The sequence below is a fragment of the Gasterosteus aculeatus genome, chromosome 12 (genome assembly GCF_964276395.1).
Source record: "Gasterosteus aculeatus chromosome 12, fGasAcu3.hap1.1, whole genome shotgun sequence".
Lineage (NCBI taxonomy): Eukaryota > Metazoa > Chordata > Actinopteri > Perciformes > Gasterosteidae > Gasterosteus > Gasterosteus aculeatus.
The window spans coordinates 15,991,917-16,113,812 of NC_135700.1; the positions used below are offsets into that span (position 1 = coordinate 15,991,917).

Below are 121,896 nucleotides of genomic sequence, written 5' to 3' on the forward strand. Positions count from 1 at the left end.
TGTCTGACTTTCTTTTAGGATTATATTTTTGCAGAAATCTACAGGAATTGCATTTAGTTTGGCATTTAGTGCATAAAGACAGTAAAATCTGATATTACCACAGGTGGAAGGACTGGAAATGAAGCCCCCAGCCGTCGAGCTGCTCTTATTGTGCCACACACCGCCAACGGAAAAGCATCTGCTGCCATGATTCGGAATGAAGGTAGACACGATGTGTGCCAGCTGCCACCTGCAGCAGGCAGGTGTTGAGTCTGTGTGTGTGTGTGTGTGTGTGTGTGTGTGTGTGTGTGTGTGTGTGTGTGTGACCTCAGGACAAGGAATGAGTGGTCTATTCTCAGTGCTGCTTCCCAATGAATTGAGTTCCATTACACGTAGCTTAGCTCCAGTCAGTTATACTGTAGGCATGTATATGTGAGTGTGTGCGTGTGTGTGTGTGTGTGATGTGAAGAAGGCGTCAAGGTTGAAGCACATCAATACCTGAATTAGATGAGACGTTTATTTTCTACACGCACACACACATATACACAGAGATACTAGTTTATTAAATAAATAACGAATATTACCAATATATTACCAATACTACAGCAGGCTGAAGTATTAGGCTATGAAGATAGACCGTTGATTTTCAACTTGAGAAAAAAATCCCTTAGGCTTGGAGCGCACACACACACACACACAGACGCTCACAAAGCATGCTGCCACTGGGGGGTTGATACACGCTCATACAAACAGTAATTACCCCCAACAACTTAAAAAGACATCTGCAGTGCACTTGTAATGGCTGCCAAATTACTAAAGGAATCCATTCACACACAAATACATACGCGTGTGTGTCAGCGCTGAATGAAATGCGCAGACACACACACACACACACACACACACAAACATTTAATGTCTCCCCCCTAGTAGAGTGCTAGGTCCAACGTGAATAATTGTTTGACTAAAAGGTCTTTTTAGTCAGTTAGAAGAAACTATTAATTAATTTACCTTAAAAACTGGCCTGTTGGTTTGTTATGAGATACAAGCACACACACACATACATTGATATACGAGCAGACTGTACATATGCAAACTCATGCTGTTGTGCATCAGATTTTCTTGCTCTTTTTTTTTCATTTTCACCTTCTTACCTCTTTCCTTTAGCATTCTCTAATCTCAATCTCTCTGACTATGCTTTTTGAAGTATGATGTCAACACAGAGCAAAAATGCTCCCGTTCAGAGCAACGCGCTGTGTCATGAGCTTCCCTTGCAGTCAGTGTTGGCGTTTGTCATCACAAGCAGGCTTGTAGAAATAATCTAATCACATTCATGTGTCCTGACATATTCTCATCAAAGGGACCGGCTCTGACTGTGCGTTTGGGTTAAGGCATGTTGTGTATGTGTACATGGCTTTGTATTTACAGTATGTGACTGTTTGCAAGCATGTGTCCATGAAACAATTATATTACCGTGCAGTCAAGCAGGGCGCACAGCAGTGGAATGAGACAGGGACATATTACACTGCAGACTCTTATTAACTCCACACTGATAAAAGGAAGTGGAGGAAAAATCTGGATTACTGGCTTGCGAGTGCCAACATAAAATTACAGAGAGACAGAAAATACCTTTTACTTATTGTCCCTGTACTTTTTTTATAAAGTTGGAAGTCAACTAGCCTAAATGACGAAGCAGATATGAAACGTTCGAGCAGCCTCAGCACACATGCACGATGTCACTCCTTCATTCCAACATCGTTTGAACTGACTGGATTAGGAGGTGACATTGGAGAAAAAAGGGTTATTTGTATTTTCTATTTTATTGTAAAGTTTGTTTATTGATACAAAAGACCTGTTGATCCTCAGTTTCAGTATCCAAACTATCCAAAGTATCCAAATCCTTGTTGGTATATATATACTGATCTAGACTAAATATTCATTCACGATTCACGATTTGGGTTCTATATATATATATTTTTTACCCTTTTCACTTAGACGTCCGCAATTATCTTTATTAGCCTGAAAAATGAATAAAAGAAAAAGCGGGGGGGGCAAGTTTCTTTCTTTCTTTCTTTCTTTCTTTCCATCCCTCTTCCTCTTTTCTGATATTTCTCTTTCTCTCTTTTTTTCCGTTTTTTTTCTCCCGGCAGTTTCAATGGAGGCCACTTCTTGTCAAGGACAGGTCAAAGTCGTGCACACACAGACACACACACACAGGCACGGACACACATGTACAGAGTAGGTAGTACTGTATGTATAGTGGCAGCTCTGTGGGAAAAGCCTGTGGGTCTGGTAAAAAAAAAAGAGTCAAAAATAGAATAGAGCCATCGAGCTGCTGAGACTCCACCGGGCCAATTCAACCCCCCCCCCCCCTCCTCCCCCCGACTCCCCCCTCACATACACATACTATATTCACACACACTGCGTATCCCAGTCTCTGCTTTGGTTTTCTGTTCCCCACATCCCCCCTCTGTTTCACTCTTTATATTTATTTTGATGTTTAAAAGTAATCGTTCTTTGAACCAAGGGACATCTGGAAAGAAGTGCAGAATGTCACAGAATCACCTGGAGGAGGGGACGGGGGAGGAGCGGGAGGGGGGGGGGGGGTATTGCAGAAATGCAAGAGGTAAAAATGGAGTTATCAAACACTCAGCGTCCAATTTACTCCTGTTCTCTTCCATCAGGTCTGCTCTCCTCTCACACACTGACAGAGATTACCTCTGTGTGTGTGTAAGTGTGCGTCTATGTGCGTGTTGAAATGAAAAATTAAAGTTCTGCAGGCAGATTTTTTATAACTTTAAGCTTGTAAATCCTCAAACGCAGTCGAGCTCTAAACCAAAGCTTTGTGCCTGGAAAGTTGTGACATTGAGAGGTCTGGAACGTTTTACGCCTCCAGTGATTCCATTTTTTACCCCCTTCCTTCAACCACGTTTTGATGCTTAGGAACATTAATCAGAAACCGGGATTTTGTTTTTGTTTCCTGGAAATCGCTTCTTGTCAGTTTTCAAGAAGCACTGGAGACGTGTGCAGCCTGAAAACTTTCAGCTGCAAAACTCTTAATAGTTGAATAGTTATTTAAAATACGTAGTGTGGAGGCTGCTCAGTAAGGTTTTTCTAGCAGCATCCAGCATTAGATAATCCAATACATGGACGGGCACATTTCTGAAGCTTTTCTATACTCTGATAAGCAGCTTCAATGGAATTTACTGGCAATGAGAAACAGTCTGTTCTGAAAGCAGAGCACGTGTTCCTCTTGGTGCGCTCTACTTTCTGAGAGCACAGCGGAGGGAGCGAAATCAGGCCACAATTTGAACTCTCTTAGTTCCTCCCTTAGAGGGGGCACAGGTTCATGCTAACCGTTATAAATCGAGCTGGGTTATGTATATTTATAGCTGAGTTTGTGTTCGTCTAATAATGTGTGTGTGTGAAGGGGAGAGGGGTAATGCAGGAGAGAAGGAGGCAACTTCTGAGTGGTTCAAAGTATGCTGTTAAACATCTGTTGTCTTACTGGTTTGGGTGCATGAAATGCTTGTGATATCCAGCACAAATATTGTATTTAAGATCTGTTTTGAGATGTTGAGAATGACTTAAAGACCCCTTTTTTAGGGTCTCGTAATGCAAGCAATAATACAACCCAAAAATTTGTTGTGTTAGTGTGTAAAATCACGCCTTAACCATAACTTAGATACACCTTTAGCAAGACACCTAATGCCTTAGTATTGCTGCCGTGGTGACTGTCTGTAGGTTAGTGGTCTTACTGCCTCAGGGCCAATCGGATCAGAGCCTTCAACCAAGTGAAGACTTCTCTCCTCGGCACTCATAATTAGTAGATAAAATATAAAACTGATACGGTTCTATAAATTATTTTTCTCTGTGTCCGACTTGCTAATAGCCCATTCAGGGGCCACTGATCAATTAAAGTCCTTTTGTAACCTCCCCCTGCACCCACACCCACACACACACACACACACACACACACACACACACACTTATGCCGTTAATGAGCGGACGGCTAATTAAGACTCAAAAAGCGAGGGAGTTTCTTCTCTTTGATTGATAGCACCCACCGTCTTCTCTTCCTGCCATTTTGCATTTTAATGTTCATTAATAAACTTTTATTGTTTTGTTAATTATAATACCACCCTCCCCCGTTGAGATAATAACTGAACAGAGCAATTTGTTCAGAAAGATTTTCTGCTAAATGAAGGAGGACGTCGTACAACGAGAGAAAAAGAGAAGGAAGACAAAAGAGACACAAAAATAAATGAGCTGAGAAATAGCAGGAAGTGGAGGGGGATGCATAGTAAAGTAAAGTAAGAATATAAAACGGCCTTTTTCAAACTGGCTAAACTAACCAAACAATAAACCGTGTAGAGATTAGTGTTGCTTCAATCTGTATCAGCATGTTCTTTGACGCACGCAGCATGTGTCTCAGATTATTAGACCGCCCTTTGAAATGTTTGCCCTGTGTTGATGCTGATGCAGTTTTTTGCATCAGCTTTATACGCTGCAGGGAAAAGCATAAAGCCAACAAACTTTTGTAAAACAATTTTGAAACTGTGGCAACCCACGGGCGCAGCACCCTGGACAGCGCCTCAGGAGACTGCACAGGCGCAGAGATCAGCACCAAGGGCAGGGGCACCGACGAGCAAGAGGTCGGGTGACCAAAAGGGGAAACGCCCCGCCCCCTCTGGAGGCAACGAGTGGCCCGGGTGCAGCTCATGATGAAGGCTGATGAAGGTTGACCACACTATAAAGGACCAACCATTCCAACAGCACGGGGAGCTAGACGTGAGTAGGGGCTGGCCTCACGCCGGGGCTCGTGTTGCCGTGTCTGTTAATCCCTGTTGTTTTCTGTGCTTCCTACAGTAAGGAGACTGACGGCAGAACCACCCGGGGGGACCTATTGAACCGCACCCTGAAAAGAGGAAGAACCTGTTTTGTCCTTTTACCTTTTTTGTGCGTCGAAATAAACCGTACTCTGTTTTTGTGCAGCCAGTCGTGTATCCGAGTGCTGTAATTTCACCTACACCCGTCACAAAACCTCCTCTCAACTCTGGTGTCACGTTTAACCCTTAAAATTTAATGTGAGAAACTTCCCATTGAGCGGACGTAGTGTTTACTGATGGCTGCAAGAACTCCTTGGTTTGTTTGGGTTTTTTTAATCTTGAAGTACATCTGCATGTATAGGTGTGTCTTCATGTGCACACTGTGTGTGTGTGTGTGTGTGTGTGTGTGTGTGTGCGCTCTTTTAAATCTGCGTGTGTGCATGTGCTGCGGCCCTAGAGGTGCGAGGCCAGGGACGCGCATGATGGATCGTGGAGGCCAGTTGATAGCGCCATTACTCACTGACACACACACACACACACACACACACACACAAAAACATTCTCTCTCACACCCACATACATACCTGCCTGACACCTGTCCCCCGTGGGGGTCTGCCCCTGAGGCCAATGCCCCGGAGACGAGCAAAGCCCAAAATTATTCTGCATGACAGCAAATACAGGTAAAGTTGCAAACAGCAAAGAACTTCTAAAACTTTGTAGGACAAACTCACTGTCTCTCTCTCTCAATCTGTCCTTTTTCTGCTGCCTACCTTTCATAATGTCTCCATCACCCTACAGTATCTGTCTGTATCTGTCACTATGTCTATCTTTGTCTTACAGTTTTACCAATGTTCTTATGGAAAGTCACAGTCCTGTGTAAATATACAGAAAATGTAACTTGTCTTTTGTACTCAACAGTGTGATTAAAAGTGTAATTTGTCATTATATGACTTTAATCAAAACAAAAATAAGCAATTCATATTAAGAATTATTTTCTATTCTCAGTTGTCTTACTTTACCAGGCCTTCCAGTGTTCATTAGTCAAAAGTAGGTCTCAAGTCTGCGCTCCCAAGAAAACCAAGATTTGTGTCTTTTTCTTTGAGCATCAGGGGACTACGAGTGGAGTTTGTCCAATACCACGAGATTCATGATAATCCTTGTTTAGTTGTGTGTTAGTCTCACTTTCATAGGTACCGTATTACTGTACATGCACTGTTAGCTCTGCTAGACTTTGATTTGTAGCTCTTCACTCTGAACGTCTGTTTATAGCTTTCACAGAAAATGTCCTGCAGCGCGTTGCTGCGTCGCTTGTAGCGTAAAAACATCACTAGAAACTCCTCAAACTACTGCTTCTGCAGAACGCACAGTCACGGTTTGGGTTTGTTTCCTGTTTTATTTTGTAGTTTCCTGCCTCTCGTGTCCCTGGTTTAGCTTCACTTCCTACCCTGTCGTGTTGTACTGATGTTCTCCGAGAAAAGAAAGACTCAAAAAAACAGACAGAAATCGAGGTGCAGTGGCTGATTGTCATTAGGTGGGGCACTTATTGACATTAAGCACACTGAGCAAACACACATATCTCACTCAAGCTTCATTAGCAGGAGCCACTGATGTGATATGCTTGTGTGTGTGAACTTCAAAAAAGAAAAGTAACCATGCAGGCAGTTCTTAAAACTACCATTAAAGAAGCAATACACGTGATTACTATACTATAGCGCACATATGTCAACCGTGCGGCCCGGGGGCCAAATCCGGCCACGCTGCCGGAGTCTTGGCTGCCCGGCGGATGACTTTGTTATTGTGAGAATTAAGTGGGCAGTTTCTGGCACGGACCTGAAATGAGTTTGACACCCCTTCTATAGCGGGAAAAAAGCCCTATATTTAAAGTGCAGTTGCATTTAAAATGTTTATGAATCCGCGAGGGCCCCGAACCAAACAGCACACTTGGTCACCGTAAAATAAGATTCAACAAAAACAGTTATAATGCTCGCAGTTGTGCATCTCCAACACACCGACGGAGAGAAATATCAGGCCAGACGAACACACAGAAAGAGGCTGCCGGCCTGGTAGACAGACAGGTAGCTAATGTTTTATATAAGGACTCCCGGGGACTGTGCTATAGCACACAGCGGAGCACCCGGGGACACGGCAGCCATATGTTTAAGCTTTGTCTCGTCCTACAAAACTCAGTCTGCCCTTCACGTGATTTGTCAAAGGGCCACGCACAGTGACAGGTATACACGGTACAGAAGGACCCGAGACACACAGCAACTAAAGGAGGGGTGGACGGAGGGGGAACGGCAGGTGGAGGTGAGGCACCGGAGGGATGAAAAGCGAGCGGAGAGGGAGGGTGACATGTGATACAGCAGGGCTTCAAGACGCAGAGGAAACAGAAGGAGAAGGAGAGGGGCCGGAGACTTGAAAGTTGAGGTGTGTTAAGCGACTAAACAAGCTCAAAGGAGTGTCTGGGGGGGGTGTGATGTAATTTAGGAAGAAAGGAAACATGTAGGGAAAGGAAAAAGAAGCAGGTGGAATACATTTGGAACTGAGATAGTTTAGTGATGAGACGGGGGAGGGGGGGGTGGGTATAGGTTGAGAGGAGAGTGCCCCCAGGCTTTTTTTCCTCTCCTTCTACCGACTCCCTCTCTCCCCCTCTCCCTCAACCCACTCTTCTCCTGTCCTGTCTTTCAGTCCCCCTTACCTCCCACCAACCCACACCTCCACCTCCCCGCCCGCTCTCTCTCTGTCCTTCTGTGCAGGGGGTTGAGGCGCTGAACAGATTATGGCATAATTAAGGCGCTAAAGCAGCACATTATCCACCTGGTGGCTTATCCATGGTGGCTAACACCGTGGCTAGGCTAATCAGCCTGTGTGTGTGTGTGTGTGTGTGTGTGTATAGCCAGCAGCATTGGCGCCCATCTCACCTGATTAAGGCCTCTTATAGGGATGTGTTAAAAGCATTAGGTGAGGACAGGATTGTAATTCGTCATGTTTAAAGGCTGAAAATTAAATCAGGGATTAGGAGGAAGCCAAATGAGCACACACACGCACACTCAGCTAACTGGAGGGAATTCATATACACTCGTCTCTCACTTTTTGTCCATCTCTCCATGTCCATGTTTGCTCTTCATCGGCTCTTCGTTCTTTGTTATTCTCCATTTAATTCCTTTTGTTTCCAATCTCGTCCTGCCGCCGTCTCTCTCCATATCCTAGTTGACTCTAAGGTTACGCGCATCTTAAAGCCACCACACACCCCTCTATTTTCCTCTCTCTCTCTCTCTCTCTCTCTCTCTCTCTCGCGCTCTCTCTCTGGGTTTCTCTCTCTTCTGTCCTCTAAGTGCTTAAATTGAAAATAATTGTGCAGACGGACACCAGAATGCAATCAAAGTGTGCAACGATGTACTTGGAAAAGAAGCTGGTATTATTAGGTTGGGGAAGGTACTAAGTGTATAGTAAAACACCTCAGAGAGTAATTTTATACCTTCAGACTTTATTAAAGCTAATAGGTTTATATATACCTCCCTGAGGCTGATCAATTCATTAGTTGTAACCATTAGGAACTATTACCCACACAACAAAGTCAGCGCAAAGAGAGGAGGAGCGCGTGCGGCTACAAGCCTGTATTCATTTCTTAGACGGGTCCTAGATACCAAGACACTTTACATTAATTTACATTACAGAACAAAAACAAACCTTTTACAAATTCATTTCTAAAATATTACTTAAAGCAAATAAAAAACGTTGCCAAACAACCAGATAATCTAAATTAATGTGTGGTGAAAATAGGGTACAAAAATTCAATGCTAGGACTGGTATTCTCTTATGGATTAGGAGGTGTAATATCATTTATTATTATGTAATTATGTTTTATTTTCTGTAACTTTAATTGGGTCTTAACCTTGAAATATTACGTATTAACCACAACAAAAGTCATCAAGCAGACTTCTTTTTAAATTACTGTATTAATAAAGATAATGGGATTTGACAGTCAATTGCAGAGTTCATAATAAACATACTAACATACTATTTAAAATAAATTAAGATCTTTACAATAGAAGTAAAAGCGGATGTATACATGTCCACGTGTAAGAAGAGCAGCCTATGAACCGCTTCGTAGTTTTACCAAATCAGCGTTGAGCAAAGAATCTAATCAGAAAACTTGAAAGAAAAAATAAAGTGGACTCGCAACACTGGAGCGTCTTTCTCAAGGGCGCTTTCTTTATGTTCATACACTGCTGAGTGGGACATGCTGAATAGTAAAATGGTGAGTGCTAAAGAGCCTGTGCTATGTTTGTGTGTGTGTGTGTGTGTGTGTGTGTGTGTGTGTGTGTGTGTGTGTGTGTGTGTGTGTGTGTGTGTGTGTGTGTGTGTGTGTGTGTGTGTGTGTGTGTGTGTGTCTGTACGCGTCCTTATGAGAGACACCTTGAGGGGGTACGAAGGGGATGATGATCAAGTAGAAGCCTGTTTGAACAAGGGGAATAAACAGAGATTAAAAATATATTTTTGGTTCACAACCAAACATATTTAATAATTTCATATAAAATATGGAATCCAACACTTTTTTAATTGAATGACATGAATACCTTTTTGACCATAAACAGTAACAGCACTCATTCTGGAGCAGAAAAGACCTGCTAATTTTTATCACTTATACATGATACCTGCTGAGGAAGGAAAAAAATTTCACCAAAATAAATAATGAATAGAAACTTACTGCATAAGCAGCAATCGCCTTTGTGGTGTTTGTTTCTGCTGTTTTCACATTTGTGTTAGTGTTCATTTTTTAAGCAAGCAATTTCCCTGCTGTCCTTGAGCAAGAAGCTGTAGTCTCTCAGGTTCCCATGGGTGCTATTTTACAGTTAACCTTTCCTTCTGACCTCCCTGGAGGCAGCAAATGAAATAAGTTACTCTACAAGAATGAAAGATAAATTGTCAAGTAATAAATTGTCCTAATACCTTTTGAGAGTGTATTTAGTGGAAACACGCAACATAACAGTAATAACAGCAGCTGTAATTGTTATATTATCATTACTGAATAAAGTGTAATGACAAATACTAACAATCTAAACTGGTTTTCTATAATTATCAGGAGTATAATGTGGACATTGCTCTTGTTTTTAAGAGAGAGAGAGTGAGAAGGGAAACGCAGACTGTATTTTACCATCCAGTATATATGACACCCCACCTGCTTCTCTCTCTTCTAAATTGGTACAGCACAAAGACTAAATCACAGAAATGTTCAATAAAATAAATATAGAAAGCATCAATGCAGCAAGGCTGAGTCTTTGTCAAGGTTACCTTTTTGATATATTCAGGCAACCATGCATCTGCGGACGCTATTAAATAACCACTGCGCTGTCGGCAAGAAGACTCCATGTGGCCCAAAAGAGCTGGCAAATTTGAATCGGTGACTAACTTCTTGAAAGACAAAGTATCTCAAATCTTTCCTTTCAGTAGACGTATATTTTATTCAAAACAAATTTAGGAAGAAAGCGAGTTTGATGGTGATTCGTTCCTGCATATGAATGTCTTTTCTCACCATCCGTATGGATTATCAGCCAGACGTTTGATCATCTGATTCAAATTCACTAAAGACACTGTCAGCTGGAAAATAAAAATATAGTGATTAACTTTATTAATGTTATTTTATATGAATATTCAGATGCGGTAAGAAAAAATGAGGCTCTGTTCTTTTCTATCTATTTTTAGATGGTTTTATTCGCTGAATTCGGGCTCTGTATGCTTCTGAAACATGCAGGTCGTCGTCAAAATTGCAGCGCTGTGAATGATGGTTTGGTCACCGATTTAAATTTGCCAACTCTGTAAATATCTGTATATTTAGTCTTCAATCCGAGTCAGATGAATGTCATTGTCACCACAATAAAGCGATTGTATTCTGAGAAATACTCATTCACCAGCAGGATAAAAATGATACAATATTTGTGTGACTCCCATAAGTAGACGGCGGCAGTCACCAGCTTTGAAATGTTCATCCACAATGTGTTCATTATTATAAAGAGGAAATATTCCATTTGATGTGTAATTGCTCTTGAGAAAAATGCAATGATTGTCGAGACATCAAATGCATTATCATGCCATTAGAAATGACTAATAATTAAATAACTACAGACATCACATTGCTTTTAGGATGAGCAACACTGCAAATGTTTTTACCGGCATAATTTCAATGTTACTACTTCTAACTAAATTTGACGCAGCTGCTTGCAACCAAGAGGCCAATTACTCACCTGACTATGACTGGATTCACTAATCACACCGCTAGACGTGATGACACCATAAGACAAACACACCACCTGTCCTGTCCTAGTAGTTACTGTAAAACAATTCACTCAGAATTAAAAAGTGGAGGAAATGGTGATGAACATAATGGGGATGATATGCTGATAAAGTTTCAATAAAAGGAAGTCATCAGGAAAATATCAAACAGTGTCACTTGCAGTTTAACCTTGAGCTTTATTTTCACGACTTAATCCTCCCTGTGTTGAAAGTCTTTTCACTCGTGGCCTTTTACGTAATTTAAGGTAAAAACCTGCTGTATTGTTGTATCTTCAGCATGGTCCCTTTACATTTACACACTTAAAAGAAGTTTAGGAGCAAAAAACACCTTTCAAAATTAAAACTTATACACCGAGAATTTATGAATTTGTGTATTATTTGAGAGGTCGTGGCCATGAGAAGGAAAATGTTGTTCTGCCTGTCTCAATGATCTAGTGTGCTCTCTTTTTGTTTGCAACTTCACTTTATGCCTGGTTGTTCTGTAGCTATTCTGGTGCTGAATGTGCTGGATGACTCTGTCTGCCGGCTCAAAGACAAAGAAGGACGGTCATTAGACTATTCTGTTACACCAGGTACTGTACACCTCTTTCTGGCTCCCCATTTCTCCCTCTTTCTTTCGTTCTGTTTCTCTCTCTCTCACACACACACACACACACACACACACACACACACACACACACACACACACACACACACACACACACACATACACACACACACACACTCTCTCTCTCTCTCCATCTTTGTGCTCTATTTTCTTATCTCTCCCTCTCGATCGCTCTCACACAGAGACACACGCACACATTCTTTCTGCGCACTGGTCCGCATTCCATCAAAGTCCAGTGTCATCTGGTGGTATAGAGCGCCATCTACAGGTCCTGTGAGGTCTAACTCACCTGCAACTAAAAATCTCTTTGCATCGCCCATTTGATCATTTTTGAAAAAGACAAACAGCACCTCAAGGAAAGATGGATAGTGATTAATGTTTGAAATGTTTGATTAGTGCGAACTGCTATGCCCTCAATATAAAAAATATCTAATCTCCTAGAAGCATTTTTAAAATAAAACAGTGAAATTGAAGAAAAATTAGGTATGTCTTACAAGAAAATTACTGTATGATGTTACTAGTATATCAGCCCAAACATCTCAGGCTTTCCGCTAACGAGCCAAAATCTATTTCTGTAAATTATACTATTGGCTCTAGTGTAAAGTTGCAACAAATCAGATACATTTGAAGATTATGCCTTTGCCTGATTATGCCTCACATTTATTTTGAATGAGTTCATATTTATTACAAACTAGATAAAAGTTACAAAATGTTGTATTGTTTCAAATTTGAGGAATGCACTGAAATGTAAGAGAATATACATTTTGTGCTCATGTGCGTGTGTGTGTGTGTGTGTGTGTGTTGCCAGTTCACGCATACATGAATGCACCTTTTGGCCTAAGTGCACCTGCTTTAGCTTTTGTCTTCTGTTTTGCAAGCTCCCACAATAGCATGTTATATTTGTTAAAGTGATGAATGAGTTTGTCCATTCCGTTCTTCATTTTGTGCATGCGTGTGTGTGTGTGTGTGTGTGTGTGTGTGTGTGTGTGTGTGTGTGTGTGGGTTCCAGTCCTCTCAAAGTCATTGATTCCCTAGAGAGGGGTCAGTGTGCTGGTCAAAGCTTTCTGCTGCCATGCTCACCTCCCACCACTGACCACGCAGAGAGACTCACTCACTTACGTATTTAGGCAAATTACAATTAAATGATCTTTCACTCTTTCTGCTATAAATCTTGATTATATTTAATTTGGAAATAATTATAATTTTTTTTGTGGGGGGGAAGGAGACAAAAGTAGAAACTGATTCTGAAGTTAATTGGCAACATTTCTTTTAAAGGATAAGACATCATGTTGAAGTCGTAATGAAACTTATGACAATTTCAGCGGTATAATATTAAAATTATAATATTTCTACAAAGCCATGTGCAGCTTGAAATAAAAACGTTCACACCAGGTGTGCCAGAGGGGTCATTTTCCACGTGCACACGTCGCGCGCGCATTATTACGCAGTCTATCGTGGGGGTTGAGTGTGTCGTGTCGCTCCCCTGTTTGCTCACAAGCCCCTAGAACAATTTCAATTTTAATAGCTTTTACTATGTATCCGAGGCACCAGAGACACAATAAGAAAGGGCAACACACACAAACACACACACACACACATACACACACACAGACACTCTGAGCGAGGGAGAAAACTCGTCCCCGTTGTTGAAAATAGAGCCATCAAAAATAAAGGCCGGCCCGGCGTAGCCGACGGACAGACAGACAGATCCCGGGAGCATCTTGTAATTATCCCCGTGGACGAGTTGCCTCTAGCTGGGCTCAGCTACCCCAACACCCCCACCCTCCCCCTTTCTATCATCCCTCCATCCTGCCGCTAACCCCTCCACTGCTAATTTCATCCCAGGGATTAGCCCCCGCTTGCAGGTCTATCTTGTAATATTTCTGGGGGGTGAAATGGTGAAATACGGCCTTCTTCTACTTATAATAGGACTTAGCGAGCCGGTCCGGCCTCCCCCCCTTCCCTCCATCCCTACTGCTATTCGGAGGGGGAGAAAGGGGGTTAAAAAAAAGGGAGATGAGGAGAGTGAGAGAGAGAGAGAGAGAGAGAACAGGAAGGGCCGTTGCTGCAACGCGAGCTCCACCGGGGAGTGACCGCAGAGAAGGTGTGAAGGTGAAAGTGAAAGCGCTCAGCGCTCTGCTAGTACCTGCAGGGCAATGCAAGCTGTTTTCTTTATGCATAAAAGAGACGAAGGGAGGGAAGGAGGGAGGGAAGGAGGGAGGGAGGAGGGGACAGAAGTGCCACACGCCGCATATCCACCACCCAGGCTTTTGTCTAACTGTCTGATGATCATACGACGCCTACCCGTCTTCCTCTGTGGGTCATTTTACCATGTCGTTACAGATGTCTGTTCGAAAGATGTGTCTGAAAATAACACATCCAGGGAAGTTGGATGCTTTCTTAAGTGAATTTAAAATGCAGTAAATGAGGGAGGTGTTGCAAGATTTGAAAATAAGAAGGAAGCCAAAACGGTAAGTTGAAAAAAACAGGGAAAGTGATGATTTATTAATGATCCATGATAACTTATTTTATACAAAATATTGATCAAGGTTCACTTCTTCCTAGGATTGTGGAGGGGAATTGACAGGGTGTCAAAATGTTTTTTACCTTTGACGTTCAACTTATTTCTTACTGATGTTCAATTGAGTAAAGAAAGAAAGGAAGAAATGTATTTTACTTGCGTGTGACATAAAGACGAAATCTAACTACTTTAACAGCACACACACGTCAAATACTTCTCTTCACAATCTCCCACCTCCTTGTTCTATTGCATGAGCTCACTGCGGAAAGAATAAACAAGCCACCCTAACAGTTATTATTGTGACGTACTGAGATTTTGTGTGCGTATCTGTGTTTAAACGTGTGTGTGATCGTCCATCTGTGCCTGTACATTTACAACATCATTCTATACCTGTGTGTGTGTGTGTGTCTGTCCATCTGTGTGAGTCTGCATGTATGTCTGTCTGTTCATACACTAAATGACCTATAGCCTCTGTCTCTCACACACTCCTCTCCATCACTCCAGCCTCTCATTACAGCTGCAGAACCCCAGCCTGTCACGTAATTAAAGGCAAAGTTATAAATGACCAGCAGGCCAAAAGCCATATTTCACAGGTGGCTACATATTTATTTATAATTTTTCACCTTTAAATGTGTTTCTTATGCAAATGAGAGCCAGGACACTTTTCAATTAACTTTGGGGGCCAGTCCCTCCAAGTACCACAGAAGCTTGTTATTGAAAAAAAAAGAGTGTTTTTGTTATCAGCCATAAATTATTCCTGTGTGTCAAAGGACTTGGCGATTGCTTTTCTGGCAAAACCACTTTTTCATTTATTTATTTTTAACATGCACACGATTTAACTCCTCCCCTTCTGCTTTTCTACCTGGCTCTCCCTCCCTCTGTCTCCTCTCACATCCACACACAGTCAAACTTGCACGTCGACGATACGAGCAATCGTCGAGCAGGTAAGTAGGTAAGTAGGTATGGTTCTTTTATGGTGGCAGACTGAGAGTGTCCCCTTCTGCCTCATTGTCCCCTTAATTGACCTGCTGAAGGAAAGCAGTGTAGCGGCCCCGCTGTACCCTCACCTTAAGGAGAGAGGAAGAGCGAGACGGAGATTCAACAGAACCAACTCAACTGGCAGAGGGAGGGAGAGTTACACATAGCGGAAGTGTGGAGAGTAAGCTAACGAAAGAGACAAACCCCGTCTCCTAGAAATGACGTTTCGCCAAATCAACACTGCGTTCTGAGGCACAGCGGTTGGGAAAGAACATGTGCTGCCCTCCCGTCCCACCAGTGCCCCCTCACAGTGTGAGATGTGATAGGCTTTGAGGTCGACCTTCGTGCAGTTACAAGTGTGTTATATTTGTTACATTGGATGTGCATCACGCATTATGGTGTGTGTGTGTGTGTGTGTGTGTGTGTGTGTGTGTGTGTGTGTGTGTGTGTGTGTGTGTGTGTGTGTGTGTGTGTGTGTGTGTGTGTGTGTGCAGCTGTGCCCTCTCCCTGGTGCGTAAAAAACGTCCATTAATTGAATTCCCCCTAATTTCCCGTCAGCCTCGCCTTGCAGAGCGAGACGCCTGCCTGCCTGCCAGCCAGCCGCGCAACGCCACACTTCAGGTATGGTGGATAATGGAGGATGACATTTCTGTCCCACCATGCCTCGGGGCAGCATGTGATACATGGCTTCCTCTATGAAGGTTAAACTCAGCTAACCTGCCTTTGGCGTTTCATTACCCACTTGTTAAATACTCTTTTGGTAATAAAATGATTAAAAATTTTATTGCTTCCCTCAAATGAGGCCTCTTTTCAAAGGGATTTAATGACTTTGGAGATGGATATGTGTGTGGGTGTCGGTGTGTGCCGGTGTTTGTGTGTCTGTGTGTGGGTGCACTCTGTATGTAAATATATGCATGTGTGTGTGTGTGTGTGTGTGTGTGTGTGTGTGTGTGTGTGTGTGTGTGTGTGTGTCTGTGTGTGTGTGTGTGTGTGTGTGTGTGTGTGTGTGTGAGTGTGTGCGCGTGTCCAGACAAGTGCATCTCCAGTTATGCACGACCAGTGTGTAAAAACCTAATGAGAGTGATATGCTTTACAGCGAAACCACCATTATTCTCAGCCAAACGACCTGGGCCGTCATTATGTGTAAAGTAGCAATACCTTTTCCCTCTGCCGGGGCACATTCAAATAGACATGTTTTACATACAGTCTGGGTCTGGGCTCAGTCTGGGTCTTGAAGCGAAGTGAAGTATTTATACTAAAATGAATGGGCCTGACTATTTTTACATCACAAGTTAAGCACCGTGGCTATAGCAACGGGACATAAAATATTATATTCAACCCATTAAGAGGAAGTACAAGCATGCCTGGGCCAATATGGCTCCACAGCGACTGAGAAATCATCATATCCAGTGTCATATTGGCCGTTAAAATTAGCAGTAAAGGGACTTAAGAAATTGATCCCAAAAACCCAATAAACCAGTTTCTTAAGGCCTGAGTCAGGAAACAAAAATGGGCCATGGGAACGGTTTTAAGCCCACCTAAAATTTAAATACATATTTTGATGTAATCCAAAAAAAAAAAAAGTTGTTTGATCTGATGAACTAAAAGTTAACCGTTAATAGATAAGAATGGAGGAATAGGATCTCCTTTGGACTTGATGGAAAAGATGTATTAATTTATTCATCTTCAATATGAAATGGCCAAAAGCAAAAACCTTGACTCCTCAATGTTTCATATGACCACAACGTCAAGCCAATGTGTCCTTTTCTTTTTTTTGTTCAGAGATTCCCAGTTTAGCCTCTCTCCCTTTTGGGCCTTTGGGTCCCAATCAGTTTTGCTGTGGCTCATTGTTGTACTGCTGCCGACCTTACAGAACCTCTGTGCACGCACACATCCAACACAGCACACTTAATCAATGGCGGGGTCCCCCTCCCTCGGGCCAGAGGAGACGCCGCTGCCCAGTTCATCTGATACATCACGGCAGCCCGCTCCGCTCTGCTCCACTGGACCCTGTCCAACACCTGTTCTCCCATCAGGGGACGTTGTGTTGGCGTGGCGTGGCTGTGCCACTGTACAGATTGGCACTGCCCAGTTGGGGCAGCGGAGAGGATGAAGTATGAGATTCCCGGTGACAAAATGTAAGCTGCAATTAGGAGGAGGGAGGACCACAATGGAAAGTGGTTGTGCCTTTTTTCTATCCCCTGCATTTAATGATTTAGATATCAGTTTAATATAAAAGACGAAGTCTTGACAACCAATCAGTTCAATCGTTTCTAATAAATAAGATGACTTTATGATCATTGTGTGAACCACTTTGGAAAACCTTTTGTTTTGGGAGTCTAAACTAAACTGCTGTAAATAAATCAGTGACATGAATAAAGTAAAGCTTTCATGGAATCAAGGCCTTTACTGATTTATGTTCACAGTCATCTAGTGTCTATGTGTCCATGGCTCATTTTGAGGATCTGTGATTGTTTGAAGGTGTCAATGCAAAGGTCCCATCGGCATGACAGATTGCCTGGGAGAGAGTGGAGGTGCTGAATAAAAAAAGAACATTTGTGCCGCTGTGAAGGATCTGTCCACTGAGGCCATGACTTTCACTTGACATCTTCATAATTCTGCTGTTTTTGGACAAGAGCTGGGTTAAATGGTGACGAGATTCTAAGTAGAATAAAAAAATCTCTGTCCATGGCACATGGGATCAAAAATCCTCATAAAAGTATTTCATCGGATGCGTTGCCATGGCATCTACATGTAGGAATTAGGTGATAAAAGCGGTGGCATTGAAGTGACACCAATCAAAACTACTGTTGAAAAGGTTTCAGTCATCACGCTGCTGTTTGCACGCTGTTACTCCCCTTTATGTCCAGCAGAGGGCAACAAAGGTCCAAAGGTTACCACAAACCGCTCTAATGTAATGGGAACTCACACAGTATACTGGTTTTCATTTCAAGTGTTTTTTGTGTGAAGAGATGGTGTGCTGTTTAGTGTTTGCTTATCGAAATACCGCCCATATTGTATAAGTGACAGTAAATAAAAATAATGAAAATGATACCTAAACATACCTTTCAGTCAAGCAGATACATTATGACGTTTAGCAAAAAAAAAATACTAATTACTCGGAATATGCCCAATACGCTGATGCTCTCACCACAAAAATAAATTCTGGGAAAGCCCAATAATTTTAGGCTCGTTGTGTTTTAAATTATTCTGACTATCTAAATGGGAAAGATTGTTATTTATGGACGGTGAACGCCCTGATGGACAAAACATGTTTTTTGGGCCTTGTTGTTGTTATGGTGGGATCACTTGGTCTCAGATGTGACCAACAACCACAACAAATAGGAGGACAAATTTCCTGTCACATGCTCATCCAATGATTCTTTCCCACTGATTAACATGAACATGCATTTATTATTATTATTGTTATTATTATAATGAATAAAAGTATGACATCTACCTTCTAAACCCAAGTCGCGTTAAGTCTCCCACCTCTCGGACCGTACCACTTCTGTTGCGTAATAGGGGCGGAACCTTTTCCTCGCGCAGGATCAGAGGTGATGACACGCGCGACACCCAGTCCCGCTGGAGACGTGGTGACAGGCAGCACGCCGGATCAACGCCCGGGCCGAACGACACTTTCCGCGCTTCTCCCCCCGCGGGCTGTGCAGGTCGGTCCTTTCAGCAGCTCGCGCTTCGCCTTTTTTGTCCTGTCTTTATTTGTTTTACCGTAAGTCCTTTCCTGCCGGTAGCGCACGTTACATTCCCGCTGTTCTTAGTGATGAAACGCTGACCTTCACTGGCCGGTTGTTGCTGATGCTGTTACGGAACAGGGAGAAGCAACGAGCTGTTTCAGGAGGTGGAAATGTGTATTTTAGTCGTAAAGTGCGGCTGCTTTGCTGGGAGCTTTCAGGTGAAACTGTTTGTTCACACCGTGTTTATTTTCACCGTTGTTGCGTTTTAAAAGGCAGTTATTCGACGCAGTTCGGGGATTTAACTGTAAATGTCTTTTCTTCCTCAAAATGCTCCCTATTTAACGAGCGCATATTTATACCTTTCATCACACTCGGTTGACTTATTGTAAACGGGCTCATTGGCTGCAATGTGCGACTTTTGCAGCAACAGAATATGATTCCATCACGTCATAAAGGACTACCTGCTCTTTTTTAATATGCCTGGTCTGTATTTTAACTTAATATAAGAGTTTTTTTGTTAAGCCACTGATGCAGATCAGACCAAATGCAGATCTTGAATTAACTTCACGCTTTGCCCAAATTACTTTGAAGCAATTTTGTCTGGCAGCAAAACATTTATCAGAAAATGTTAATTATTTCACAGTAAATTATCCTTATGTAGCCAACTTTACAATATGTTGCTCACCCCAATGGGTATTGGATAGTATTTAAAAATACATTTATACCTTTATAGTGTTTTTCCTAAAGATAAGATGACTGGAAGAGTACGTCCTTAAATCAGATGGTTTTTCCATGTTGAAATTGTAAAATCATGGCAAATTACAACAAAGAGCCCCAAATAGCGTTTTTGGAAATTGGTTGAAATGCAATGTGTTAAACGTTGCTTTGATGCTGAGCTGAATGAGTGAGCATTTCTCTTCTTAATCCAGTTTATTTAAGTCTGTGATGTATCTTTTGTAGCTCAAATCTTCAAAACCATACTAAGATACACCTACAGAATAAGTGTGCATGCCTGTAGACAACACATTTTGTTCTGGAGTTATGCAAGATTGAGCGAGCCGAGGCAAAAGAACTGCTCAAGGACGTGGAGCAAGATAACAACGGAGAAAAAGGAATACAGGCAGAGCAGGGACTCAATATTGAGGAAGTTGGAGCATTGGGGTACTGTCTAGCTATTTCTTTACACTAACACCAGCAGAACGTATCCTTTACATCATGTCACACATCACTCTTTATTTGCACCGATTGTCATATATATATATATATATATATATATATATATATATATATATATATATATATGATATTTATAGGGGGAAAATGTTATAAATGATTTATTAGTAGGAGGGGGGCCTTTAGGCCCCTGATAGGAAATTCCGTGTTTTTGCAGAGTTGACAGGATAGCCGAGTAGCCGACCAGTTCCGTGTGTATGTGTGTCTGTGTGTGTGTTGTTGTGTAGGTGAATGGCGGGAGGAACAGTTGGCTAGCTGGTCATCGATCTGTTGGGCAACTTGTGAATGAGCGCATTTGATGTGGGTCACTGGTCAGTGATGAGCCCATGTGATGGTCCGCTTGTTTGTCTGTGTGTGTGTGTGTGTGTGTGTGTGTGTGTGTGTGTGTGTGTGTGTGTGTGTGTGTGTGTGTGTGTGTGTACAACTGACACCCTTTGCATATGTGTTTGCCTGTTCTTTGGTGATCACAGAACATCCGCAGAGCTGGAAGTTTTTCTCTTTTAATTATACTGTTCAGAGCTGAAATAGATGTGGCACAGACCGGCTGACACGGCTCTAAGTTCCTTTGCCTTGCTGTGTGTCTCTCTCTCACACACACACACACATGCACGCACATTATGCATAATTGTGTGCATGCATTCACTCATTACTTGTTTGCATGTATGTGTGTGTGTGCTGTTGGGTGTGTGACTGTAATATGATCAGCTATTGAAGGAGCACGAGTTGAGGTTGTCAAGGAGTGAACAGAAAGAAAGAATAGCAGTGATGCTAAATGTGTTTGTGTGTGTGTGAACGACTGGTATGTGAGCCAGGCCAACAGAGAAAGAGCCTGGGGTTCTTATCTGACCTCTCACAGGATGACCTTTCACCCCCCAAGACAAGCCCTTTGTGTCCACTGAGCCTGAGCCCATGGGAGAGCGTGTGTGTGGGGGTGTGTTTGTGTGTGTGGGGAGGGGGTATCTGCACATATTGGTGTGTGTAATAGAAGTATAGCCCACATCAAAGTCTTACTAAAGCATTGTCATATGGGCTCACCTTTGACCTTGCGGTCATGAGACATCCCTCAAACTAATGCACCCACGCCCTTACAGCAGATAGCTTCCATGCTAGTTTGCATGTGTTATAGTGCTGCCGACAGATGATTTGTGGGTGCATTTACCTCTTCCAATCACTTTGCAAGTATATTCGAAAGCACAAATAATAAATTATTTTCACAGTTATAGTGATTCATAGAAAGCTAAGACAAATAGATGTTTATAAACCAGCAAATCATAATATCCCGAAAAGCCTATTTATGTAAGAGCTCCCTAAAAGGACCGAATGCTTGTAAATGCTTATCACCTGTGGATTGCATGGGGCTCTGAGGATCCTAACTCCAGGTTTGTAAGTGTGAGGTTGTGTGCTGGTGGTGGGAAGGGGGTCCTGGGGGTCATAAAACACCACAATAGTGGCTCTCCTCCCGGGGTGAAAGAAAGACCGCAGAGAAGAAGAGGAGGGGGGGGGGGATGAAAGGATCTCCCACTTCCATGTCAGCGAGAGGAAGGAGGGGGGACCTGGGCGGAGAAAACACAAAGCTTCATTAAAACCTTCTCATTCAGCTTCTTTCTGTCATCTGTGCTACGTGTCTTCTTTTTCTCGCTCATGTCTTGTGGTTTTTGGTAGGAAGATTCCTTAAGAATAAATGCTGGTTTGATTATTGCAGTGCAGCCAGTTTAAAATGAACGTTGGGGCTAAATAATCAAAATCACAGCTCTCGCTTTCTCTGTGCAGCGTCACAGCTCTTCAATTATAAAGCATAGCGCTCAACAATGGCGTAAACCTGCATCTTATGCATCTATCAATGCTTGCAGAAAAGTTTCTTTGCTATGAAACAATATTGATCCTCATTCATATTTGACAGAAAAGCTGTTTTCTCTATGAGTATCTACAAGTTTCTAAACTATTCATCTAATTGGAATGACCAATATTAACCATGCAGTAGAACGTTAAGGAATGGCTTCAAATATATAGGTTCATCGGTTTAAATTTGAGCGTATTTTGCTCATATTTTGGTAAAAGGTGGAATACACCATCCCCCACGTTTCCCGCCCTGTCTCCTCTTCCTCTGGTTGTAAAATGATCCGTCTGCTCTTTGGTAGAAGGTGTGATTACTTCCTCTCACTGCCGGCTGTGTTCTGTCGGGGCTTTTTGTCTCTCGTCCTCTGTCTCTCTCCACAAAGTGGTGCAAGGCATTAAAGTCTCACTGCTTCTTTACATATGAAAGTGTGGTAGCAGAAGGAGGCTGGTGAGGTGTGTGTGTGTGTGTGTGTTGTGCATGAAAGAGAGAGAGCGTGAGAGAGAGAACGAGTGCATGTGTGTGTGTGTGTGTTCATCTCCTCAGGCGGAGAATATGAAACACACAACTTGGATCTAGTAGGATCGTCATTGTTATTTTATAAAATGCTACAGAGTTAGTGTTTATATATACTTCTTACTGAACGATGGTGTTCCAGACTACATACAGAATAAGAGTAGAAACTAATCAGTGTCCTTTTTACTTGTTTATTGAGAGTTACAGTGCCTAGTTGAGTCCCTTCGGAGACTCAAAATGCATTTAGATTTAAATGTCTCATCGAAGGACCGTGGTTTGACTAATCTAGTCTTTCACGCTCGCTGGTGGTCTTTAAGGAGACGACATCCTCCATCTGACAGGAAGCTGCTAACCTGCAGTTTAAGTGGCTTTTAGTCTGTAATCTGATACGCTGGTCTTTTCATGAAGATGACCTGCTGGTTGCTGACTCGTCAGTGAGTCTCATGCTATACGAGGTAAATCTCTCAGCCAGCATTCAGAGCTTTAGAGAAGTGCGATTAGGTCGTTCCAATCCAGACTAGTTATCTCCCTCCTCACTTACCCAGTTTGCCTACAATTCAACACATCCGTTGGTGATTCCATGTTTATGGTCACTCAGCTTTTTATTTTGCTGCATGTCATTATTCACCACGCACATAATTAAAATCTCACAAGCTGTGTGTGTCTGCATGTCACATTTATAAACAAATGACATATGTTTTAAGAACAATAAGTTAATTAATTTAAAAAATAGCTTTAACTCTTACATTCTTCTAGTGTGAAAAGTAAATAGGACCAAATAATTCAAGATAAATGAATTCATGGTGTCATGTTAAACTAGAGCAACCGTATTCAGTGGGTATTTTGAAAAATGCGAAAATGAAAGATTTGCTTAAGTTATCTTTTTTTTGTGAGTGTTTTCCGTCCGTTGGAGAGCAGATGAGAGAGGCAAGCCGTAGAGAAAACCAGAGAGAAAGCATAAAAACAGTGCTGCGTCTAGGTCAGGGTGTCCTGACTCTGTCAGAGCAGCTGATTTTATGGCATGCTATCTGGACAGATGCCATCCACTGTTTATGCGTACGTGGGTCTGTGTGTGTTTCTGCGTGTGGAGTGCTTGTTTCTCTTCATCGTTGGACATTGTGCGTCTGTGTGTGACTTGACAATATTGAGGATTACATGTATTCTCTGTCTTTTAACTTATATTCTGTCTATGTATGATATACAAAGTCTTTTTATTGTCATTCTACTTTCTTTCTTTCCCTCTCTTGTCTCTAAAGAACCACGTTGCTCAAATGTCACTGAGATGGATTCAGTTTTTCTTGTTTCCTTTTAAAGCTGCAAATGACACCACTGTAAAAGTAAATCCTACACTATATTGAAAAACCGGTACGTCTTACAGGACCTGAAAGTAGCAAACCTTGACTCTCAGTACGAGTATATCTCGAGCATCCAACACAAGGTCACTTTCTTTGTCTGCAGGACACCGATGGGGAACTCCTATGCAGGCCAGCTGCGGACCACACGCTTTGAGGAGGTCCTGCATAACTCCATTGAGGCGTCGCTGAGGTCCAACACCGTGGTGCCTCGGCCTGTCTTCTCACAGCTGTTCCTTGAGACGGAGCAGCCGTTGGCACATGATGGTGGGTTGCATAGATGCAAAGGAGAAGGTGTGATAAGCCAAAGAGGATAGTTCCTCTCTTTTTTTTAAATGTTGTGTTTTTGGTGTGTGTGTCTCCAACAGGCCGTACTGAAAATGATGATGAAGATGAGGAAGTTGGCTCAGAGTCTAACAGCCCCCCAATACCCTATCAGATGAAGCCCCCACCTGAGGGATGCTGCACAGTAAATGGTTTGTACATGTACATATGAAAGAAAACAAAGAAAACATCACACTCAAACTACTGCATTAAAGTCACAATTGGCACCAGGCAATTTGCATTTTCAAACAAACACCTTGACCTAGATTTGCAGTTTCATTTTAATACAGTATTGTCCCACCTTGCATTTAATAAGTGTTCACGTTATTTATGTGGGAATCATGCCAATGATGAACGGGAGATATTATTAGTTTGGCTGGTCGTGCGTTCTGTCGGATGTATGTGTGGTTGGTCATGGCTTAGTTAGACAGAGAAAAAGTAATTTGCTGTACAAGAAATCCCAACTGACATTAAGTCAAAGGTGAATTATCACCAGAAAGCGGACAGGCGTGCTATTTGCATAGTGTATATCATTGTTCATTCAATAGAGAAAAATATAAATCAAAAGAAAAAGCTTCCAGATTTAGTGTTTTTCTTTCCACAGGCTTCTGTCAGGCAGCCAAAGACCTGCGTCTGTCCTCAGTGGGATCCGATCCCTTGGATGTGCCGACTGGGTTTATGTTGGTGGGGGTGAAGTCCCCCTCCCTCCCTGAGACCTTGCTGGTGTGCGCTGTGGACCGCCGCTTCCTGCCAGATGAACGGGGGCACAACGCACTGCTGGGTGAGGCACACAGACACAGTCTCAAAAAAAAAATGTCTCAAAATTTCAATATTCAGGACATTTCACCACTTTGGGAAATACCTTTTTTCTTGCCTTTGACTGAGATGAGAAAATGAATCTTAATATAAAGATGGGATGATATGTGTTCAGTTTAGCTTAGCATCAACAGTGGAAACAAAGGGGAAACATCACTATTTCCACCACAATTAAAAACACTAAAACAATAGTATCACTCCTAATTCTAATGTTGAACTATTCCTTTTAAGTTGAGGACAATGCATTTGAGACAAGATCGCAATGGTAACTGTGAATGCAGCCTGTCGTAATCAAACTCCAACCTTTTTCTGTATCTATGCTCCCTCCAGGCTTTTTAGGGAACTGTATTGGCTGTGGAGAGAAAGGCTTTCGTTATTTCACAGAGTTCTCGGACCACATTAACCTAAAACTCAGCACCCAGCCCAAAAAACAGAAGCACCTGAAGTACCATCTGTGTCGGAACAACCAGAACGTGCTGGTCAAAGGAGCTCCCATCTGCTGGAGGGGACACGGTAAAAGGGGGGTCATTTTTCCGGGATTTGGGAATTTTCCATGAATGTTTACGTCAAAAGACACACTGAGAAGTGGCCCTGTTCATTGTGGAAGTGGACGAAGTGAAGCAGAAAATGAAGAGTGTACACAGAGGCGACAGCCTGGAGCTATCCCATCACATTTAAAGGGTTGGAAAGGACATCACCTCCTGAAGCGTTCTGTGAGAAGGAAGGAAAGCTCAATTAAGAGTTGAAAGGTCTTTGTTTTAGAAAACTTCTGTTGTTTGTGTGGTTACAATAAATAGGAAATCTTTCTACAAGCGATCATCTTTTTCAAAACGTTCAAAAGCTCTGATATTGAGGAGTCCGGATTATGCGTCATACTTACTGATTTCCTGGAAGAAGTCCGTTGCTACGCAGCGATGGCGAACTGTTTTCGACACCAAAGCTGAGCAGCGTCAGACCTGGGTGGAATACAGTGCAGATTAACCATCAGAGGAATAGCTTTGACTCACTCCTTGCATTAGGAAAACATCTCCTACACCATTGAGAGGGGTCTAAAAGATAGAAGTGCAAAGCATATATGGTTATTTCCTGCAGATTAAAACAGAGACGGTATCCATCTACCACATACTTTCATTTATGAAATACCTTCCAATCATTCATTTTATTCTCCCTTGCTGCGCGGCCGTCACATTTAATTGAATTCAGGTCATCTGGATAACTTGGTCTTTTTACATCGGGTCATGGTTGTAAATCTGTTGTGTTCCTGGCTTTAATCAGAAAAACCCTCTATCTTGTTAGTCAACTCGTCATAAAACAGACTCCCGTTGTATGCTCACAAAAACACGCGTAACGTTCCAACAGTAGCTACTGGAAAGGATCTGTCTCTCTGGATATCAAATGACTCGGTCGTGTGCGTTTTATGTGTGTTTCAGATGGCAGGATGAGACAGATGGGGTCCAGTCTCTCAGAAGCACATGGGACATCCGATGAACAGCTAGCAAACATGGCACTGACACACCCACCGCACACACCTGGCAGCTACACAGGTGACACACCCGGACACAAACACACAGAAAAGCGAACATTAAATCCAACATTGACTTGTTGAGGTTTGTCTACAGTCTGTAATAATCACAGAATGTTTATTAAGGTTTTTGATTCATCCTGTAAACAGCAGGATCAAATGTGGACCCGATTGGTCTGCCACAAATAGCCGTCGTCCCACACTCGCAGACAAATGGCAACCACGTGGTTCCCTCCAACGCCCTGCCCCCTTTAAACCAGTCAAGACCTGGAAGACCCTCAGTTAAAGGTACAGACCCCCCCCCCCCCCCGCTGCATAATCCATTGGATATTGAGAAAGATGTGTGTATATGACATGTAATTTGAAATATGACATTTACATTCGAGTACTGCCAAATTCCAATGCAAATGTATTTGGTGGCGGAATCAGAGGTGTTTATTCTCAACTACTTGGTGTTTGTGTGGGGTTTTAGGTTTAATATATAAAGTACAGTATGAAACAGAATGAGAGGAGGAATCATCTGCCATCAAATCACTCCTGGCTTTGTGGTGCATCATGATTGCTGAAAAAGTCCTTCTCAGACATGCAACTCCCACTCAAATGTACCAGCAATTTTACATATTGAAGTTTTGAAACTTCATTTTCCCAGAAGATTATGGCTGCAATCCTATGCCCCACTGTTAAAAACCCATGAAATGATAATATCAGTATCACTTCTCATACACAAAGACAGAATTATATTTGATTAACATGAATAGTGTAACGCAAAGATTTAAAGCATACATATATATATATAGACAGAACAGAACAGAAATATGGCCAAACTAATAAGTTGATTAAATAAATCGGATAACTCACCAACTAGTTATCAGGACATTGTTAGTAATCTAATATCAAACAGATTTCTCAGATTTTTCACCGCCATCTGGCTTTGTCTGTTGTAATTAAACCCGGGTTTTCTTCACACCTCTGAAAGGGAGCTCTCTCTCCTACCTCCAGCCGCCCTCACTGTCTGTATCTTTGTGTGTGTGTGTGTGTGTGTGTGTGTGTGTGTGTGTGTGTGTGTGTGTGTGTGTGTGTGTGTGTGTGTGTGTGTGTGTGTGTTGTAACACCCCTGCCTCACAGGAGCAAGACATTGTGTGTTGGGGGTTGTCCTTTGTCTCTCTGTCCCTCTCCCTGTGTCTGTCACCTCTATTAACCAAAGTTATAAAACTCTCTCTCTGTCTCTTCGTGCTTTCTCGCTGAATGAAAAGCTTCCTTCCTGTCAATGTTTTTTTCATGGCCCTTTTAACAACTGGACCTTTTCTATGTCTCCCTATTATTGCATTTCAACAGAGGTTGAGGGGAAGAGGATGAGACAGGTTAATGCATGACTGAAATACTACTGTTTTCCATTATTTTAATAATGCAAGTTCCTCCTTAAACATTATATGTGTTCTGTTGATTTGTAGCCGAGCAAAATTCCAAAAATCTATCTTTTGCTCTACAGAAAGTCATTCCTGAAGCAGAATAAAGCGTATAAAATAACTCAACGAATGATATTGCAACAACAACATCTCTTAGCTGGGTACAAAGCTGAAAAATACAATATCATGGGACTGAGGACAATGTATTTGAAATGTATTCAAATGTGTGAACAATTATCTTTTTAAATGCTTTGTGATGTTATCCTTTTTTCTGCAGGGTCCCATGCCAATGCAGGACCTCCAAAGAAGAGACACAAGGGCTGGTCGCCCGAGTCGTCCTCCAACAGTCAGTCAGAGAGCACAGCGAAGACACCGACCTCGTCATCGGCCTTGTCCACAATACCAGTGTCTTCTGTCCTCACTAATGGAGCCAGATCAGGTAAAAAAAAGGGGGACAAGCTACATTTGTAGATATATAAAACCTAAACAAAGGGAGACATGGGAACATTATGTGGTTATATTTATGTCTATATTTATACATATTTATTTATGTTGTGCGTTTCTTGCAGTAGTTTGTGTCTATGTGTAAATTCAGTTTATATTTCCCTGCTTTCTCCAGAGACCACAGCCCTGTTGAGTTTGTTGCAGGGATCCTCCTTGACACCACTTTCTCCACCAGGGTTGTCTGTGACAATCCCCGATCAACTGCTACACACCTGCAGACTGCGACCAGTCATCTTTAAAGGTCAGATGACCAACTGTATCAGTGATTTATGACGAGTGATATAAAAGGAGACGTGCGTGACTGAGTGGTCTAGCTAATAAGTCAAAGTCTCTATTGACTGTTTGGTGTTTGGTGATCATCGTGCGCCCAGCTGTCACTACTGGACCTTCTCAAGCAGGTGAACAGTTGAGGTTTTCGGTAACCACCCAACAGATGGCCAGTTTACCTCGCCCACGACCTCAGATTAGAGGTCAACCACCTCCTCAAGCCTTTCCCCCCTCCGCTTTCAACCTTTTCACCCTTTAGTATCACCTGTCAACTCACTCACCTCCGCCCTCCTTTATCGCTTTATCTGCTTCTAATATCTGGTGTGTTTACTTTCATTCTGTTATTTTATTTCCGTTTTTAAATATTCCTATCACTATTATTGTGCCTCTCTCGTTGGGGGTAAATTGTAAATTTTGCCACCACTGCTCATCCTGAACGGGTCTTTATTTGAGTTTGTTTCAATGTTAGACTACCATATACTACCTGAAAGATACACAAACAGCAAAATCTAATCTTACTTTGTTCCTAGTGAGATTTCTACGTCCTTTACTTGTTATCAAAACAGCAGCTGGCAGCTTCAGTACTGAGATAATGTTTTCTGCATTGGCTTCTTTCACACTAACTTCTCTGTTCATTTTAATTGACACATGACAACTTATAACCACATTCATTTAGCATATTCCTTTGTTTAAAGGAACTTTCCCTTCCATGTACATTTGGAGCGATCGTGGGTTTTACATATTGCCCATAGACACGTCAATCTGTGGAACGGATGAGGGGGGAATTGGCACAATGAAGAATCCTTCTGTTAATGACCAAACCCGCTACCTGAGCCACAGCCCCAAGTCCAAGTTCTTCTTACCCTCCTCACTTTGATCTGTCTACCTCTCATTAATGCAGGTCATGGTTCACTCCCTCAGCTGACTGGAAATGCAGATGAAGTGCTCCTCAGTTCTCTGCTTCAGAGTTGTTATCTGAGCTCTCAGACCCTCCCCAGAGTCTACCAGCACTATGGACCATCACCCATTCAGCCGCTGTCCGCTGAGATGCAGATTCTACTCACAGTCTACTACCTCGTTCAGCTAGGTCAGTGCTAAGCCTTCTCACCGAACAAAGTCGGTAATCACACATAGTTCAGTCCGACTTGGAATTGACTTTTGATGATGTGGCTGGTGTTTCATAATGTCCACTAGGAGGCAGACAGCTATAACCAAATCAACTTTTTGTTAGTTTCCCACTAAGTCCAAGGTATTTAGAATTATTTTTTACCACACGTAACCTTTTCTTTTGTCTCTCACCTTTGTTAATCCAAGGACCTGACCAGGTGCCGCTAATAGAAGACTTGGAACAGATATTCATGAGGTCATGGAGGGAGTCTCATCTCAGCGAGATCAGACAGTATCAGCAGCCTCAGACACCAGGCAGCCAAGGGAGGCACTATGGCATGGAGGTGAGATGTCATAGAAGTGACTTTTTATTAAAAGTTAAGTTTGAGAAAAAATAACTAGAGGCAGAAATTTTGAAATTCAAAAAGGTAAACCCATTTACAACATGCGCATGTACACATTCCCAGTTTTCTGCCCTTGGGTGTCTCTCGACATCAAGCTTGACATGGTGTTCTTGTCATGCAGCATATTGCACAACCAAAATATTGATGACAAGTCAGCCCAGAAATACTCAATAAATGAACAAATGGCCCTTCTTTTTCCACTCTGTCTCCAGACTACATCCACGCTGCCTGGGCTCCCCCAACATCTCTCCTTACCTCCCCAGAGCCAACAACCTCTGACCCCCAGCCAGCTCCCTTGGCTTGCCCAGCTGGCTGCATCCTCCTGTGGAGAGGGTGTTGTGGTGTTGGGGGAAAATATTGGATCTTTGGCACAAGGCCTCCAGCAAATGTTTGGCAGATTAATGGAAGGACGGCTTGAAAACACCAACTATGTGGTGATAATTGTCACTGCAGCTGGACAGGAAACACAGTCCTGTGTGGTCGTCACAGGTGGGAATCGCTTTTATATGTGTGTCTGTAGTGTGCATGATGTTATTTCGTCCTGAGAAATGAACAGAAAGGATGAAGCGGATTTTAATTGCGATGTTGTGTGTGTGTGCGGGATTTGCAGGTAGACATCAGTGTCGTGCCTTGGCAGAGAGTATGTTCTCCCCCAAAGAGGGTCTGAAAGAAATCAACCACCAGCTCTCCACTGGTGTTGCCCAGGAACTCATCCATTACTGCAATTCCCAAGAAGGTGTGTTTGCCTTTTTTTTTACATGCACCTGTGTATGTGTGTTTGTAGTGCAGACATATTAATGCGTGTTTTAGTCACATACATTAACGTGTTCCTTTTGTTTTTTTTCCAGATGGTGACTTGGATTCCCTGCTGGATGGTGCCACTGTGGACAGCAGTGAGCCATCTCCCTTATCCAGCAGTCAAGAGTCGGCTGAGGAAAGGTGTCTTAAAACCACACACAGTCCCAAAGACACAAACAGTCCCAAGGGTTCAAAAGACTTACCGAGCCCTCAAGAGCGAGCTTCAAGTCCCAAAGACACTTGTTCAGGTGAGACGTGGACAGGTTGTAGCATACACTGTGTGTGGAGGACGATGCCTCACCACACTTCAAAACTGCCTTTGCAAATATATATATATATACAGTATATATATTTTCAGCGATTTTTCCTTTGGATTCATTTGATTCACTGGAAGTAGGCAGAGATGACATTTATTGTCCTTTCCTTTTCAAGTGTGATTATGTGGATTTGTCTCTGTTCGTGTGTAGAATACTCCGTGGAGTGGCGTGAGGTTCGTCCCATTCAGCTGGCGGTGGCCAGGAAGCTGCTGTCCCATGTTTGTGCCATAGCAGACTCCAGCACACAGAACCTGGATCTCGGCTCCTTCGACAGGGTCAGCTTCCTCATCCTGGTCCCGTCCTCAGAGGTCACGTTCCAGCAGACCGTTCTTCACCTCTGGAATTCTGGTTCGGAAATGATAAATTGTGTTTTTTTTCTCTGCAGTTCTGTTTATTCGTTCACATCTTCAGGGAGGGATGACAAGAAGAATAATTGTAATTGGCGTGTGTGGCTTCAACAAGATGTGTTTTCAATGGCCGTCGTTCTCCTTGTCTGCATCTCCAAGGTGTCCTTCAGGAGCTTGGGGGTTCAGACCAGGAATGTGTGTCTCAACGGGAGGCTGAGCGTTACGTGGTCAAGTTGGATCAGAGCGCTCAGGCACGAATTGACAGCCTGACGCAGGAAGCACAAAGCAACTCCTACACGCTCTACATCCTTGTCCATGACCACGCCCACTGGGACATTGAAAGGTGTGTGTTCGGTGTCTGTGCTTGAGAAAGGAAAAAGAGACCAGAGACGATTCAGAGTGAAGTGTGTATTCTCCTCCTGTGAGTATTTGTCTCTGTCTCTCATTCAGCGCATCCCACAGTAGCCCAGACAGCGGTTTGGGTCTGGTGGACCAGCTGTTGAACTCCTGTCAGGTCAGAGATACTCCAAACATCTTGATTCTTCACGTCACGTCCTTCCCCTTCGCCCTGCAGACACAGTATACCCGCATCAGCCCCTACAATGAGATCCACTGGCCCTCTGCATTCAGTAACGTAAGGTGGAAGCGTGATACGCACACACTGTATTTAACATACACGTGTGGTCTGGAGGTTGATTGGGATTTTACACCCATAACATTTTGTGTTTGTGTGTGTAGGATGTGGACCTGTATCACGAGAAGACACGCTACTTTGGTGTGTCAGAGCTTTTAGAGTCGACCCGTTCGGGAAGCAGCCTGCCTCTGATGCGTCATGATTCCTCCTTTGAAAGCATGGCATCTGCCCTGGAAGAAAGGTAGCACAAACGCACATGCTTAATCCACACAAATACCGGATTCCTCACCAGTCGGTTGAAATTACTTGAAGGCCTACACAAACGCAGAGCAAGAACCCTTTACGCCCTCTCTGATCCCCAGGTTCCCTAAACTGCACAGTGCTGTGATCCGGACTACAGTTTTGATCCAACAGTACTGCATAGCTCTGATGGCTGCGTCCGGCAGAGTTGGCAGCTCCCACAATCTCCACAAACACACCTCCGTGGAGACCCTGGAGATTGTGCAATCACTGCTCACCGCTTCCCAGCAATGTCCCGCCCACCATGGTCACATGGTCCTCCTGCGGATCCCCTCCTTGGCTCTGGCAGCATGGGCCCACCGGCGGCTGTCCAGAGTTAGGAGGCAGCTGGGTCTGGAGGAGAGTTTTGAAATCATACTGGGGAATCCAAACCAAGCTCTGAATATTGGACAAAGCTTCACTGATCAGATCAAGGTTGTTAGCAGGCTATAATATGATGTAATACAGGATGAATTATTTTATGGAGGGATTATGTTACAGGTGGTCAAATAAAAAGACACTGACAGACTGTACTTGTCTGTGTCCTGCAGACATGGCTGAAGATCCAGGATGCTGACTGGGTTCCTCAGACCTATTTAGAGCTGGAGGCCCTGCCCTGCATCCTGATCCTGTCAGGAGCTGAGCCGCTGGGAGAATCACTGCCAAGGTAAACGCGCACAGAGTGCTTTGATTAAAAACACCCCGATTTATGACGTACAAACCTTAAAAACGCTTTGTGCCCAAGGCTCCATCCACTGTAGTTCTATCACCACGGGTTAACTTGATAAAAGCGAGAACAGGTTTCATGTGTAGACCAGAATGATGAAGTTCCTACTACTACTACTACTATGTGTTGAACCAATCCTTTCTACATCTAAATCTGTTACAGTTAATAAAGCCATTGTTAATTGTAAGTTTAAACAGGGAATTCTCTCTGCCCACAGGTCATTGAAGTATTGTGATCTCAGGGTGATAAGCTACTCCTACCTTCAGCGAACCACACTCGAACAAGAGCTGGGACTAGCTGCTTATCTTGTGAGAGCGGAGTCTCGACCCCCACACAACCTCGGACCAGGAAGTGACCTGCTGGAGAGCGATGCAGAGAAGCTCAGCAGCACTGACAATGAGGAGGAGGAAGGACAGGAGAATGGTGAGAAGGGTTGGACATGAACTGTTCTTGGATACTTGTGCGTCAAATGCTAACCTACTTTTTGAAGCTATATTGTAACTTTTTTTTAAACCTTTTCCCTTCCTTTAAGGAGAATCCCCACTGTCATGCAGCCAGCAGCTACAGTCATGTCCAGACAGCGGACCTTCCGATCCCTTCCCCACCCAAAGCACCACCTCTCCAAATGTCCCCAAAGAGGGGACCGTGGATCCCATTCAGCCTCCCTCGCATTCACAGTCTCAACTTCAACCCCAGCCTCAGTCTTTTCAGAATCCTCAAGCTACAATACACCAAACTCACGTGCAGAGTCATTCCCCGGCCCCACCGATCCCCCAGCTTCAGCCACCGCCCCAAACTCCGATTCAAAACCAGTCACTATCTCAAACTAATTCCCAACCTTACCCTCAAACGCTTCCCCAGCAGCAGTCCCTCTCTCAGATGGCCATACCCCAAACGCAGTCCCGCCTCCAACACTCCAAATCCACCTCCTCCGGCTCCTTGTCCCCGCGAGCCTCCTCCCCTAATCACACCTGCTCCTGGGCGAGGGGAGTGAGTCGTCCGCCTTCCGTGCTCCTCCCGCGTGCCCTCTACGATATTATCACAGCCAGCGACAGCAGCGGGCTTCCACGATGTACGTCGTTCCTGCCTCACATGTCTGTTGCATGGGCAAGCAGCTTCAGGTAAAACAAGCACGCCAGTACATGCAATATAGTATCATTTTAAAGGTGTAAAAGTTGATTGTAAAATGCAAAGTTACTATTATTTAAGCATGTACTAAATACACAGCATATTGAGTAGTTTGTCAATACACTACTGACACATTTAGTGATTTTTTTTTGTAGTTTTATCTTTTAAATTGTTACTTATTGATGTGATGTTGTCGTATACAAGTGAAACCTTTTCTTTTTACTGAACTTTTTAAGCAATCTAGTCCAACAATGTGATAAAAACTTTCCAAACAAATTTGATGAGAGGGTTTAGCTTTCTATAGATAATCTCAGTAAAGGTGTAGTGCATTAGCTCAGCGACATGTCAACGTGTGTCCTGGAGATATTGAATGCTCACTGGGAGATATTAATTCTGAACTCCGTCCCCCATGTTCAGGCCGTTGCTGAGTAAGATGATGACATGCACAGAACAGTCACTGTACTATCGACAGTGGACGGTCCCCCGGTCCTACCACATGGACAGCAGCAATCGCACCGAAGGACGAAGTGACAACTTTCACCCTCGCAGACTGCTGCTCAGCGGCCCCCCTCAGGTCAATTCTCTCTATATCTTTTCTGTTGTTCAGCTCTCGCTCATGCTTGGCTGTGTACTTACATTGTTTGCGTATTTCCTTCCACTTTTAGGTGGGTAAGACGGGAGCGTACCTGCACTTCCTGGGTATTCTGTCTCGAATGCTGATCAGGTTGATGGAGGTGGACATCTACGATGAAGAAGACATCTACAGTCAGTACATTTGATGCAGTAGCCACCATCAACTTCAAAAATGTTACTGCTACTGTTTCATTTTTTTGCTAGCACTGCTGCTAAAATCATATTATCATAAATACGTCTTTCAGTATGTGCAAAAAATAGCTCCCGATCTTCAATATTTATCATGCAGTTTGTGTTTATGTAGATGAAAAGGGGGAGGGCGTGTTGTACCACCCGCCCAAATCTTCCTGGCCAAACCCCGGCATCATGAAGACGATGCCCTTTGACTACACCATCCACGACCCTAAATATGACGACATCAGCTCTGTCTATTGCCCTGGATTTACACCCAGTTTCGAGGGTAGGCAGAGCAAAAAACACTAGTCAACATGTTAACTGTGTAACTATATCCCCCCAAAATGATGTCTGTTGCTTGTAATTCCAATTCCCAAGAAGTTATATGTTCTATTGTCCTAATCTGTCTTTGCCCCTGTTAAATTGGCAAAGGACACCCCGCGCGGCAGGAGGACGTGTACCTACGTAGGCGAACGTCTAGGATCAAGTTGTCTAAATATGCCGCGTACAACACATACCACCACTGTGAGCAGTGTCATCAGTACTTGGGCTTCAACCCCAGATACCAGGTGAGCAGAACACAAACAGCACAATATGATAACTGACACTCTGATGCCGTTTCTTGAAAGGTCACCGCTGATAATGAACGTCCTCTCCAATCTTGCAATCAGATGTACGAGTCAACACTTCGTGCCTTCACATTCACCCATCTACTGCTTGGGGAGGAGATCCAGCTCTACTTCATCATCCCAAAGTCTAAAGAGCACTACTTTAGCTTCAGCCAGCCAGGTGGCCAGCTGGAGAGCATGCGTCTGCCTCTCGCCTCTGATTGGGTGAGTCTCAAATACTTGCATTTCCTTTTGCTAGCTGCCAATGTCCTGGAGGAAAAAGAATAAAGCAGCCAAGTAACGGCTGAAGTTGTTCAATTGTTCAGCAAACACTTTTGATGCTGATCTTTAAATAAAGATAACAGCTATTAGCCAGGATATCAGTAGATTTGGAGGGTTAGAGTCACCCTCCCTGTTGATCCACTTTTATGATACAGACTTAATGTCTGATGCGGGACTCTTTTTCGTGATTTTATTCATTCATATTTCTGTTTAGAAAGATTGCCGGCCTGCCTTTGCGTTGATATATCTGAATACACACGTAGCAGAACACATTACCATTGGTTGAGCATAGTGCAACACCCTTGAGAACCACTGGGTGGTGCTACAGGCCAGACTAAACCATGACAAACTGTCCCCATCACTGCATCCCAGTGGTTCTTTTTTATTCCCATAAGGATATGTGCAGAGTGGGATTTTGTAGATTAAGAGGAATGCTTAACAAAAGCGGGGATCACATCACATCGATTTGATACTTTGATCTCTCTGTATCATTTTCTTCTCCCGCAGAGCCCAGACTGCATCAAAAGTCCAATCTTCACCCCAACCACAGGTCGCCATGAACACGGTCTGTTTAACCTGTACCATGCTATGGACGGAGCTTCACATCTACATATCCTGGTGGTCAAAGAGTATGAGATGGCTGTGTATAAGAAATACTGGCCCAACCACATAATGTTGGTACTGCCCACCGTCTTCAACGGAGCTGGAATAGGTATGTTGTTCATGTTGAACATCTATAGATACTTAATGACACTGGCAGATAAAGTACTTCATATCGGATTTCTATTCTCCTGCAGGCGCAGCTCACTTCTTGATTAAAGAGCTCTCGTATCACAACTTGGAGCTGGAGCGCAGTCGGCGTTTGGAGGGAGGGGGCCCGACGGATGACGTCTGGCCCTTTATCATCCTGGCCGATGACTCCTGCGTCATGTGGAACGCAGTGGACCTCGACGCACACAAGTACATGCCAGCACATTATTGATAAGATCTATAATGTCGGCTGCTGCTTTGGAAGAAAGAATATGTTCATTTATGTTTAATGACTCATTTATCATTTCTGCTGAGGTTAGTGGTTCAGTGGAGCACGCTGTGTCACTGAAGCAGATCTTACAGCACATGGAGGCCTGTCCGGAGCTGGCCCACTACGGACTGTGCGGGATCAGGAAGTGGAGCAGCCGTGGATTCACAGGTCAGGGTTTGTGATTTAAAAAAATTAAATTAACTATAACAAACTTAACTATTGCCTGTACAATTGGTTTAATTTTTACAGATATTTTTTTAAAAACATTATTACATTTCTCGTGGTCTGTCGAGCTTTACCTCAGATCTTTTTAACAAACCCCTATAAGCCAGTGTGCATCTTCAGATAACCTGCCACATAGCGCCTCGAGGTGTAATGCTTTGGCATAGAGATTTGTCTTTTGAAATTTTACATGTGAAGTGGTCGCAAATGTGTGACTAAATCTCTTAGCTACTTTACAAAGAAATAATAAAGTGTAACGCGTAATACGTTTTCTGCTTTTTGAAAAGATTCAATTTCAGGTTGCATTCATTTTGTTTCGTCCAGGTAATAAACTGAGGGAGCCCTTTTCCAGAGGTCACCTTCATGACTTCCTTCTCCTCAATGTCGACCGGAGCCAGAATGTCCAGTACGACCAGAACCGCTTCACCTGTCACGATGTGGACTTCACCCTGAGGCTACACAGTGCCGGCCTGCTCGTCTGCCGCTTCAACAGCTTCAGCGTCATGAAGAAGCAGATTGCCATTGGAGGATACAGGACATTCATTATCAAGACCAAGGTAGATCCTGGAGACACGTGACAACACATCCACGTGTCCACGGAATTCTAAATGTTTAATTCGACCATTGTTGATCTTCACAAACAAATAAGGGCATCAAACGTTATCAAACAAGAGTTTCTCATTTCACCAGACAACAGATGTTCCCACCTCAGTGGGGCCCTCGCAGTACATCTGTGCCCCAGACAGCAAGCACCTTTTCCTGGCTACACCAGCTCAGCTGCTCCTGGAAAAATACCTTCAACACACCAGACAGAAGCTGTTTCCACTGAGTACCAAGAACTACACGCACCCCGTACTGTCTGTGGATTGTTACCTCAACCTGGGACCTGAGGTATGGAAACGCAGCCTCCTTCTTTGTGGTAAAATATCAACTTCTGAACAGATGTATAGGTTCCATCACCCATACATCTCCCCACACATTGTCTGGCGGTCACAGCGTTCTTTCTTCCTGCAGGTGACGGTGTGTTTTGTGAGCTCCAGACCTCACTCTGTCAACATCAGCACCACCGGGATGCTGTTCAGTGGCCTTCTCCTCTGTTTCGCCGACTCGTTTGTGACACCCGGGTTCCTTAAGAAGTTCACCTTCCTGAAAGGTACAAAAGCAGGTTTCAGATGACATATTTGGAATATTTGTTAGTCTTTCTGAATACCTAAATGTGTTACTTTTAGCCTTTTTGTCACGATAAAACCCATGAGACGTCCCGTGGCCAAGTGGCTGATAAAACAAACCACATATCTGCAATATCACCGTTGCAATGCCTGCCAAGGACCTCTGCCTATATCAGAACCCTGTCCCCCCACTATCCACTATATAAAGTCAGAAAAGCTGATGGTTTCCATGTTACATTTAAATGATCTATCTCTCTTCTGCATGCTTCCCTGTAGGTGCGACTCTGTGTGTCATCAGTGCAGATCGTAGCTCCTTGAGGCAGACGGTGGGCAGGCTGGAGCTGGAGGAGGAGTGGAGGTTCAGGCTCAGCGATGAATTCCAGACTGCCAACGCCAAGGAGGACCGACCGCTCTTCTTCCTGACCGGGAAACATATATGACTGAATGACACATAGGGTCTAGAGTGTTTAACAAAAGGTTCTGCATCAAAGAGAATACGTGTTATGGCCAAAGAAAGAAGAGGAGAAAGAACGAGGACACAATCATTTGTGTGCAATTGTAGCCTATTTTTGGCAACAGACATTTTAGTGTTTTATTTTTATTTTCTATTTTGGATATTAAATATTTTGAATATATTTAGTCAAATTTGTATTTTGTAAAAGAGAAAGTACTTATCCAGTGTGTACATTAAATAGTTTTGTGCTAGAACTTTTGTTGTACTTTATGCTCAATAGACTGTATGGTGATTTTATTTGTAACTGAAGACACAAACCCACCGTGTGTTTTAAGCATGTCATGTACAGTTTTGTATGGCTTCATTGTATAAATGTACAGATATTTTAAATTGCCTTTGTGTGTGTTTGTTTCTCCCTTGTATTCTTCACTCTGAACGTCATAATACAACGATAATGAAGAACCGCTCTACAAAAGTACTGCAGCCTATTGCCTAAATGTGTGTGTTTGCACATTTTTATGATAGTTATGAGGAATCTCATAAATATTGGCCTGTCATGGAAAGCTGTATCCTGCAGGCAGGATCTGTTGTGAAGATATTTGAGACTATACATGGAGCATCTGAAGTCCTTAGACTCCACACTACCGACCCCAGATGCCCCCTCTGAAGCCTTATTATCAGGACTTCCTGGTTGGCCTTGCTCTTGGACAAAAACGGCTTTAGATTTTAGACAAAAGTAACTAACTTAATTGTACTAGACCCCAGTGTGACCACAACAGTGAGCCCTTTCACTGCATATGAGAGGGTGTAGCAGGAGTTGTGCTGAAGTCAGTTTCTCCCACCTGATACTCTTCCATCCCGCTGAAATGATAGCGCTCCCTCCCTGGTTAGGGTTAATGATAAGGGGAGGTTGAACTCAAAGGACTGTACAAACGTAGTATTCTGGAGAAATAAAACACCAGTAGAATAGCATAATATATGATAATGTATGTGTAATTCAGAATGCTGCAGTGATTTGTCGTTTGGCTCAAATGCAGGTGTTGGTTGGACACGTCGGTGGCGTCAGAGGGCACCGCAAGCAGCAGCAGAGCCCCAGCAGCTCTCAACGCTCTCACATTTCCTCCAAGTACTCCATTCGCAGAACACACTCGCAGATAAATTTACACTGTCAGTATGTCGCACAAGCATCAACTACTCACATTTAGGAGTCTAAGGACTCAACCAGGACCACCCGGAGGAGCTTTAGTACCACCTGGACAATACAAATATTAAATAAGAATTAGGAGGGTAGGGAATTTAAACTGCTGTTTGCATCTGTGGAGATATGGAGCCGTGGGCCATGGAGGAAAAAGATCTGGACTTCAGCAGACACAGAGAGGATGGCAGCCCCTTCAACAGCTGGTCCTTGGTAACAAACCTAAACTTGTGCCTTGTTTCTATTACAATTTGTTAATTTAAGAAAGTGTTTCTTGAAAGACTACATTGATGATGAAAGAGAATCTCGAAGCAAGCTGTATGGGGCGGAATCTTGAGCTAAGTTGGGCGTAATAACAGCTATATAGAAAGTTTGAAAGAAAGGGTGGAATCGCTTTCATATGTAAAGGAGAGTTGTTCTAAAAAGTGCAACACAAACTTACTTAGAATAACCTGTAGTAGGGCAAGGCAATGCTATTTGTATAGCACTATTCCAACAACAAGGCGATTCAAAGTGCTTCACATAAAACCATTAGAAACATCCAAACATAATGCTTTATGTTCTACAAAAGAACATTGATTGAAACATAAAAGAAAAAACAGTCATTCATAGTAGTACTAATTGGACTGAAAGGCCTGTACAAAATGCAGAAAGACATGAGGGAGAGAAGGACATGAGCGAGAGAAGGACATGAGGGAGAGAAGGAGATGAGGGAGAGAAGGAGATGAGGGAGCCCCTCCTGCCTGGTCAGTGGTCCTTCAGTTGCTTTCCTAGAAAGAGAGGCTGAGTCCTTGACTTGGAAGTTCTGATTTAGAATGTCTACTTCAGAAAAAAACAGTGGAATTGTGCTTTTGCAGACTGTGTGCGCTACAAAGAAACTTGACAGATAAAAATCTTAATTTTTAAAAGGACTGTTATCAAACGATACGTCAACATCCGACCATTCTGTGCGTGTGTTTACAACATAACCATGTGCTAGATCAACAGCTCACTTCTCCCCGCATGACCTCAAGCCCACACAGGCATGTTACACCACAAAGGGTTGTTACGTAACAGTCCCAAAATGCAGAGGTGGTGAGCGGCTCTGTGGGTTCTGGCAGCACAGTAAGGAAACATAGGAAACTCAACCAAGTAGTTTTTATGTATATGTTTTTTTGCATGTCTGTTGGGACTCTTTTAGGAGTGGGTTCAATTGTTTGCTGGTGAAGTGGTGCTCAGGCAGCCTTCTGATTGGCTCACACAGCCCTTCCCCCCTGCCCCATCCTCCCCTCTCCCCCACCTCCATTAACTCCCCCTTGTGTTCCAATGACAAGAATGCATTCCTCACCCGAGAGTTCCTGCGAGCGATCAGACAACCCCTGAAACAGCAAACCGCCTTTTCTCTCTCTCTCTCTCTCTCTCTCTCTCTCTCTCTCTCTCTCTCTCTCTCTCTCTCTCTCTCTGTCTCTCACTCTCTCTCTCTCTCTCTCTCTCTCTCTCTCTCTCTCTCTCTCTCTCTCTCCTCTCACGTGTCCGACTGTAGTCGACCCCGCTTGGCAGTACCCGGGTATATAACACATATATCTTAGAGCACACGCATACACATGCACCAACTAAAACAGACAGACATGCTAACATGCACATATATGGACACGTACAGTTCATAAACATAAACTGTAATCAAGGAAATTAATAGATTAATATTATATATTAATTAATTAATATCTAATATTAGCAAAGCAAATTATTCTAGTTAGATATTAAACTAGTTTTCTAATCCATCTAGAAATATTTTGAGTTGTTTACCCATGATAGATTACTTTAATCCTAATTGGTGCAAATCCACCTTCACATGTAAATAAATCGGTTTTCTTCACTCTCACACCTCTATAACGTTGTCTTCACCCATTCCCACTAACAAAAACATTCTGCAAATTCTTTCTCTCTGCTTCTACATATTCTCTCTGTGCAGCCCCCCCCCCCCCTTTCCCCCTCTAGTTGGCCACTGGTTGCTCCCTGTTGAATGGCTCAGTTCTTAGAAAACCCAACACGTGTTTCCTTGTTCCCACTCCAGCTGCCTGCTGCTGAGTGTGTGTGTGTGTGTGTGTGTGTGGATCAGCTACAAAGTGAATGTTCAGCTGTTTCTCACAAACAGTATATGCAAATGTTGATTGGCAGCGGAAATGAACCCAAAGAGTCATGAACTTTATTACATGTTGTGACTGGATTTTCACACATTAACACACACGCACACATGAACCCAAAAATGCATTTTTCTCACATTGCTTGAATGTCTTTCCAACTTCTTTTGCTGCTCACATGTTGAGTGAGTAACTGTGTGTGCTGTGCGTGATTGTTGTATGAAGTGTTGTATCACATTACTATGTTGGGAGTGTAACGGGGTCGTCGATGGTTCTCAGAATCATTGAGCAACATCAACAACAACAAAAGCAATGAGACGCCGCCAGGCAAGCTTTTTTATTCCTCTAACTGGGAACTATGCGTTCGGACTCGACTGAGGTCAGGGAACAGCGCCTTACATAATCGCCCTATGATCTGATTACAGAAGTCAGCAACGTACAATACAAGTTAAACTAACTTTAATGATTTTGATTTTCAGTCATGCATTAAACCTTTACATAACACCAAAATACATGGCTGGCTTTACTGCTCAGACTATGCTCAGGAGTATATTTTGGCCTGGCAGCATCATAACTGTTGAATAAGAATAGAACATTTGCATGCCTATTTTAGCAGATCGAAAATGTCGTTGACACGCTAGAAATTATTCCATTATTGATTTCGTGTTTGTGATTGCTCTCTGCTGCAACTTACCTCTCTGCGTCAGTCTACTTTTTCAACAAAAACACATTTGCATTGCCTCTTTTTATTTACTATTACAGTCATTGCATTGGTATCAGTCTGCAGCCTTCTTGTAATTTTCTAAAGAGCATCAAATTAATAATAAGAGTGGATAAAGTAAAGTGCTTGCCCTCATAACATAATGTACTAAGAGCCATCGAGCTAACTGATGTCAACAGCGATGTTTTTTTTTAAGTATCACTGTCCCAGCATAGTGTGCTCACATTCGTCGAGTTAGCCAACACCGTTCCACGACCTTAAAAGACCGCCCTGTGGCACTCACCCACATTCTGATGAAGTGCTCCATGGCGTTGGCTGATTTTTGCTCAGCCTTCAAAACGACCTCCCCCATGAAACTGATTGACGGTTAAATTGAGCACAGACAAGTTCTCGTCAGCTTTTACAAAGAAGAAAGAATGACTGTAAACTGAGGAGATGAGAGGAGAGGAGGTGTGCGACTATGGACGGGAGGGTTGTGATTAAACCTCCCAGAACATTGTTGGCACCCGCCTAAAGAGCAACGTTGAGGAGCCTCTGAATAGTTCACCCTGCTGCCTCCTGGAGAGACATACAGAAGTAACAGCTGCAGAAAAAAGACACACTGGAACTCATCCTCCACCCTTGATTCATATTAATACATAAATAAAAACATTGTAACCTTGTTTTGGTAGACATCAATTTTCCTTAAATCAGTTTGATATTTCACTTGAGTATAAAATGATATGATCAATGTCACTTTAAAACCAGTGCCTAATCAATCTTCTCATCCAACATTATCAAACAAGTTTATTCCCTAAAATCTTTTTAATCGTGGCGGTTCCTGAATAATTTCTGTTTTTGGTGAAATGTTGCAGTATTTTGTTGTGATACATTTGATTTCCACGTTTCATGACTTGCTACATTTATTAAGCAAACAGTTTAAGTTAACCATTATTCATTCGCTTAAATGGACTCTGTTATTTCAATAAAACCCTACTAAGAATAATGAACAATTCACATGGCCTCAATGTGTCAGGGCAACAGTACAGATTTACATTTTGAAAAGTGAGACTGAGAAATTTCACGACTACAGATGCCAGTCTTTTGAATGTCATATTGCTATTCTTGTTTGCTCCACTTGTATTACTTAATAATTAGTTGATCTGATATAAATACTTACGAATCAGTTCTAAATTGTTAATAAGAAATAGCTTGACATTTATTTTGGATGTTGAATATTTTATCCCCAAGAGTTAATAAGTCATTAGTAAACAACAATGGTTGTTTGCCATTATGATGATGATAATAACTCATTATGAAGGGGATTTTAATGGTCAGATCTACAGGTGTAAATATTAGAACGTTGTTGATATGAACATTTGGTCAAAATGTTCTGGAGCTTTTTTCCAAAAACGTAGAGGTCAAATATTCATGTGAGGGGTCGTGGTTGGTTAAAGCTTAAACAACAAACCAGGTGGCTGACTGAGAAATAAACACTGCCACAACATGGTAACCATACACTAGTCGTGTAGGAGGGGTTGGAGTTGATCCATAACATATGAATAATTTATTTATTACCCATTAACAAAGTCATAACGACAACCGGTAAATCCGTTTTATAACCCTTATAGACAGTAATATATTACTTAAGTTAAAATGATTGCAGCCAAGGTTTAGGAAATGCAGAAATAGTATAACATCGCTTACAATCATACTTAAGCTTGATAAATAGAAGAAATAAATAGAAAAAAAGGTAACATCTTTTTGTCAACATTGTGTTACGTCATCGCCGCCTCAGCCAACCAGATCGCTCTGTTCGGTCGGTCGGGGGCAGTGTGGGAGGAATATTCTATCGGTGGTTTAAATAGCGAAGCAGCCTCGAGTGGAGGAGATGTCAATATTAGACTTGAGAAACGCGTCACCGACCATGTTTCCATCCGATGGCGTAACGGACTAACACACGGGAGGACGTGTTGGTGGAACGTTTGTTTGGCGCAAAGGTTTCGGAGCGAAACGCGAAATCGATAATTCATGTAAGTAGTATTGCTGGATCGTACGGAAGCCGGCCGTTAGTTGCATATTAAACATCGTAATAGTCTATATATTCGGTATTTGTAAGTGTTGGCTTGCGCGTCGATTGCCCATTGAACAATGTGCGGCTGTTTGAATGACGCTCCGGTGCAGACTGCAGCGCCTCACCCCGTGTGCAGATGTTTACATGTGGCCTGCATGATTCTACAATCACAACCTGAGAGCTATCTACCATTCATTCAGCTTCAAAACAGGCGTTTTCATGTCAACAAAAACACACGTCCATCTAAGTATGTTGCCTATTGAGGATACGGTCAAACCTAAATACAATATAATACAGATCTTCGATTGCCCTTGAAGTGATTTGGTTGTTGTGTCAGTCACAACAAAAGTATCTAACAGCTGCTCCAGAGCCATTTCATACATGTGATTGTATACATGTTCACATGATCTGTCTGTAAATCCTTTAGCTGTTCTGTCACCTCCGTCCGCCTCTCTGTTTATGTGATGCTTCACTGTCTGTGCTGTAGTGAGTGACACTAAAGAACAGTTTGTGGGGTTTGAGTGTTGTTGCTCTCATGTCTCAGAAATAACAGCAGAAGTTGCCTTTATGGTTGTAATACAATACTGAAATGGTACCGCATTACATTGAGGGAGCCTGTGCATTGTCTCGTGATTGGGTATTATATAATGGAGTAGCATCGTGATTGGCTGGAGGACTGGGCAAGGCTCAGCCGATGTGTGTGTGTGTGTGTGTGTGTGTGTGTGTGTGTGTGTGTGTGTGTGTGTGTGTGTGTGTGTGTGTGTTTGTGTGTGTGTGTGTGTGTGTGTGTGTGTGTGTGTGTGTGTGTGTGTGTGTGTGTGAGTGTGTGTTAAGGGACCCATCGGTTTGCACGTGGTCTATGTTGACAGTGATATCAGATTTGTGGCATGGCTATTAATGTGTTTTGACGTGCATGTGTGTTTGTGAGACAAATAAAAAAAAGGACAGAGGGGTCAAAAAGTTATGCAGTCGCTTCTAAAAAGTCCCACTCTGAGTTATAGGGCCATATGTCAAAGTGAATAAGGACACAATGGGCCCAAGTGACAAAACAGCAAACAGTGGTAACTGCATTTTACATTCAACAAGCAGCATTGTTGCAGTGGATAATAGACGCATCTCAGTCTTAACAGTTTCATTGGGGCTTATTTAACTGGAAAAAGCAAAGCTATATATGACTATATGACTATATATATTTATTAATTATTTTAATTGTTTATTTTTAGGTACATGAGATTGATTCACGTTTATGTACACGGTAAATACATTTATATATACATTGATATGATGTAAGCAGAAGTAGCATGAAGCTCAGTCTGGACACATCGGTTAAATCACAGTGTGGTAGTGTGTTGTGTAGCTGTAGCGAACAGGTCTGAACTAGTCTTAGCTGATGTTAAGATTAAGTGCACCCTCCCTCGGATCTGGAGTGCAACAGAATAATGCTGGGTCATTAGAGGCAAAGAGGCTCATTCTGAGATTAACAATAATTGATGGGCGTTAATATATCACTCTCTTCATGTTAGTGTTCTCACATGGTCTGCCAAAATATAGAGCCATCGATCCCACGGGCACGCTGTGATAATGTGTGGGTATGTTGGGGGGGGTGTATCTTGGGACAGCACAAACAGTTGGCAGGTGGATATAAAAAGGGACAGACAGTTAGTTTTGTGATAAAATATTTTGTGCCTGTGTGTGTGTGTGTTTATACATTTATCCGTTATTCAAAGTTTCCTCTTAAAATGTACTAACCACCCATTTCTCCAGAACGCTCCGTCGTTGTTTGTTTTTTCTCCTTTCCTTTAGAAATGCAATATTTTTCTCTTACCTTTTCAGTCCTCTCTTTCTGCTGCAATGTACAAAAAATGAATCAGTTTGACACATGCGCTCATCGATGTCATAAATGCACTAATAAGCTGGTGTAGAATGTAGTCTGACATGTGCATTGTACATAATTACAGATTACCTTTGTTCAAGTATTTGTATAAAAGAATGAAATATCTACTTATTTATTCATTTATTTTAAATGATACTAATGACTTCTCCTGGAAATATATTTTCTTATTATTTACTCTCTCTGAACACAAAATCAACAACCACTCATCTCACAGCCCAGTGAATGTGTTTCCCTGCCTCTCCGGGCCGTGTTTGGCATTCTAGAAAGAGCATTAGAGGCTCTGGATCAGAGACTGGCACAGAAACATATGATTACTCTCGTCCCAGATGGAGGGCATTTGCATTCCAAAAATATACAAACCAGCTTCTTTTTTTTTTCTACGGAAAAGCTGAATGTTTTCACATCCACGCACCCACGTACAAATTGAAAAAACAACACGCTGAGCAACGGCAGAAGAATAAAGTCATTGTTTATGACGAAGACCACGAAGACTGCTCAGCCGGCATGTGTGGGCACTCATTGGACCCAGTGGATCAATAATGTATTTCAATGTGGCAGGAAGGCCGTACACAAACATCTCATCTGTCAAGAGTTTGATCCCTGACAGTTAACAGGTCCACTGGGGGGGATTTGCCCTGTCTGAGTGTGCTGCGTGCCATGCAAATGTAGATAAAACCTTATTTAATGGTAACAAAAATAAAGTAAAGTCGTCTTTTGGGAAATGAAATCAAGCTAAACTCCACCTTCCTCTTTCCTTCCCGATCTGTCTCCAGTTAGAGACCATGAACTACGTGGGTCAGTTGGCGGGCCAGGTATTTGTGCAGGTCAAGGAGCTTTACAGGGGACTGAACCCTGCGACGCTGTCCGGATGCATAGACGTCATCGTGGTCCGGCAGCCCGACGGCTCCCTGCATTGCTCCCCCTTCCACGTACGCTTCGGCAAGATGGGTGTCCTGCGCTCTCGTGAGAAAGTGGTGAGATTATGGTTTGCTGCCTCGCTCACACTTTGACTCTTCTTTTTCTTTTCAATCGCACACGTACGGTGTAGTTTTGTCAGAGGCCGTTGCTCCCGCTTCTATTGTAACAACAGCATGAAAGCACAGGGAGATGAAAAAATAAGTTTTACAGGCAAAGTATTTGGCATTCAAATATGTAGATATGCTTGTTATTACAAATGTACACATAACAGGAAAAATCCGGATTAACTTTGTATGTGTAACCCAGTAATGTTTTTCATAAAGCCAGAAACCATGTTGTAATAGCTGAAAATCCAACAGTAGTACATTACAATGCTGCATTATTAATGCAAGCATTTTTACATATTTATGGGTAATTTAAAAGTGGCACACACACAAAAATACAGTAATTTCTATGATAAGACAGACAATACACATGACTGAATATGTTGACTCAGAATCCTAAATCGACAGTGTCATTCAGATTAAAAACACGTACATTTTAAGAACTGTTATCCTCTTCTGCAGGTGGACATAGAAATTAACGGAGAGCCAGTGAGTTTGCACATGAAGCTGGGGGAGAACGGAGAGGCCTTCTTCGTTGAAGAGGCTGAGAACCCAATGGTGAGTCATTGCTCTCAGTTAACACAAGCAAATCTAGGTTGGATCATAACTCAGCAATACAAAGATCTAATGTGCCGGTGGGGTAAAAATAAAAAACACTAGAAAGTGCTCGGTTGGATTGCTACAGATACACGTCGTTGTCATTATCTCAGGTCTGCTGGTGAGACTTGAGCCCCTCTTCTCCAGTAGTCCGCAATGCAACATGAGACCTCGAGCAGCAGTTCTAGGAAACGGCTGCTCTATACTTCAAACTCTTTTAATAGTCATACAGGATTAGTTTGGCGATTGGCGATAAATTGTTTTATTTTACAAAATAAAGTTAGAGTTGTACAGAAATGCAAAACCACACGTTTCTGTAAATCAACATCACCTTAATGGAACCATTATAAGTAAATGAGAGCGTCTCTTGGGATTCATATTCTTAGTCATTGTCAACAGCAGCCTATAGGCTACAATTTACAATGGCCTGGTTTGATTTAAGTGTGTTTATACTTTGAAAGCTTAAAAATTATATATGAACTAGCAAATCCAGTTTGAAATATCAAATGCTACAGCAATTTATGCTGCTTTGCAGCACTAATAATTGAATTTGTCAGGATGCCACAAATTGCATGTTTCGATGTATTCCATAAGCAAATAAGCTTGATCCTTTAAAAACCTGCAGAACTAGTGCAGGTTTGGTGCAACAAATTCATTCTACTGTAAGCAACACAGTACAGTGGGACAAGTAAACGATAAGGAGGAAGTGTAGGGATGGAAAGGAGAGACAGAAAAGAGACAAAGTCAACTAATTCAAAAATTGAAACGTTCAAAAGCAGATCAAATGATGTGATCAGATGAAGAAACTGATACTGGCAGCAAGATTGATGTCTTTACCAAAGGACACATGGTGAAGGACCATTTGGAAATTTGTGCTGTCTTCGGACACTTTTTTTTACTCCAATTTTCAAAGTATGAGTTATCAGTTAAAGTAGAATCATAGAGGATTTGGGTAACTTCTCAAAACAATACAAAAGCCCCATGCAGCGAAATTGCTTTCTATTCAGTGGCAATAGATCATGTTGCATGGATGCGAGGCTTCATGGGAAGTTGGAGGATCAGGGGCACGACGGGGAAGGAAGGAAAAATGTATCAGTGGTGAGCAGGAACAGAGTTGGCTACAATTCACAGTTCGGAGTTAAGAGGAATATTTCTTAATCTGAAAGGATCTAGTTCTTAATCTGAAGAAATAGATTGCACTAATCCTTCTTTGATGATTTACTGTCTGATTGGGAGAGTTTCTCCAACAGTCGTGGGTGCACTTTTTTTCCTACAAGAATATTATAAAGCCTCAGTTCTCAATGGATGGGAAAACAAAGTATGTTAATTGAATGCATTTTAGAGTTTATCGAATTCAAAGAAACGCTGAGAATTATTTGTAAATTCTCTAAAACACGTCCGTCTCACTGTCCAGGCCCTCGGTCAAAATCCTTCTCCTAACGTTCTCTCCGCACAGTGGAAAACTAGCAGAAGGATATTTATAGCTACGCCAAAGTCACTTTCCCTGCTTTCAGCTGCACGCGGACTGGGCTGAAACAGGCAAACAGCTCCGTTTTGAATGGAAAAAGATCAACAACATTTTTAGGGAACTATTTGGCATCGAGCCAAATCTGCTGTCCCTCCTCCAGTACACATTTCCCTCTACTCTCTCTGAGGACATGTTGCGGCTTGTGTAGTTAATCCCGCCCAGGAGACTTCCTCTATAGGCTGGAACATCAGGAATCTCTGAATATGTTTGGTAACAAATCCCCATGATGTCATTTATCTCAATGTGGTTACATTGAAAGCCTCTATTTAATGATTAAAAGTCATTAAACCGTTTTGTCTTTTTTTGCAGGGTAAGGAGAAGTATTAAGAAATGTATTGCGGCTCAGCTTAACAAATTTAATTATTATTGTTTTTTTGTCTCGCTTTGAAAGTAAGTTATGTAAAGTAGTTAAGATTGAGAATGAAGCATCTAAAATCATTTAAATATATGCTCAGCGCAGATGACCTGGAAAAGTGCCCACCTTGAGCCCCTTCTCTCACCACTCAAAATTAATTGAGTTGTGTGGCAGGCACGTGTCAGTCTGCATCTTTCCCTCTCTGTATCCGCGTGCGTCTCTATTTGCCTAGCTGCTGCTTTAGACTCTTTATTTTCTACTTTTTCCCACATTGCAGATTTTAATTATTTCACATGAAATGCAGTTAATTGCATCTTGACCAGGAAGTGAATTATGCCTTATGACCAATGACCTTGAATGACGACGTCTCGTTTCTATGTTGACAGGAAATAGTTCCGTCCTACCTAGCAACATCACCCATCATGTCAACGGGGGCAGAGTTAATGGAGTCCCAGTTGGGCAGGCGCAGTTCTCGTCACCATGGTAGGCCCTGTTTAAAAGAGAGGAAATTTGGGAACATGTGAAAACGTGTGTGTGTGTTTGTGTGTTTGTGCTTTCCTAACAGTTTACCTGCCACTGTATCACGTCATATAGATGCCATCCCCTGCAGCTCAATCCCCATCCAGAGCCCGGGACAGCAGCCGAGTGATGGAGGGATTATCAAGAAGAGGAGGAAGAGGAGGAAGAAGAGGCCAGAGGCAGGCGGGGGGGGAGGAGGAAGGAGGAGAGAGGAGAGCGGGGAGGAGTTCTCTGAGGATCAGGACATGTTCACTATTGACTTGAGCTCGGATGAGGAGAGAGAGGGGGACAACAGGTGTGTATGTGTGAGTACAAGTGACAGATAGTTTAGTTCGTATTGTTGATATGTTGTTGTTGTTGATGGTGTGCAAGATATTATAATGAATCATGTTGATGGCTCAAATTAAATGATTATGAACAATTCACGTAGATGAGAATTACTGTAATGTGCATGTCAACATTCTTATGCAAGTTTGCGTTGGTGATTGTGTGTGCATCCCTTTGAAAACCAGCCAGTTGTTCAATGGCTCTTTGTTTAAGAATTTGAACCACATGTTAGCGTTTGAAAATTACAGACTGCAAAAATGTGTGGATACAAAGTTCCAAAGTAAGAAAAAGATAAACACACAGTTCTTCTGAACATTTTCATGAGCATAAACAAAGCTGCTTGTTTGACTTTTTAGACTTGATGCACAGGCTGTGAAGTAATGTGCGTTTGCATAGAGGTGACATCTCCCTGCGTGCGTGTGTTTGTCTTCAGACCTGCGTATGGAGATCAGGGGTCGATAGCCAACACAAATACAAACCACAGCCCTGATTGGATCTGTTCACAGAGGTATTCCTTTGACACAAATCAACTAAACTCTCACACGTAACTGTTTCATTAACTCTTCCTATCCCCTATTTCCTTTGTTATGTTCCATTTATCTTGTACAAAGCATTTAATATATTTTAGTACATAATGATTATTTACTGTTCCTCACTCCCTCTTTCTGTCTACTCATTTGTTCCGTGTCTTTCTGTGTCTTTCTATCTTTCTTTAGTCAGATGATTAAGGAAACTCTCTCAATCCCTCCAACCTGTGGTCTGTCCATCTCTTGTCCGCAGACGACTTCTCACTTTTCCACTCCTCTTAGGTATCATCTACAATTTGTCCCTCACTTAATGCTGCAAAGTACTTGATGAAAGAAAAATGTGGATTTTGACATTTTGAAATTATAAAATTTGCATTGTTTAGGATGTACTGTATAGTTATATTTGTTTAGATATTCATTTATATATATTTATATATTCATCATGTATTTCAAAGGTACGTTATCTGTCCAAAAAAAAAGAGTAAAAATGGATATAATTAAGTGTCTTTCACTTTCCCAGCAGCCATGAAAATTCTAGGTCTTCAACACCAAAGAGCGACTCAGAGCTGACCAATCAGAGCAAAGACAACCCTGAGATGTTGTGGACTTGGGGGGAACTTCCACAAGCTGCTCAGGTTTTTACACACACACGCAGATACACACATTTTAAGTGAATTAGCTTAGCATGAAGTTTTTTCTGCAAGTTTGTATGCCATGTTTCAAAGAAATGAAATATAATGTGTTCATAAGTGAACTTAGAGTTTCTGTTCAGTGGAATTTGTTAACAAGGGACAGAAATTCCTATTTCAGGTTGCTGGCTCTAGCCACATATTTACTATGAGTGGTATCAATCTTCTAAAATATGTAAATAAGTGTTGTAAGAGCCCGAAGTGGATATATACTTTGGCATGACGCCCCCTTTCTTTTCTTTTCTCATATTGACGTCATGTTTACAGCAGGTGCACCTTAGATGGGCTGATTAGGCACGAGGGCACAGTTTTTCAAACGGGGGACAGAATATGTTTTTTAACATGGTGTGTCTGCAGCTCAATTGCGGCTTAATAATGTTCGCGACGGAAGGAACGCCGCTACAAGTGTATTTCCGTAAATGAAAAACTACACGTAGGGTTAGGGTAGAAACATATTTCCACAGAAGACAAAAATATTGGGTGACAAGTCTGATCTCTTTCTCTTTCCCAGCCCTCCTTCTTGACTTCCCTCCAGAAGAAGGACCCGGCCGTAGCGGTCTCCATCCCAGTGTCTGCCGACACTCATTTCAGAGCGATCAGTGACACGGAGACTCCCTCCTTCACCCTCCATGCCCCCCAGCCAGGGGAGACTGCTGCTGGTGGGGCCGAGGACACTGACCCCACCAAGACTGTGGACACGGCTGAAGGTGAGCATTGTAGCTTTATTGTGAGAAGTATTCCCTAAAATTCAACAGAATCATATTATAGCCTAAAATATTTAGGTTAATTTATTCTGTTGGTAACATCTTTGTGTCTAACTCTAGAGTTGTTGCTTGTTGCTTGTTAGCATTTACCTGGTTGAATCATGAATAACCTGAACTGCCTAATTCGATTAGGGAACAAAAGAATGATTGAACTGCAGGATCCAAATTTAAAAGAGGATCACGTTATCCTCACGTTATCGGTGTATTTTGGTGACCCATCAGCTGGTTTTAATTGATTCTAAACTCTGTTTTCTTGCTGAAGTGAGCGAGGTGGAAAGTTTCGGGCCATCGTGTCCAGAGATGGAGGGCTTCACAGCCTGCTCAGTGTCTCCCAGGATTCTCCTTGATCGTCGTGATGAATTTGAGAATAGAGGAAGTCCCATTAGAAGTACAGATTCTCCGTCCAAGAGGAAAGGTATAAGTGCTCATGGAATTTGGGATGCCAAAAGTCTGTTTGTAATGTTAGTTTTATGCACATATTCTGCCAATGTAAAATGTTTGGCTGGGGGTGTTATTTGTGTATGGGTCGGTGTCTGAGGCAAAAGCTGCATGGAGTAATGCAGGACAGTGAGAACACAAAAAAAAAATATATATGTATATATATATATTATATATGCTTCATTATCATACTAATACAACTGGCTATGTGTAATGTCATCCTTTATTAGAAAAGAGAAGCCAACACCTTGGTTCTGATGGCGTGTACCTGGACGACCTTACAGAGCTGGAGCCTGAAGTAGCTGCTCTGTACTTCCCCAAAAGGTTCCGTAAGCTACATTTGCATGTATAAATGTGTGCATGCTTTCATTTGTTAAGTATATTCCATTCAAATACACGTGCCTACTTCATAAAGATCTTTCGTGTGCTGTAATTCTCCCTTTTTTGACTGTATGCATTATATTACATTACATCATCTATTTTACGTACGAGAAAAAAAGTGCAGGATCCATGAAGATACACACAAATATGCTGAGCTACTTCAAGTCCTACATTTAGAAATAATCAGAGTTTTTAGAGATTTGTATTCTCAACATTAATTATTACAGTGAAATAGTTTTGGTGGCCGCGGTGAGCTGTTTAAAGCTACTTTACAAAACTGACAGTGTATTTAACGTCCCTGCAGGCTGGTGTTTAATTGACCTATACGTCACAACCATTATTTTCAAACATGTATGTGTGTTTCCCTCTTTCCTCAGTGACGGAGGCAGCAGCTCAATGAGAGGGGACTCCGAGCTGATGATGGTGATGGGAGTGCGCAGTGCCAATCAGTCCCCACAGTCGGTGGGCAGCAGCGGGGTGGACAGCGGCGTGGACAGTCTGTCCGACCAGGTCGGGGACCTGCCTCACGTGGCCATATCTCTGTGCGGAGGACTCACTGACAACAGCGAGATAACAAGAGGTGGGGAAAAGGAATGCACAAAAAATAAGGTTCAAGTTCTGCTCTGTCCTCGTGATCAATGGCGTCCATCAACCTGTGAATCTTCTTGCCTTCATATGCACTGTGTTTGTGTGTATTTAACGTCACAGAGCAGTTCCAGGAAAGGGCAATTTCCTTCCAGAAGTTCTCTGAAAATCCTTCTATAATCGACGACCCTAACCTGGTGGTCAAGATAGGAAGCAAGTATGTACAGCTACACTATAGCTACTCACTACTTAAGTGCCGTTCACATTAGAACTGGCAATACCTATTGAGCTAAACGGAATAGTTACTCATTTGGGGCAATCCGCTTGTTTGATTTCTTGCCTGAAATACATAAAATACATCTGTCTTATGTTTACTTTAAATGAGAAGTTAGCGATGGCAGCTGGGGAGCATTTTTAGCACAAAGACCGGAGAGGACATATGTATTTATGTGTACGACAGGTGTCTTTCGTCAGAAAGAACTGAGGTGTAAAACAGCGCTCATAGCGCCCTCTCTTATCTTTTGTAGGTACTACAACTGGAGCACAGCGGCTCCTGTCATGTTGGCCATGCAGGTCTATCAGAAGCCGCTGCCACAGGTAAGACCGACGCAGTAATACGTAGATATTCACATTCATTTGTTTCCTTTATGTTTTATAACATGAGTTTATGGATTCGGTATTTATTTAAATAAAGGTATATACAGTTATATCATCAAAATGAACTTGTATCAAACGTATAACACAGTGTATTATATTACTTCATGATTGTTACTGCTGCATTACTTTGTAATCTATAAAATGCACTCACTACAGCTCTCAGATAAATACACTAGGCTACATTATTTCTCACTTAATTTGAATTAATAGCACTTAAAATTGCTGTTGTGTGACGTTGAAAAAATCAAGTGAAGTACAAATGCCTCAAATTGTAATGATGCACAGTAAGCCCTCTTTGCTTTTTATTGTGGAATTCAAATAAAAACACCAGGGACTACACATTCCTGTCCTAACGTAAATCTGTACCGTATAGAATGAATATTTGGAGTTTCTAGGCAACGATATTATATTATATGATTACTTTAATTTTATAATTCATTTGTGTGTGGTGCTGTGGTGGTGTATTGCACAACTTCCCCCAACACTTTCTCACTTTACTGCCAGCATTTTGCAATTATTAATTAGTATTAATTGTCTCTAATCCGACGTGTCACAGTTTTGTCAACTGCGAGTGTCCTCTCTTAATTTCATGAAAGGCCAATCAGATTCTATGTGTGTTCACATTTGTTTCTGGCTCGCAAAGTAATAAAACATTTTTAGTTATTGTAAAAATTCAATTTGATTATTCGCAGTGGACAAAGCTGACAGTATTGTTATTGATACTAATAATATCATGTGTTTATCCCCCGCCTTATTTTTTCTGTGTCCCAACATCCATGCAATCTTTGTGTGTACCAAGTGTTGGTGTCTGAGCTACGTGTTTTCTGCTTTCGGCCTCTTCTCATACTGCCTCCCCGGTCTGTTTGGCTCCGGCGCCTCGCAGCCTGTACGATGTTTTCTTGCTTTACTCGAGCGTCACGCCGTGTCTTTGACTGTTTGTTTTTTCGCCATCAGTGTTCACCACTGGCCACCATGTCTCTCTCTCCTGTCTGTGTGCTTTCCCTACTGCTCCAGTCCCAGCATTCACTCCCTCCCCTTAAGGTTTTACTTTGCAACCTTTTCTCTTTTTGTTTGTGTATCATTTAAAATCCACCTGTACACATCTTCATTTTGCATATTTAGTTGGAGTTTTGTGTGGTTTTTCTACATGATCGTACTTTTTTTGTGCTTTCCCGTCATTTGATTAAGGATTTACTTGTGTTTTGTGCATCACTTTGTTTTGAGTTATTTTTATATCAGTTTTGAGTTGCATTTTCAGTCAGTTTGTATGTGCATGGTTGTCTGCAGGCTTCAGTGGAGAACATCATGAAGGAGAAGATGCCAAAGAAAGGAGGACGCTGGTGGTTCTCATGGAGGAGCCGGAATAGCGACTCCAAATCAGTAAGTGCAGATATACACATTTTATAAGTGAGCTTTGTATGAAGCCCTTTTACAGTTTACACTATAAATAGTGTCAAATAGGTCAAATGAAGGCAAAGGTTTCTAGACTCACAATAACACGCCAAACAATGTTTCGGTTGATTAAACCAGTTTTGAACTTTGACATTTGTGCACCTCAGGAATCAGTGACTGAAGCGGGTGGAGACAGTGGAGAGAGCTCACTCGCTCTGCCCGCAGGAAACAGGTAACTTCTCATTTTCTTTTTTCTCTTTTAAAACAAAACAATTCCCTCTCGTCGCCCCTAATTTGCTTCCGTTTTCAAAGTCCCACCAAGTTGGTTGCCCTTTTTCAGGATGAAGGACGAGTCATCCTCCAGTGATGAGGACCACGCATCATCCATTCAGGCGTCAGGATCCTGCCAATCAGAGCTTCCTGGGAGTTCTGGCAGCGTCTGTTTTAAGAAGACGCTTCGGCTAACCTCGGAGCAACTGGTATGTATTACTGCTGCTGGTTTTATTGACCCTGATGAGAATAAAACATGCCGATAAGTCAGTTGATAAGGCAGCTTTTGCATATTTCATTTAATGACAGAGCAAGACACAAATGCAGACAAAGTGTCTTGTTACTTATACAACAAGCATGGATATGTTGTCTGCCCTTGGACCAATCACTTTCAATCACAAAAGGGTTGCAATGGACGGAAAGGTGTGGCTTTATGGATCACGGTATCTATCACTGCACTGGAGTGAATCTGTTGTGTGTTTACAGGCCAGCCTGCAGCTGAAGGAAGGTCCTAATGACGTGGTGTTCAGTGTGACCACTCAGTATCAGGGCACCTGTCGTTGCCACGGCACCATCTATCTTTGGAGCTGGGATGACAAGATAGTCATCTCGGATATAGATGGCACCATTACCAGGTAAGGCCGATTCAGGGTGGGTGGTTTGCCTCTTTAAGTGTATCTGTGTTTATTGTGTGATGCAGCTTTTATTTTGTCCCGCTGTAGGTCAGACACCCTGGGTCACATCCTGCCCACACTGGGCAAAGACTGGACCCACCAGGGCATTGCACGGCTCTACCACAAAGTCAGCCTGTGAGTCATACTTTTTAATTTGCAATCATAAAAAAATTCTTAAGTTGAATCATTTAGTCTTATCATTAGTCTACAAATGGAATCTGGCTGCACATTTAAGCACAAGCACTGTCTGGTGTCACAGGAATGGGTATAAATTCATGTACTGCTCAGCGAGGGCCATTGGCATGGCCGACATGACACGAGGATATCTGCACTGGGTCAACGAGAGGGGGACCATGCTGCCAATAGGCCCGGTGCTGCTCAGTCCCAGCAGCCTTTTCTCTGCCTTACACAGGTCAGCTACACACGCCCAATACGAAATGCTACTCTGAAGTAGTACGAATTTGGTATTAATCAAGGAAAACCTTTTTCCAGTGGAGCTCATGTTTGTTCTATTTCCTGTTATGTTGTTCAGGGAGGTGATTGAGAAGAAACCGGAGAAGTTTAAGATTGAATGTCTCTCAGACATAAAGCAGCTGTTCTTCCCCAACACGGAGCCTTTCTATGCTGCTTTCGGCAACAGAGCGACGGTGAGACGGCTGCACGTGAACATGTACAAAAGCGTGTACTTTCTCATCATTTGGTTGGTACTTCTTGTTCAGTAGTCGTGCTGATTGTTTAATGTGTGATTTCAGGATGTGTATTCCTATAAGGAGGTGGGCGTTCCTCTGAACCGGATTTTCACTGTCAATCCCAAGGGAGAGCTGATACAGGAGCATGCCAAAACCAATATCTCTTCGTAAGCTATATTGTCTCTTTCGCATGTGATCTGACTCTGGATCCATGTGTTTACGGATTTGACGTCTCAATTATGCTTAAAGTCTGAAATCATCTCCCTCTCAGCTTCGGGCGTCTGTGCGAGATGGTTGACCACGACTTCCCGGTCCTGGATCTAGAAGGGGAAGCAGACGTCCAGTGCGCTGACACGTTCGAGCAGGTCAACTACTGGCGCGAACAAATTCCTGACGGCACCAAACAGCAAGAAGACCCAGTGACACTTGAGACACGCTGAGAAAATGTGTTATTGAGAACGCTGCGTGCGAGGCTCGGGCCGGAGGGTTCCTGACTTACCGTGAAGGCGACAGCCCAGTTTCAGAGTGAAGCTGTTGGTCATTTTAAAATCAAAGAACCTTTTCTGATAAATGACTGAACCGCCAGCTCACTCAAGGATCAGAGACTTCAGATACGATACTGCGACTACTGATTCAGAGACAAACCACCTTGAACAGCATCAGTGAACAGAGCGCACACAGATGTTGTTACGGAGTTCACGGTTCATAAAAAATAAGCCCAACAATTTCTTTTTATGAAGAAATCGCTGCTGAATTTCAACACTAACTAGCTCAGGAATCAGGAAACATTTATTGCCAAAATATGTCAAACGTACCAGGAATTTGTCTTGGCGGTTGGTGCGTGGCAGTAGACAGTGTAACAATAGACAACAAGACAGCAGTTCACAAGTGATAAAATAAAGTAAAATGAAATGCTAATGCAATGGGTTAGTAGAATAAGGCTATGGGTTAGTATAAAACAAGAGAATAAAGTTAGAGTTAAAAATTTAAAATATTAAAAAAGTTCAAAAATATTAAGCATAAAGTGCACTAGCGAACAAACAGCTAACTGACAGATTGCTCAACACAGTGAAACAGTCATATATCATTCATTTTAAAGTGCACTGAGTCACACTGCACTGAACCTGGGATCAATATTTGGTCATCCCTTCTCGTATCACCTTGAAAAAGCCTATTTTAAAATAGTCAACCCCGAAAAGTTTACCTAAATATTGGTTTAATTCCACTGAAATGTAAGGACTCACCATACAAATCAGATAACAACACAGATATATTACACCACCAGATTCTCTGCCAGACAACAATCAAAAATCAATAATAAAACATAGATGACATGTACCTTTCAGCTTTTAGAATCTCAAACCTGTTGGTGCATCTCTCATTTTAAGTAAGCAAATTATACATTTGACTCCATATGCAATAGTATATACACCAAATAGTTAGAGGAGATAGTTAGCCTTGGTTTCACTTGGCGCAGATATGCAGGTGTAAATCTTTCCAAGTACAATACAGCACTTAAAAAACACCTAACATAGCACGACACAACATTACATAGAATAAAAGCCGACCAGAACAAGCAAATAGATCACAGCTACTGTATGCAATGACATTCTAAGGCAAACTTCTTTGCAGGTCCAGTTAAATGTGTGTTGGTCTTCTAACTGTGCTACTGTGAAAGATGTGGCTGTGGCACATTTCCTCATGCTCCTTGAAGAAGCACAAGATGGATGCAGGTCAATGCAAGTGACTCCCAGTGAAAATGCTAGAATGTAGAATAAAAGTGACCCAGCATGTATGTTATTACATATAATTATTTATCAATGCAATTACTGTAGAAGAGCATATCGGACCTATGGTCATATTTTTACAGTTTTGTGGAGTTCTTGCTATTCAGATTAGTAAACTTTTATCTACAGAACTAATCAGTGATCTAATTTAACATTATAAATGCAGCATCTTCAAACACTGACAGTTTTTGTCTTCACTAACACGTCTATTTTTGTTATTGATTTTTTTCATTTGTTTCTATTTATTAAATAAAATAATAATATAATATCTACTTTACTGCATTTATGTGAGATGGAAGCCTGGCTGTTTCATTTGCATAACGTGTCTTATTTTCAAATGTTTAAAATCTTTCCAAATTTAAGAAGTCATCTGAAAAATTGCCCAAATCAGAGTTTAAAATGAGAGAATTTAAAATGGATATTTGATGTGTCCTATATTGGATAAAAAAGACAGATGTGTACTCTGATTTACTTTAGCTAAAAGAACTAGTCGGGAGTTGCCCTTCTGAACTCGTGTTAATTTGCCGTTGGGGAGACCAGTGTAAATTGTTTTAACAAAAAAAGATGCGTTTGTCGCACGCTGATGTAAAAATACGATGCATAACTATTTAGACGAATGTCACCTGATCTTTGTAGTGAAGCGCATCGCTCGAGTACTGTCTTCATTGTCAAACACATAAACACATGTCAACTTGCCCAAAACACACAGTTCATACACACAGTTTACACTCAAAAGATCATTCTGTCATTCTTAGAGATAGATTTCTTCTTCTTAAGGAACCCAATGATTCCCAAACATTTAAATGAAATCATCTGTTTTTTGATTATCACTTGATTCTTTCTGTGAAAGATGTACAGAAACTGACCAGTGATGCAGTGTGTCTCTGTGTTGACATGGATCTTGATCCAGTTTTTCTTTCCCGTTTCAAGATGATGCACTGTGAAGCAGCCTACCGAGCAGTATGCAGCATAATGTTAACAACATAGTTTGAATAAATCTGTACAATCAATTTTTTTATAATAAACTCAAAGGTGATTTCTCTATTTTGTTTGACTCTTCCATTGTACATAATGAACGTATTTTAATGTTGCTACATTTGAAACTTAAAAAAAACCCTGAACGCTGCTATTGTGTAGGTTGAAAAACATGAGGGCGCACAGATGTGTCAATCAATCAAAAGCTTGTCTTGCTTCCCCTTTCTCTCTCTCAAACTATTTAATCACATTCCTTCCTCATGAGACCCGTCCCAACGGAGCTGCCCCCGTCCACACAGACACACACACAGAGAGAAGTTTGGCCGTCTTTTAGGAGTCCACCATTTTGGACTGGAAAGCCAAGAATTGCTAATGTTGTTGATTCGTTGTTTCAACAAACGAAGCTTATTGTCTGCACTCAATGATTATTTTTCTTTTGATGTCTATTATGCATAATGTGGCACTGGATGCTGTTAACTGTTAACCACAACACATGCATGACAGACTCAAAATAAGGCTTTGATTGACACAAAGGTGTTCTATTTCACAGAGACTGCACTACCAAAGAACTCTTTCAGCAAATTAACAATGTTAATATGTATACGTTTAAGTGAAAAATACCTTTATCTGGCACAGGAAGTATTCTGTTTGTCCTCATGGTTACTGGCCCTTTCACCCCCCTGGAGAAAACCTTGGCCAGGTTGAAAACAATGACAGTATAACAGTATGTATTTATATTCTTGAATGATGTCTTTCATCACAGTACATGTCAATAAAGGAAGTTAATCTACCAAAGCACGAATAATGCTTGGTGGATTAGTACTGGTTGTGTTCAAAATGAACTGATCGTTCCAAAATCCTCAATCCTGAGGACGCTCCAGATGTGGACTTTTTACAAGAGCTAATACTGAGCTTCAGCACAGAGCGACGAGACTGCACAGGGTCTGCATTTCTTCATGTTCTCATCAACGACAGGTTTGCTTGAGATTTGACAGTTCACATTTAAATGAAGCTTCACATTACATTAGGTTATTATGTTATAAAGCAGCTCTTATTTGAACAAATGGGCAGCACGCTGTTGACCGAGTAGCATATAAGATTATCAACAAGTCCTGACTTCAGGATTAGTACGACATGTTGGAGATATGGCTGACATACATCCGGGCCGCTGAAGTCTGTGTCGATATTGTGGATAATTGACTTGTTCTGGCATGACATGACATACCATATTAGTTTTGTCATGACATACTTGACTACATATTATGACACACTATACTATTACTTTTCACTATACTATTACTTTTACCGTTATTACTACTATCTGTGAGATATATTACAGTATGGCTTTTGTATGGCTTTTTATATAATATGTAATAAAAGACGCCCTCCAGATAATTTATATATATATAATCTATGACATATTGTCTATTGTTTAGTTTTATTTTTTATTTACCAAGTGAATTCATTGATTTGGGGGCTTTGCAGGGCTCATGTTGTCCATGTTTCTGTCTGTTTCACCTTCATCTCCCTCCGTTTTTGTCTACATGCAGGTAACCATATCATTGGCTGTGATATTAGACATGTAAATTATTAAACATGTGTATAACTTTTCTTTTTAAACAAGAGAGTGGCATCATTTGAACTTGAAAATATAATGTAAATACTCTTAATCATAAACTGTTCTGTTTTCAATTAAAGTGTTGAATACAGAATGATGTGATCCCGTCCTTATTCTTGTCCCCTGCAGAAGAGCCTTGGCTGCCCTTGACATTTTGTTTTTACCATGTGAGCTCCTGTTTCAGCAGTAAACAACATTAAGTACAAATGACACTAAGCGCCGTGTCCTCACTTTAAGAGGACAGCATGTGAGACATAGCACTGGTAGATTTTGTAATATGAGCAGGGAATAGGATGTTATTTAAATAAGGCCAGTGGTCTACCCTTCCTTTTTACCCCCACCCCCCAAACAACTTGTCATAGGTCATATCAGGTCATATTTTGAATAATTTACTAAAGAAGGAAAGTAAACTATAACTTAGAGTGAGTCCACTCTGAGTCCATCTTAAAAATGTTTGGGGGTACGAACACTTTAATAGTCATGACATCAAAAGAAAGTTTCTTGTCTCGCAGTGGGTTCAGATTGGTAGTTGCTTATTTTCTTGTAGAAAAATGCTACAATACAATATGATTTGTATTATGTAAAAGTGTTCTTGTGAAACTTGTACAAAAAGAGTAAATTACGAGTTGTCTGCCTTACATTGAAAGGCCTCGTAAATTGCTCACACTCTTGACCCAATGGGGTCAAAATGTAAATCTGAAAAATAATTAGCCTGGAGAAAACATGCAAAAATAGAAATATACAGCATACGATCACCTCTTCTGTTGCAGTAAAAGATCAACGGATGATCAATCACAAAATGCACAATTCTTAACTGATAGTTTAGTTACTACAGGACTGCAAAAACATACTGTGAATAAGAAAAACTCCACCAACCATTTGTTTCGTCATTAGTGGTTCATATGCAGTTAATAACAAAATGTTATATCTATATCTAATTTATTTAAGTACTTGTTCTCCATATATTTGCAAAATATGAAAGACAATGTCAATAGTGCAGAAGTATTGATGACAAACTGATGCAAACAATCAAATCAAATTCAAATTTTGAGGACTCTCCGTGTTTGTAATCGAAGAAGAGGCAGGTTGAAAGTCACTCCTGAGTACAAAGCGCTGGTGAACACGCATGTGCTCCGTGACACGGTACTGACGTGAGAAGGTCATAGGGCAGCGGGAGCAGGAGAAGGGCCGCACGCCGAGGTGGCTGCGCACGTGCCTATTCAGAGAGCCCCGCTGGCTGAAGCGCCGGTCGCACAGAGAGCACTGGAAAGAGGGCTGAACGGGAGTTGGCTGGCGATCTGGTACATTCGTCGGCCAGCAGGCAGACGGCGCAGAGTCCGGCGCACCAGGAGGCGAACAGACCCTCGTGGTACTGGTCTGGTTTCCAGCGTCGTTAGGATCGGAAACCACCCCTGCAAACCCGGCTTCACGTATGACTTCAGCTCCTGGCCTGCTTTGGTCTGTAGCAACACATTTTCTTCCATCAAAATTTGTTTTTGTGTCAAACTGTGCTTCAGATATTACTTCATTCCATGCCTCTTCTTCATTGTTCCGAAATCTGTTGGGAAAGGTTGCTTTTTGTCTGCATGCATTAGCGACTAGCGAGTCAGAAGGTTTGGCCCCGATGTCCGGCAGTAAAATCTGGTCTGTTGTCCCTGTGGCAAAGTGCTGCCTCCGAGGCCTGTAACCAAAGGTACCAACCTCCTCCTCATCACTGGACTGGTCTCAATGGACGGGGCGGGACACATTGTGGTCCACAGACATTGTAAAAGTGAGGTGTGGCTCTGTGGTGCAGTGGCTGGTCTGCATATGTGTCTCTGCTGAACTGTGCTCTTCTTTAGCTCCTCCCTCTGAGGACAAATGTCCACAGTGTGAGTCACCTCCCGTGGCGGAGTTACGTACAGGAGGCGGGAGCGAGGCTCTCGGATCTTGTGAGTGAATTAACTGCTCCCGCGCTGCTGTTGCCATGCGGACATTCTGGCCTTCAGAACAATCCAGTCGCCGATGTTTGGAGGCGAAATCATCCGAACTCAGATCGGTTTCATACTGCGACCCTCTGGTGGAATTGCAACAATTCTTACTCTGCGACACTGAATCATCCCTAAAATATTTGATTTTATTCTTGCTCTGAAACAAATCACAATGAGCACGGCAATCATTATCAACTGTCATTTTTGGCAAAGCATTGCTCACATGTTCATCATTCCGTCCTATCAAACAATGATTATTGCTGCTGTTTGCTAGGACGTCGGAGTGCTCTGAACCGTCCCTGTAATCCCAGATCCGTGTCCCATTATGGTGCTTTCCCTCTCTGTTATCCCGATCACAGCGGTATCCTGACTCATGAAGGTATTTGTGTGTGACGCCTCCAGCCTTGCTGTCTGCGCTTCCCTGTCGTGAGTCGGGGGCCCTGCTGGAGGTGACTGAGGCCTGAGATGCTCCGTGGTAAGGATGAGGGATTGTTGCCAGCTCGAGCATAGCTGCTCTAGTGCTGTGACATATCACAGGCACCGCCCCAGAGTACAGATGTGGTGACGAGGAGGAGGAGAAGGAAGAGGAGGAGGAGGAGCATGCTGAATGGGAATGAGCTGGATGTAACAGATCCTTTTGCACCTCTTTGTCCACTCCAGATACCCTGCACATTTCAGCAATGCAAGAGGTATTTTGAATCAAATCCTGAGGTGTCAGATAAGTAACTTGTCTGCAGTTGCCTGTATTTATACTGCTTTCAGATGTACTACAACAGGTGCTGGCATTACTGAAAGAGCTTGCATCTTTTTTGTCCTCAGTCCGCCGCCAAGCCCTCAGAGCCTCCTGCAGTTCGTCCATCTGCAGGTAGCGAGCGGCAATGAGCAAGTTGTGATACTGCTGCTGGTTGCGGCTGTGCGGCAAAGCCCCCGTGTATATGAAGTCCAAAAGAAGCGGCAGTACAGCGTCGGACAGACACGGAGCCTTCAGTTCCACCAAGGCACCAGCCGAGGACAAGATAGATGCCAACACCGGACTGGACGCTGCCAGGACACACCTGGTGGAGGAAAGAGCTGCTCAATACGGGACGCTAGATCATTGTAAGACTCCCACTTATTTTTATTACTACACCAATACCTAGTGGTTAATGTCCATGTGGCTGACCTGTGTGCAGAGTGGAGATGACCAGGGTTCTGTCTCTGTCTGACCACGCAGTCACAGAACTGAGCTACTTCTCTTTGACGGTTCAGATTTGCCAACAGCATCACAGCGTGGCTGCCAGCAACCGGGGCACAGGGTCCCACCTGAGTACAGGGCTCAGTCATTAGTGGTTATTGCTCCTCACATTACGAGATGGAACAAAAGAATGCCACAGAAGAAGGTCAAATTAGCTCCAGCAATGCTCCAGTCGTTTCTTTTTATAAGATTGAACATATTTGATTACTTTTGCTGAAAGCTTAAACAGGTAATAGACTGTCAAGGTTTAGCGGTTTGTCGTCCAATTACATACGGCAATACATACTTGTCTTACTGTCACATCGCATCAAGATGAAAAAGAAAAAAATACCCAGATACCTGTGTATGTCAGAGTAGTCGCTGCACTAACACAGACTATTTGAAGATGTACGTCAAGTCTAAATGATTCTCTTACCTTCATGGTACACAAGGAGAGGAGCAACGGACGTCCACTGTGTGCAGTGCAAAGCTCCTGCAGGTGTTGCCTGCAGCTGAATGAAGAGAAGAACCTCGGCGCTGTATAGTCCCGGTCTACTCTCTACGCACACTGTACACATCAGAGAAAAAAATCACACACTCCTTTATAAGGAGCGCTCTCGTCTAACGTTACAATCCGGTTGTGGACAGTGTGGAGATATACGGAGACAAACCCACAGGACTGCAGCAAACAGAGACAGTATTTATATGAACATCCCAAGAATATTGTATCAGGGAAGACATTTTAGTATCAAGTATCCACATATGCAGTGAATAAAGAAATAAGTACCAGAACCGTGTCTGTCATACATACATATGAAGAATGACTTCATTCCTTGAGTATTCTCCTTTTTATGTCTGTCTCCTACAAAGCGGTCAGAGGTCATGGTCAGATACTTCATGCACTGTAGCATGTAGTATACACACAGAAGAAGTAGTCTGTGACTTGTCCAATCAATTATATCAGTTTGAATTCTACGAGGAGAAACTGCAAGTTATGAAATATTAAAATCCTTTTTGTACAATGTGTATTACATTCTTTCAAAATCTGTACATTTTTTTGCTTTTTAATATGTCCTTCATGTTACTTGCTCTGCATGTTTCTGTTGGGGAATACAGAGCAAGCAGTCACTTCTTTTTCTCCCAAGAGAAAGAGAACAAGTCAGATGCGTATGTAGTTTCCTCCTTTAGGCCAGATTGTTACATTGAGATCCTCCCAATGGGCACTTTGCACATACAGTAGCTTGTATTTCAAACCCCATAAACAGACACGTGGTGTTACATTAGCTGCCACCCAAGAATATATTTACATCTTTTTATTACTGGAGGGAACTGAGCCAACATTCTGTGGCGCACACACACACACACACACACACACAGTGTCTTTCTGCAAAAGGTATTGTTGTCCTGTTTACACAAACACACGCGCAGTGTTAGAACACAAAAGAAATGCCAGTGTTAAGAATTTAATATTTTAAATCAGTTAATTTACCAGCCAGCAACCAAATCACATACACATCATCCTTTTACTTCACTTAAATAGCATTCATGGTTGTAAATAAAGGGAGGAGAACTGACAGTGTTGTGAGTCAACGAATGGTCAAAATACAAAAACGAGGTACAAAAAAGGATAGTACGATGTTCTAAAGTTAATCTGATCTCAATCTGTTTCCAATGAAACCTTAAATCATCTAAAAGTGTATTAAAAAAAATCATTCTTTAAAAATAAATCACTCAAAATATGTGGTAATCCAACTGCATGGATCGGGTGCTCATGGTGAGTCTTTGGTATCACTCATTTGACTGCACATTTGTCACTGGTAGCTGTACGCTGACACGTGTACCTGCCGCACCCACATTTTAAAGATTAAAGTGCAAATAGCAGAAGATGGTGCAACTAAGGGGATTCACACATAGGTTCCTTTAAACTGTTTACCATTTGATATTTACGATCTATTCTCATACCCTTCTGCACAGAGTAAAGTCCTGGATGACATACTTTTAAAAACATTTTTTGTGTCAATGTGTCGAGGCCCTCTGTGTCCCACAGAACCTCTCAGATTGAGTCAGAGAAAAGGTCTCTTGACCAATCACAGGCCTCGTTGTTATTATCCTCGAGGTAGCAACGGGGTCCGTCCTGAATCCCCTCCTCAACCGTCTTACTGTCACAATGATCCGTCTGTGCCGGACCTCCCTGTGATGATGTGAAAGTTTCTAACAGAGTTTTTTTACACTGAACGTTTTTAGGATAATGGAAATGACTGCTGCCGTCTCCACTCTGCATTCTTCTTCTGAGAGTCACACTCGGTCGTGTTTCAGGGACAGGAGTCGGGGGAATAATTACCTCACCGTCCTCATAATCATTGACGTTCACGTCACAATCACTTGAGTAGCGTTTGCGGTTGATCCTTCCGATGGACGCGGCCTTTTGGGTCCCTCTCTGGACCCTCGGGTGCCGCTGAGTCAGCAGAGGCTTTATTTGCTCGCCAGGTTTCCAGAGGCCCCTTTCAGCAGTAAATCTGTGACTGGAAGTCTTCTTCAAATCCAGGTTCTCTTTTATAGACTCTCTGCCGTACCGCTGCTCGGCCCCGACACAGTTCAAATCACAAAGAGGAGACATGAGTGAATTTGACAGCACAAATTCAGGCAGATTTCTTTGGAAAGCACATGAATCGTGACCGTCGGGTCGTGAACTGATTTCGGCTAATGTCGAGTCTCTGTGTGTGGAGGCAGGTGGGCGTCTCACAACAGCGACTTTTACAATGGGGGTGGACTGGGTGGGAGGGATAAAGTCAACTTCTTGGTTGTCTGTTGCCAATAAACGATCTCTTTTGATGCGTTTTTTACTCTTCCGTTTATGTTTGTTTGGTGTTGAAAGGGAATCGTTTTCGCTCCTCAGGGATTGTTTGTTAGCTTTGGAAAGCAGCAGGCAAGCTTCTGCGGGCGCGCTGACCCTTTCGGCACGTGTGCAGAGTTTGTTTGTGGTCATTTCGGAAAGGAGCGAGCCACCGAATAGGTCTGCCGAACAGTTGTAGATATCACCTTCAAGCTGCTCTTCTTCGTTTTCGGAAGACAATGGTGCTTTCTCCATTTGCCGATTACACTCATCATGGGTAAAAACTAATTCGGCCTGACTCTTGAATGCACATCTAACGGGGTTCTTGTATATCTGGTCAGGTAAATCACGTCGGTCCCCTCCATTCAGTACAGGTTTATCGGTGATTTCTAGTAATATCTGCGATTGGTTGCCTGTTATCTGTGCGTTACTTTGAAAAGTAGAATTTGATTTGCGTGAAACCTTCTTGCCATGTGAACTGATTTGCAGGTCGTTAAGATGCGGCTCTGTTTCAACAACAATGTCAAGATGGTTGTTATCTTCACACCAATACTCTGAAAGACTCTCTGAGAAAGGAAAATCTCCCCAGGCCGAGGGGCTTGACAAGACTGTGCCGGCGGGTCGTCTGGTGGAAAACCCCCTCTCATTGCCGATGTTGTGGCCTCGTGGGGGGGGGCTGATCCAAGGGTTCAGGACCGACGCGTTTTCAACCGCTTTCTGGTATTTGGAAAATGATGGACTACCAAAGCACCCCAACGAAAGGGGAGGGGACAGCGCTTTCTCCTCTTTGACTTTATGGTCCTCGGGGGAGCCTCTCTGAGCACACGGTCGCGCTTCTTGGTTTCCCGTCCGTCGGCTGATCTCATCTCCACCAGACAGGAGACTGCAGCCTTCCTCCGGCTCTGCCGATGAGGTGACCAGTCCAAGGGACTGTTCCCATGGAGGGGTGGGGGAAAGGGTGCCATCTTGGCACTGTGAACTAGGATTCAAATGAAAGCAATGAAAACAATCAGAGGCACATGAGAGATGGATGAGATGTAAATTAAGCAGCGTTCAACGCGCTCTACTTCATATTTTATTATTTCACCATTGAGCCGATATCAGCACCCACTATTTTCTTCAACAAAAACAATATGATCCACACGTAACATCTCATAGTCTCCTTAGAATACGCCTGGCGGAGATAATGATCAGATAGAAAGCGTCAGTAGCTTCCTAATGTCGTTACCTTGGTGGTGAGTGGGAAAGAAGATCTGAGGCAGAAAGTCTGGAACGATTGAAGCTGCCGGCTGGAAAATGGTGAGGAATCAGCAGCAGGGTTGCTGCTGGGGGTCCGCGGGTTTGGCTGGAATCGGTGGATGCCGCTTTCTGAAGAAGCATCCGATAGTAACTGACTACTGTCCAGCCTCCCAAGCCTGTAGCGTTTGGGAGAATCATCTGAGTGGCAATAAAGTGGACCGTTTCTTTACTGCTGGAAACATTCGCAACAGGTGCTCCAACCCAAGGCAGACTTTCTGTTTCAGGTACCTAAAAAGGACAAAGACAAGACCAGGGATGTTTGAGACCATGCAGCCAGAATTGAATGAAGCACATGACATATTGTTAGAATAGGCGTGATTATGGCCTGACAAAAACTGGTGGTCTGTCAGCCTCCCACTTTGGTACAGACTGAAATAGTTTAATATGGGTAATTGATTAGTTGACAGAAAGACAGACGATAGACATTCAGCTAACTTTTGGAGATCTGTTTTCAGCCGGTCTCCAGAGTGCAACGAAGACGGTCGGCCACCGTGAGGGAGCATGCGGATGGAAGTGCAAGCAGGTAAAGACGGGCCGTGGTAGGGGAGGTACCAAAATAATTGAATTAAGTGAAATAATAATAAGAGCACAGGTTAAAAAGTATTGCATTTAAAATGTTACTTGTATAAGATAGGCCATTATATAAACAATAGAATGTACTTAAAAACACATGTTTTCTGCAGCCATATGTGCGCTTTAGTTTTTAAATGATTTAATATTGTATTAGTGTGTTGATGCAGTAGCATTTTAGAACAAACACTTTTGTGGTACTTATTGGCCTGACCTTTAGATATTACAGACATATAGACGTTACATAAATGTCTGCTATATGTATGTAATAAGCTGATATCAGCTGATTATAGCAATAGATCGCAATTCTGTACCTTTATGCCAAAGACGAAATGTCTGCCAATGAAACAATCCTCAACAGCCTTCATCAGCAATGTGGATCTGTTTGATGCTCCGTCCGACTTCTCCACCAACCTGCAACGTCACAGAAACAAAAAATCCACCATGCTTTTTACTTCACGGGAAAAGACCCCACACTTAACACTAGTTTCCTTTTTACTAAAATCACAGTAGCTTAATACACTTAACAACACGGAAAAATGAATTCACCCTCCAGACAGTTTAAGTTCCTTGAGCTCACCTCTGTAAACCCTTCGCATGGATGCCAAAGAATGGGTTCAAGCATGTTCCGAATACAGTTAATCCAAATATGCAGCTGTTCCGGGTCACCTTCAGTGAGAGACGATATCTGTAGTCCAGCTGTTCCCTCGGACAGCTGTAACCACACTTGAAGCATCTGCATCTGTGACAAAAAACAGGGGGGGGGGGGGGGGGGGGGGAATGAGTGTGTGAGTGGGTTTCAGAGAGATAATTAGAACAGCAAGAACTAATTCATTTATGGCTTCAAGCTTTATCACCTCTGAATGAACTCTTTTGAGAGAGATGCTTTGTTTTACAGTTTCCTCAGGCAACTCCAAAGACTAAAACGTTTTTTAAAATACAATACATGGTCAAAACGCGCCCCTTTAGAACTGAAGTTTTTTGTTTTTGTTTGTTTACCTCGTCGTGTCCCGCTGCTCAACTTCAATCCTTGAGAGGCAGTCTTTGCAGCACGGATAAAACACACCTGCTGTCTGCACAGACAACACGACGCAGTCCACCAGAGCCCGGCGAGCAGGCATTCAGCCCCGCGATGCGGACAGTTAACGAGGAGTCGCTCCGAGGTAGCTACACGTTTAGCCGCAGCTAGCTACAAGTTTAGCCGTAAGCTACCTTCTCACGACGCGACGCCCGAGTGTTACAACGAGTCCGCTAACGCTGCCTGGAATCATTGCTCTAAAACACGATGGAACAATACGAGGATTCAGGGATACAGAACCCAAACGCGTACAAATTAGGTCCATTTCTAACTCGTAACGTCTCTCTGCATTCTTCTTCTGCTTATTTTTGATCTGCTGGCGGTTGGAGAGAAGGAGTCGAGGCGCGCTGTCGCCGCCTACTGGAGGGATTTAATTAGTGTATTGTGTGTATATATATATGTATATATATATATATATTTATTTATTTATTTATTTTTGGATATGGCAAAGAACGATCCAAACCTTTCGCTTTAAGCGTGTCTGTAACATCTGATGCTGTTGAGATCAAAGATAACAAAGGCTGTGTGGTTGTGTTCTGTATTGCAGCTGTATATCAAAACAATAGACAATCTCTCTTGTTCTCTTTTATTTCACTGGGTTGTATGACTGGTCAAACCAAACGTTGACATCTAAAGTAATTCTAGTAACGCACTCCACAAAAGTCTCACAAATATGTAGTTGCTTAAAACATTTGCAGGCAGAAGACTCGACTAAAGACTAACAAATTGTAGCACTTAAATTGTACTTGTAACGTCACTAATCTATAGCAAATTGTAAATTGGCTTATTTGAGGAAATTGCACTTTCTTGTTTCTTGTTCTCCTGAGTTTGTACCCTATGGTTGAATGCACTTATTGTACGTCGCTTTGGATAAAAGCGTCCGCTAAATGACATGTAATGTAATGTAATGTAATGTAAGAAAATATGTTAATGTTTCTGTTCTACATACCATTAATAGGTCATTTACTGAAAATACTTGGAAGGATGTATACAGGAATATTAAAAAAAAGTAAAAAATACAAGATCAATTCTGCAGTGGATGATGAGTGGAGCCATTGTCCCACTGAAGCTTTGTATTTTATTAAAACAGCCAGAAACAAGGATGTTTGTTACCACAGAGGGGCTCTGGTTAGCACCCCCTTCCAGCTGTGGGAATCTACCACCTGAAACAGAGCAAAGAAGTGTGTGCAAACATGAACCTGAAAAATAATAATAACATGCGGGAAGAAAAGAAGTAGATGTAGAGACTCTGAGAATACATGAAAACATGTATTCAATCCTCAACTCTGAATTGAAACTGTGTTTTCTATGTTTGATCAGTATGAGTCAAAAGGCTAACACCTTCAACAAAGTGATGATCAGAATGACTCACCTGCATTTTCTTGTGAAGAAACCTCAACTTCTGGTTGAGACATTCAATCTCCTGCAGTAAGACAGAGAAAAAAGTGTTCCACGGTCAATTGGATGTGGAGAGATGCCCCTTCACGGTGATAGTGTCACATTGTACCAAACAATATCAATCAAACATCATTCCCTATGAGCAAGTAGCTACGGTTACACTCATGATGTCTCATGGTATCGATGTGTTTAATTAACGGCCAGAGAAAAGTTTAAATACCTGGCTTAGTTTTTCGTTGCGTCTGAGTTCGATCTGAGGCAGAAGCTCCTCCAGTCTTTGAATCTGTAATGAAACACAGAATCTAAAAGCAAGTTCTGGCAAGTAATAAAGCTTTACAAAAAAAAATACCATGGATTGAAAGTTGTAAAAAAGAATATATTTATAATAAAACAGTTGAACTTGAGCTTGTTCTGGCCACAAAATGTCTGCACCAATGGTCCTTCTATTTGAACACTTAGACCTCAGATAATTTGTGCCTTTTTTGTACAACAAATAGTTTTCTGAAGGAAAACAACTTCCTCACCCTCACTTACCTCACCAGACAAGATGTATCTTGTGTTGTTATTGGCTGAGTTTTGGTGCATTAGATAATCTCCTCATTGACACTTGAAGACACATGAGGATACTGAGGAAACTACTTAGTGGCCTTTTCAATGGGCTCATGGCAGAATACTTGTTCACCGCTGAATGAACCGTTGGTAAACCCACCCTCCGGTCAATGGTCTGTAGCCTGGTCTTCATGCTCTTGTTGATTACAGTCATGGGAACGCTTCGGGGCTCCGGACGCACTTGGATCAGAACCGTTACAGATATCAATAACTTCCTTAATACTGCATTTGTGTTTCACTTGGGAAACAATACAGTCCACAGTAAGTACCATGTTTTCTGACGTGTGAAGGAGAATACAATATATAGTAACAACAAGTCCAGCGCAGAAAAAATATCTAATCTTTCCTTAAACAAAATAGTATTTAGGACACTTTAATATAGCTGTATGTGGTCATGTGCTGGTCATGTGTTGCTATTCTATGAACAGCGTTGTGTAATGTTGAACCCCTTCACCCCCCCAACGCAAAGACCCTGTCCAGCTCCTTAAGAAAGCCCCGTCAAAAAGAAAAAAGGGACTTCACTCTTACCATGCTGAAAGATCTTGGCTACCTCAAGCACGAGAGGCCTGTGGTGAAAAACCAGTTGACATGAATGAGTAGTTCATAAGAGTGCTCACTAAATAGATGCACAGCATTTCCACGGTGGAAGATGACTCCTTACATGTGCTTGCTGTTGGCAGGGATCGAGCTGTTGAGCGGGATCAGACAGCCGCGGTTGTTCCTTAACTGCAAACAGACCAAAGCACAAGAGATCATTTGACAATTCCAGCTACAGCCAAAAATACTATTTTTCCTTTCTTTTTAACAATATTCTGTGGACACATGCATTTCAGTAATAGGGATATAACATTAGAAAGAAGGAGTCATTGTACCTTGAATGTGACATCGGAAGAGTTCAGCCCAAAGGTAGTGGTGATAATCTGAAAATGATTAATATGTTCAAATATGCTGTACACTGTATATACTGTACATGTACGCATTTGTATATGTGTACATGTATGTAAATTGATATGCATAATAAATCAATGAACAAGAACATTCACTTGCCCACCTGAATGACCTTGTTGACCTCAGCGGCTGGAGGAATAGACACTTCTCGAAGAGCCACCACTCTGTCATCTGCAACGGACACAACTGGAGATTCTACCACTTTCTAATATGTCAACCGTTAAACTTCCAGTGCCCTTTGGCTCCAAAATGTGACTTATTGCGCCTTACTTTTGCTGTGCCAAATAATACACGTTTTATACTTGAAGGTTGTTTTCACACTAATATGCTGGAGGAATAACGTATCTCTTGAATCGCTTTGTCTCAGATGTGAACATGCAAATATAATTTTGTAACATTGCAGCAACTGGAAGCCACTTACGCTCCAGTATGCTACATTTAGGCTACATTCAACACAAGTGTGATGTGAGGAACTTAAAATCTCAAATACACAAAAAGCATGGACTTTGGATTTGAATGTTTGACGTAATTAAATATATGATTTTTTATATTTCCTGTATTTCTTAAATGATGGAGCAGGAGTACCTGTCATTATAATCATTTTGTTGGAAAACATATTAGATAATAAAACAGGAATTCCAACTTCAGAATAAATAGGTGTTTCATTCATACCAAAGGTGTGGGCTATTGCAGCAGAGCTGAAAACACTCAACAGTCACTTACAGCTGCTGCTCTCCTATGTAAACATGCATAGAAATAAGCCTGACCAGCTACAAGTGGCAATTTACTGAAGTAAAAACAACGAAACACATGAATGTGTGAATAACACATTTAATAAGTCAAAGGAATAAAGCAACTGGTTGCCATGGACACAAACGGACACAACAGAAAGCTGTTTCAAATGAACAAACGAATCACTAACGAATTGTAAAGTCTTAAACTTGCAGAAACCTACTAACCATTTTTGTCAAGTCGTCTCAGAGCAATCCACGTCTTCGAAACACGTGGTAATTGGTCCAAACCGACGATAGACATTTTAATCATCCCAACAACACTGGAGACATTAAAGTAGCCTACTTGCGACTTCCGGTTAGAGACTTTCAACATAAATCCTTAAAGGTCTTTGATCTTCTCCAATGTTAGTTATAAAGAAACTAGATCGGTTTGATTAGGAATAGGCTGCTAACTGCACAACATATTTGACTTTTTCTACAAATACGGGTCATGTTTCTTTATTCGTGTAATCCGTTTTAAATCATTTCAACATGCGGTTCAGTGATTGTCCACTAGATGGTGGAATTACACTGCAAGTCTCTTCGTTCGTGCAGTGGACAGTTGTTTTTTAGGGTTAAATTGTCATTGTAGAAACACAATTTTCCTTCCATTTCTCGCGTCATGGAACAGTGAGCAGAATATACAATCATAAAAACGCGTGTTTGTGATTGTGAGATGGGCTGCCCGCACTTTGGACGTCTCATGGTCTTATGTTATCACAGTCCGAAAGGTAAAGAGTCATATCGATACACACAACCTTTAATCGATATGGCCACAATCATTACACCTTCATCACTTTGATGTATCCATTTATTCCCCTGTAGTTCTTGTGCATCATTGTACATTACTTCGTCTGTTACTGGACAGAACTGCGCTCTCATTGTAGCGCAGTGTGCTTCCTTCTTTTCACTCTTTGAGGAAGTGGGCGTGGGAAACGCTTCCATCGAGTTAGTGGCCTGACATTTCCAGTAAGAGCTTTCCACATGAGGAAGACTGTGAGGAATACGCCCACAGCCGCGCTACATTATTTCACAAAATGGATCTCAGGTGACTCGGATCGTTGTTTTTTAAGGAGACGTGGAACCAATAACTTCAGCATGGGTTTTAAAAGGTAACCTGCAGTATTGGAAAGGGTTCTTGTAACTTAAATCACCCATTCTGACACATTAAAACGAAGGAGATATCTGCTTTTTTCTTTGCTTTGTGATAGGACATCTTTTCTCCTGCTAATTCTGGGGACTATTTCAACAGATACCTCAGGTACGTATAATGGGAATGTAGTACTCAGATTTAGTTTTCACAATAACTCCTTATCATAATTATTCTATTTGCTTAATCTGTCTTTCAGGCCAAAGTCTTGATTGTACCAACGACTTTTCAGTCGTCACTTGCCAATTCAATGCGCAAAACTGTGCTGAATACAGTTTGACTCTCCAGATTAAAATCTTAGACATCCATGAGTAAGTGTTTTTGTTTTTATCCTACGTGGTCACTGCGAAGCCATCGGATTGACTCAGTTAAAATTACCATATAAAATTGGCTGTTTAGAAGATGATGCCATCTGGTATTCCACAGAGATCGGACTGGCCCTTTCATCCAGTGTGAGGATGGACGGTGTTGTTGCTCCCTTGAAGGAGGGTTCATGGTCTTTGGGGATACTCATACAGCCACAGTTTGGAAAGGGAACAAAAGCCTGGAGTCCAAAGACTTCAATGTCAAGTTGAGCAGTAAGTTGACTGAATGAAATGGAAGTGAATGGATGCCGTGCCTGGAGGGAGGCGATGAAACCTTCCCCTCACTCTTCTTATCTCTTCTTCTACAGTAAAGCCTAAAGCCCCAACAATCAGATCCGTGAAAGAATCCAATGGAAATTTTGAAGTCACGTGGAATACAAATATGGAATCGTTTATTAATATAACCATGAAAGCTAATTTGACTTACCATAAAAAAGGAGACAGAGAAAAGGTAGGCGAAATGTCATATGAAACTGTATAATACTGAATTCCTTTGACTTAGATTTGGCCATTTGATTAAAGTCAGGATGCTGGTAAGTTGAAGACTATTGCTGAACCATCTCTTTATTGGCAATTCTTGTTCTTTCCATAGCAGGTATCTGAATTTATCAAACCAAGTACAAAAGATGGACAAAATTACTTTGAAATACTTGGTCGACACTTGGAGCCAAGCACAACGTATGTTGTCAGCGTGAAAAGCTACACCAACTTCAGTGGCAAGTTCAGTGAAAGTAGCAAAGAAATGGAATTCACAACCGGTAAGTGTCATCTTCTCAGTTTTGTCTTAAATAGGTACAACACCCAAGCAATCGAGAATCCTAGACATCCCATCATGTACTACAATATCATTATGAACACACGTATGTTAGCAAACATGTGCGATATTCTCCTGGCTTCATCTAGGGGCACTGATGTTGTTGTATGGGCCAGTTTAGCAAAAACAACCCTGGTGCAAATCTACAGTTAAATGCTTTGCACTTGTATCTGGTTAATCTCTCTGCTGCATGTCATTCTGGATTTCATCATTTACATTGCTTCACAGCTATGTCCCCTGTCGTCCTGCCTTTGACTGTCATCATCTGCCTCTGTTTGGCTGCAGTCCTCATCACTGGTGCGATATATGTCAGTTATGTAAAGTAAGTCAGGCAGATAAAAAAGGTTTTTACATTTCTCTGCATGTGAATGATACAAAAGGCTTTTCCCTTAAACACTGTAACTCCTTGCTTGTGTATATGTGACATGTATGGGATTTTTACTGAAATTTGTTGATTTTAGGGTCAAAACTCATGCTTGGGTTGAGTGGTGGGTCGCAGTCTCCAAATGTCCAAATCCCAAACTTGCTGTTATTTATCCGAGCACGCAAAAGGTAAGTTACCAATGATGTGAACTTGATATTGGCTAAAATAGATCTACAAACTTGCAGCTTTAATTGTTGCATCCATTTCTTTGACTTTATTACATGTAAGCAGTATATTGACAATCCATGACAATTTCACAGAATCACACTGTTTAGTCTGGTACGTTGGACATAGAATGCATCTACAACCTGCATTTAATTATTTCACTATAGTATATATTCAGATTTCCTTCATAGTTATAAAGGAATTAGAGGACACGATACATGCATGTAACATAACTATTATTTTATATTAGAAAACTAATGGTGCTGTGAAATCAGATAAATATTGAATCTATCGGAAAAAGAGCTTTTGCAAATTGACCCTTTTGATCAAACTGTTTCATATCTGTAGTTCTAATTGTTTTTATTGCCCTTGTTGTAGGTCTTGAAGCCTGGAACAACCAACTACTCCATTGTCTGTGTTGAGCCTTTTGTTCCAGATGACAACAAGTCATGGTTAGTGAGGCTGCACGATACCCGAAGGATTTCTATTTGCTTCATTTGTAGCTTAAGTGATCTGTTTGTCTTTTTCAGGCTGAAGAAGTCCCCGGGAAACGGTAGCAGTGGAAGCCTTGATCAAAGCAGTGGAATCAGTACTGGGTCTTCTTGTATCAGTTACCCTGATACCCTACCAGAACGTGACATTATAACTGGTGTTAGCGATGCCCTTAAAAAAGCCTTATCCAATATCGTCCCGTTTTCGACCATAGAAGAAACGAACAAAGACAGTGGTTTGTCCTCCGCTCCTTACCAACCATGTCAAGCTGATGACATGAGTTCTGGAGCAGTTAGCTTTACCAACGAAACGTATTCCATCGTCATTCCCAGCGTCCCACATCAGATTTTGACGAACAGCTCTCAGGTCCAGACGCAGTCGGAAATTCCTTGTGACTTTGCACACCATCGCAGAAACATTGGGACCTGTGTTGACCCCCCAGCACCGTCATGTCTTCCCATCAATTTACCACCAGGAGTTCCATGTCCAATGCCAACAGACATGTCCTATCAGCAGTGCAATGCAGATTCTGGGGGGGGTTCATATGCAGAAGCCCGTAGTCCGTCCTCAGCCTCGAGTGGAACCAACAGCATGGCGTTGTGCGACGCTGTGTCCAGTTTAGAGTCCAGGTGGGAAAGGTACAAGGAGGCCGTATGTGGTGTGACAAAGCAACATGGACAAACTGAAGGGTTACCTCCATGCGAGGAAACTCCTGGTCCGACTGCAGGCTCAAACAGCTTCCCTCCAGTGGAGGACGACTACCAGCCATTTCAGAATCTGGCTGCGCAGCCTCTTATGATTTTCGATGAGAGCGCTGATAAGAAAGTGGGACATTTGAACAGGTACCCAGAGGAATTATTCACCGCGATGCCTCAATGCCTCTCAAGCCCAGGAGTCGCATGCCTCATTAACGATGCCCAGGATGGGGCACCAATCAGCCTGATGCCCGCTGACCCGTCTAGTCCATTAATGTCCGACCCCGGCTATCAGAGAGTGTAGGGATGAATTTCCTGAGCAAGACACCTGAGCAAGACACCTAACCCCTAATTGCTCCCCGGGAAAAATGTGAAAAAGCCATGGGTTTAAAGTATAACGTAAGTCGCTTTGGATAAAAGCGTCTGCTAAATGACCTGTAATGTAATGTAATGAATTTGAATGCATTCATTTTTTTGTGTTTTGTGCGCTTTTTAATTACTGAAACGGATGCTGTGAAATGTATAAAGTGAGATTGAGGTGGAGTTGGATGTAACAGAAAGTGAATTGCGATGTTGATGTTTCAATCATACCTTTGTTATGCGATACTTCTGTCATGGATGTCTACAGGTGAAGAAATCGCAATAGTAAGAACACTAAACAAAGGGACTTGACGTTGGTGTCTCGACTTTTCACCTCATGAGCCTAAACATTTGCTTCATTTTGTGAATGCTTTTAAACTTTGTATGACTGCCTTTGATGTGAAAAAAAAGTTTGTAAAAGTACATAAAAATGTTATGGTAAAAATGTTATGGTAAAACTTTTAAAGAAGAGGAAATTCAAAGTGAATGTCACAGTCAGTTGGTGCAATTCAGGATTGTGAAATGACTTCCTCATTGCTTTTCTCTGGAACTCCAGTGAGACTTCCAAAGAAACACACGTGACTTCAGGCTGTATTTGTCTCAACAAAGACATCCTCTCTTGTTGTTACACTTTGGTATGTCACATTATAAAACTTACACTTACTTTTAACCTAACTTAAAAAAGCCACGTCTGGTGTTATTTATCTTATTGTGATGTCTTCTTTAGCCACTTTAATGCGGAAAACTGCATTGAATACAGTTCAACTCTGAAGAGCAACAACTGGATTGAGTGATTGTTTTCATGTGTGATGTTGGACAGCATTGTTGCTTGATTTGAAATAACATTTTACATGAGTTTTGTTCATTATATAGCCTTATTTAATGCTCATTTGATAATGCGCCCTGTATATGACATTATATCAATTATTGCGTTTGGAGACGTAAAGAAAGGTGACACAAGTGGACAAAGTGGACGGCACATTTGTGTTAAGACTCATACTAAAATGTATACATTTAGAAATTACAAATAAATCCACATGAAATCAGACAATGTTTACTTATTTCATTCATGAAATATTAAATTTTGTCTTCGAACCAATTTTGACAAAAACAGTATTTGAAAGGGCCTGTCATCTCATGAAGTCAATTAAATCAGAGAGTGAACAGGATGAAATGATTACCCTCCGTTATCTCCTGGGACGCTATCATTGATATGGGACTTGTGGCAGCAAAGTGCTGCCCCATGCATATTTACATTATGTCAAGCCTTCACAGACTCTCACACTCAACCACTTACAGGGGACGCCAGTTATGTCCCTGAGGGTTCGGGGCTTAGGCTTCAGGGGGGACATTAGGCCTAATGTCACTCCATGAATTCTTATTTCACTTAGTAGGTTTGCACGAAAACGTCTCACTTCTCCTACAGTAGCTTTGTGTGGAAGCACATACAAGAAACATATGACCAGTCAACTTTTAGCACCCACTAGGTTCCAAAGTGGCAAATCCACAATTCCTCCCATTACTCAGCATGCAGGAAAGCAGGACGATCATTAAAAAACAATCCATCATCCTCCTTGAAGAGAACAACATGCAGCGGCGTTCTTCTTGTAATTGGAGGAGCCACTTAGGCTCAGAGGAACGTTATTGGAGGCCTGCAGGGATTGGAGTAACAGTGAGCTTTGTGGTTGGAGGAATGCAGAGGAGGGCAAAAGGTAAAAGGGGAGGAAGAGCCACCTCAGTTTAAATTTGAGTTCCTGAGGATTCTTCTGTTTTTCCTGAAACTCCTGTATAGCCGGGCGCTCATCTCCACTTTTCTGCACACCTGAAGCTCTGACAGCAGCATGCAACAACCGGGCCGGCTGAGGCTGAGGCCGTGGCTGGAAGAGCAGATTCAGTCTGGGAGGTATCCGGGAGTCAGCTGGCTGGACCAGGTAGACCCGCTCACTCTCACCCTCATCGCTCCTAAACACATGCATGCCTGTGCCCCACAAAGGTTTGCCGTTGATCAAATCACTTGGCAATTTGTGTTATTGGCACCTTTTTCTATTCCACAGTCAGCACAAATCTTCCAAATCCCGTGGATTCACGCCGCTCGTCACGGATGGAGCATTGACAGAGATGCTACGCTGTTCAGGAGCTGGGCCGTGCATACCGGTAGGAGACCCACATTCATGCACTTGTTCCGGCTGGATGCCCCCCCCATGTCCATGCAGAATAGTGTTTATTATCTTTGTCCTGCTCATATTCTATCAAACCAACTTCAAACCAACTTTGCTTTATACCTTTAGATATGTTCTTACGGTTACAATGGCATGCTGACGCAATAAAGCTTATATCACCAAGTTTATATTTATGATTTAGACACTAGAAATGAATGTTATTTACGTTGATGATAATATCTCAATAATGTCAAAATAGATCACGTGTGTCAAATCAATAATCAATGCTAAATGTAATGAACAGTAAACGCACTTGTTTAACTCAGTATTTAGTATTAGTTTTTAAAGGGTGTCTTGGTATTCATAGCCCTCAATCAGCCTTCAGTCAGGGATCGGTCAATGACAAATAATATGCCCCAGAAAGATTGCTTTTACTCGATTTCCTAACAAATAATAATCTTGAGATTATTTATTTTCAGAGACAAATATATATATACAGTCTCCAAACGTTATCTAAAAAGAAAAATATATTTCAACTAATCCTGAAGAAATTTGCCAGCTGACCTGCTTCCTCCGAGCAGAACAGCTGCGGTTGCTTTGTTCAGTCCATTTCTTAGTACATTAGATTAGATTCATATCATCGTCAAAGTTTCCAGTTAAGTGATAACAATTGCATGAGAATCAAAACAGTATATCCCAAAATAAATATTGAAACCACAAAGGAGCAAAGATGTGTAAAGATGATTGATGGGTTGCAAACAGCACGCATAAAAAAAACGTAAAACCGTTCCAACCCAGTGTTCCCATTGCTGTGTCCATATTCTCATAACCACATGTTTCTGCTCGGTCATCAATTTCTGTAAGTTCAGATGGTGTGAATGTGAAGGAAGATTGTGTTACTGGCAAAGTACAAAATACATCCACTAGGGAAAAAAAGAATATTGGAGAGATATTTAATTAAAATGTTTCATTAAAATGTAAAAATAAAAAGTATACAGATTATATAACTGCACCACCAATGGCACTTGAAGTAATGGGAGGTTACAACTTGTGCGTAATATAGCCGCTGCAACCTCTTCTCTTCTTGTTGGCCCTTGACTGCTGTGAATGATCCGATGTGTTGAAGCTCCAGTGATTTTAATACTTAAGCTGGTAATTATATTCAGAGGACTGGCAAGGATCCAAATCCCACCGCGGTGCTAAATATGAGAACTCATCTCACTGGATGAAGTCACACGCTACATGATAGATGCCATGGCGTTTTTTTCCCTGCAATGGAGGCGGCGGGTGCAAACTCATACCAAAGGGTCAGAATGTCTGCTATTATACGAATAAACTACTTTTAAATACACAGGATCTCTTAAAAAATGTTGTTTCTGCTGACATCCGGTGGTTGAACTTCTCCTCAAAGTTCATCAAAGCAAAGCCACCAGGGATGCTGCGTGTTGTTCAGCCCAGTGCGACAATAAGTTACTCTTCACTTAACTCAACTTGCCATGTTGGACGAAACCTTTCCTGCATATGAATTTACCTCCGGTTAGATGTCTGGGTCCCTCAAATCTTGAAGGCCTCGACCTAAAGTGCACTCGTTTTAGTTGTTGGTGCGTTCACAAATGTCGTACTCCTTTCTGCTCGAGCACTGATTGTGCCTGTTCACTTCAGGACGATACCGTCCAGGCAAGGACCAGCCAGATCCCAAGACGTGGAAGGCCAATTTCCGCTGCGCCGTCAATTCCCTCCCTGACATTTGTGAGCTGCGGAAGCACAGCAAGAAGAGGGGCAGCAACGCCTACAGAGTCTACAAGATGCTGCCCAGCACCAAGACGCACAGACGCACGAGAGGTGAAAACATTTTCACAATGTATGCGCAATGTGTACGTACTCCATGAGCTCACCCCAAAAGGTGAACAACATTCGGGCCCGTACACTCAACGCGCCGTCCCGTCCTCCCCCTTTTCTCAGGGTTGCGGTTGCTCGGCCGGCCTCGAGAGAGACAGGGGAGTTTAGGCGACGACGCAAACGCAACGCACTCTTGTCCCCCCGCGGCGAGACCCGTTGCGGTCACGACACAGAAGCTGGAGAGCGCCGCGCAGGAGACGTTTGGCAGCGCGCAGGCCTTCGGTGAGACGCCTGTCGGACTGTCAGTGAGCGTTGCTGTGATTCTGACTGGTCGTAAAAGAGGTTGCCTTTGTTGCCTGATAACGACGATGGTCATTGTTCAGGGACGTGGGAGGCCAAACCAGAGGACCAGGAGCAGAACGAGGCCGTGTTCAAGGTATCGGACCTTTCATGCAGCAGACTGGTTGACACTATTCACACTTGTTCTCAGAACAAACTGCATCCTTTTTTGGGGGATTTTCACTGCTCGGTGATCAGTTTGCACATTCCAGTTTGTGTTTCTGCTGTCTGACTGAACGTCGGTGCTTTGTCTCCCGTAGTTGATGGAACACTTAAGCAACAGTGACGTCTGGAACCAGGCCGGGGAGCAGAGAGGATGGAGAACACACCCGCTGTGGGACCACTGGCACTGTACGATACCATGTCATTCCTGAAATATTCGTATAGCTTTGTGACTCGCTAGAAACGATACTGGCGCTTGCTGGACTTTCTTGGGCGACCTGAATCCTTCTTCACAACAATTGAACCGCATTCCTTGAAGTTCTTGATGATCCGATAAATAGTAGATTTAGGTGCAATCTTACTATCAGCAATATCCTTGGCTGTGAAGCCCTTTTTGTGCAAATGATAACTGCACGTTTCAAAGGCAGCAGACTTTGTGAAAATGAATATTTGTGCAATTCTCAAAACTTTTGGCCACGGCTGTATGTTTGTGTGATAATAATGAATGAACTCCTGTCTATTTGTGTCTTTGTGTGTTTGGGTTCCTCAGGTGCTGGCGAAGATAACCTGTACTCCATGCACACAGAGAACTACAGCGATCTGTCGGGTTCCAGCTACATCAAGGAGCTCCCCGATTGGTCCATTCACTAGAAACCACCGATGCATTAGTTGAACGCGCCAGCCTGCTGTTTGTGTCCTCTTCCTGCGTCCTCGTCTGCTTAGCTGACTGCTGTAAGAGGGAAACGAGAGAATATTGCTGTGCCAGTCAGTCGGCGGCCGTCCTCTCTGCTGAGCACGCTGTGATTGAGATCCTGTTCCAAGCCAAGCTTCTTCTCTGTCATCATCACTGGGGTTCACTGTGGTCCAGTGCCTCCGACACCAAGCTCACACAACGGCCCGCAGAGTCAACAGATCGCATTTCGCTTTAGTGCAGGATCAGTCATCGCTACGCTCTTTTGTTCGCCAGACGTACAGTTCGAGAAGGGCGGAGCAGCAAAATATATGTACTTGATTTTCACGCAGCACCTGCATGTTTGTTTTGTGGGGTTTTGTACAACCTGTTTCCCTAAATATTTGTGCATTTATAAAGTGTCAAAGCAACTAAAACACAAAAGCTTGTTGTGATTCTAAAGTGTGTGCCATAGGTGACCCGAGTGGTTCAGAAGCCGGCTGTGTGTCTTCAATAAATTTGTATAACCAGCAGTGAAATGAATGATATCTGTCAAGTCACTCACACCTCATTACTACACTGCTGTCTGTCAAGCGGCATGATCAATTTAAAGAAACCAAACCATAGTCTGCACGGAATGTGAGCTCAATAAACAGTACGTAACAGTAATAACCATCCAAAACGTCAAAACGTTTTCTTTCACACCAGATATTAGTGCTTTTAGTGCCGTAGTACTTTTACAAGCCTTTTTGTTTGGCAACACGTTGGCTTTCCATAGCAGGAGAAGCACAACGAAGTGGCCCACCTGAATAAAATAACCAGAAACCTTCTGGTTGGGGACATTTCAGTGCCCATTAGGTAAAATGCCTTTTGACGAGACTGCAGCAGTTAAAACTAGATTCACCTCAACCAGCCACAGTAAAAAGCTACTTATAATGTCAATGGAAAAGATGAAGCTATAACAAGGGACACTTTTAACATGAGATGATTTTATTTTTGATACTTCATATAGGTAGGTTTTGTATGCAACACTTTCACTTGTGGTGGAGTGGTTCTCCATGTTTTTATCGGTAACTCGACTTATGGAAATGATCTGTGCACATCGCCTACCACTTATTGACATAAATCATTGTGTATTTCTGCAATGAATTATTTGTGCTTTTCTCCAGAATGAGATACAGCATCTCCTCTCTTTCCCAGTAGACGTGGCAGTTTTGGATCGAAGTGAAAACATGGAACGCACAGTTGGTCAAACATCAATATTTATTTCTCATTGTTTATTCTGAAAAATGCAGAAAAAAAGACGAGATGCACTTCCCTTAAAGCAGGAATGACACATCAGGCATTTCCTGATGAAAACAAAACAAGAACACTGCTTTCCCAGTGATGTTATACAGAAAAGTAGCCTAAAATATGTGCGACCCTGAATACATAGAAACAATGGATCCATTACTTTCATGTTACATATTTACAGTATCATCATAGAAGAAGTCCAATTACAAGAATCCTTAAAGGAAACATATTTTAAAGTCACATTCAACCAGTCCACAAGCACAGCCTGCTGGTCACATAATATACTGCAATCCCAGTATGTCTTACATACTACAGAATTGTGCACAGAGCTGGGAAGAAAAACAACAAAAAAAAAAAAACACAAGCAAGTCTACACATTTGTGGATCTTTTTTCACACAGGAATTACTACAGAAACATTTAAAGAGGAAGAGATGAGCACTGTGACAATATTTTATCGTGACAAATGGCATAATTAAACCTGGGTTGGGAAAATGGTTGGCAGCCGTTTTAATGCCGAAAAATAATAAGATATTACAAATGTGGCTGTATCCATCAGGTGATTGGCGCTGCCTGGTACCAACACAGAGGATTTCCTTTTTTAATCATGAATAGTATGACAATAGCATGCATTTAAACATCAACTTACACAGACTTTTGCTTGACTTAGTACCACCACATTCTGTTGTTAAAGAATCATGAGATGAACGTCGAGGACAAATGACATGTACTGATAAATCCAGGCCTGCTGGTTTGCTCGACACATTTGACTTTTGTAATTGAAGATAACAGTAAGCAGTGGTGCGCGCTGTGTACATGATGATCACCCAGAGTGGCAGGTGCGTTTGATATTTATACTGCAGCGGCTCTCTCACTATTTCCAACTAGGTTTCCCCCCCCCCAATAGCACCCGAATCCAAAATTTGGAATACACATGACAATAGCGAGGGATGGAAAAGCGGGCGAATAAAAGGGAGAATGATGGCTCCACTCCAATCATTAGGTCAACGGACGATCATTCACATTGCCCTACGAGAGGAACGCTTTATAAAAGATGATCTCTACTTGATTAAGGAAAGAGAACTTTAACACTGAAGCAAGTTAATCACACACACTGCTACCAAAAGGCAGGTCCCATCAGGTAAAATGCCATTTAGTTACATGTGTCGGCTGGTCAATATTCCATTAAAAAAAAAATGTAAAAAAAGAAAAAGAAACTTGAGATCTCAAAAAGTGACAAGCAATTGTCACGTGACAATAGACATGTGACAATATGTGAATAGAATTATAAGATACCACGACGTTTACTGTGAAATACCAACTGTGCGCGGGGAAAAAGGAACAGCAGTACAAGGAACCAAGAGAAAGATTGGTGGACATACAGAAGGTTGGTTGCAGATCTGAAAATACCACAAACAGTATAAAACCTGTGGCTGTGCTTGCATTGTAAATTTGGTTACATCCAAGTATAATTCTCGGTCTACAGCACGAGAAGAAAATAGAAAAATATGAATCCTGTTGAAACCACTGAGCTCAGTATTTGCGGCATCAAGCTGCCAAGCGACACACAAGTAAAACAAATAATGAACATGACTTCAGAAGGCAGATAAGGAAGTTCATTGTTTATTAAAATTCTATATGGTTCAAATCTAAATGAGTATAAAAAAAATCAGTTGAAATCAATGCAAAATTCCTAAGCAAGTGTGAGTGTACAATGTATGATCCAGTGTACTCTACTCATTTCAAGTTTATTACAAGACAGCAATCTTTAACCCTGAAAGCAACTCAGAGAATGAGTACTCCTCAGAATAAAACAACGAACATAGCGCTTTTTTGCCATGACAGCTCTACCTGCCCGTTGATAACCCTCTGAAAATTAAAGAAAGAAACTGAATGTTCCAAATCTCCAGCGTGGCCCAGCCACCATGAGGTCCGTTTACAAATCAGATAATAAATACAGGCATCCAAATGGGCTACAACAGCAAATATCTTTGAAAATATTTTCCTCATGCATACAAACAAGCATACTGACTGAGATTATGAGCTTTCTAAACCCTCTTATCTATTCTTAAAAGTTACTCTTTACAGTGCAACAGTATGGCAGCAAATGGATAGCAGTGCTTTCATAAAAAAAAAAAGGAATGGAAAATAAAAATATATACAACATTATGGAAAAGCAGTAGCTTCATCTTTTGGTCCTGCGTCCATTAAAGACAGAACTGCTTTTTGAAAACGTTTCCTCTTATCAACAACAGTAGTTTCCACAAGACTGTGAAGGGCTGCAAGGGGGAAAAGAGCGGAAACAAACGTTAGGGTCTCAAGTGCTAATGATCGGGCGCGTGTGTTAAAACGAAATAGTCCGCCGTCCGATCTGAGCCGGTTGACTCCACTTTAGTGAGAAGACGTCCCTTTTTGAGTGCGTCCAGCAGCGTGCTTACTCGGGCTCCTTCACCCGTCCTGTTTTTACAAACATGTTCGATACTAATTGGCTCAATCGGTTTCGGAGCCCAAAGAGAGACACGGCCGATAAGTGAATACTGAAAGTGCGCGTTAACAAACGAGGCAGTGTGCAACGTTAACTGTTAACCAGTTGCCCGAGGCCTGTAGGAAGGAATGCCACTGCACAGATCAGGCCGGAGCCAAACTTAATAAAAGTAGTCCTACCGACAGCAGAGTCAATGTCACAGGGGAAATGCAAGTGGTTATGGGCACTGCGGAGCTGATCAAGAGGAGCGACATTCATGCATTCCTTAAAAGGGAGCGTGCCGAAGTCCCCGAATCAAACATGACCATATAAAGTGGAGCGCAAATATTTGCTAAGGCCGTTCAGCAGTTTCCTTCCAAGGCTCCTTAAGACAAACTTGCCGTCATGTGCCAACATGCTTTGCAATTATCATCAATCCCTCCCCCCCCCTCCCCCCGACCCCCTCCCCCCTCGGGACGATCATGCGATCGAGTGTGAACCTCTACGTCTTTCCGGCTTACAAATGCGTTCTGTTGCATCAAACTAAAGCCAGTCAGGCTGCAGACAACAGTCTGTACTGTAGTGTGCGTCATGTCAGCTGATAGGAAAGACCCTCGTGGGAACTCAAAAAAAGAACTCTGAGAAGCCTTGATGCACAACCTGAGTATGTTGTCAACTCTGTCTCCTACGTGCAGCTATTGCCCCGAATGTCCTGTTGAATGATTTTACAACAATGTCAAGTACGATTTGTATTTTCTAAGAAGAACCTCCCGTGGTCGGGGTGAATCGCATGTTCTCAAAAAAAGCTTTTAATCCCTGTTTTTGTTGTGACACTGACGGCCCGCTGATTCCTCAAGCTGGTGATAACGCGGCAGAGTTTTGGACAGTGTATAGTATTTAAAAACTGGATAAAAGCATGGAAGTTGAAAATGAACCTTCTCAATACTATTTGCACTTAAAAAGTCAAAGACGTCTCACCTTGTTACAACTGAGAACCTTCGGATCCTCCATGCACGTAGCCCCCTTTAGATTTCATTTGGGCTTGAACAAGGTCCACCTACAGACATCAAGATATAAATGTTAAGTGAATGAAAGTGTAGTTTTGCCTCATTCTGTTTGTTGACTATTCTGGAATGACGACGTAAAACGTACTGAAGGCAATCCCAGGCCCATGTCCCCCGAGCCTACGTGTGTGGTGTGAACAAAGTTTGTTGGCTCCCCGATCATGGAGCGGTCGATTCGTCGCCGCCGTTTCTGAAAAAAACAACAAGTACCGTAAACATACACTTTCTTCAGACTACTTTTTTTACATTCTAAACCTTCATTCATTCATTCATTCATTAGTAGTGAACCTGTGTTGTAGAGCTTGTGGAACAGATTGAGGTCAGAATTCATGGTTCCTTCATGGATCTGTAGGCTGAAGGACTGGCAGACTACGGCGACACACAATGACTCGCCACAAAGGACAACCTTGTTCAATCGAATTAAGTGTTGTGTCAGATGGCAAGATGTGGCTTGCTGGAGTCCTTATTCCACTTGCAATGCCTCGAAGTACTCCAATGAGATACTGGCCTGTTTATTTACCTAGATATAAAAAAGCATATGTTGTACCCCTGGAATTGAAATTAAGTAAATCAAATTATCCCACATGTAGATTTTGTACTCACAGGCTGCGGCTGCTCTGCAATGCAGCAGCTGAAACAAACCCAGAATTCAGTCATTCTGAAGCGGAGGAAGAAGCCGCAGCAGTTTCCGCTCTCAGTTCAGACGTCTCTCTGCGTCGGTCTTCCTGTTCAGTGCTGCCAGAGCCACAGACGTGCCGGAAACTGACGACTGAGACAGACCCCTGATGTCTGAGGTGAAGCGCTGGCACAAGAACCGGTCAGCACGCTCCTGCCAACCGATTAAAGGCGTGGGGAAAAAAAAGTTTAGTAAGCACTAAAACGTTTCATTGTTATCAACAACAATTGCAAGTAGTAGAATACAGATATAATTAATAACTGTTGTTCAATTCTCAATGTTTACCCCTAAAAATGGAAGAAATTGGCTCAAAGCACCATGTATGTTTTAAACCCGGGATCCTGACCAGTCACTGACTAACAAACAGGTTGTACGAGGGATTTTTTCTAATTGTACCTTCCTTTCCAAAACTCTCTTGTGTAAGCAACAAAGTATGTGATTGTTAATATGGCCACGGCCATCAGCTTATGCTGCAATCATTCCTGTTGCTACCGTAAGATATCCAAAATGAATACCTCCCCAGACCTTTAATAATCAAGAGGCTTATTCACAAAAGAAAAAAAACATAGCTTCCACATACGCCATTTCACGAGTGAAGAAATGCTTAATAAATAAGGGATCTACAAATGGTGACACAGGATGACACTAGTGTCACATGTGTCACATCTCTATGTGTGTCACAGTCAGAATGCTACTTAAAAAAAAGGCAAGATCCAGGTCAACGCAAGTAGTTGAAAAGTAACGTTAGTTCATCTGGAACCAGTTCAACATTCTAGGTATCACTGAGCAGCAGCAGGATCAGATGTTTCAGCACGTGTTCGGAAGATATTGTGATTTTGCGGTGTGTAACTTTACTTCATAAGTCATGTGAAAAAACAGGAACATTTAATTCAGCCACCGTGGCTTTCAGACGGAAGGATCAAATGATCTGCCGAACGCTTAGAAGTCGATGACGATGTAGATTCCCACATTAGTCATTATCATTGGGTCTGACATTACACATCACAATCCAGTGCAGGTGAATCCTTTCAGTTTAAGGGCAGAGTAAAGGTCACACATGTAGATTTTAATTAACGTAGAAACCCTAAAAAAATGATGAGTTACCGATCGCACGCAAGTTGTTGGTATTTACGTTCAAATGATTACGTAATATGACACCGCGGCGTCGAAAAGTCCCCTCATCAAACGGCGGGTCTGAGCTAAACCCACAACCGGGTGAGACTCTATATATTCACCGATAATAACATCGACGTGTTGATTAGGTGGAGCGCGGTCGTTGCCTGCAGCGAGCCAGTGTTAGCATTACCAGCGGCTAACACCCGTTAGCTCACGAGCTAACAGGTTCGTGTTTTTTTCCACTGACAGCTAGCCAACCCGGCTAACCGAGCCCAATTTTGAAGGCGTGTCTTCAATGTTCTACAAAAGCCAAACGTAAAAAAAACAACGAATGCTCGAATTATTGTTTACGAGCTTCATAATAAACACATCACCAAGAGTTTTGAGTATGTTTTAGTGAATGAACTTACCAGACGACTGGCGGTTCGTCGGAGTAGAAAACGAGCGATCGATCGAAAGCTAAAGAATGCAAAAAAAAATTAACCAGGAACTACGCTTACTAATTACGTCATACAACTTCCTGTTTGACGGTTGACGGCTTCCGTTCTTACCCACGTTTTGCACGTTTCTCACAAGGGATCCAACTATTCGCTGGTAACAGCTGCTTTTACATTTTTGAAAATGAGGCCATTAACCGACGAAGAGACGAAGACGATGTTCGAGAAGCTTTCGAAATAGTAAGTTGGCTTATCGGGCATTTCCGCGTGCCCACTATGACTGAAACGTATTAACAATTAGGTAGCATCCTTGTTAGCCTGCGCGTGTGTGTGTGTGTGATGCACGTCCTTTCTACGCCAACAGCATCGGAGAAAACATCAAAATACTTGTGGACCGACCTGATGGCTCCTACTGTTTCAGACTGCACAACGACCGCGTGTACTACATGAGGTAACACGCGGAACGATGCGTTCAATGGTTCACAAGAATGACGCGTGACGCAGATCCATTTACGCGCTTTGTCGTCTGTTCGCAGTGAGAAGATTCTGAAGTTGGCCGCACACGTTTCAAGGGAGAAGCTCGTGTCGGTGGGGACGTGTTTTGGGAAGTTCACGAAGACCATGAAATTCCGCCTGCACATCACAGCTCTGGATTTCCTGGCGCCTTATGCCAAGGTGAGTCTGGTTACCAGTGTTCATCATTATTCTGCACCCCCCCGGGGTCCCGTGAGGCAACACAAGCGCTCCTCTGGAGAGCCTTATTTTGCATTGAAGTCCATGACAATGTTATAATGAAGACTAGCAGCATGTTAAAATAGGACGCAGGCTTCTAGGGTATTTAACCATGTGATGCAATCAAATAATTAGCCATCTACCGACCGAATGTTGCTGCAATCCGGAGAAGAGGTTTTGTATACATGTGCATTGTCTGGCTGAAATAAAGACGTATTTGTGTGTAGGTGTCCTGTTTTTAAAAAATGGAATACACAAGTGTCATATCGTCCATATGGGTAATGTGAAGCGTCTGGTCCTGTAGTTCAAGGTGTGGGTGAAACCCGGAGCAGAGCAGTCCTTCCTCTACGGGAACCACGTGATGAAATCTGGCCTCGGGAGAATCACTGAGAACACGATGCAGTACCAGGGAGTTGTGGTCTACTCCATGACGGATGTGCCTTTGGTAAGTTCTGGAACTAAACAGTTATTTTTGGAAGATATGTCTCAGGGGGCAATGTCAAATAGGGTTAAATTTAAAAGGCCAATCATGCTGAAAATGCACATGAGACCATTGTTTGCGTAACATCTCTGCTCAGAGGGGGTCTCTAAACCATTCGTGTGTTCCATTTTGCAGGGTTTCGGAGTTGCAGCCAAGTGTACCGCGGAGTGTCGGCAAGTGGACCCCATGTCCATTGTAGTGTTCCACCAGGCCGACGTTGGAGAGTTCATTAGGAATGAAGACACGTTAACATAAAGATGCATTGATAGCTGGACTTTCAAATGTTCCTCTTCTTAACACATTTCACCATCAACTTCGGACGCACACCCAGAGCAGCTGTTTGTTTTATTGGGAGGGGTTGATTTTATACAAGTGTCTTGATACCAGATGTTACAACTTTCCCATAAATCCAATGCACAAAACTTGACTTGGGATATCACTAAACTAACCATCTATAAGATGTCTATTCAGATTGTCCCAATCCAAATTACGGGGGGGGGGGCTTTTGTGATTATTTTGTAAATGTCAATAAATCCATCTTTGTATTTGTCTTAAACATTGCTACTGATGAGAATCTGATGGGGAAATGCATACAAAGACACAAACAAGCAGCTAAAGTTATACAAAAAAAAACCCTAAAAATTTATTGAATTAAAAGTCAACACAAACTTAAGTTGTCCACTATTGTGACACATGATGGAAATTCGAGAGGTATGGAAACGAGAACAGATACCTGTGAGATTAACTTTCCTGTTAAGATATATTGTTCATCAGGCAACTTCTCCTGAACTACTTAAACCACGTTGGATTTCTTCAGCGTTCTCCAGCGGTCCTTCAGGTTGACGTTTGTTCGGTCTTCGAAGGAGTAATAAGCCTTGATCTGACTCCAGCTGCCCTCACCAAACCGTTTGACCCCCGCCTTCAAATTGTTTGTCTCATCCTCACTCCACTTCTGCAACACAACAGGAACATGAGTTCTCAACCTTTTGAATAATGCAAAATACCAAATTCTTGTTTAGTTATTTTCCGTTTCTGGTGCTTTGATCAACTGCTTGAATAGTCAAATCGCAAACTTCAACTTATGAATGCAAAAGTCAACCAAATTCAGACCTTTCTACAAATATATGCTTGCTGAATGATTGACTTATTGTGCAAATTAACAAGTGTTTCCACCAGAGCATTACATGCACCACAACAGATTTTGTTTCAAATTTGACAGGAGGTTTACAAACAATCAGCGTCTCGCTTACCCTCTTTTTGTGGCCTGAGTTTGAAATGGTGCTCTCATTGTGCGCTCTTTTGGCTGTGGGGAAAAAAAACATTACTATATGAACAAGATACTTAATTCTGAAAAATCTTGTGAACAAGTAGAAGCAGATAACGTAAATATTACTGGTATTCTTTTTAGAGCTGGAACAGGATTCTTCGTCACTCCATGTTTCCTTGCTCTCCTTCGCGTTGTTGTACAGCACTTTCCTGTGAACGAGCAAACATTTTGTTTCAGGCACCGTGAGTTATGATGCTAATTGATGTGACGAAGAACTGAAACAATGCCAGTGACTAGTTGTAAAAATTGAAAACATAAATGTTGAACCAAATAAGAAAAGTTGATAATTTAGATGAATTGATTGATCTGTAAAACCAATGACTTAATAAATAGAAAATGAATAGTCATTGGTGGCAGTCAGAAGCTTTAAGGGACCATAGTTCTCTTTGAGTCAAAGTTTAAAATACTTAGTTACATACTCGAGCCGCTGGTGCAATGTTCACTAACCATTTTGATTGGCACAGGGGTTTGTCTGGAGCAAAGTCCTTGGTAGGAGTAGAGCTCCTTTGAGGCACGGCCTGAACACCCATCGGTTCGGGTGAGCTGTCCATCGAGTCTATGATACAGACGGCTTGAGGAACCCTGCGGGAATACGTAACGTGTGTCAAATGGCAAGGAATCATGAGCCAGCATAGTCACGACACCTCAACGTTGCATTTGGACTTGCTTGCTGAGAAGTTGCCTGCGACGTTTCTGCACCGGGGGGTTCTTGGGAGCCGGGGCCTGCTGCGGGTCGTCCCCACTGTCTGACGCCGGCTGCTCTGACTCGGTGGAATTTCTGCACGATGAGTGGATTCGGTTAAGCGTTTTTATGGAAATTATTTCAAAGTAATGCTTTTGTCTTCGTTAAATCCAATAACAATGTTTACAACTGGATTGATGATTGCACAATATTTACTTTTAATGCCGAAAAGAATTATATTGAATATATTTTTAAAAGGTGAACAGAAATATATAGATTATTACGTTATGGAGCAAAACAAGTGGTTGTTGGTAAGAACCCAACAGAAGACCCGTGTGAGACGGTATTGAACGTTTGGACTTACTGGCCGAGTAAACTGTTGGACTGGTTGTGGGGTTTCTCCACAGGAATGTCCCGCTGAGCCACAGAGCCAGCTCGGTCCTCCTCATCGTCGTCGTCTTCAGATGACTGGGACAAAATAATCGAGGACCTGCGTGACAAAACAAAGAGTTTTTGTGCCGTGCACTCACTGAAGAATACTTGACGGGAAGCTACAAAGCCGGGCTTTCTTAAAAAATATTTACCTGTTGTAAAGTCTGTTTGATCGGCGGATTTTCCGCACGGGGATGGAAACATCGTTTTCCGCTCCCTGGCCCAGCGAGTCATTTTCGGTTTCTGTGGCTGGGGACTCCGGCTCTAGTCGCGGTGAGGCCGCCGTGCACTGCGAGCTGGCCTGGCTGTCCGGCTCGACCACCAGGCGCGCCACGCTGTGGACGGGGTGCTTTCTCAGCGCCAATGGGCTCTTTGAGAGGCAGCCCGACTCGGTTTGAGGGGCGGCATCTGTTTGTGGGGGTTGGTCGGCTGGGGAAGCCTCCATGGGGCTTCCAGAGTCTCTCTGAAACGGCCCGTCCGGCTCAGAGTCCAAAACAGCGGCCTTCTTGGGGGCAGGCGAGAGGGGCAGCGAAAGATCGTTTATTCTCGACTGCTCTTTCTCCGCCACTTCTTCCTCCAGCTGAGCAAATGTCCTCTCAACGGAACCTGCAGCCAAAGCCGTGTAGGCCATCTCCAGCCTGGTCCTCTGGATTATTGCAGGTTTACTGGTAGATAAGACAGAGACAGGTGAAGGAGGTTGAATGGAGTACAAGAAGGGTCCCTATAATAATTGTGCTTGAAGCAGTCTAGCCTGGAGCCCTAGAAGAAATAAGTAAAGATTTGCTGTCTGTCAGATGTAATTGGGTTGTTCATCATCTGGGGAGAGAGAGGTGGTGGGGATGAGATCTACGGGGAAACTAACGGATGTCTCTGTGGCACGTTTACAAACTGGAACCTGCCCGTTTTGCTACTGTTATTATGCAGACCAATGATAAGAGGCGTGAACCAAATAAGATGCATGATAAAAGTAATCGAGAGCTTGAGCCTACCGTGACACAAACTGGGCGCGGTTGGTTTGTTGACTGCAGGAAGGCAGCGCCTCGTCTCGCTCATCGGACCCAGCAGCTTCGAGGCTTTTCTCCGTGTGCCTTTTATCCAGAAGCTGTGTTGCAGCCTGTTACACACACAAAACCCCAAACACACAATAAGTGACACGTGTTTATCTACCGACATCAGCAAATCAACAGGGTTGCATCCCTGGATTGGCTAAACAAATACTTAAGTCATTACAAATAAGGCTTTATCCTGATGTGTGCCGTAAACAGATCAGCTCTGAAACCCAAATCTTTTGAAATAAATCGTCAAATGCATCATCAACACAGAGAAAGCGAGAAAGAATCACTGTTCACAGCAATGAGCCCTTTTCTTGTGCCTAAACGATAGCAGCATACCTTGTAGAGAAAGGGAAGATTGAGTGGGCAGAGCCTCTGGCAGAAGGCAAACATTTCATCCTTGAACCGCTGAAAGTCGATTTGCTCGATGACTGCGTGCACGTTGCTCTTCTTTTTGACGAGACCCATGAATATCGCTTTCTACGGAGTACACAGACAGGGGTGTCACATACAGCACGGAGGACGACATTAAACCTGAACATTTGAGAGTGTGGCTGACCGAGCATCTGTATTTATGAGAATCGGCAATTTGCTTTGCAAGATACAACTGAAGGAGAGGTGATTACAGAAGGGAGATTCAAAAACAAGGAAAATGCAGAGGCGCCGGGATCCATCGACAGCAATCCGGTGATTCAAGGGGCCTCGAATGGAGCCAGAGAGCAAAAGCGGTTCAAGAGGTTTGAAGAGGAGGCTGCTCACTTCATTGTAATATCACATGTATATGCATGATTCAATACACAAAGTGTATAATGGACAATGCAGCTTTTTGATAAAAATGCACTCAAAGGGAATAATGAATGCAGTACCCAAAAGAGAGGAAGCTAAATACTGATTTGACTCAAGAAAAATTATTATTTTTTTGAGTAAACATGCGCTTTGAGGTGATCAACTCACCTTGCCAACCATTGATTTGGGGAAGTGTTTTTTCAGAACTTCGTTTGCGTGGTCAAACTCTTTGTTCTTAATAAGCAGCCCCACAATCTACAAGAAGAAAACAAACAATGAAACCAACAAACAAACATGAAACTTTGGGATGGCAGGTATTTTTAAGATAACCCAAGCGTATTTCTTTCTGCCGGTCAAGAAGCGGCACGCACGTTGAACACATTTAAGCTGCAAAAACCATAACAGAAATCCCCTTACCATCTCTTTTATAGAAGTGCATACTCCCTCAAAAAGCTCTGGCATTGCCGTCTTGCATTCCTGGATTATAGTTTCCAGGACCACTAAGGCGGATTCCAGAGGAGTAAGTGACTCATCGGACTCAAATGTTAGGTCTGTAGGAAAAGACAAATCTTAATTCACTAGTAGGGTTAGATGCATAATGAACAAGCATTGAGTTATGTTCAACGGATACAGTTGATCACTTGACATCCTTTAACGAGGCAATTTAATCAATATTATTTAGATTTAAAGAGAACTTATTTACTGGTAGGCAGGAAAACAAATATTTTACGCCTGTATTTCTGGAGAAACCAAGCAATACACAAGAGGAGCCAAAGTGAAGTTAGATGATGAAAGCACCACGGTTGATCTCACCAAGATGTTCGCCATCATTTATCCGGGAGAGAAACTGCAATACTCGAATTTTTGTTTGAGTGACGTCAGAGGATTCCAGGGGACGGACCAGGACACCTACAGCAAGACAGGGAATCAACACGTCATTCACCCGAAGAAAAAACATATTGGCTTATGTATTCACATATTGGTGGCAAGACCTTTAATAAGGACGGGTCGACCCACAGCAAATACATGACAAAAAAGGGTCCCAGGGACGACTATGCTGTGTTCGGACACATGTTAAGTAAAGGAGCGCTAACTTGGGCAGTTTTTAGCTAACGTTAACTGTCCAGTAAAACTATTGGTAATGTAGCCAGGTGGCTTAACGTCATTAAACTGTGTAAGCCTCCTACATTTCGAGCAAAATTATAATAATACTTTAACTATGACAGTTAAATTTGGGCTGGTATTGCCCTAACCCGGGCATACATCAATAGTCATTGTAAACATCGTTTTTCGCGGGGATTAAGTCGCAATAATTACCATCAATGCGGTCAACATGTGCGGGAACCAAATTCGTTTTCAAGGCGATCGACGAAAATAAAAGGCCGGAAACAGTGTAAAATTGCGCATGTCCGGATTAAGGTAGCTTTTCGCGACCAGGTTAGGTTAACAACGACATCAGTGTCGAATAAGGAGAACGCACACGACGAGTTAGTTTGATACTTACTCTGAAGTACATCTCGAATACCGCAGAACTCTGCGTACTTCTTGTTTTTAAAAAAATCTAACGCTAGATGTGAATAGTAGTCCACTATCCAGCGGTTAACAGTAGCTTCCACTCCAGCTATGTTGTTGACTTCAGTTTCATTTGCCGCCATATTTTCCCCATCAACGGAAGCTGGAGGGAGTTAACGTTACGATTTATCGGCGAAGGCGGGGCTAATGACGTAGGCGAGAACCTACAGGCGGGATTTGCGTCCTGAAGTTGTTCTTACAGGTTGCACTTCGTCTCAGCGATGCGGATTATAAACTAAACTATTACACTCCAACGGAATGATACGAGACCTGACCACGATAACTTAATGTCATGCCATCCTCCACAACACAGACACGCCAGCCCGCAGGTTATTCCGCAGTGCGTGTTTGTATCAGGCATTGCGGTAATAGCGTTTAAGGAACTGACTTCAAAACAAGAGCCATGATGAATGTGAAAAAACAAGTCGCGTTTAAAAATAAATAAATCAATAATTCTGTAAATCGTGTATACATTTTCAATACATGTAACTGATTGAATGAATGTCAAATTATACATTTAATAAATAATTTTGAAAAATGAATAATTACCCCAAGCTAATTGTTTTTCAAGAAGAAATGTAATTCCAATTGTGTGACTACTTACTCAAATATATTACTAAAAAATACACAGACTAGAATGATTTCGAAATGATCGTACACTAGATTTAATTCAGAAACTTCAGAAAGTTTACACTAAGTGACAATTTGGATGGATGGCAGACCCACTCACAGAGTATCAGTCAACTCATGAGCCAACTTCCTTCTAAATTCAGATTCGGTTGTATAGGAGAAGGTCAATAGCAACAAGCTAATTGCTTTTTAGAACAATAGCAAAATCTAACGTGAAGAGATGAATTACCTTATAAGATCAATTTAGCCAACAGGAGAAATGTATGCTATCAATCCCGAACTCAACTAGTCCCTTTGTGTCACCTTGAGGTCTCTGCATTTGATTCAGTGTAATGTCATTTTGAAATCATCATACTGCAGACCGTTGACTGATTTATTATATGAATGTGACGTGTCTTTTGTCAACCGGAACTTGGCTCTTATTTTGAAGTAAGTTCCTCCACGCTCTTACCGTAATGCCTAATACACGTGAGGCCTCCATCCTGCGTGGTGCCCGCAGTCCAATATTCAGGGAATAGAAATACAATGACGAACCTATTTCTGTTCTGAAAGTACTGCCACCTACTGGACAGAAGGAACCGGCCTCCATGATTTAGGGTGTGTGTTTTCCACGTGCGATTAGGTTAAAATAATTTTCTTGATTTCGACGTCTGGCAAATTTCCAACCTGGCACGTCTGTTGTACAGAAACCAGGAATTAGACAAATAATAATGTGTGATGGTAAACCAATAATTGTTCATAGCTTTAATTTAATCAAGTTTATTATGCAAAAGAACATCGAGGATATAAGACATACGATTATGACATTAATTAAAAAAAAACCTAAGTAAAACATTCCATTCATATGATGTTAATGGTAACCTTTATACTTTGTTTATAAAGCTGAAAGACTTTTGTTCTTTAGGAAAACTTCTCCCAAGAAAGTAGAAAACAAAATCTCTCTCAGCTTATACAGCAACATTAATAATCCTCTGATCAAATATCCATCCTGTTAAGAATCATTGCTAACACAAAATGTTTAACATATTCTGTGCAAATCCACTTTAACTGCAAACTAGTATGAGAAAAGAAACTTTTGACAGAATAATGTATCCGTTTGCACAATTCTTCACATTGTCAATCAATACTCTCCCCATGTTGATTGTATTTTAAAAGTCACACAGCAAAAGGAGGAGAAAATACAATTATTGGTACAATCCTTTAAAAATCGTTGATACTATCGCTGACCATGAATGTAAAACTACTTACAGCGTTACAGAATCTCGATTTAAGACATTATGATTACAGCATCAGATTTAGGTGATGAAACGGGACCATCTTGTGAAAGACTTCAACCAAGCGTACCCACGTAAAAATCTATCAACACCCAATATTCACATGCAGTCATCACAGAAATATTTCTCAATCCATGAATAGCGCTGGCGCTCTGCTACGTCCTACGAATAACACTAAAAGTGTAACAGTGTCTCAGTCTTGTCACTTCACTTCAGGTCCCACTTTTGACATTACAGTTTAAGCCATTTTGTCGGTGTTTATTAGAATAGTTTTCCAATTCATCAGGATGTAATTTTGCCAATTTTGTCTTTAACTATATTGAATAATAGCTGTTGCTTGATTAGCAAAACAGTTACACACCTGCAGGCCTAAGCAGTATTACTTTTACTATTAATTAAAAAGTCATATTAAGTTGTTCTCTTATTTCTACATATGACTTAAATTGAAACATTGGATCGAGCATGTTAGGATGCAATGCTTGATGAATGAACCATGCTAAATATGGATAAAGTATGACATGAATAAAAAAGGGATATCCTGCCAACAATGCAGCCCTGCAGAATGAAAATAGAAATGAGAGGCTAGCATGAATAACATACCGTGATATTAGTCCTGTGCGTCACTTCGTCCCAAATTACATACGTTTTACATTCTACCGACAGCATGTTTCTTAAAACATTAAAGCCACAGAGCATCAGATATCATTATTTAGTGTAAACAGTGGAATTCCTTCTCCTGGCATCCACAGATGAGAGCAAATAGTAGGAATACGTCCAACTCGCCACAAAGATTAGACTACTTTAGATTTGACAATACTAAAATACCAGCCAGTCAAGAATTTGCTTGAAATCCTAAAGTTGCATTCATCCAGTGAGAACAGGCCCATTGATTATGTGGATAAAAATAGGAGAGAAGTGCTGACAGAATGAAAACATAAGTATGGCAATTTCAATTGACTCAATGGGTTGTTGTTTTTTTTAGGCATGGATGCATGTTGAATAACCCTGGGAAAGTATCTGCTGCTGTCTTGCCATTTCTGTAGTGAAGCAGGAAAGGCTGCCCGAGTCTTTGTTCTGTATCAAAGCTTGTAGAATGAGCCTGGTACCTCCGCCTCTTTCACAAAGAGGCTCACCGCACAATGGAGGCTGGCTCTGAAGATCGCAGTGAGCTCCAAAGCAGCCGAGCGAGGTCTGAAACTCGGCTCTGTCTGGTTTAAATGCTATGAAGGGTTTTCCAAGATTTCTCGCGTGTGGACTGCTTTCACACGCAGAAGTCAAACTTTTCAACCTTAATAACATTCCTGTGTTTTCAGCAGCCGAAGTTGTTGAACCTGAATGACTTCTTGAAAACACGGCGAGTTTAATCAGTGGTCTTGGCCACACTGTTCATCAGTGTCTTGAGGACGAGAGGAGCAGCATGAAGTGTTGGAAGGGTAAATTCATGGATACATACGTGCAATTTATACAAAACTGTGATCTTTTTTTTGTTTATCGGAATGAAAATTCGGTATAACAGTTGTCATCTCAAGTGAGGCATTATGGTCAACAACTGAGGAGTATCCACGGCGAACGGTAATGAAGCTTCAGCTATTATAAAAAAAAAAAAAAAAAAGACAATTCATTTCCACTGGCCTGAGTAAGCTAAAAGAATCAACAATTCCAGCCAAATGGGGGAAATCACGACGAAGAGGTTGAACAGATGAGAAACACCACTCAGTCCTCTGGAATGAGAAGGGGGGGCCTGTGTTCAGAGTGGCCTGCTCATTCATTTGGAGATGATGAAAGCCTCGTTTGATTGGCTGATTGAGCCGTTGTACATGCAAATCAAGGCCATGGAAGTAGTGAATGTCCTTGACTGTGATTTCTTTGTGCGGATCCAAACAGAACAAGTTTTAAGCATCCCCCACAACCCCCCCCCCCCCCCCACTGTTTATATCCACTCATCTGGTCCAGTGAAGATATGTTACTGATTCAAGCAGTTGTGTTGTGTGATTTAGGGGGCCCGAGTAGAGTTCAATCAGCACCTTGGACGCCTCACAAGGAAGAAAAGACACACTTGAGATACATCCTGCTTGCTTTGCCTAAAAACAACAGAACAAACCAAAACATCTGCGCATGGTAGAAACAAAATTCCACTTGGTTAGAATACTTGTACAGCCCAAAGGTCTTGGGTCTCCATCAGCATGTGAGGATACAAACTCCCAGTGATGGTTAACTGGGGTCCAACTGTCCCCCTCCATCACCCACACTGAGAGCAGCGCCTCTCGGAGCGGAGGTCCATCCTCGCCCCTTTCAAGGAGGATATACAAAAAGGAATCCGGCTTCACAAGTGCTCAAGTGTTGGTGATCCGCGTCGCCCCGCCCCTCAAATGGAGAACTCCGACCCGCTGCGGCGACCATGGGTCGACAGCAGCAGGCGCCGCAGACGGAGGCCTGTGAACGGATTGCACCAAAGCAGGGAGGGCGAGCCCCCAAATACAGCTCTCATTCCATCCCATCTCATGCGACGCTCCCATGTGGGCTTCTCATTTTTAAGACGTTCGATCTCCTGCAAGACATTAAAGGCTCAGTAAATAAAAGATTCCTCATTAAGTCACTGTGTGCTTGGGCTCATTAGCATGCTGGGTGCACATATTATAATATCATATTAGCATTACATCGAAGCTGCAAAAGGACTACTTGGACTTGTGAAGGGGAACAAGGTTTGCGGGGTGATGTGAATACTGACCGTCTCGTCGTTGCAGATGGAGTGGATCTGCGTACCAAACATAACAGCTGTGAAAGTGAGGAAGAGGATGGCCTCAAGACAAAGGAAGATCAGCAGCAGCACGGACACCCCCGGAGAGAAGTTGCTGCACTCTAGTCACAGAGGGAACAAAGGAAAATGGCAAATGAAATGGGACTAAATTACAGGTGCATACATATGAATATAAGAATGGATGTCTAATGTATCCTCCAGAAAATCTTACTTGAATCTAACAAGCTGGAAAACAATATTTATACCCCCCAAAAATAGAGAGAAATATATTGTAGTAGGCAGTAGAAGCTGGTGTACTCTGGTTCATTCTTACAAAGACCCAGAAGGGAGCAGGACCAGATCAATCCAACATGATAACAATGTCTTTGCCTTTTCCACTTTGCCATGTCTGTCTCTCCCTTCCTATCTGTAAGCTGTCGCAGTCTCTTTCATAAATAGCTGTATTTTCTGACTGTTTTTTCTGTTTGTGCAGCACAGAGGCCTCACCATTCCACTGGACCTTAATGCAGGTGAAGAAGTGCATGCCACTGAGGCCCAGGGCGTGAGCAGAAATCAAAGATATGTACATCTGCAGAAAGAGGGAAAGGGGGGAGGAGAGAGACAATGATGAAAAGGGGAAAGAGAGAAGCTAGAAATCCACTTCTATCCCACAAGGTTGGTTTGCAGAGACTCTGGTATTGTACGCTCAGATAATAAAAACTTCTTTGCTGTAGTCGTTTTCATTACTACTAACCTCTCTATGGAATTCATGAGTTTAATGTTTACTGACAGTGAAACGGTTATTTCGTCTAGAAGTACAAGTTGTGGAAACTACTCCTTTAGTCTGACAAAAATACCTATCATTTAAGTAACTGCAAAACAAAAAATATTCTATTATGGACATATGTAAACGTGTTGTTTATTTATTCATGATAATGGACGTTAAGTAATTTAAAGTAATAACATTGACTGCATTTCTTAGCTTTACCACGGCCCTTGTGAAAATGAAGACATACTGCACCATGAGTGCTTCTGTATACTTACAGTGAAAAGAACAAAGAACCTCTGATTCTTTTCGCCCACACAGTTATTGACCCAGGGGCAGTGGTGGTCCATCTTCCGGATACATCTTTTACAAATACTGCAGCCCAGAAAGACAAAATGTTGCTGCATGACAAACTGACTGTTAATGTCTCTACTGCAGCAGTCTCTACCGGAGCATGTCACAATTTCATTTGGTCTCTTAAATCGGCCCGAGGTGTGAATTAGACTGACCTGCAGTGGTGTGCCCTCTCAGGCTTGATGCTGCAGCACTTTGGGCACTTGTAGATGACCTCACCAGGCTTCAGCTGTAGGCTATCCATGTACTCCTTGGTTGCGTTGCCCTTAGGAACCGCACCCTAAGGAGGGGGTGAAGACAGACAAGACAAGGGCTGTCAGTTACAAAAGTCGGTCATCCCGTTACGGCTCAGAAAAGTCACGCTGGGCGTCTTTGCGTTTGCAGCACCTGTCATCAGACATCTCGATTCTGGGAGTCAATGTTGCAGCAGCAGCACAACAGTACTCGACCTACGACCTCCTGATGCGCAAATTATTGTTTAAGAAATGTCGGAACGCTTCATGCAATACATAGAATTAAAAATTCAAGGCAACCTGACCCACTCGTACTTTACTTAACAGCCTTACCGGGTCGGTCATCATGGTGCGGACGTGTGAGGCCAAAGCGAGCACCGCCAGGGAGTTGAACGTGGCCCCGTTCAGCAGCGAGTACCAGAAGCTCTTGCCGGGCAGCAGCATGACAAAGTTCACCACGAAATTAGCGTACAGCACCAGGAACCAGGTGATGCCTGCACACACCATCCCGCAGCTGTCCTGAATGAACCACATGGTGCGGTTCCCCCCTGCGTGGCCAGCGTGGACTCCTCCAACCATCGCGCCGGCTGCCAGGCTTCCGGTCTCGACATCGGCACCCGCCGACAGCAGCGGGTGGTGCTGCTCTGTTTCTCGCAGTCGGTGGTTTGAGGACTGCATCCTGCCCTGCGGTTTAGGGGAAATATTTCAAGCAAGATTAAGAGGCCGTCTCGGTCTTCTGACGATAAAACTAGAGGACAAGAAACATGCAGTATTCAATAGTGGTTATTTTGTAGGGATGGTCACATATAATAATATCAAATAAAAACCATTAAATGAATAGTATACAAGACTCAGGAGTAAATATAATAATAGGGATATAGATTTTCTTGTCTTTTTATCATAATAATACCTTGACATCTTGGCACCTGCAGGAAAGAATGTTTAAGATCAATAACTTAACACATCAATAACTAAAACACAAATTTTGTTTAAAAGCAAAAGGTATCAAAATAATTCAAATATTATATATATATATATATATATATATATATATATAATGTCACTATGAAGCAGGTTGAAAGTATGGTTTTATCCCCTATAGGGTAAGGAGTCCCTGGCGCCAAAACGTTTGAGAAGCCCTTAAGAGCAGACTATCATGAAACATTCACCAGTCATTCATGAAATAAACACTCAAAGAGGCTCTTTAGAGCCTTGGGAGTCCTTTCAGAGAAAAACCACACCTAAACTTTGGGGATATTTTGTCCAACCGTGAACATCATTTTCATGTTTAATGTGTGGTGGCTAGAAGCTTTACACAACTCTTGCTGACCATCCTAAAACCACACCACCAGCAAGGGCAAAGTAACCATATCAGCGAGGGTGAGTCAACCACGGCCTCCGTCTTCAGCCATGCCGCTGTTATCACAACACAACTGAGTCACTGGAGTTTCGCCCTCTGTATTTATGTCACGGTCACAAAGAGAACGTCCATGACGAGACAATGGCCGCTGTTTGAGACAAATCAATGGCTGACCGGATCCGTCAGGGAACCTTATCCTGCGACTGAGGAACATGTGAAATACAGCCTAATAATAATCCTGCTGGCAGACTTCGTTGTGACTCACCGAGTCAATGTAAACCAATCAAACAAGGCGATACAAACACAGACCTAATATACTTATGTAGGATCGGATCAAACTGGTGTAAAAATAAGACTCGTATTACTATTTAGTGTATGGTTAGCGTAGAAGCAAACAAACATTTGTTTCTCTGACCAAATTAGGAGAAAGGGACAATTCAAAACTGGTGCCAACCGATACCAATGTAGCAGATAAGTATATTTAACTGTATAACATAAGTATGAATAGAAACTGTATTGACACAGGCGTGAGATACCTCGCCCACTGGGAAGTATTTCCTCTGATATAAGAAGGCATTATAAAGTTGCTATGCACACATGTTGTCCTGTCATGACACGGTCTTTGACAACCTGCCACACGTGTCTCTCCCTTTCTGAAATGTCAGTGACAGTTTGAAGACCACAATTGCCTCAATACTGGTATTTAGCCACATAATTGACTACCGTTGTAGACTGATGTAACGCTGTGAAGCAAATGGCTGCTTCCTTTTGATCAAGAGAGACATTTCAAGCGAGATGGACGGCGCAGAGCTACGGGGCTTTCCAAGCACCATCCCGCTGCTTGTTCCTGCTTGCGTCCAAATAATTCCCACGTCAGCGGGTGTCATCATAATTGCTTGTAACGTGGAAATGCCAACGGTGATGAGATGCGTTTTGCCTGCGAAGCTGTAACCCGACTGCCACAGGGGAGTCGGGTTCAAAGAGTTCTGACCACAGTCATTTAATCAAAAGCATAATTTGTGGGTCCGCTGCTCTTAGCTATGATAATGTCTTAGTTATCATTTTGAGAATACGACAGGCAAGTTGTAAGAAACGGCTTAAGCTTGTAATCCTCAAGCAGCACTTCAAATCGGATTGGTTAAAGACGTGTCACTGCTGACACAACAACACAAGAATGGAAGTTCTCTAGGAAAAGATTATTAATAGTGACTTTCAATCTATGGTAATGTACGGACTTTGAAATGGCTTGACGGAGGCTACGCTACACAAACTATACATGTCTTTAAATTCAAATTTCAGGATTTGACAAAAACAAACATTTCTAATGGAGAATTTGACGCGAACATTTAATTCCTAAAAACAAAAACAAAGCATAAGGTCTAATGTTATGCAACTTAACTTCTGCCTCTAGACCGTTTACATTTGTGTGCATGTAATAATTTACAATATGGGTCTTTCTAAGGGTCACAGATGGGTGGAAAAAAAGGAACATTTTAAAATAATTCTGTACTGGCTTTATCTTTTAGCACAACCATTGCATAGCCTGTAATTTGTTTGGCCTCCACCTATGATATCACCAACCAAATAAAAACAGTTGTATCATGTACCACGCGGTCCGGATTCTGTGAGGGAATTTGGTGGTGATTGACAGCTCCATGAGGATTAGAATAATGCAATGATAGTCCTAAATGTACATAAACCCATTATCGTTCAGTGTTATGAGTTTGTGTTCAAAACTGAAAAGAAAAGTCATAGTCTACTACTTGATATCTCTAAAAATCTCAAATGAGGAATGCCACTCCTCCAGCTTTTGCATAAGAGATGTACAGTATAGAAAAGTCCGCGCTTATTTTCTGCTTGTCAGAGAGATTACTCTCGGCATAAAACAGGAGACGTACAAACGGCGGGGACCTACCTAATATGTTCTCTCCTCACAATAACATGCTGCGGTGTGCGCCTCCTGGACCAGCATTCAGGATGAAGTACATGTGCACCTGAATGGGACACGTAAACAAAACACACAAAAAAGGTTTCATCCAAGATTCAAAACATATCAACAAACAGTCAGCCACCAGTTCACCAGTTCTTACAAAGAGCTAAATCCTAACATGGTCCACTAGAATTGAAGCTTTGTTCTCGCTGAAACTGTATTTACATCAGGTGTATAAATGACAGACAGCTCTGAATAAAATGCTGCACAGTTCATCAGCAGCATGCAGGGAAAACAATGTGAACTCGATGGAGGAGGGAGTTATCACAGGGTTTTGAAAGTGTTCCCGATCCTGATGTCTGGTCATAGCAATGTGGTACGCAATTATTTACTGCTTATAACAGTCTGTTGACCGATCGCTGATTTTCCTGTAATCATTCTGGGGCGGTAATGGATCCTCTCCGCGGCGTTTGGACCACCTCGATGTAGCCGAGGTCTCACATGCAACAATTAACTGACACCAACAATCGCCATCATCCATCCATCCGTACAGTGCTATTGTGATAGGCAAGTGACATTTTTACTTCGATTAGATAGTGTGCGCGGATGACGTCTGTGAACACATTTTCGAACCTCGACTCTGGACAGATGATTACTTACTTACTTACTAAAAACGATACCACAAGCCGAAGCCCCTCAACAGATTCTAGTTAGCGGTTTGATATTAGAGAGCCTTCTTTCAGGTCATTGCCGCAACAACAACAACAACAACTGTAAAGGTCGTGACTGAACGAAATACACACATCCAGCTTGCTAGCTGTCTAGCTTGCTGACACTTCACGGGCATCCGGGCAGACTGGTAAATCTCGCTTGCTAACAACGTTAGCCACCAAAATAAGCTAACGCAGCTAGCATGTTATGTGTGCGAGACGAGCGCTAAAGCACAGCCTCCCAGAGTGACAGCTGAATGACATACCTTAATATTTCTAATTTCTTTTGTTCGGAAAGCCGTCTTAATACATCTTCGAGGCTTGTTTTGGACTAAACTCCAGTTTCAACGGGGTCGTGCCCGCAGCAGCAGCAACATATCGCTGTAACAACGGGCTGACAGTGAAGCAGTAACGACGGGGCTTCCGGGGTTCGCCTCGGGTTTCTTCGTTACCCTTCGTAAATCTCCGGGGTCTCTCGTTAGTTAAATAGCGTCACCTCGTGGAATGTGACATAGTTGGAACTAAACTGATAATCTCAGTTGTCCACTCGCAGGTGCTATTTGATTAATGCATTAACATTAGAGTGTCACTCCCTTGGACAAAATGCAAAAATGCAAAATAGATCATCTAAGTTAACTTAGATGAACTATTTTGCATTTTAATACCGCAGTTTAAAGGTCGTGATTGAGATAATGTATCATTTGTAAATCAGGAAATAGGAATTAGGAATCAGGAAACATTTATTGCCATAATATTTCAGACATACAAGGAATTTGACTGGGCGGTTGGTGCGTAACAGCAGACAGTATGACAATGGACAACAAGACAACAAACAGACAATAAAAAAATATATAATGCTATGGGTTACTAGTATAAGGCTATTGGTTAGTTTAAAATAAAGGAATAAAAGTTTAAAATATTTAAAAATTTAAAAATAAAGTGCACTAGCGAACAAAAAGTGACAAGTGAAAAGTGACAAGTGTAAGTGACGTGTGCAGTGTGAAAGAAAGTGACGGGTGGAATGTCAGAGTCAGTCAGTGGGGGACCGGGCTCTGTTGATGAGCCCGACTGCCGACGGGAAGAAACTGTTTGTGTGGCGGGTCCTGATGACCTCAGCCTAATGGGAGGGGCACAAACAGGTTTTGTCCAGGGTGAGCGGGGTCGTTTACGATCTTTTTAGCTCACTTCAAGGTCCTTGAAGCGAACAAGACCTGCAGGGACGGCAGATTGCAGCCGATCACCCTCTCTGCAGAGCGGATGACACGCTGCAGCCTGCCCTTGTCCTTGGCTGTGGCTGCAGTGTACCAGACGGTGATGGAGGAGCAGAGGATGGACTCGATGATCGCCGTGTAAAAGTGCACCATCATCGTCTTTGGCAAGTTGAATTTCAGCTGCCTCAGAAAGAACAACCAAAAAGGTAGTAATTCAATGTTGTATGCATCCATTCATGTATTTTTTTTTACCAGACTAGTTATTATTAATATATTCAACATTAGTAATTTCCTTCAATTCAAGATATGTGCCCTTGAGAATTGAGAAGTCTAATTATGTGCTCGTAGCAAACAAAGCTGCTTTGACGAGCACTATAACACCCAATCAGCAACAGCGGTAGTTTGTACTCACAGGACCGAGGGAGGCCAAGGGTGCATAAAGAGAAAAGCTGTGACTGAGCCGTTAAGGTGCCATACCAGTGGTTTTAAATTTCTTTTTCATGTGTCACTTGAAGGTTTCTGGGTTGGTATTACCCACCATTCAGATATAACATTGATTCTTATTCATTTCCATGATCAAATTATTAAAACTTGAATGGTCCAAACATTCACAGGGAGCATTGAGCCTGTGTATTGATTTCACTGCTAAGGTTGCAAGAATACTTTTCAAAACAAGCTGCTTTCTAAGTGGCCCGGAACCAAAACCTTGACCAGTATAAACAGGTCTAAGAAATTTCGTTTCATGTTATCTCGCTTGCCTGAACTCTTTCTGTCTTAGAAATCCATATCAATGAACCCTTTTGATATTTCTACAGTAACCTTAACTCTAAACTTCAAACTGCAAAGCACAAAACCGTTCTGAGGATAAAACCTTCATGCGTACACTTTTGGTCAACGATGTCATAACGGGAATTTAGTGACTGCTGAAGAGAAACACTCAGTCGGACTGAGTGGAATATTTATCTTGACCTGACCAGGGTCTCATGTGGTCAGCTAGTGAAAGAGGGCCCGCTTGTAGCAGCATGTCCCCAGCAGGGAGCAGCATGACCTTCCTGACCAGTCTCTGCCACCACATGTATTTTTCCCAAGAGTGGATTATAAAGTCAAGACAAAGCTGCTCTGCCTTTTTGCCCTCCGTGTGCGGCTGCGCAGTGAAAGCTCAAAAGCTTCTGTCCACTCCCGTTCTCGTTCAGAGCCAATGTCAGCTCTGTTTTAGAGGGAGGGAGAGAAAAAATACCCAGCAATCCTGTAAAGCAGCTTAAAGGCTGAATGAGGAGACTGAAGCCGTTTCCATTTCCAGAACTGCTTCTCTCACTCTGTCCATTTGGCCAGATGAGCATCTGACTGTAAACTGTATTCTGCATCCTCCTAAAGCTTCTCCCCGCCTGATGTACATTCACCTAAAACATCTCCTTCCTTGATGTACCAGAATATGCATTTGGGAGAAGAGAATTTCAGACATGGAGGTGTATTTCATTTGAACTCTTGATGTATTCAGGAGTCTTGTATCTAATTAAATAATGAATGCTGAGTGCTCTTGCAATAAACAAAATCTCCTGCCGGGAGGCTTGGACTCCCATGCGTAGCTGAAAGAACGTGATCAAAATTGTAAGCCCAGTTGGGGATATCTGGGAGGATTCGGCCAAACAACTTCTCTCGATCTGGTAGATTCATTTGTCAGATCACAGGTCAAGTATCAGCGCTGCGTTTGCAAAGGCAGGAGCCGTCCTGTCGGAAGAACAACTGAACAACATCAGCAAGAACATTACGTTTTGTATTTCTTGTTAGGTATAAAAGAAAAGATTTCTATTGGCCCTAAACCGGCGTCGAGGAGGAGCAGGTCCTTCCTCCGCAGTACGAGATCCAATCACATACAATGTGTGGTCTCCTAACGTTAATGTAAACAAAGCGTGAGTGTTGTACGGTGCTTGGTGTGTCTCTAACTCTCATCCTTATCAGACCTGTGTCTGCCTGGTTGGCACTTTCTGCTTTTCCCTCTGACCTTGCACTCCTCAACCAGGATAAGACAGTGACTCCCTAAATGAGCACTAAGAAACGTCTTTGATTATCAGTATCATTGTTTTGGTGCAGTACTCCCTCGCCTGACCTCATCCCTCGGTTTGCATGCCGGCTTTCGGATTGAAATCAAGTGAAGCAAAGTGGAGAGTGGTTTGGAGCAAGTGTGTGATGTGACTGTAGCTGGTTTGTGGGTCAGGGTGTTTGCTGCTGCGCGAGGCAAAAGGGGAAATAAGACTTGGGGCTATGATTACATCAGAGGGGATGAGAGAGGAAATATACATTTTGAAAAAGCGCTATTCGCATGAATCTGTATGTCAGTGGTCCAGCATTAAAGCCACAGCTGATTAATATGTTATGGATGTTTAAAGAATCTGTTGGCAACACTCAAAATTGTTCAACAAGCATGTGTAGTTTGATGTTAGAGAGCACCGCATGTGGTTAAGAGACTGAGGTAAAATACTGAAACTGGACTGTAGTAAAGAAAATTGTGAATAAATTTACTTTAAACCCTAGTATTTTCTTAACGCAGCACTTCCACATTCTGGTATACGTTAAAAACATTTTACTCACACAAGGGCCAATAAAGCTGATTCTGATCTGATTCTGATGGACAATCTGAGGGAAACGTTTACAAAAAAAAAAAAAAAAAGAAAGCAGAAAAGTCTTCATAAATTCTTAAAGACTGAAACATCACAAGAGGATTTTTTTGGAGCTTGTGAATTAAACACTGTTACTTGTCATCAGTTGATCTGTGGTAAAAAACAGGAGAGCAGGATAAGGGAGCCGAAGAGAAAAAGGCTTAGCCCTGGTTGGGTGCAATGTAATATGCAATCATTGTATGATATGGATGTATTCACAGTATTATATGGAATGATGGTACTTTACACCGCTAATCTTAAAAATATCAACTAAATCAGAATGCACAAATGAATTGAACTTTGACATTTCCATTTGACATTTGTTGCAATGCGATGACCTCTAACCTTGTACAAGCTTATCTCTGTTGCACCCACCTTCGCTCCGCCCACACAAATCCGACCTGGAAGCCTTTCAGAGAGGACATTCTGAATCTGCTGGCTGTTCTAAAACCACAAGAGTGAAACAGACAGGGCCAAGAACCTTTGCGCTCAAGGCCATCAGCTCTCCTCGTATTCTTGGCTGAAGTGTGTTCAAGTAGAGGAAAAGTAGGAGTACAACAAGCTTTACAAATAAGCCACAAGAAACATCTCAAGCTCTTTAAAGGTCACCAATGTATTGCTTTTTTAACTATAGAAATTTCTTCATGTAGGTTTTTTGCTGCAGTTGAATGTCTTTTGAGCCTGGTTAAAGACATCTTTTGAATGCGACAGCTGTTTTCTCTTTTCCCTTGACTGTCCTATTTTCTACAGAATGGGATTTGAACTGTATATTAGATTACACGCAGGCTTTGAGTGGACAAACAGGTACCTTTTTGACGCACACACACATCAGAGAACAGCCAGCGACAGCCTTTATATGTTTTAATATGTTTTTATTAGAGAGAAGACATGTTAATAGGCTAATTCAAACATTCAAAGTACACATTCAAAGTACATGACATCACTTTTCACTTTCACATCCCCGGGTTCACCGAAGTTTACCTTGCTGCGATGGGATTAGAGCTAAGCCTTGACCGAGCAGATGCTGTGCATCCTTTTGGCTCATCTCAGTTTAGCATGGAAAGTGTGTGTGTGAGTGTGAAAAATGTAAGCATGCTTTAGTGCCAGCCCATGTCTTAGACCTGTGGTCAAGACTCTAAACACATGAGGACTCATTGGCTGCCCCACGCTACCTCTCAAACTGAAAGAGAATGTATTGTTAAAAGGGCAACTTTGATATCTTATATAGAGACATGCTTTATGTTATATAATGTTATATTTTCCATGCTGATTTTTTCTCACCAGATTGTTAGTATGCAGTTTTAACAACAGTTAGTGATGACTGCATCTTCAGGGTTGAAAAAGGTTGGTTTTCTATCAGGAAATCAGCTTGCCCTGTGCTGGGCGCCCACAGACACACACAGTGTCCCAGATCAATAGAAAGATTATATGAGGGCTTTTAAGGTAAACTTAGCTTTGGTTGTCATTGGGTGTGGAGAGAGGAGCATTATTGTGTATGTGTGTATGTGTGTGTGCGTTTGTGTGTGTGCACATGTCACGGTTGAGTGGAGGTCCTCTCCGGACCTTTGTGGAGTTGAGGCGTGAGTCATGGTTCACCCTGCTGCTGCCTGCTGTGCCGTGTAAGAGACCACATAGCGGACGAGGTCCATCAATAATTCAACAAAGATAGACTTTTTCTTTCTCTGGTTTATACTTTGTCGCTCTCTCCCCTTTTCTCTCGCAGTCTCTCCCCTCTCTCCTCTCTCTCTCCCATCGACGCTCTAGCTTGGTTTCTTATGCTTCCACAAAAAGGCTCCATCTTCGGGCTCCTTCATCCACCTGAATCCCAAAACCGCTTAAAACAAGCATCAACCATGAGGTCGAAGGGTCACCGGTGACAGCACATCAAATTACCTTTGCATGATCATGTCAGGTTAGGGCTACACAGAGTTCTAGTCCTTGTCCAGATGCACTTCATCTTAGATGTGTGCATGGCTTATGTCTTTTTCATAGGATTTTAGATTCTATGAGGGGTTCCTTGTTCTCCCCTGACTTTACGTGGGTTTACTTTGGTGGCTACAAATAGACACATTGAGTTTAGACAAATCTGATAAACCTTTAACTAAATGACAAAACGGATTCAATTGTGTTCAAACATTTAGCATAAGCAGCACACTATGGGGACTGTGCCTGTCAATGATTAGTTTCTATAGAAAGCCTACTTGAATATTAGAGAAAAGGGCATCAGTGCAGGAGCTTTTTACTGGGATTATCAAGACAGCTGACAGCCGTTGCTCTAGAGTTTTCTAATGTGTTTGCTCGGGGCATTACGGGGAAAACATCTTTCTGTCCGTCCCCGTTTGATCATTATCTCACACAAAGTGTAGTAAGTGCCAGAAGGCTCAATTTTCTGGCTAAACCATTGATTACATATGATGAAAATGCTTGAGTGACAGACGACAAGCTCCATTAAAAGATACATTTGGGGGCATTATATTGCTAATCCCAGAACCTGTTGATCTGGATTATGGTGTTTATATCATTTTACAGGAGCATTTTAAACTGCTCTATAACAAGTTGTTTTTCTTTCCATTGGTTTCCTTTTCATCTCTTCAACCCGGGGATGTATTAATGAATGTACTCATCTTCTATTCCCTGACTCTATTCTGATTGTGTTCAAGACAGCTACTATCATTTGTCATGTCATTGGTATCGTATGTAACAGCGACTTTTCATTGAAATGCATTTATAAGCAATTTGCGTGCAGATTTAGGGATAATAAGAAGATCTGTTGTCTGGTGCTCATGTATAAACTAAAACACACCTTAAAGCAAACATCCCACTTGACAACATGGCACACATGGAGTGATTTAGCTCCTGATAGGAACACAAACACATCTAGGCCCTTTTTCAAATTGTATAGCAGTTGAAGGGTTGGATTAAGCAGCCGACAGCAGACAGATGTCACCAAGCGGTCACGAAGGCTTTTACGCTGCTATGTGCTCTTAATTTGACTTATATGTGTTCTTTGAATCATCTTAATGTCCCATGTATATTTAGCGGAATAATTGAATAATAGTCAGCAATTACAATGTGGAAGATACCAGCCTCTGTTTTTGAAAAATAATGCAAACTTACATATTTTGATTGTGATTGTAACCCAATACACATCAATTTCAAAACTGACACAGAATATAAAATGGATGCATTGTGTATAAAATGCTTTTAAAAATTTTTTATTCTTCTTGAATAGGCCATCAGTCATTTTTGTGGAAGAAATAGCATTTGTTTTGAAACAATGGCTGTACAAATAAGAGAAAAAAAGATTTTTACGGATTTAATTGTCTTTTCGGGAGCCAGTGTGAAGCATTCATCCTTTAAAAACATGCACAATGTTCACAATCTTGTTACTCTTCTGTGGAACAGAAACCCCCAGAGAGCCTCGTTGAGTTCCCCATTGTATGATCATTCTGAGAACAATCTGACAACAGCATGTGTGCCTCGTCCCACACTTGACTCTAAGGCAAGCTTATCAGCAATCGTATTATAGGTAAGCACACAGACAAACACTCCAGCCAATTTTACAACATAATCCTGCAATTCTAACTCTATATTGTAAGCAGTTCCAAGTGGACGTGATCGTCTCTATAAGAAGAGATTGAACCAATTCCCAAGTTTGTCGTTGCCAACAGGCTACAGGTGATGTTCGTCTATGAACTTTGACCCGTCGTGACTGTAAAAAAACAAAAAAAGAAAAAGTTTGGTATTGAAAGATCCTGGAATCAGACCTGCACATTGTGCAATTGATCCAAATGCAATGAATCTTTCTTTTGACAACAGCCAAATTGTCATTCTAATGAGCCAGTAATTGAATAGCTTTCTAAGAGGTGAGAGGTTGCCATGGAAACATACTCAATGGGAAAAAGATTAGCCAAGATCTTAACAAAATAACTGACTCAGCCAGGCCTGGCTTGCAGTTAAAATATACAGAATACATTTTACAGAAAAACATAGAGCAATATTAAAATTAATCTCATCATAAAATAGGGAGTTGTAGACGTTGTGGTTATGCAAATAAAATAATGCATTAGATGTTTGGAATTATAGTTGAATTTTCAATGACCTATTCAAATAAAATGAATTAATCTGCATGCAACAACATAGTAAACAATGAGCCTCTCCCTCAGTTCCTTAAGCATCTTCCATTCCATCTTCCAGTCCATTATCTTTACACTGCAATCGATGGATCGGTAGGTCTCACCCGCCTCAATAATGCAAAAAGAGCAAACCAAGTAAACACCGCACAGTCTTATCTGTCTCTCACTTCTCACCACAGCAGGAGCCAAGAAGATAAACAACCCATCAACCCTGTGCTCAACAACAGGCATCCTCTCTGGCCCGACGCAGCGTGCAGGCAGGTCTGTGTCTAATTGACTGTGAGGCGTGCAGGCAATTAGAGTGATTAGGTAGGTTTCACAGTTATGCACACAGTTACTCTGCATTTCCTCTGAAAATGAAACATATCTTTACAAAGCAGTTATAGGTGGGGTAGGGGGGTTCAAACACATTTGCGCCTCCAGCACTGTTTTGTAAATGCAAAGATCGATATAAAAAACACTGAAATTCTTGTCAGTAAGCAGCCGTCCCTTCTCTCGTCTCTGGACACACAGAGCTGACCACAAAAAGGATCCTGATGACAACTAGAGGCAGGTAGGTTAGGACTTTGTGCTTTGATATGACAGCTGGTACACATCACAGCATTGCCCACATTAGGGAAGGAACAGCCAATGACCGGACGCATCTGTGTGCCCAAACCAATGGGTGCTCGGCTGCCTTGTTTCCCTGCCCGCATGCCTCCGTTCAGCGCACGCATGTGACCCCAGACGGCGCTTATACTGGCATTTAAACTGGCATCATCATTTGGGCGCTGAAGGATGCCCGCACAGATAAACAAACCCAAACACGATGTTTGGCTCGCCTTCGCGGGGACTTTGAAGCTATTTTTCTCGCCTTAACTCTCCGTGAAGATCTCCACCCACCCCCCCCCCCTCCACCCACCCCCCACCCATCATCCGCGCCGCGTCATCCGTGCACATTAACGGACTTTATTTTAAGCTGCCAACGGAGAAAAGCCTCCAGTGCTCTCTCCACCAACAGCGGGGGAGGTCGGATGTCGGGACACCTGTGGCTGAATCTGGGTCCAGACCTCTCGACGAAGAGGCGGGTCGGACCGCCTCGCATCCACTCGGCATCCGCCCCGCACGAGAGGCGCTGCGCCGCCGTCTGATCTCCGGCAGATAGGCGCAAAGGTATACAGCGCAAAGCCATTTACGGAGGCATTAGTGTCTAAGCCGCTCGGCGTGCCCGCTGGCAGACAGGAAGGAGCATGGCTAGAGAGGAATTCGCTGTGACTGGTGCGCTGAGGGGATTTGCAGAGCTGGAGCTGCGCTCCTGTTGGAACTAAACCAAGGAGCGCGGATGATGCGCCGTCACTAACAGCTCGCCATTTCTCCTCAAGCTTATTTTGTTCATTATTTCATTTTTTTGTTGTTGTTGTCGAGAGAGGGGTGGGCCTGGGAGAGGGTGGTCGGGGGAGAAGGGGGGAGGGGCGGGGTGGGCAACAAGATAATTAATCAGCCATGGGGAAGGATGAGTGCAAAACAATGCTGGACGCTTTGAACAAAGTGACCGCCTGCTACAGGCATTTGGTCATCGCTCTGGGAAGCACGTCGGACTCGCAGAACCTGCGAGAGGAGCTGAAGAGGACCCGCAAAAAGGCCCAGGAGCTGGCCGTGGCCAACAGGACTAAACTGACCTCTCTACTCAAAGACAAAAGCATCAGCAAAGACGATCGAGCCGAGTACGAGCGGCTATGGGTGCTGTTCTCGAGCAGCATGGAGCTCCTGGAGGTGGACATGAAAAGGTCCCTGGAGATAGGGCAGGATTTCCCCATCAAGGTACCCACGAGACACCTGATCCAGACGGGCATGACCGGCAGCACCACCACCGTGGCGGCCCGGGCCATGAGCGTGCAGAACATGAAGTACGAGGCGGACAGCAACATCGACACGGCGGACCTCCGGGACCTGCAGTCCGAGATCACCCAGATGAGCCAGATGATGGAGGAGATGGAGATGAAGGTGCAGGTGGCGCCGTGGGCCGTCGAGGCCAAACAGGAGGCGGGCGCCGAGCTCAAGTCCAACATGAGTGTAGGAAATTCCTCCGTGGGCGTCATCTCCATCTGCGAAGAGGAGCCCAAAGAGGAGGACGGGGGAGGCGGCAGGGACGCTGGCTTCGCGTCGATTTGTGCCGTGCTCGTATTCTTTGTCATCGTCACGGTCGCTCTGGTTCTTGGATATTTGGTCATCAATATGTCCTGAGCCGTCAAACACCCGGATGGACACATCGGCGCGTCTGCCCACGAGCGCGTCACCGCGGTAATGAGAGCCGGCAGCTCCACCAGAGAGAAAAGAGCCGTTTACAGAATAAGTCATATTTATAGATATGGGACAGGCGAAGTAATCGATCTTTCACGCATTTGTGAATGTATGAAGAGTTGCACTAGTTATGATGTAGAACATATAGAATGGACGTCGCGGGTGCAATTTGAGGATAAGTATTATCAGGGGCCATGGGGTTTGTGTATTTTTGGAAGAGGAAAAAAAAAAAAGCCATGAAATTACGTGACAGTGTCTGGCCGTCAGCATGATGATTAACAACACGTAATCCAAGTGGATTAGTGGAAAAGCTCAAGCATCAATGTAGCCCACTGATTAGTATTCCTCTTGATGTTTGGCTACATTGATGCTTTGCATTTAAGAATTGAAAAGGGCAGTCAGACGTAGCAGGGGACCGTCAGAGAAGTAGGGTCATGTTGCATGAGAAAGCGAGCAGATCCGGCTGGATGTGATCAAATTCGCACTGTTCCACCCTCCTGTTAGCACACATTTAACACATTATAACATATGTATAGCCAGATTGTCGTAATCCTATTTACTTCATAATATCAAATTACAACGTGCTTCTTTGAAGAGCCTTGTGGATCTAAGAGAAGTCCACAGTATTTTAATAATGCACTGCAAGCATGCTTATGTTCCTTTTCAGGAGATTTCTGCAAACAGTGTTCAATGTATTACAACATGTGAATAGAGGGTTTGTTTATACAGACTGCTGTCTCAGATAATGTACAGTATATTTATTATAATAAAATGTTGAAACACACTAGAAAATCTGCTCGCAGTTTGAAGAAATTGCTCCCTGGTGTTTCACAGGCAACTTCAAGCCAGATTTGGGCACACTTGCAAGAATTTAACTCCAGATATATGTCATGTGTAGTGATTTGAGGTGTATTGAGTTTAAACTGGACTATAGATATTATGAAGAATAACTTCAGAGGTATTTTGAGCGACCTGAGACATGCACCACCTACAGTTTAAAGTGCAGTTATATTTAAAATGGCTCTGTGAGAAGAAAATAGGCTTTCACACTAATGGTTTTAGTTGTAAGAGTCTTTGAAGGTATTCCTGGATCTGTTTAACTGAAATTGGATGCTGTCAGAGCCTAAGCTTATCACTTTAGTTCAAGGGGCTGAAATGGGACATTTGTCCCACTGTCAGACAGAATTACGACAGAAGTATATAATGCAATCAAAGATTAAGAAAAAAACAACAACATGATACTGACATTGGCTATTTAGCTATGATTTTATGATATATAAGAAGAAAAAAAAATAATACCAAGCTGTTGTGGCTAATCGTGTGTTTCTCTTATTGTTTTAGGGGTTTTAGGAAGATTTTACGGAAAAAAAATGTCACCCTTATGTTAACTTCTTTTTACAGTAATTGAACAGTAAAATGAATACCTAATACCTAAAAGAAAAACTGTTAAAATTCAAGGTTCAAAACATCTTAATCCAAACTGTTTATTTGAAGGATATCTCTCTAACAGGTTCATAAATTGCTTTAATTCAATTTAGAGTAGAATTGAGGATGTATCCACAATTATGCAATTAAAAATTCTCCAAGTATCCAACATTCTCCAAGAAAAGTTTTTGGCACATTACTGTAAGGGCATTTACCTAAAGAAACATTCTTGCAAGACAAAACAAGTAGAGCGAGATGTAAAGGAAATATTGTACCAGAATATTTTCAGGTTAAAAGTGATGTCAGAGATGGAGTGAGTCCTTGTTGTCATCAGACGCACAAAGCTCTGCAGCAGCAAGGCAGCTCTTTGACTTTCACAACAGAATTACATTGGCGTTTATTGGTCTCCAGTTTCAAAAATATAAAGGCAACTAATTAAACACGGGAAAGAAATGGGCAAGGATCAAATAGTGGAGGAGATGAAGCTTTTTAAAACACTTTCAAATTCTTCCCTCAAAAAGTTTTGAGCGAACATCTAATGTTCATTACAAAGTCTATTTCAAACTTTGAGAAACTAAAGTTTCAGCCATGCAGAAAGAATTTCCTTGCAAGTTCTGTTACGCAAGCTTCTCCTCAAAATAGCATCAACGTGTGTGCTTCATTAGGTTTAAAACATTGTCTGTTTACTGATGAGAAAATCCAGTCTTTCCAGATGGGTTTGGTGCTCTAACGTTTGAATTTTTATGAATCAGAGACATTTACTCGCAAAACAAACACACTCAGCTGACTGGTTCACGGAGAAGAAAGCTACCCCCTGCAGACCGCTGCTTCATCACCTCATTTGGACCGAGATGGTGGGTTTCCAAGGCTGTAAGTTGCCATAGAAACCATCAACGGACTGTCTGCCGCTAACAGCACAGAAGGCTGAGCTATCTTGTGTCAACTCGCCCCCTTTCTGGCACCACCGTCCTACACAAAAACAGCCCTCTGAAGCAGAGGAG

The 121,896-nt window shown here is 42.4% G+C and overlaps 12 protein-coding genes across 22 annotated transcripts; 7 read left to right on the top strand and 5 right to left on the bottom strand.

The window, feature by feature from the left end:
* The first annotated feature begins 18,752 nt into the window (after positions 1-18,752).
* On the top strand, positions 18,753-39,368 carry greb1 (growth regulating estrogen receptor binding 1). 3 transcript variants are annotated; one of them, XM_078085601.1, is made up of 34 exons: positions 18,753-18,876; positions 23,942-24,102; positions 24,204-24,311; positions 24,764-24,940; positions 25,306-25,488; positions 26,406-26,519; positions 26,648-26,785; positions 28,181-28,342; positions 28,523-28,648; positions 29,576-29,761; positions 29,989-30,125; positions 30,398-30,674; positions 30,796-30,921; positions 31,034-31,231; positions 31,451-31,648; positions 31,807-31,990; positions 32,098-32,281; positions 32,386-32,522; positions 32,644-32,995; positions 33,112-33,227; positions 33,505-33,710; positions 33,820-34,408; positions 34,833-34,989; positions 35,081-35,180; positions 35,338-35,508; positions 35,655-35,791; positions 35,894-36,055; positions 36,620-36,824; positions 36,910-37,072; positions 37,183-37,301; positions 37,680-37,912; positions 38,046-38,246; positions 38,370-38,508; positions 38,801-39,368. In XM_078085601.1, exons 2-34 carry the CDS (start codon positions 23,949-23,951, stop codon positions 38,962-38,964), a joined length of 6,003 nt encoding a protein of 2,000 aa, XP_077941727.1. In that variant the 5' UTR covers positions 18,753-18,876; positions 23,942-23,948; the 3' UTR covers positions 38,965-39,368. The 3 variants fall into 3 exon arrangements, with proteins under 3 accessions (XP_077941727.1, XP_040024046.2, XP_077941728.1); XM_040168112.2 differs by having other exon boundaries at positions 35,353-35,508; XM_078085602.1 differs by having other exon boundaries at positions 26,651-26,785.
* Positions 39,369-40,176: 808 nt separating this feature from the next.
* On the top strand, positions 40,177-61,206 carry lpin1a (lipin 1a). 6 transcript variants are annotated; one of them, XM_078085604.1, is made up of 23 exons: positions 40,177-40,386; positions 47,735-47,935; positions 48,446-48,541; positions 50,850-50,946; positions 51,058-51,277; positions 51,743-51,817; positions 52,026-52,118; positions 52,360-52,471; positions 53,037-53,232; positions 53,552-53,704; positions 53,958-54,051; positions 54,486-54,688; positions 54,817-54,910; positions 55,221-55,290; positions 56,638-56,730; positions 56,910-56,974; positions 57,083-57,221; positions 57,499-57,647; positions 57,735-57,821; positions 57,946-58,098; positions 58,219-58,333; positions 58,439-58,542; positions 58,647-61,206. In XM_078085604.1, the coding sequence occupies exons 1-23, from the start codon at positions 40,303-40,305 to the stop codon at positions 58,813-58,815; spliced, it is 2,862 nt and encodes a 953-aa protein (XP_077941730.1). In that variant the 5' UTR covers positions 40,177-40,302; the 3' UTR covers positions 58,816-61,206. The 6 variants fall into 6 exon arrangements, with proteins under 6 accessions (XP_077941730.1, XP_077941731.1, XP_077941733.1 ...); XM_078085603.1 differs by having other exon boundaries at positions 40,181-40,386; positions 52,357-52,471; XM_078085606.1 differs by lacking the exon at positions 40,177-40,386 and adding an exon at positions 44,858-45,026.
* Positions 61,207-63,205: 1,999 nt separating this feature from the next.
* LOC144385349 (uncharacterized) lies at positions 63,206-66,730 on the top strand. The gene is made up of 5 exons (XM_078085544.1): positions 63,206-63,215; positions 63,915-64,213; positions 65,386-65,414; positions 65,545-65,823; positions 66,391-66,730. The coding sequence occupies exons 1-5, from the start codon at positions 63,206-63,208 to the stop codon at positions 66,452-66,454; spliced, it is 681 nt and encodes a 226-aa protein (XP_077941670.1). The 3' UTR covers positions 66,455-66,730.
* Positions 66,731-67,385: 655 nt separating this feature from the next.
* On the bottom strand, positions 67,386-72,085 carry ddias (DNA damage-induced apoptosis suppressor). The gene is made up of 5 exons (XM_078085608.1): positions 71,640-72,085; positions 71,221-71,382; positions 70,955-71,054; positions 70,000-70,298; positions 67,386-69,750 (listed from the first exon to the last, which is right to left on the bottom strand). The coding sequence occupies exons 1-5, from the start codon at positions 71,759-71,761 to the stop codon at positions 67,992-67,994; spliced, it is 2,442 nt and encodes an 813-aa protein (XP_077941734.1). The 5' UTR covers positions 71,762-72,085; the 3' UTR covers positions 67,386-67,991.
* A 207-nt stretch (positions 72,086-72,292) lies between these two features.
* Positions 72,293-75,930, bottom strand: LOC120833065 (uncharacterized). The gene is made up of 9 exons (XM_040199876.2): positions 75,633-75,930; positions 74,777-74,844; positions 74,598-74,645; positions 74,387-74,451; positions 74,254-74,291; positions 73,826-73,905; positions 73,337-73,399; positions 73,091-73,141; positions 72,293-72,881 (listed from the first exon to the last, which is right to left on the bottom strand). The coding sequence occupies exons 1-9, from the start codon at positions 75,778-75,780 to the stop codon at positions 72,828-72,830; spliced, it is 615 nt and encodes a 204-aa protein (XP_040055810.2). The 5' UTR covers positions 75,781-75,930; the 3' UTR covers positions 72,293-72,827.
* A 72-nt stretch (positions 75,931-76,002) lies between these two features.
* Positions 76,003-80,957, top strand: LOC120833032 (uncharacterized). Of its 2 annotated transcripts, none has more exons than XM_040199816.2 (10): positions 76,003-76,558; positions 76,658-76,707; positions 76,796-76,907; positions 77,023-77,174; positions 77,270-77,412; positions 77,554-77,719; positions 78,004-78,097; positions 78,237-78,327; positions 78,743-78,816; positions 78,895-80,957. In XM_040199816.2, exons 1-10 carry the CDS (start codon positions 76,431-76,433, stop codon positions 79,853-79,855), a joined length of 1,971 nt encoding a protein of 656 aa, XP_040055750.2. In that variant the 5' UTR covers positions 76,003-76,430; the 3' UTR covers positions 79,856-80,957. The 2 variants fall into 2 exon arrangements, with proteins under 2 accessions (XP_040055750.2, XP_040055760.2); XM_040199826.2 differs by having other exon boundaries at positions 76,344-76,558; positions 77,557-77,719.
* A 673-nt stretch (positions 80,958-81,630) lies between these two features.
* LOC120831020 (interferon regulatory factor 1-like) lies at positions 81,631-85,619 on the top strand. Its single transcript, XM_040196119.2, has 7 exons — positions 81,631-81,842; positions 81,966-82,065; positions 83,733-83,912; positions 84,033-84,191; positions 84,293-84,345; positions 84,509-84,599; positions 84,961-85,619. The coding sequence occupies exons 1-7, from the start codon at positions 81,753-81,755 to the stop codon at positions 85,059-85,061; spliced, it is 774 nt and encodes a 257-aa protein (XP_040052053.2). The 5' UTR covers positions 81,631-81,752; the 3' UTR covers positions 85,062-85,619.
* A 706-nt stretch (positions 85,620-86,325) lies between these two features.
* Positions 86,326-92,212, bottom strand: cdc42se2 (CDC42 small effector 2). Of its 2 annotated transcripts, none has more exons than XM_040200308.2 (5): positions 92,102-92,212; positions 90,503-90,728; positions 89,988-90,089; positions 89,814-89,892; positions 86,326-88,650 (listed from the first exon to the last, which is right to left on the bottom strand). In XM_040200308.2, exons 2-4 carry the CDS (start codon positions 90,554-90,556, stop codon positions 89,818-89,820), a joined length of 231 nt encoding a protein of 76 aa, XP_040056242.1. In that variant the 5' UTR covers positions 90,557-90,728; positions 92,102-92,212; the 3' UTR covers positions 86,326-88,650; positions 89,814-89,817. The 2 variants fall into 2 exon arrangements, with proteins under 2 accessions (XP_040056242.1, XP_077941736.1); XM_078085610.1 differs by lacking the exon at positions 92,102-92,212 and adding an exon at positions 91,811-91,942.
* On the top strand, positions 91,936-93,897 carry nip7 (NIP7 nucleolar pre-rRNA processing protein). The gene is made up of 5 exons (XM_040200294.2): positions 91,936-92,368; positions 92,493-92,579; positions 92,665-92,803; positions 93,165-93,305; positions 93,477-93,897. Exons 1-5 carry the CDS (start codon positions 92,313-92,315, stop codon positions 93,594-93,596), a joined length of 543 nt encoding a protein of 180 aa, XP_040056228.1. The 5' UTR covers positions 91,936-92,312; the 3' UTR covers positions 93,597-93,897.
* Positions 93,670-100,293, bottom strand: terfa (telomeric repeat binding factor a). 2 transcript variants are annotated; one of them, XM_078085609.1, is made up of 13 exons: positions 98,938-99,042; positions 98,434-98,529; positions 98,038-98,171; positions 97,789-97,875; positions 97,174-97,314; positions 96,772-96,896; positions 95,935-96,447; positions 95,715-95,840; positions 95,336-95,446; positions 95,116-95,250; positions 94,735-94,817; positions 94,592-94,644; positions 93,670-94,293 (listed from the first exon to the last, which is right to left on the bottom strand). In XM_078085609.1, the coding sequence occupies exons 3-13, from the start codon at positions 98,080-98,082 to the stop codon at positions 94,135-94,137; spliced, it is 1,578 nt and encodes a 525-aa protein (XP_077941735.1). In that variant the 5' UTR covers positions 98,083-98,171; positions 98,434-98,529; positions 98,938-99,042; the 3' UTR covers positions 93,670-94,134. The 2 variants fall into 2 exon arrangements, with proteins under 2 accessions (XP_077941735.1, XP_040056207.2); XM_040200273.2 differs by lacking the exon at positions 98,938-99,042 and adding an exon at positions 99,125-100,293 and having other exon boundaries at positions 93,955-94,293.
* A 272-nt stretch (positions 100,294-100,565) lies between these two features.
* zdhhc7 (zDHHC palmitoyltransferase 7) lies at positions 100,566-109,633 on the bottom strand. Its single transcript, XM_040204180.2, has 8 exons — positions 109,453-109,633; positions 108,462-108,540; positions 105,520-105,870; positions 105,109-105,233; positions 104,878-104,974; positions 104,341-104,422; positions 103,825-103,955; positions 100,566-103,644 (listed from the first exon to the last, which is right to left on the bottom strand). Exons 3-8 carry the CDS (start codon positions 105,862-105,864, stop codon positions 103,462-103,464), a joined length of 963 nt encoding a protein of 320 aa, XP_040060114.1. The 5' UTR covers positions 105,865-105,870; positions 108,462-108,540; positions 109,453-109,633; the 3' UTR covers positions 100,566-103,461.
* An 8,172-nt stretch (positions 109,634-117,805) lies between these two features.
* LOC120835353 (regulator of G-protein signaling 9-binding protein) lies at positions 117,806-120,262 on the top strand. Its single transcript, XM_040204234.2, has one exon. It carries the CDS (start codon positions 118,673-118,675, stop codon positions 119,411-119,413), a length of 741 nt encoding a protein of 246 aa, XP_040060168.1. The 5' UTR covers positions 117,806-118,672; the 3' UTR covers positions 119,414-120,262.
* The last annotated feature ends 1,634 nt before the right edge of the window (positions 120,263-121,896 follow it).

Bases quoted from the DNA above. Each gene is read 5' to 3' on its own strand.
- greb1 (XM_078085601.1), top strand. From the start codon at position 23,949: ATGGGGAACTCCTATGCAGGCCAGCTGCGGACCACACGCTTTGAGGAG. The intron at 34,409-34,832 runs GTAAAACAAGCA...CCCCATGTTCAG, and splicing joins GCATGGGCAAGCAGCTTCAG to GCCGTTGCTGAGTAAGATGA. The intron at 36,056-36,619 runs GTGAGTCTCAAA...CTTCTCCCGCAG, and splicing joins TGCCTCTCGCCTCTGATTGG to AGCCCAGACTGCATCAAAAG.
- lpin1a (XM_078085603.1), top strand. From the start codon at position 40,303: ATGGAGCCGTGGGCCATGGAGGAAAAAGATCTGGACTTCAGCAGACAC. The intron at 48,542-50,849 runs GTGAGTCATTGC...CTATGTTGACAG, and splicing joins AAGAGGCTGAGAACCCAATG to GAAATAGTTCCGTCCTACCT. The intron at 58,099-58,218 runs GTCAGCTACACA...TATGTTGTTCAG, and splicing joins CTTTTCTCTGCCTTACACAG to GGAGGTGATTGAGAAGAAAC.
- LOC144385349 (XM_078085544.1), top strand. The intron at 64,214-65,385 runs GTCTGTAGCAAC...TGTCCACTCCAG, and splicing joins TCAGCTCCTGGCCTGCTTTG to ATACCCTGCACATTTCAGCA. The intron at 65,824-66,390 runs GTAAGACTCCCA...ATGGTACACAAG, and splicing joins ATACGGGACGCTAGATCATT to GAGAGGAGCAACGGACGTCC.
- ddias (XM_078085608.1), bottom strand. From the start codon at position 71,761: ATGCCTGCTCGCCGGGCTCTGGTGGACTGCGTCGTGTTGTCTGTGCAG. The intron at 71,383-71,639 runs GTAAACAAACAA...TTTTTGTCACAG, and splicing joins GAGCAGCGGGACACGACGAG to ATGCAGATGCTTCAAGTGTG. The intron at 71,055-71,220 runs GTGAGCTCAAGG...GTGACGTTGCAG, and splicing joins CATGCGAAGGGTTTACAGAG to GTTGGTGGAGAAGTCGGACG.
- LOC120833065 (XM_040199876.2), bottom strand. From the start codon at position 75,780: ATGTTGAAAGTCTCTAACCGGAAGTCGCAAGTAGGCTACTTTAATGTC. The intron at 74,452-74,597 runs GTACAATGACTC...GTCTGTTTGCAG, and splicing joins CTTCCGATGTCACATTCAAG to TTAAGGAACAACCGCGGCTG. The intron at 72,882-73,090 runs GTGAGTCATTCT...GCTCTGTTTCAG, and splicing joins TTCTTCACAAGAAAATGCAG to GTGGTAGATTCCCACAGCTG.
- LOC120833032 (XM_040199816.2), top strand. From the start codon at position 76,431: ATGAGGAAGACTGTGAGGAATACGCCCACAGCCGCGCTACATTATTTC. The intron at 76,559-76,657 runs GTAACCTGCAGT...GCTTTGTGATAG, and splicing joins TTCAGCATGGGTTTTAAAAG to GACATCTTTTCTCCTGCTAA. The intron at 77,175-77,269 runs GTAAGTTGACTG...CTTCTTCTACAG, and splicing joins CTTCAATGTCAAGTTGAGCA to TAAAGCCTAAAGCCCCAACA.
- LOC120831020 (XM_040196119.2), top strand. From the start codon at position 81,753: ATGCAACAACCGGGCCGGCTGAGGCTGAGGCCGTGGCTGGAAGAGCAG. The intron at 84,192-84,292 runs GTGAGACGCCTG...GTCATTGTTCAG, and splicing joins TGGCAGCGCGCAGGCCTTCG to GGACGTGGGAGGCCAAACCA. The intron at 84,346-84,508 runs GTATCGGACCTT...TGTCTCCCGTAG, and splicing joins AGAACGAGGCCGTGTTCAAG to TTGATGGAACACTTAAGCAA.
- cdc42se2 (XM_040200308.2), bottom strand. From the start codon at position 90,556: ATGACTGAATTCTGGGTTTGTTTCAGCTGCTGCATTGCAGAGCAGCCG. The intron at 90,090-90,502 runs GTGAGTACAAAA...TGTTTTTTTCAG, and splicing joins TTGCAGAGCAGCCGCAGCCT to AAACGGCGGCGACGAATCGA. The intron at 89,893-89,987 runs GTACGTTTTACG...TGATGTCTGTAG, and splicing joins TGGGCCTGGGATTGCCTTCA to GTGGACCTTGTTCAAGCCCA.
- nip7 (XM_040200294.2), top strand. From the start codon at position 92,313: ATGAGGCCATTAACCGACGAAGAGACGAAGACGATGTTCGAGAAGCTT. The intron at 92,580-92,664 runs GTAACACGCGGA...GTCTGTTCGCAG, and splicing joins GACCGCGTGTACTACATGAG to TGAGAAGATTCTGAAGTTGG. The intron at 93,306-93,476 runs GTAAGTTCTGGA...TCCATTTTGCAG, and splicing joins CCATGACGGATGTGCCTTTG to GGTTTCGGAGTTGCAGCCAA.
- terfa (XM_040200273.2), bottom strand. From the start codon at position 99,275: ATGGCGGCAAATGAAACTGAAGTCAACAACATAGCTGGAGTGGAAGCT. The intron at 98,172-98,433 runs GTGAGATCAACC...CTTTTCCTACAG, and splicing joins AAATGATGGCGAACATCTTG to ACCTAACATTTGAGTCCGAT. The intron at 96,448-96,771 runs GTAGGCTCAAGC...CTTATCTACCAG, and splicing joins CGCGCCCAGTTTGTGTCACG to TAAACCTGCAATAATCCAGA.
- zdhhc7 (XM_040204180.2), bottom strand. From the start codon at position 105,864: ATGCAGTCCTCAAACCACCGACTGCGAGAAACAGAGCAGCACCACCCG. The intron at 104,975-105,108 runs GTCAGTCTAATT...TCTGGGCTGCAG, and splicing joins GAGAGGGCACACCACTGCAG to TATTTGTAAAAGATGTATCC. The intron at 103,645-103,824 runs GTCAGTATTCAC...AATGTCTTGCAG, and splicing joins CCATCTGCAACGACGAGACG to GAGATCGAACGTCTTAAAAA.
- LOC120835353 (XM_040204234.2), top strand. From the start codon at position 118,673: ATGGGGAAGGATGAGTGCAAAACAATGCTGGACGCTTTGAACAAAGTG.